The 144,179-nt window shown below is 34.8% G+C and overlaps 1 protein-coding gene and 2 non-coding genes across 4 annotated transcripts; 1 reads left to right on the forward strand and 2 right to left on the reverse strand.

The window, feature by feature from the left end:
- Positions 1 to 315: 315 nt before the first annotated feature.
- On the reverse strand, positions 316 to 420 carry LOC141510488 (U6 spliceosomal RNA). The gene has a single exon (XR_012474971.1). It is a non-coding gene; the product is annotated as a U6 spliceosomal RNA (small nuclear RNA).
- Positions 421 to 12,851: 12,431 nt separating this feature from the next.
- Positions 12,852 to 116,939, forward strand: ZPLD1 (zona pellucida like domain containing 1). Of its 2 annotated transcripts, XM_074233520.1 has the most exons (12): positions 12,852 to 12,926; positions 14,029 to 14,082; positions 44,169 to 44,282; positions 79,522 to 79,742; positions 85,045 to 85,226; positions 86,788 to 86,860; positions 90,424 to 90,521; positions 94,624 to 94,704; positions 103,586 to 103,757; positions 108,249 to 108,357; positions 115,080 to 115,109; positions 115,606 to 116,939. In XM_074233520.1, exons 3-12 carry the CDS (start codon positions 44,177 to 44,179, stop codon positions 115,779 to 115,781), a joined length of 1,248 nt encoding a protein of 415 aa, XP_074089621.1. In that variant the 5' UTR covers positions 12,852 to 12,926; positions 14,029 to 14,082; positions 44,169 to 44,176; the 3' UTR covers positions 115,782 to 116,939. The 2 variants fall into 2 exon arrangements, with proteins under 2 accessions (XP_074089621.1, XP_074089629.1); XM_074233528.1 differs by lacking the exons at positions 12,852 to 12,926; positions 14,029 to 14,082 and adding an exon at positions 35,252 to 35,652.
- On the reverse strand, positions 15,150 to 15,256 carry LOC141510307 (U6 spliceosomal RNA). Its single transcript, XR_012474811.1, has one exon. It is a non-coding gene; the product is annotated as a U6 spliceosomal RNA (small nuclear RNA).
- Positions 116,940 to 144,179: the final 27,240 nt, after the last annotated feature.

Here is a 144,179-nt window from a genome sequence, read left to right on the forward strand (position 1 = left end):
GGGTGCCTGGGTTCAAATCCAGTCTCAGACACTTAGTAATTGCCTAGCTGTGTGGCCTTGGGCAAGCCATTTAGCCCCATTTGTGTTACAAAAATAAAACCTAAAAAAAAAACCAACAACAAAAAAATAAATTAAAGGTAATAGTCTGGTCTTTGTTCAAACTCCACAATTCTTTCTCTGGATACAGATGGCATTCTCCATCGCAGACACCCCCAAAATTGTGCCTGATTGTTGCACTTGATGGAATGAGCAGGTCCATTAAGGTTGATCATCACCCCTATGTTGCCGGTAGGGTGTACAATGTTCTTCTAGTTCAAAAATATGGAATACTTCATGAATTTGCATGTCATCCTTGCACAGGGGCCATTGCTAATCTCATTATTGTTTCAATTTTAGTATATGTGCTGCCAAAGTAAGCACCCACCTTTTTCTTTAGCCATTTTTTATGCAGTTGATTTTTTGAAATAAAGTAGAGGAATTTATATTTTTATTTGAGGCAACTTTGGTAGAGCAGTGATAGTGTCAAACTTATACTCACCAACTCTACCTTGCTTCTTATGCAGGGCAGGTCCTTCATTTCCACCAAAAAGAGGGGATTCTCATATCAGGGTGTTAGGAAAGGGCTGTTACATTTAATAAGTTCAAAACAGAAGTCATTATTTTTCTATTTAAATTCTCCTCCTCTCCCTCTCCCCCACTTTCCAGACTATTGTAGAGGGCAACACCAAGACAGTTCTAATTATTTTGTTTAATCATCCTTCCAGTCCCTTAGACTCAAAAACTAGGAGTTGTCTTGGATTCCTCACTATCTCTCTACCCCATATCCAAGCTGTGGCCAAGGCCTGGGGATTTATTTGAATACATCTCTTCTCCTCTGACACTTCTGATCACTGTAGTGCAGGCATTCATCTCTTCTTGCCTTAATTATTACAATTACCTCTCCATGGTTCTGCTTGCCCCAAGTCTCTCTTCACTCCAATACATCATTCAGTCACTCAAGTGATTTTTTTTTTGCAAGGCAGTGGGGTTAAGTGGCTTGCCCAAGGCCACACAGCTAGGTAATTATTAAGTGTCTGAGGTCAAGTTTGAACTCAGGTCCTCCTGACTCCAGGGCTGGTACTCTACTGCACCACCCAGCTGCCCCCATATTCCTAGCTGCCTCTCACTCAAGTGATTTTTAAAAATTGCAGATCTGACCATGCCATCCCCTCATTCAGTAAACTCCGGAGGCTTCCTATTTGCCTCCAGGGGCAAATACAAAATGTTCTATTTGGTATTCAAAACTTTTCATAACCTAGCCCCATCTTGACTTCTTAGCATTCTTATACCTTATTCTACAACATCTGTTTTTTGATCCAATGACACTGACTTCCTAGATGTTCCACAGACAAAGCATTCCAACTCTCAGCTCTGGGCATTCTCTCTGGTTGTGCCTTATACACTGGAATGCTCTCCCTCCTCTGAATACTGATTTCCTTGAAATCTCTCTCCACCCCCACCTGCTCTATATAAAAGTTTCCCCAGTGTCCCTTAATTCTAGTTCCTTCACTCTATTCATTATTTCTTGTATATAGTTTGCTTTGTAAATCTTATTTCCTATGAAAAGCTTGCTTCACATACATAGTGTTTGCAAATTGTCTCCCCATTAGATTGTAAGCTCTTTGAGGACAGGAATTATCTTTGACTCTTTTTTTTTTGTATGCACAGTGGCTGGCACAAGATAGGCATATACAAAAATTATTAAGATCCTTGAAAGTAATGGCCTTGTCTTCTCCTACTCTATTTTTCTAAGGTAGTCAGTGGAATGATCTGAGTCCTTTAAGTTGCATTCAATTAAATTCAATAAGCATTAATTGAGCATTTACTATAGGAAAACCATTGTGCTCAATGCTAGGATTATTAAAAACAGAGGCAACAAAGACAGTTTAAAAACCAATTCAAGGGAAGTTAGATCTCAGACCTCAGAGAGGGAGATAAACATAGATCACCTGGGAAGAATAAGAAAATTAAGAAAACTTTTGTAGAGAATATGGCACCAAAGTTGTTCCACAAAAGAAAGAAACCAGAGAATTACAGATTCTTAGAGTTGGAAGACACATCTTCTTCAGCCAATCTCTGAGCAGTAATTGCCTATCTGACATTCCTTGTGCTAGTTAACCACCCCTTGAAGAGATTCAAATGATGGAAAACATACCCTCTTTCAGAAACAGTGTTCTTTGTGCTAGGGAATCACTTTCAAAAGAGGAGGATCCACAGGAAGTGCATGTGCTCCTGTCCTTTGTTTCAGATGGATTGCCATTGCCCATATATTTAGTGATTTGATAACTGATTTTGTAGTATTTTACATAAACTTCCTAGCAGTCTGGTTTCAGTCTCAATGTGTTGAGTCATTGTTCAGGTTTTTCTCCTGGAGTAATTTACATAATGAAAAATAGTCTATATACATAAATGCATACATATGTGTGAATTATATCTACATATATATGTATTCATAGAGCACATGATATCAAACTACCTTTACTATTTATAAATAGCCATTGCAGGATCATATACTAAGACTGACTGTGCAAATAAATCGTAGGTTAGGGTTATAGGATAAAATGACACATAGTTCCTAGAATGTATCTGTCTATACAACAAAAAGCAACTAGCCAATTTAATAGTTATTTTGGTGTTTCATAGGACATGCCAAGACTAAACTCTTAAATGTTTTCTGAAAAGCACAGCTTCTCTGCTTATAGTACTTTTACTGATTTTAAAATGCAATCTGAGTATGGAAAAGCTTATGTGGGATGCTATTTATCCGAAGTTAACAACTTCTTCCATATTAGTAACATCTGGTATTATATTTTTCTTTGATATCATTATTAATGATGAATATTATAGATGACTGTTTATTGTTTTATAAATATTGTTTACAAAGGAGTCTCATGAGGAAATGTATCTCTTTCTTGATTACCCCAAAGGAATTGTCATCATATTGAGCTCTTCTGGTAGTACCTCTTTTTCCAAAAACAATCAGGATGATAGCAAGTAGTTCATTTAGTTTAATGACTCCTCTGCATAATGAGAAGGGTTCTGTCCTGCTCATATTATTAAGGTTTTTAGAAGTAAAAGGATCATAGTTTTAAGGCTCAGAGAAATCATAGAAGTCATCTAGTCCAATTTCTTCATTTTATAGAAGAAGAAACTTAATAAATCTAAACCTGTTAGGTCTAGAAAATTCATTTGTAAGAGTTAATTTTAGTCAGCCCTCAAATATTAATCACCTCTGTGACATCCCTTGGGTCACCTAACTACTCCTTGAAGATCTTCAGTGAAGTAAAACACACTCCCTCTGAAACACTTTCAAAACAAGGGAATCCACAAGAACTGCATGTTCAATCTTGTCCTTTGCTTCAGATGGATTGCCATCACTATATATTAAGTGAACTGATAAGTATGATAAGTTTTGGAACATTACACATAAATTTTCTGGGACTTGCTTTCAGTCTCATTGTACTGAAGTACAAAAAAAGAGTCACATAGATATGCAGAGACAGCACCAGGGTTTGGACTCAGTTCCTCCAGCTCCAAAAGTAACAATGATTCTTTAAAGTACATCACACTGTCTTTAACTAGATTATAAAAATTAATGAAAGAATGATCTCCTATCTGCCAGTGATTTTATGGACCTACAGAGAAGTTGTCTCAGATTTCTTTCTACAAAAATCCTATTGGTGAGTGTGACTGGGACTAGGAATATCTCTTTTGATTCCCTGCCTATATCTTTTCATAGACCCCATAGTTGACAATACATGTGGGTGTTCTTTATAGTAACAATATCAAAACATTAGGGATAGGTATTGTGGTTAAGAATTGCCTATTCTGTATCATGATTAAACGGTCTGAATCTTTGTATACTGATGCTTTGAACAAACCATAGTTTTAAGTCTGATCTTCCCATTTGTCCAAGGCTGCAATCTGAGGGGGGAAAAAAAGGAAGCCCACCTACTTCCCCTACCACTTTTTAAAAATTTTTGAATACTTCCCATACTAATGATCCTATTTAGCTCATTCTTAGTTTTTACCATTGCCTATCTTCCTCTAATTTACCCTTCCACCATATTATCTGGAATCTTATATTATTGTTTACAAACTCTTTTACATAACTGAGTCATAAGAAATGGTCCAAAATATAACACTGGGCAAAATGGAACAGTAAATAGAGCACTGGCATTGGAGTCAGGAAGCCTAGATTCAAAAAAGCTTACCTCAGTATATACTAAACTGTATTCCCAGTGCAAGTCACTTAACCTCATTGTGCCTCTATTTTCTCATCTGTAAAATGAAGGGATTGGATTTAATAATCTGTGAAACCCCTTCTAACTTTAAATCTTTGATCCTATATATGACCAGGGAAGGAGATGGGCTAATTATGTAATGACAGTAATAACAGATGGACAATCCAAGTTCCTGAAATATTATGAGACCTTGAGTACTTTGTGGAATATTTATGGAAAAGCATGAATAAGAGTTGCTCAGATTCTATACCAGTGCATAGAAGTAATTCCTAAACTAATGAGTTCTCAGATACATTGACATATCAAAATAAATTGCATTGGCTAGTTCAGCTTTTTTGTTGTTGTTCAGTCATTTCAGTCATGTCTGAATCTTCATGACCTTATTTGGGATTTTCTAGGCAAAGATACTAGAGTGGTTTTGCCATTTTCTTCTCTATCTCATTTCATGGATGAGCAAACAGGATTAAGTGACTTGTCCAGGGTCACACAAAATGAGTACATATTTGAGGCCAGATTTGAAGTCTTCCTGATTCCAGTTCTGGCATTCTATCTATTGTGCCACCTTGCTATGACTATTGTATGAAGGGTAGCTATTCAGCTAGCTGACTCAATTATCTAGACTAACAGGTTTGAATTTATCAAGGCAGGGGAAAGGTAGCCAAGTTGGAGACAAGGATATACTTTATTGATATGCCTCTTGAAGAGCAACATTATGCCTCATGGATGAATACAGTTGAAATCTCTTTATCTCCCTTCTAGTGCCTACCTTATGATTCTGACAAATGTGTTTGATTTAGAAATTCCATTGACTCAGAAAATTTTCCAGCAGTTTTTTTTACCAAATAATGAATTCTTATCCTCAAAATTTGTCTTTAAAAATAGAAATAAATTTAGAATGATTTTACATACATACAAATGCAAATGCACATACACAGACATATTCACATATATTTGTATCTAATGCTAGCCATCTCTGTGGCAGGAGTGAGGAGGGAAGAAGATAAGGAAGTTAAATTTAACTTTATATATGTATTTAAAAACAATGGCAAGTTGTCCATAATAGATTTGTTATTTCATGTGCAATATTTTTTCTATTCTAATATATTTTGGAAATCCTTGTTTTATTTCTCAAGTTCAGAATAAAATAAATTAAAAAATAAAAAAAATATTGAAGGTAGTCATATGGTTGAACCAGACAGAAGAATATGAATAGTAGGTTAGAAATTACTAAGATGTAGATTTGTGCTTCATGTAAGGAAAAACTGCCTAACAATTGGATCTATTCATAGAGAGAAAATAGTTTGTTCTCTATTACAGTAGCCTTTCAGGAGAAGATATATGACTGCTTGTTAGCTCTATTCTAGAAGGAGATTTTATTCAGGTTTATCTCAGGGGTCCCTTCCAACTCTGAAATTCTATGATTCACGTATGGAAATACTCAGGTTTGGTACAATTGATTATCTCTTGCACAAATTATTCTTGGGATCTCATTATACCTGTGTAAAACTCATTTTCTGGCCTACTGATTATCCTCAGAAAAGCATAGTTTTAATGTCTCTTGTTCAGTTTTTAATTCCCTAGTTGATAGTCAAGAGATTTTTCTGCACTTGGGGTGATTTATATTTATTCTTTTATCTTGATAGTATATTGATCTGGTTGAGCATGCCTTCCAGGAGAATATGGTGGTATCAACATTCTGATATGCAGGGAGCTACCAAGCATTTATAGAATTACTTCCACACAAGAGATGTTAGTCTTTATGTTTTGATATTAGTATTTACCTAGATGTTGATTTGAGAAATATGTACAAAAGGCAGATGTATTTTTTCTTTTCTTTCTCTATAAGGGTTTTTATTTTTTTTTAGCTTTCTACATTCATTATATCTCATACTTCTTATTAGGAGCTGAAATCCAAAGAACCATAAAACAGATGCTTCTTAATAAGAGAGAGTAAAAAATGTATATGTTTCTTTAATCTAGAAGATAACTTCTGTTTTTTCATCCAAATAATCATTGTAACATCTACTCAGTTTTGGAAGTGTAATAGGCTCCTGATAATATGAATGAGGGGAATCTTTCAGTAATCTAACACTACTCTTCAGAAATAGTGAAATCAGGAAACCACTTAGGATATAATAACTCTTCTATGAAAGTCCTTTCTCAGAAATAAAAGATTTGTTTGGCGCCTACAAGTGTGTAGGAAACCTGTTTAGCAGTAATCTGTTCCAGATATTGAAATATTAAATGATTTCTTATTCCAGCTACACATGCATAAGTTGAGAAAGAGAGTAGCAGAAATAGGGATGAGCAAAGTAATCCGATCAGATTGGCCAGGATACCAGATAACTGTAAATTTTTAAAATGTAAAAACCCATATTTTAGATGTGAAAGGTGGAATTTTTCAGCTTAGTCAATGTTTGTACAAAGGTGAACAGATATATTCAGAAAGAACAAAAGGAAGTAGATCAGTGTTACCAAATCTTCTTTCTCATCTTGTTCTACACACGTTATTGAGGTAATAGAACTTATCTGTTTGCACTATAGAATAGTTATAAATGCTTGCTTCTCAGACACAGATTTTATAGTCAAAAGATTAAATTCTTGTTAAAACAAGTGACTTCAAAAACATTGAAATTCATTTCATTGTATATAATTTGTACAATATGACTCATAGATGATTTTTATTACCCACACAGAAATAATTGTATTTGCATTTTTGTATGTGTGATAAAACTGTCTCAGATGAGAGTGGACTTGGAATTTTTTATATATAGTGGCCTGAATCTCATTTCTTTTTCTCTTCTGAGGATTATTGATGAATGAATGAAAACTCATTTGTTAAATGCTTTTTTATCAAACACTATGCTAAGTTCTGGGGATACAAAAAAAAAAAAAAAAGCAAAAACAAAACCAGACAATTTGTGTTGTCCTGGAATTTACTTTCCTTGGTAGAGATAATGTTTGAAAGAAGGGAGGATGACAAGACCAGACATTCTAAGGATTCAGACGTAGGAAAGATACAGGGATCCTTAGATTGTCCATAAGTCAAGTGTCCAAAGGCCTGTAGGGTGTAGAGACAAAGCAAATATTAAGGACTGGTGGTCTCTATCTCACCAGAATAAATAAAAAGAGTTGATGACTCTCAACTTATTGAAAATATGTTAGCTGTCAAACCTGGAAGGGTTCTAGGAGAGGTTTCCTTCGTGCCTGACCCTGAAGGTTATAATAAATTGTGGTAGTCAGAGTTTATCTTACTCTAACAAATAAATGAGGTGATATTTGTCTTTTTCTAATTATTCATGAATATGAACAATTCCTGTGGCTGCTGATAGCCTTTATTTCTTATTTATATTCTCTTAGAAGAAATTGGAATTATCAATTAGAAAAACCTAGAAAATATATGAAGAAAATATGAGAGAAAAATGGCCACACTGTTTTCATTTGACTTTAAAAATATAGTGTCTACTAGGTATGTTATGTTTCCTGAGAACACACTATATACGAATAAGCCTCACCATCCATCTTTTAAATATCCAATAGTGTTCTATTAAAGTGCAGGAAATATTAAGAGAAAGATGTAAATTAATTCATTTCCTCTGTCTTGACCACCCCTCATCCCATTGTCTAAGTTATGTGATGAATGAACTTGCCCTTCCTTGACCTGCCCTGCCCCCAGGCACAAGATAAACCCCTATCACAAAAAAGAGTGGATGCCTGCTCTAACCTGAAAGGGTTGTATTTGAAAAGTTAATACCCCCATCAATGTATATCTAATTACTTCATCTCTACTCTCTAAGCTACTGCCCTCTCATCTAGTATACCAAATTAACTCAATTGAATTAGATGGCATCTGAGGTTTCTTCAAGCTCTAACATTCTAGGAGAAACATCAAAATGAAGAAACCTAAAAAAAAAGATAATGTCTAGTATTTTCATAGCATATCTTATTAGATACAATACCTTGAAGTGAGTAAGGTAGGTATTATTATTATTATTATTATTATTATTATTATTCCTATTTGACAAAGAAATTGAATCTTTGACTGGTTAAAGGTCACACAGTTAATTAGAGGTAGAGGCAGAGCTAGAACCTGGCCTCTTTAACTCTTACAACAGTAGTTATAGCTTGTACAGAGCAGATAATTTTCAGTGTCAGTTTACTATAATAGCTTGGTTTGTGGTGGAGATTAACTAGCCAGAGTTTTACTGCCCAAATTAAATACAGAAATAGAGAGAGAGAGTCATTTTGTCTGCTAAAGTTTAGCATAGTGTCTTGTAGATGCAGGAATGGGTGCTCAAATATTAGGTGGATATTTTTAATCAGTATTTCTTCCAGAGGAAACCAGGTGGAAAAATGGCCTCTGTTGTTTTAGGCTGAGTTTTCCTTTTTTGGATATTACCATTTCTTCATCACCTTTTATGTTAAGTAAAGAGTACCTCTGTGATGACCTACCTACAAATATATTCATTTTTAAAAGTAATATATCAACTTCCAGTTTTAGTGAAGCCTTATTTTTCTTTTTTCTTTTTTTTAATGTACAAAGAAACCTATGACAAGATGTTGCCTATGCTTTCCTTCAGTAACAGCTGGCCTTTATAAGATAAAGGATAAATGTACACCTCTCCCTTAGGACCCTAGGTGAATGAAGAATAATAAAGAACTATGATAATCTAGTACTCTGTGAATTGTGTAGTGGCCAATTATTAGTTAAGTGATCAGATCTCACAAAGTATATAAAAATATCTATACTATAAATATAGTGTAAAAAAGGTCAAAGAAATCATAAAAATGCGTAGAAAAAGAAATATCCCTAATCTGGCGAGAGGGTAAAAGTCATCTTGTAGAATTCTGCAGGGTTTAGAAAGAAGTGACCTCCTAATATAATGGAAAAAAAATAAGAAATTTTATTCTTTTGTATGCTATGCAAGTCAGTAACAGACTTGCAGTGGCCCCTGTCTTAGAAATTATTAAGAGTTCTCTTTAGAGAAGAGAGCTGTCACATTATGCCAGCAAAGACAGGAGAGTTGATTAGAATAATTTTTCTTTCAGCCTTCAGTCTTTTCTTTTGAAAAAGACTTGCCGGAAATACAGACCACACTTTCAGCACTTTTATTGGCAAACAGTGTCATATTGGTGAGATGATACAGTAATTGCACTTTAATAGCCTCAAGCACTCCCTACAATTTACAAGTATTTTAAATTTAATGTTTTTGATTAAGAGAATTGTTTCCAGAAATGGGAGTGCCTAAGTAATCCAAGAAAGAAGGAAATGCCTTAGAAGTCTAGGGATGATTTAAAAGCTATCGCAAAATTATTCAATATCAGATATCCAAGCAAAGTCAGTTCCCAGAATTAATAATCAGTAACTGGCATGAAAAGATAGCACTATAGATATTATCATCAAAATCAATCCTTCATTCAAAATGTCTAAGAATATAGCCATTGTCTTCCCTGTATGTTGTGAAGACTAAAGTTGTTTGGGGTAAAAAAAAAATTAATCTCTATGTACTTAGATGATTTAATTATCTCTATGTGATCATTTTCAAAACAATAGATTTAAAATTCCATGTAAAAATTAGAATATAAATTATCCAAGCAGTTATATATAAAATAAATGTATCTATAATTATATAATAGATACAGATTAAGTATTTCCCCTAAACCTTTTAAAATAATCAAACACTATTTCCTTTGAGGTCACTTCTCCCTTCTTTGTTCTACTAAGTCTAACTTTACATTATCCCCATAAATTGCTATTACTAATTCCTGCCTTGCTGATTTGTAGAGTCATGCTGATTTCATCAGTTTGATGATAAATTTGATCCTAGAGATGAAAGCAGATCAGTTAAACTATATTTGGGATCCTTGCTTACAAGGTCAACATGACTTATTTATCCTTGTGCTTGTGATGTATTGGGAATCAATTTGTCCCCATTTGGGTTTTTTTTTTTTTTTTTGGAGGAAAAATACTGGAGTGATTTACCATTTCATTTTCCAACTCATTTTCCAGATGGGGAAACTGAGGGAAGCTTAAGTGATGATACAGATGCTGTCTGTGACCAGATTTGAACTCAGAAAAATCAGTTTTTCTGACTCCAGGCTTGTGATCCTTTCTACTGTGCCATGTAGCTGCCTATATTGGGCATTAATCACTCATTAAACATTTATTAAACATTCACTATATGCCTGGAACTGTTCTAAACAAGAAATCATAGAAAAGGGACAAGCAGATCTTCTACATTAAACTCTTATTAATGCAAAACTACATCAAACTAACTCCATTTTAATTTTCTATAGAATGTGAAAACCATAGCACCCTATGCAAAATGACTACATACCCTAACATTAATTAAAATATGATACTCTTTAATAGCTAGCACATATTTCATTCTTTTTCTTTTCTTTTTTTTTTTTTTAATATTTTTGCAAGGCAAATGGGGTTAAGTGGTTTGCCCAAGGTCACACAGCTAGGTAATTATTAAGTGTCTGAGACCGGATTTGAACCTAGATACTCCTGACTCCAAGGCTGGTGCTTTATCCACTACGCCACCTAGCCACCCCTCTTTTTTATTAAATATATTATTTGAGTTTTACAATCCCCCCCATCTTATTTCCCTCCCCCCCCCCCACTGAAAGCAATCTGTCAGTCTTTACTTTGTTTCCATGTTGTACATTGATCCAAATTGGGTCTGATGAGAGAGAAATCATATCCTTAAGGAAGAGACAAAAAGTCTAAGAAATAACAAGATCAGACCATAAGATATTTTTTTTCCTAAATTAAAGGGAATAGTCCTTGAACTTTGTTCAAACTCCACAGCTCTTTATTTGGATACAGGTGGCACTCTCCTTTGCAGATAACCCCAAATTGTCCCTGATTGTTGCACTGATGGAAGGATCGAGTCCTTCAAGGTTAATCATCACTCCCATGTTGGTGTTAGGGTATACAGTGTTTTTCTGGTTCTGCTCATCTCACTCAGCATCAGTTCATGCAAATTCCTCCAGGCTTCCCTGAAATCCCATCCCTCCTGGTTTCTAATAGAACAATAGTGTTCCATGACATACATATACCACAGTTTAGCATATATTTCTTTTTTTTTTTTGCAGGACAATGGGGTTAAGTGGCTTGCCCAAGGCCACACAGCTACGTAATTATTAAGTGTCTGAGGTCAGATTTGAACTCAGGTACTCCTGACTCCAGGGCCGGTGCTCTATCCACTGTGCCACCTAGCCGCCCCTAGCACATATTTCTTAACTAACAATGTTTTCATTAACTTTGTTGTGGTAGGCTATGGAGAGCTCCCTTTTAGGAAATCATTGTTTTAAACAAGTTTAGAAGTTGGGGTGATTCAACTTCAGAAGTTTTAGGGTGAAAGGAGAATTATAATTTCTTTCATCTTGTCAAATGTTGATTCCTCACTGGGCACTTTCACTTAATCCTGTTTGCCTCAGTTTCCTCATCTGTAAAATTAGCTGGAGAAGAAAATGGCAAGCCACTCTAGTGTCTTTGCCAGGAAAACCTCAAGTGGGATCATGATAAATCACATATGGCTGAAAAATACATTGATGCCCAATATAACACAGGCACAGGGACAAACAAGTCATAATGACTTTCTAATAGTCTTGTAGTTAAAGGGTCCATACCAGATAGTCAAGGATTATTTCTGGTTTTTTTTTTTTGGCAAGGCAATGGGGTTAAGGGACTTGCCCAAAGTCACATAGCTAGGAAATTAAGTGTCTGAGACCGAATTTGAACTCAGGTCCACCTCACTCCAGGGCCGGTGCTCTATCCATTGTACAACCCAGCCACCCCTTCAAGGATTGTTTCTAATGACTCTGTTATTGTTAGGTCAACCTGGGAAGAATGATTTGACACTGATCAATGTGGAGATGCCACACCAACCTAACTGCATTCCTGACCTTGAATGACTCAAATTCAATGACTTTAAGTATAATAAAAGGTCTCTATCTTCTAAACAACCTGAGACAAAAATGATTAGTGGAAAGTAGAGACAGAACAGCATCTACATTGCATTTTGGTATATCATGGAAGTCCTTGTGAGGCTAGCAATCTAATGATACAATAATTTTTGTTGCCTTTGGGTGAATGTCAAAACCAATTATGTCAAAAACCTTATTTATTTCTTCCAGGAAAACCTGCAAGCTGTCATTCAATTTATTTGCAATTTCTTTATATCTTATGATTTACTTGATAATAAAAATATCAATGTGTATGTGGTTCAGTTCCTCCAGGACTATATCAACTTCTTTATCATTGCATGACATTCACATGTTAAAGATAAAAGAAGAAAGAAATCAGGTGATTCTAAGTAGCTAATTGCATCAATCTGAAGAGATAGCCATTTTGATCACTGAAAAATTAAGGGGAAACAAAAGAATCTGGGTTTCATAATTGTTGAAGGCTCAAGATTTCTTATTTTTCCAGTCTTGTAAGCATTGGGTAAGAGATCCCATTGCTAGATATCTGGTGGTAAAATCAAGCTAGCTGGCATGTGTAATATTATTTGATCCTTCCCAAACTTAGAAGTTGAACTCCATTATTATTCTCATTTTACAGATGAGGATACTGAGGCTGAGAGAAGTTAAATAACTTGCTCAGGATCACACAGTTGACAAGTGTCTGAGGTAAGATTTGAATTCACATCTTCTGGTTCCAAATTCACCACTTTATGAACTGTGCCACCTACCTGCATAAAAGTATAGCCTTATTAATAGGAAAGAGACTAGCAAAGAGGTCTGTGTTTAGAATAACTTGTGAAGGCACAGCTAGAAGTCATTGTAGAAATGCTTCCCTCTGGTGATAACAGTAAGAGTTCTTTTGTCACTTAGTGACTGTTCTGTAGGTGACATTGTTTTTGAGTCATAAATAATTCATCCTTCAGACATTTTGCACAACTCTGATCTTATGAGGTGAGAGAAGCATTTGTGATAAGAAGATGTGGCTTATGTACCAACCATGTTAGAAGATTTACACTCTCTGTGGCGGTTCTACTTGGCAAGGTACAATCTCCTTTGCCAGGGGTGGGAATGGGAGGTATTGCCAGACAGAGGCAAGGGATCATCAGACTTTCAACATCTAGTCCTTTATTACTATGACAACATTTAGGCTAACTCCAGTCTAAATATTTATAAAATTTCCATGACATTGACATTCATATTGCACTTGGATTATTTTCAAAGCATTTTATATAATCTATATTATTGGAGGCTTACTGTAAGCCTTTGAAGAAATGAATTTACATATTACTATCCCCATTTTATAGATTAAGAAACTCAGGCTTAATAAGTTAAATAACTTCCCCAAAGTTATGTAGCTAGAAAGTAATGAAACTGGGCGTCATACCCAGTCTCATTCCACATCCAGAACTTTTTTTTATTATTCCACTACAGCAAAGACAAGCTATAGAAATTAACAATGAACCCTAAATCTAATGCTGAACCTTAGAATATCCAGGCTGTGTGATCTGAGATCATATGAGGAGAGCAAAGCTAGTTTGTATGCTAACTGATTCAAACAAGCTTCATGAGCCATACCTAAAAATTCAAAGAAAAGTTTGAATGCTTTTCAATTTCAGTTTGGTAATAAGAAGGTTATGGTTCTGGATTTATCAAGAACAACTAAGAGAGAAATAAAAAAATTCTCAAACCTTGGGACTATAAAATGAAAACTGAACAAAAACTACTCTAAACCCCGAATAAATTAACTGACTCTTTCTCCCTTCAACAGATATTCTATTATTTTTAGGGCATTATACTGGACCCCAAGAAGCAGGGCAGTAAGGTATGTATACCAATTTCTATAATATATAATACTAATTGACTTCATAGAAGGGTAACAGAATGACCTTAGAAATCCAGGAACAGGAATCACTTGTAACACTGACAAGGTCCTTTCATGGCTTCTAGAAGGTACTAATAATTAAAATAACAACTTTTTACAAAGCACTTTTAATAATTACATACTGTATGATTCTCCCAATAACTTCAGTTGTTACAAAGTGCAATTATCTTACTTGATCCTCATTACAATCTTTATGAGAAGTCAGTGCACATATTATAAACCTCAATTTACATATTAGAAAAGTAGAGAACAAAGAAGTAAAGTAATATACCCAGTCATGCAAGTCATTAAGTAGTCCTACTGAGATTCAAGTTCAGATCATCTGACTTCAAATGTAGTTACCTTTCAACCACACCATCACAGTACATAAAACTATAGGAACTTGAAAAAATTTCTACACCTAGCAATGAAGATATAAAAATTGTTTTTATTCCCTGCCTTTTTTTTAGTAGTTTGTCTTGGCATATGGTGTGAGATATTAGTTAGTACCTAATTTCTACCAAACTGCTTTCCAGATATTCTAATAGTTTTTGTTGAATACTGAGTTCTTGTCCCAATAATTGGGTTTTCAAACTCTAGCTATTGTGCTTATGTGCTTTTGTATATTGTGTGTTTAATCTATACCACTTATGCTCTTCTCTGTTTCTTACCCAGTAATCAAATTGTTTTGATAATTACTGTTTCATAGAAGAGTAAAGTGGAAAGTGTTAGGTCTGGAGTCAGGACACCTAAGTTCAAATCTAGCCTCAGACACTTAACCCTGGCCAAGTCTCAGTTTCCTCGTCTTTGCAATGAGCTGGAAAAGAAAATGGCAAACCCACTCCAGTATTTTGCCAAGAAAACCCCAAAGGGGGACACAAAGAGTTGGACATAACTGAAAACAACTGAACCACCATAACTGTTACCACTAGGCCCCCTTCCTTGTAATTCCTTATATATATTCTTGATCTTTTTTTGTCAGTTAGATTAACTTCATTATTATATTATATTGGTTTAGTCTACCTATCAAAAATATGGAATGCTTCATGAATTTGTGTGTCATCCTTGTGCAGGGGCCATGCTAATCTTCTCTGTATTGTTTCAATTTTAGTATATGTGCTGCCAAAGCAAGCACTCCCTGCTTTTTTTTTTGAGGATAAGAAAACTGAAAGTACCAAGAGATGGTAATGATACAAATATATACAACTAATGAATGGCAGAACTGACACATCAAACCCAACCCTCCTAAACCAAATCTAGTACATTTTTACATTACTCTTTTATTACTAAAAATGATATCAAACATCAGAATGAATTTTGAAAACTTCATTAACCATCAACATTTTAGAAGACATTTTTAGTTTTAACATCTTTCAGTTATCTTTTGGTTATTCAGCATCATGTAAATATGATGTAAATTTTTGACTTCATGGGAAATCCTCCTGGATAATAATAACTTACCTGTCAGTGTCCTCATTTGAGGAGTGTGTGTGTGTGTGTGTGTGTGTGTGTGTGTTTGTATCTTTATCTATCCTAATCTTTGTATTTATCTTCCCACATAGGGGCATATTCCATAGGGTTGAAAAAGAAGGAAATCCAAATTAGAAAACCAAAGTAATTTGTTTATGGTCACATTACTAATTAAATAGTGGAACTGAGATTCTAATCCATGCCCTCTGACTCCAGAGCCAACTTTCCATAACATCGCAATGCCTCTTTTGACTGAAATCACTCATTACACTCTTTCCTTAGATACATGGTAAACCACATGGGATTACTATGGAAATAATTATAATGTCAAACTAATGCACCTGCAATGATAAAACAGCCAACTCATTAAGCAAGACCCACCTTGTCAACATCTTGTCCTCTTGTGAATAACATGTCTTCGGTATTATGTTTGTTTTTGGAGCTAGTAAAAGGCATAGGGAGAAACCAACCCTCATTTTCTATGTCTGGGGCATACACATACTATGTGATAAAAGCTGCATGCTTTGTGGTTCAGCATCGTTTTGTAAACAAGACCTACAAAAGCTTGACTATTAATTAAGCATCATGATACCCCTGTGGACTAGGCAGAGATGATTAGCTTCATTTTCCAGCTGGAGAAAAATCAGGCAGTTATAGGATGCTGCAGAACATGAAATAAGTTGGGAACAGGTAACCTACATTTCTTAGAATAGGATACTTCTTCCCAAAATTCCTCCCCAGAAAACTGAGCTATATTAACTACTTTTCCCATGCTATGAAAAGTTCATCATGCTTTTTTTTCCTCTCTGGGTAGGATAAAACTACTCATACTTCCACTGCTGTTGCTATCAAATTTTGCTGAATATTTTATACAACTTAAAGCATTCCCCAATACACTTCGACAGTGAAGCAAGATTTAGAAAAGTCAAGGTGCTTGGAAAATGAGCAATTATTTGTAACAACCTCTTAAAAGACCTAGCATCTTTAAAGATAACTGCTTTATTTTTCTCTTTAAATATAGGGTAATAAATGGCTTTGCTATTCACTAAATTTTAAAACTTGACAAATAACAAATGATTTCAGTGATAAAATGGTTGTCTCATTTTTCCCTAACCAAAAGTCTATAATGAAATTTTTATGTTTATAGTCATCTAACTTGTACAGTGAGTGAATTACAGTGATATTCAGTATTTAGGAAAGTCTCTTTTTTGAAAAAGGACAAATGATAATGATTTTTACACAAATAAACAGAATTTGTTAATTACCATACAAACACTTTACACTTTTCTTTTTTACCTCCAATATATAAGGGTAACAGCTAATACATGTTCAAAGTGAAGTCAGAAAAATTCTTGGAAATATCTACCTTGAAATTTCTCATATAAAGAAAAGTGTTGCTACTTTGTGCTACAGAGAAATAGGTGAAACTGTAGTCACTGTTCATATAGTTAGGAAAGAATGAAAGAGGTTTCCTAAGATGGTTTTATGCTTTTAGTAAGAGTGCCTAACTACACAAAAGCAAGAAACTTTGTACTAATGGTGCCTGAAAAATCAGTAGATTCATGTATCTAATTTTTGCTCAAGGGTAAAACAAGAATTATGAGCACAGTTGTTTATTTGACATTCCCCTGAAGAGAAGACACACACACACACTCACACACACACACACACACACAAACCTACATTTTTTTAATTCAGAAAAGAGAATCCACAATTACAGGCAATAGAAGGCAAAGGAAATAGCTCCTAATTGTATCATTGTATGTTTGTGTATGTTCATGTGAGTTTGTGTTGTTTCTTAAGAGTAATAATATTTTTAATGCCATACTACTATTTAGGGAAGAAGTTGAGTCTAGGGGATAGAGCAAGGGGGCTGCAAGTCAGAGCTCAGTTCTGCCACTGACTCACTCTCTGGCAATTAAATTGACCATTCGCTGATGCAATGGACATTGCCTCCTTCAAGAGAGGAAATTGAGAGGGTAAATGTCATTTGAGGCCCCAGTGGATGAAATTCCATCTTATAAAAGTGTAAGGTTGGTGGTATTGAGGAATGAGTTTTTCCCGGGTAACCATTACAATTAAATAGCAGTTTGAGTTATATAAATCCACACAAAGCTCTTCAATCTTTATAGCTGTCAACCAAGCATAAGAATGGATGAAGCAAAGCTTTGCTATGACCCAGGCATTTTGAAAAGACGTTCCCTTGGCACCATGAATCACAGGTTACCACTTTTCTATCCATTGTGTAATAACAACTGCTAGAGGTAGATGTCTCAAATACAAATCAAACCAGACTCTGTGTGTGTGTGTGTGTGTGTGTGTGTGTGTGTGTGTGTGTGTGTGTGAGAGAGAGAGATTGAGATTGAGAGAGAGAGAATGGGGGTCATTGTGGGAGGGGCTTGTCTCAAGAGAGAGGAAGATCCAAACAAAAGTAGACTTTATGAAATAGGTTCAATTTCTTTCTATCCATTCCATGCTCACAATTGAGTCTTGTTGGCTTTGTTTGCATTGATGGACCGTGTGTAATTATGATCCCAATTCAGCAGCATTCATTTTTTTTGGTATGGGTTTAACCTAGCACTTTCATCTTTCATAAAACACAGCAGGCATTGATAACCTTGCAGATTAACTCTTGATCCTATTGGAGAGCTTTTTTTTTTTTTTAAATTACCCTAGGCAAGACTGGTCAACGAGCTGGAGCCTGAACCATGCACTCAGATTGATGGCTTTCTTCACACGGATCTCCCAAGATATTTGCATGGTAATCCTGGAGATCAAAAGCAGGTGGGGAGTTGAGGGTGGGAGGATGGAGGAAGAGATTGAAAGCAAGGCCTATAAAGAACAAGCTCAGGTTTCATGCTGGTGATGATTAGTCTTAGAAAGTATTTTGAGATCTGTCACATTTTCTTGTCTAAAATCCAGGTGTGTCTGTGGTGTCTTTCTCTTCTTGTGTGTATGTGTGTTTGTGTGTGTGTGTGTGTGTCCATGCATATTTAAAACTTTTTCATAATGAGCATCTCTTTCTTCATTTGAGAAGTCATAGTTTTTTTTTTTTGAAAAAAGTTTGGTGGGGCTGATTACTGGGATCCTTGCTCACATGCAGCAGTGCAGGATATATGGAGTACAGCTGACTCCACGGCTGCAGGGGATTGGGGTAAGTGTCCATAACAAAAATCACCTAGAGTGATTGCAAACCTTGGCATCTTGGTAAACACAAGAAGGATGCATTTTCTTTTTTTTAATTTTTTTGGCAAATAAGGTGATCTTATGGAAAATGGTCCTGTAGAGTGTGTTCCATCATTGGTGGGCAAGGACTGAATTAGATTGTGACTTCAAAAAAACCCCAAACAAATAAGCAAAAGAATCCTAAAGTCTATTCATGTTTAGGTGAGGAAAGAAGAAAGTAATATTTTAAAAAAAAGTTGTACTCGAATGCCAAATACTTAATTTCAATAGTAAGTGCCTCAATCTTTAGTCCTTCTTCTAGTGTTAAGGTACCTATTTCAGACCAAAGATAGAATAAGATTTTCTACAATATTCCCTCCATAAAACAATCCTATCCACCTTCTGATGCCTGTTTATGGGTTCCTATAGGAACTCCATTGATTGAGTCAAATAGGTAATTTCTATATAAGAAATTTCTTATCAGGGTTCCATTGCAAGAGCATGGCTGACTGAAAGTCACATCATTTCTAATTATGAAGTTGATATGATTGAAAAGAATTATGATTATAATTTTTCTTTTTTAGGGAAATTATTTTTAATGATTGCCTATATTTGAATATAAGTATTATTGAACTTTGACATGAAACCTCATCAAATTATGGATTTTATCACTGAGTTCAGTATAAATCCTGGGTTTTTCATTCACTAGAGAAGACTTTGGAGGAAACAGGTCATTTCTGATATGGAGGATATTGATGGAAACGAAGACCTACCTCTTTGGCCCTGAATTATATGCTCTGGATAGTAATATATTTTGTCCTTTGCAATGTTACAGCTTTTGTTTCATTTTTGTTTGCTCACATTTTTAAATTAATTTTAGAGTCTAAATCAATTGATCACTCCAAGGTGGGAGTTAATCAATATACTCTAAAACAGTTTAAAAGAATTTTATTTTTGGGAAAGATTGCATTCAAATAAAAGTTGTTTTTTCTACATTGCTTCAAAGAGCTGATTTGACCACTTTTATCCAATTTACATCTTGTATACACAATAAAATTTTAGTTTAGTATTTGGCATGAATGATCTTTAGAAATGCTTGTGAGAAATAAACTGAATTTTTTTTCCATTTTACTAAGCAATCTTTAACTGAAAATAAAAAAAAACTGGAAACATACTATATGTATTCTTTTTAAAAAATATTTTAAGAAACTTCCTGATAGTAAAGATCTTTAAAATAAAATATTATGAGCATTATTGGTTAACAGCCACATAACTTTTAATAACTAGATAACAACTGCTACAAAACTGAACATTCCTTTCTAGCTATTTAATTTTTTTCTCTGAAAAAAGGGTTGCAGTGATTCAGAGGTAATGAGCAATGTCTGGTTTTATGTCAGTAAACCTTCTTTTAAAGGTAACTTTCAAACAGATGGCTAGATTATAATCCATTTAGTTATGGCATAAAAGAGTTATTTAGTAAAGATTTATATTTATATTGCCTCTTTAAAAGTTTAAGAGGAATCATTAAAATAGAATAGTAATCATTTGGATCATTTTAAGGCATCTAATTATTGAGATTTGGTTTCTTAGACTGATAGGAATATAACATTTTAGATAATTCATCAATTTCATCCAGTCTTTTGCAGAAACTCAATGAGAAATGGTAACTGGACCAACAAATAAATTTTCATGATTCCATGGACAATAAACAGCATATCAGGCCTTTATATTTTCCATTTTCACTCACCCTCTGCTATTTCTATGATACTGTCTATCTCGACTTCTTTTTCCAACATTTTGGTCCATTCCGATCAGTTCCATCTTCCTATTATATGACTGAAGCATTTAAACTTTAACTTTAGGTATTGACATTCCAGTGAATAGTCTGAATTAATTTCTTTAAGTATTGACTGATTTAAGTTATGTACAAAATATGTAGAAAGTAGATGAAAGGTAGTATAAAGAAAAGACATTATTAGCAACTGAGAAGACCAGGAAAGACCTTCAGAAGTGGGACTTTGAGCTGAGTTTTGAAAGAAGCCAGGAAGACTAAGAAGCAGAAGTAGAAAAGTTATTACACATTTTATAGATGAGAAAATTGAATCTTGGAAAAGTTAAATGATTTGCCCTTGGTAATATAGCAAGCAGATAAACCAAGATTTTGAATCCTGGCGTCTTCACTCCAAACCTGGTGGGTGTCCTTACTTTTAAAAATAACAATGATAAAAGAAGAAAATTTTTTTGTTTTTATTATAACTTATTGGATTTTCAAACCACATTACCATTTTACAGGTTTCAAATGTATTTCCCCAAATCTACTTGTATAACATTTAAAATATTCATATAACTATAATATTTATCAATTTAACATCAATTTTATGGTACTGAATTTAAACCTGTACATTAAATCGATTGTACTTTCTAACTAAATTATTTTTTCTTTAGATAATATTTGTGATGGAATTGGAAAGATAATTCAAAGAAGATTATCCTTCCATTTTCAAATTTGTAATGATAATTTATGTACTAGAAGAAAAGTAGTGACTATAAACTTTTAAAAATATAATTCACTAATATGGCATTGTAGATATAATAGATATAGACTATATTAATTTTGTAGAAATTATGCTTTTGAGTCAGAATGATGAAGTGGCTACAGCATGCAACTTAGAATATGTAAGGTTTGAATGTAACTCCTTTTTTTTTTTTGATAGTGACTTTGTAAACATGTTTATTGTCTGACATTTAAGTCACTAAGTTCAAGCAATTGAGTTGGGTTTGAAACTCCACTATAGTACCTTGAACCTAAATTTCTTCCTTAGGTTTAAATTCTGTATTAAGCTAATTGTATTTTAGGGCTTTCTTAGAATAGAAGCTCCTTGAAGACAAAATTATTTTTTTTTGTTTTAATGACCTCAAATTCTTCTCAGTGTGATTGACAGATTGTAGATTGCTCAATAATGTGTTTTTTTTTAATGAAATCTAATAGACTCTTTGTAATTCGTTTTTCGTAATAAGTAAAGAAGACTTGCAAAGAGATGCGATTATCTCATTTAGACTTTTTGGGGCTTGTCACATTTAAGGCTAAGCTATTGCGGCTTAAAGCAAGAGATAAAAAATAAAAACAAAACAAAACAAATAAAAACAGATTATTTAGATTTACTAAATTCAAATGTTTGTTACAGAATTAATCAACTTTACTTTATATGTCTAGACATGGTCTTTAACTTGTAGGTTCTAATTCCAATCCTTCCACAAACAAAAGAGCTTATCAAAATCAATAAAAATTATATTCACTGGATGTATTTGGAAGTTGACCTTTACTTTAAATGACTGTGATATATAGGTATTCACTTTTAAAACATTTCTGGAGAAACCTAGGATGTTAGTAATATACACTTGCCCTTAAATATTTTGACAGAATCCTCTCATTTATAGCAAAGTAATTTATCAACAATTCCAGAGTGTGACCTCATAATTAAAACAAAATTAAGAGTTTTATGGGATTCATTTTCTTGCTCAAGACATGTTTAAATAATCATTGTATCTCTAGCATTGGTTTTTTAGCATGCTTTAAGTAACCTTACCAGATTCTATTTTGCATTGTTTATAAAACCCCCCAAATATTTATTTATTTTTATTTATATTTATTCTTTTAAAAATTTTTCAGTTCTAAATTTCTCTGTCCAAGCCTCCCCCACCCCGAGAAGGCAAGTAATATATCAATTATACATTTCTGCACTATAATTATACGTGATAGTAACCTGACCAAAGACTACATTAATATGGGGAACTCCTTATAAGGAAACTCCCTCTACCAACATGGGTAGGTACCTTCTCTGCAGTTTTGAATCTTAGAGATTTACTGAGATCAGTGTATATGAGAGGTTAAGTCTTAGATTACATGACCAGTCTGTGTCAGAGGCAGGATTTGAACTCAGGTCTTCCTTGGTGTAAGGTCAGCTCTCTTATCAACTATGCCTTACTATCTCTTATATATTCTATTTATTGTATATTTGTATACACACAGTATTTTCTGGATGTACCATCAGCTGCCTGAAGGCAAGGATCATGTTTTAATTATTTTTGTATCTGACCTAGTGATTTCCACATTCATATACTTAAACAGATGGCTAAAATTTAAACTTTGATTTTCAGGATAGAAAAGGAAAACTCAGAGATAGGGTTGCAAGAATCAGCTCAGACCAGTATCTAAGTGCACTCGTTGATTTAGAGTTGGAAGGGACCTTAGAGGTCTAGTCCAACCACCCTATTTTATTTTTCTTCCAATTGATATTTTATTTTATTTTTCCAGTTACATGTTATGAAAGTTTTTCAACATTTATCCATATGCATATTTTTAAGTTACATAATTTCCTTCTACCCTCCCTTCCCACCCACCCTTCAGAGGGGAACAGCCAGGTGATTTTTGCACACACACACACACACACATACACATATTTATTAAACAACATGTTTACAGATAAGTCATTTTTTTGGAATGAGGAATTAGGATTGAGGGAAAAGAAAATTATGAAATAGGAGAGAAATACATAAGAGAAATTTTAAAAAAAGTGAATGTATTCTTCAGATTCTGAAAGGTTTTTTTTTTTGCTTTGTTTTGTTTTTCTTCCTCTGGATGGTGATTGTCTATAACTGGTCTAATATGGTTGTCCTAGCTCTCTGAACTGCTGAGAGGAACTGCTTCCATCAAGATTGATCATCTCACAATATTGTTGTTAATGTGTACATTATTCTCTAGGTTCTGCTCCCTTTGCTCAGCCTCAGATCCTGTAACTCATTCCATGCTTCTTTTGAGTCCAACTATTTATCCACCCCTCTATTTTACAGATGAGGGAATTGAGGCCCATGCAGTTAATATTACTTGCCCAAGATCACAGAGGTAGTAAGAGACAGGATTAGGATTTGATTCTAGATTCTCTAATTATAGCTTCTCTGCCAGCTTCTCTCTGAGATGGTCCAGAAAAGAAAGGAGTGACTTGAATGTCAGCAACTGCAGTTAGTATGAAGTTATATGTTAATTGAATAAAAAGTGCTGAACAGGTGAAAATGAGTTGAAATGAAATAATGTAACTTCCAATGAGCAGGCAAAGACCTCAATCTGCAGCAGAAGTCATTGATATGTAAATGCTATGCTTGGGGAAATCATTCAGGGGAAAATGAAATAAAGGTAGCATCAATCTTTCAGACTACCATAATGTTTTTTGCCCCGTCTTTGTTTCCCTCCATTATCACCCTACAACTTCAAGTTATTCACTGTAATGCCGGCTTCAAGCTTTCTGCAGTAGATTTAACAGTTTCATCATATCCAGTTGGATATTGAATTTGGGGATTCTTTCATTTAATGTCTCTTATTTCAATACTTTCATTTCTAGTCTCACTTCTATCATACTGGTCAAAATCTTTCATATCTGGACTATTGTCATAGTCTAACTGATATCCTTACCTCCATTTTCTTTAACTTCAAGCCATCTTGGATAAAGTAATCAGATTAATTTCCCTAAAGTATCACTTATTATGTCATCCCTCTGATGTTGACTTTTTTAGTCTCCCATACTTAACTATTACTTCATCTCTCCAATAGAAGTCATTCTGATATATAATGTTATAAAATTAGTCCTGTATAATTCTGTATGAATTTAAATTCTCAGTGCCAGAGAGCTGAGTTTATATTCAAGATAACAAGATTAGACCCTGAAGTGTAATCTAAAAAACTTGGGGGTAAATGGGATGCTCAGGGAGGACTAGTTTCTCATGTGTAAGGATTTTCTGAGCCCTTTTGAGGGCTGCTCATCCACCTTTGGTATCCACTTTTACTCAACTCTCATTTATAGCTCCAAGAAACTCTTGCATGCAAAGTGGCCATACCCCAGTAAAGCTGTCTCAGAATTTGGGCTAACCCAGGTTGAAGGTAACCGACAGGCCCCAAAGTCATTGGTGAGTTAGAGGAATGGCTACTCCAAGCATGTGAAGATTTACAGCAGCAGCAGATGAGAACAATTTGTTCCTATAGTCACGAGAGCAATTGAAACAGGTGCTACGGAGTACTTAGAGCTTGGTCAGAAATCAAAGATGCCAGGGTCATCCACTACATCCTAAGTCATTGCCAGGTGTCTTACCTGTGGACTTGGATGACTTAGAAAGAGAGAAGGAGTCTGATGACTTTGTGCAACTGCCTCATTTTAATCCAATTCATCTCATAATGTCACTGGTCCTCTTTGAAATAAATGACAAACAGCAATCATCTATAAGAAGAAAACTTACACTTCTGGATTTTATATAATCTGAACTTAACTTTCTTTTCTCAATTGGCTACACTAACTTCAAATTTCCATACTATTAATTCCTATACTCCAGAGAGGGTCCATTAAATCCTCTATGGACATTCATTTTATTTCTTCCACCTTGTCCTCTGATCTTTACCTGTCTGGATTCTACCTATCTTTCAATACCCACATTAAACCGAAGTGACCTCATTCCTCTCTAAACTCCTATACTTCCTTGCATTGCTTGGTAAGCAATAAGATCAGAAGTTCCTTGATGGTAAATAAGGGACAGACTCTGTTGTCTTGTGAATACTGGGAAAGAGAGATAAAAAGTTTGGGTGTGAGGAAAAAGTCCTAGACCTTATTGGGTAGATGAAATGCTGAGGCTAGATAGGGACTTCAGAGGTCTAGTTGTTTCTACAAAGAAAACTAGAGAAATGGAAGGGATTTCTTTCTCTATTAAAAGCCCTTCTCTATTAAATGCATGACCTCCATAGTCTTAGGACTGTATTTACTTTTCTACTTCTGCTTGTTACTGCCTTCATTATGCTCACCATTACAAAATTTTAATACCACAAATGATCATAGTCTGAGGCCACAATATGGAGGATGTACATGAATACAGAAAGAAATGTTGTTTGGTAGGGGCTAGGATGGGGGAGGGGAGGTTTCTCAATTCATGGATTTATTCAGATGTCTTCATCTTATTGATTTTTATCACTGATTAAATTCTATTCACCATAATAGTCAGAATGGTACTGAGGAAATGAAGGAAGTTTTTGCCTCATTCATTTTCAGTAGGTTAGTAAATTACTGTGGTTACTATCTCTTCCACTGACTGGCAGAATTTATATACTGGATATAGCATCAAGTTGACCAACCAGTCCTATATTTGGCTCCAAATACAGATTTATGCCATAAGATAAGAATATTCTCTATCATCAAATGGATGCCTATTTTTAAAAAGAAAGCTTAGGAGATTAAGAATTTGTCAAGCTTCCATTATCTATGCTCACTTAGAATAACAGTGCTATGGGTGAATGAAAAATAATTTTATTTGATTTTGGAACAAATTACTTGACTTTTTTTCTCAGTCAATTTGTTTTTCCTAAAGATGTGCCATCAGAAGATAGAAGCAGCTTGGAGAGTTATGAAATAGCAAATAGCTGGCATCAAGAAGTCTCTTAGGTTTGAATCTCATCTCAATCTATATGTTAAACAATAAATATTTATTAAGCCCCTACTATATATAGGAACTATGCTGGGCTTTTGTGCTACAAGAATAAAAATGCCCTTGGGTGGCTTCCATTTTATCAGAGGAGTCTATATACACATATAAGCATAGACATATATATATATATATATATATACACACACACACACACATACACACACATAGATGTGAGCACACACATACATGTAACTATTACAAGGTAAATTTTGAAAGGAAAGGTTCTAACAGCTGGGAATAGAGTGGGGAGTCAGGAAAATGTCCACAAAAAAGATAGAGCTTAGTTGTGTTTAAAAAGGATTAGAAGGGGTAAGGTCGGACTATGTTTCAGGTATGGGAGCTGGTCAGAATAAAGCCACAAAGGTGATAAAATGTTATATGTGAGTAACAAAAATTTAGTGGGGCTGTAGATCGTTTATAGAGAACAATGTATTCAAAGACTGGAAAGATTGTGTAGGTTCTAGGTTGTGTAGGATTTTAAATGACAACTGGGAGTTTTAATTTGAGGCTAGAGGTACTAGAGAACTACTGGATCTACCAGTGATGCTTGTTAACTATGTGATCTTGGGCTACACACTTAACCTCTCTCAAACTCAGTTTCTTTATCTATAAAATGGAGAAAATAATACCTGCAGTATCTGCCTCCCAGGGGTCAAATCAGATATTGTAGTTAAAACCCTTTGCAAATTTGAAGTGCCATAAAAGTGTCCATTATCATTACTAGGAGGTAGTAGGCTAGAATTAAAAATTTGCTAAGACAACCAAATAAAAAAACACAACAAAAAGTGGATGATATATATGTGTGTGTGTGTGTGTGTGTGTGTGTGTGTGTGTGTGTGTGTGTGTGTGTGTGTGATTCTGTGAATAGAAAATTGAAATGGGAGGGAAAATGATTGATTAAAGTGAAAAAGATATAGCAGAGATTCCCCCATTTTCAGATGAGAGAGCTGAGATGGAATGATTAACTTGCCCAGAGTCACAATTTGATAAATATCTCTTGCAGGATTTGAAAACAGGTATTCCCAATTCCAGGTGACTTCTCCAATAGTCCCCAAACCATTAAGTTTGTAGATAATGGAACCTCTAATTCTGCTTTTGTTCCGTTTTGTGATTATATAGATTAGTTAATTTAGAGCATGGAGCAAATGGAGAAAAAGACTTGTGTTTGATTCTATTGGTTTTGTTTTATAAACCCAAATTACATACACATCTGGCACACTCACATCTTATAAATGTATACCAATGGCCTTACAGGAATTGCAGAGGAGAGGGTGGATAAATCATTCCACTTCTATTTAGTTATTGTCTATTCTATGTAAAGCATTAGGATTGAAATCGAGTAGGTTACAAAGAAGAATATGGTAATGTCTGTGCCATTGAGTTTATAACCTAGTAATTAGTGGTGACTCAATACCAGGATAAGGGACTAATAAACATTACTTCAACTATAAATTAGAACTACTTTTTCTTTGGCTATTTCAAACTCATTTTCTGCTAACTTCCTTATGTCTCCATTCAAATGTGCATAGATTTCAGTCAACATTACTATATTTTCTAATTACCATCCTATTGCTTCCATGTATTTTTTTATTCATTTAATTTAAGATATAAAGGAACTCTTAAAATGGATCAGGCAAAAATAAGCTAAGATTATATACATCAAAGACAGGTAGTATGAAGTCCAAAGATTAATTTTTGAATATTTGCACTTAGACTTTATTATCCTTAGACCCTAATGTTGTACTGTCCATCTCTTCCTTCCTTCCTTCCTTCCTTCCTTCCTTCCTTCCTTCCTTCCTTCCTTCCTTCCTTCCTTCCTTCCCCTTGTATCTTTTTTATAATACAATTTCCCATTATAACCTTTTCCCACTTTTGAACCCTTGCTTATAACAAAGAAAAAGTTAAGCATAATTAGTCATCAGAGCAAATACATCTGGCAATACACACTAAATTTTTATCTTTTCTCTCTAACAAGACTATGAGATATATTTTATATAGCTTCAGGACTGATCTTTATAATTATTCAGAGTTCAGGTGATTTTTCATGGTAGTCCTTGTGTACCTCACAACAATGGGGTTCATTTCAATTTTTTAAATATTTGTTTCACCAGTGCCTAGGACAGTGCCTGACACATAGGTGCTTAATTAATTCTTATTGATAAATTGGTTGATTATGTATTTTGTTTTCTTAGTTCTGCTTTTCTCTCTACAGACTTTTCCTTAAAATTGCCTCATCTTCTAAGAATTCAACTTTCTGCAAGTCGAAAAATCTCAAAATTGCAAAACTAGATATCCAGCTGTGATTTTTCTTCTTGGTTCTGGTATCACTTTTCTATATGCCTTTTTGATTTTCCCAATGTTATCCCTCTATCAGCTCAAACTAAATATTTCTAAAATTGAACTTATCCTCTTTTCCATTTCTTAATTTTAATATACAACACTATGTTCACACTCTTCTCCCATTTGAGTTAGTTCTGAAAACCTTGGATATAATTTTGGCCTTCATCAATCAATGAACAAGCGTGTATTAAAAGCTGATTATTTGCAGTCACTATATTAAATGTTGAGTCTCCAAAATAAAATTGAAATAAATCCAACATTTTCCAAGTTTTATTGATTCTTTCATCACAATATCATGAAAATCTATTTATTCTTATCCATTCCCACAGCCACAAGCTCAGTTCAGGCCTTCATCTCACTCTTGGATAATCTCACTAGCATTCTTTGTTTTCTTGCCTTTATTAGTATAAATCTTCCTAAAATATCTCTTTAATCATGTCCCTCCTTTGTTTCAAAATTGCTTATTCCTTATCATAATATTTAGAATCTTTAACACTCTGCTTCCAATCTTCTTTATTCAACATTTATCTAATGGTGTGCTGGAGCTAGCTCTAATCAATTTCATGAGAGCTAATTATGAAATTTTGAGTTTTATAAGAAATGGGAAAATTGTATAAATCAGGCTTGTTTTATTTTTTAATTGTCTAGATTTAATAAAATAATTGAAAAAATATTAATAATGCAGATACAACTTAATGTGTTATACATCCCACAGCCACTCAGAGAACTGGTTGTTCAACATTTACCATCATGCCATTGCATTTACTGTCTTACCCCCCATCTTTCCTTATATGAAACCCTCCACTCCAATCAAACTAATCTACAATTTATTCACTTTCTTATTCATTTTTCCTTTACATCTTTGCTTATGACACTGTCCTACTTGTAACACCCCTTGACCTCCTCAGCATCTATTGATCTTATCTATGCTAAGAAATCTTTCCAGAACATTGCAGCCCTTCATGTGATGTCATCCTTCTTGGAACTCGGTGTTTACCTTATAGCCTCTAAAACAACACCAAATTTAATGTTAGATGACCTGGATAATCCAACTATTTACTTCCACAGAAATCTTGAATATGTCACTTTTTACACCTCTACTGCCTCATCTTATTTCTGGCTTAAATGATCATTTTATACTTATATTCTCATTTTATTTTCTACACATAGATATATTATTTCATTCTAGGTTCCTAAAAAATGCGGATTGTCCCTTACTTATCTTTATCCATTCCAAGGTACCAAGCACAGTGTCTTAAACATAGTATTCCATTGAAACTCTATTTTTGACTGAATTAGGCAGTATGCTTAAGTAGAAAATACACTGGACAGAGGGAATCAGAATATCTGTATTCTACTCTTGGTTCTATCTAGTTGTTTGTTCTTGAGGAGTCAATTTTTCTCGGCTTTTATTTCCTCTCTAAAATGAGGGGGTCCAACTAGATCAGTAGATACCAAACTTTTTTTCTAAACTATGCACTACTATTTATAATAGTAAAAATATTTTTATAAATGATACTTTCATATTCCTATATTAATATTCTATTCATTATGATACCTATATCAAAGATAGATTTCAAAAAGATGAGATAAAATAATAGAAATATAATATGTAAATATAAAATATAATACATGTATAAATATAAAAATAGATAATATTTACATATTTTTAAGGTTTGCAAAGCATTTTAAAAATATTGGTATTATCCTAATTATAACCATTGAGATATTGGACTATTTTTATCTTTATTTTAATAGATGAGGAAATTGAGACAAAGATGAAAAGATTTGCTCATGGTCACACCAATTAATTACATAAATATTTTTGTTGAAATCTATAAATCTATTAACATTTTTCTCTTCCCTGATACCAGGACTAATAGCAACCTGTGGTCTCTGTAGTGTAGATCTTAGGTACTGCCTGAGGAACTTTCTCAGGTCTCAGAGTGAAGCTTTTCCAATGTGGGGAAGTAAGGAGTAGAGGCAGTCCTGTTGGTGATAGTCATCTTCATATACTTCCAAAATGTGGCTTTTTATGGGGTTGGGTGGGGTCCAGTATAATACTAATATTTGTAAAATGCTTTGCAAATCTTAAAATATATAAATATTATGTATTTTTTATTTATACATGTATTATATTTTATATTTACATTATATTTCTATTATTTTATCTCATCTTTTTGAAATCCATCTTTTGTATAGTCATCTTCATATACTTCCAAAATGTGACTTTTTAATGAGGTTGGGTGGGGTACAAGGTTTGAACTGAGATTGTGGCTATGAGAATGGATAAGTACATAGCAGTTGCAAATGTATTCAAACAGTTGTTGCTCAGTTCTAAATTTCTTTTGTGTATCTTAATGGATTACCTTGCACATCCCCTAGGGTATATGCAATCCACTTTAGAGAACATCAGATTAATTGATAGATAGGGCCTCTTTGACTTGAGTTTTATGAATTTTTGCCTTAATACTTAAATGTCTTGTGTTTTTGTTGGTTTGAGTACATGTCACTCATGAACATCTCAACTACTCATAGTACATAGATTTTAGAATTGGTCAACATCTTAGAGATACTTAAAGCCAAATCCCTCATGTTATAGGTAAGGAAATGGAGTTGCCTGTTGGCAGAGTGGCTTTGCCTAAGGTCATGCAACTAATCACTGAGACAGGATTCAAACCCAGGTCTTCCTGGCCCTTAAGTCCAATGTCCTGGTGATCAAATTTCTGGTGACGGGCTTCTATAAAAGTGGACTGATCTGATGGTAGTGGTGCAGTGGATAGAGCACTGGCCTTGGAGGTCAGAAGGATGGGAGTTTGAATCTGACCTCAGACACTTGACTCTTACTAGCTGTGTGACCTTGAGCAAATCACTTAACCCTGATTGCCTCACATTCAGGGCCATCTCCAGTCATCCTGATTTATATCTGGCTACTGGACTCAGATGTCTCTGGAGGAGAAAGTAAGACTGGTGACTTGGCACAGCATCCCCTCGCTCAAATCCATTTCACGTGTTTGTTATGACATCACCTCCCTGATGTCATAATCTTTTTCAAAATTGAAGGACAAAACATCATCGATGTTTATCAATCTGTTATCAATTGGTAGGACCCACCAGAGCTTATACTCTTCCTGGAATAGCTTTTGAGAAGGTGGAAAAACTTTCATGTCATGTATGACTTTGGCAGTGACTGTGATTCCATGATTGATTAGATAGGGGTTACTGTAATCAGAAGAGAAACCAGAACATAAGTAAATATTGAACTTGAAGAATTCTTATTTTATTCTGAAACAAAGTTGACTAGTCTGTATACTGTTTCTTTTACAAGTTATCCCATCTGTGGATCTAGCTTTGAGATACTTGGAAACAATTTTGTTATAAGGAAATAGTTGTCAGAGGTAGCCAGAGCTCACTGTTTCTGAAATTGCTTTCAATTACCCATTTTGTGCATTAATAACATACAACTGATTAATTTGGAAAGTCATTTAGCTTTTCTTTACCTCAGTTCCCCCATCTGCAAAATGCAGGAAATAATCTAGCAGTTATACTATTTCCTCCACAGGGATGATGAGGTTAACATTATACTCTAAAAGATTTTTCCCCAAAAAACAAAAAAAACAAAAACAAAAACAAAAAACCATGGGAGGATAATAAAACTAGATTTCAGTGATTTGAGTCAAAGAAAAGTGATGTATTAATATAAACAATTGTTAAAGACTCTTTTCTTTCCTAATGACTGTTTCTGAAGTCCTTAGAGGCTTTTGAGAAACAAAAGAAAATTCCAAGTAGGAAATATAAATAAAAGCACAATGAATCCCTTAGATAAGAACTTAATCACTTTTTTCTGTCTCTGGTCTCTTTCTCTTTGTCTTTCTGTCTCTATTTCTCTGTCTTCTTTATCTCTCTCTCTCACATTTTACTTATGCCTTTTATATTTTCATCCCATTCACTTCCAGATATATAATTATCTTCCCTTCCACTTTCCCTCTAAATGATTCTTCCTTTGTATGAAAGAGAGCTTTAATGATTGTTACCTGACACACGAGGCTTCCTATATATCCCTAACTCATTATCGTTTCTCCAGAGAACAGATTGTTCATAATTACAAGTGTTCAGCTTTATTTTGTTGTTCTTTTAGTTTACATTATTATATATTTTGTATGTTTTTTGTTTCAATTTATTTCATTTTGCATTAGTTCATTCAAATCTTCCCATGTTTCTCTAAATTCTTTAGATTTATCATTTTCTACAGTACTTTACTTTTTTTAGTAACATGCTACAATGTATGGTTCAATTTACTGAGCCATGTGTCAATCATAGATTCATAGATTTAGAGCTAGAGGAGACTGTGTAAATCATAAAGATCAACTCCCTCATTTTACATATGATGAAATTGAGGCTCAGAGAAATTAAATGACTGGTCTAGGGTGACTCAGCCACTGTGTTTGCAGCAGGATTTGAATTCAGTTCTTCCTGACAACAAAGTTAGTATTCTATCTACTAAGTACCACCTACATGCCTAATCAGTGAGTATGCACTTTGTTTTCTGTTTTGCTGCCACAATCTTTTTTGAATGATTTGAAATATTTGGAACTTTTATATCTTTAACATCTTGATCACTAATGGCAAAGTGACCTTTGGGGAATAGGATAGGAACACAATAAAGACTTTTCTTGTAAAATTGCAGGTTGTTTTCCACAATGCTCTGACCATTTCAAAACTCCACTAACAGCATATTAATATGATTATCTTTTTCATAGTTTTTTCAACACTGAGTGTTTCTATTATTATCTTTGTCCATGTGCTGAAGATGGAGTAAAATCTTAGTTGCTTTAATTTGCAAACTTGGAGAAAACTTTCATAATCATTGTCATTCTTTGTTTATTTTTACATTTCTACAAAAGTCTTCACTCAGCCATTCTCTATAGGAGAGTAGAGTACACCTTTGTGCTCATTTAATTCATTCTTCTCATTTAACAAGATGAAGTAATTAAGGTCCAGAAGAACTAAAATGAGGTAAACTATTTTGCAAACTCTAGATTTATTATTAACAACAAAAAGATAATGATAATGATGATGTTAATGATGCTACATTAATTCATACAGTTCATTATGGGGCTGGGATGCAAAAGAAGGTTCTCTAACACCAAATGCAGGGCTTTCCCCACCAGAACTGAAAAAAATGAGATAATAATATATATAAAAGTTTTGGAAACATAAAGTCTTCTATAATGATCTATTATTAGTATTGGAATGTGATTGTATTGTAGGTTTTGAATCAGCATATTGCCTTTCATTTGATCTTATCATGATTAGTTTATGGATCCATCTGTCTGTTAATCATCTAAGTCTATTTGATAGAACAATAGACAACAGGATATTTCAAAATTAAGTTAACCTTAAAGTTTGAAAAGATATTGATGCACTTTTAACCTAAGGGTTGTATTATTTTCTGGCTGTCAATCTACAACTTGAAGAAAATGGACTCTGGACTCAGATATACAGTCAATAAGGAGGCATGGACCAGAAACAAATAAAAGTGAAGGTTTTTTGGTTTAAATTCCTTTTTGTTGATAACAACCTGGAGGGTCATAATCCACCTGGTTTCTCTTCATTGTAAAGTTCTGGTTCATGTAGGTCTTTGACATATCTACTTTTGCTGTTGATGAATGTCACACAATTTATTGTGTTCTAAGGCACAAAACAGTGAAACTGATTATTTGGTATCCTGGAGGACAAAAGACACACAGTTGATTTAATTTTGCTTTTCCCCTGCCAGCTAGACTGATATATAGCCACACCTAAGGCATTATTTTGAAAAAAAAAATTCTTAAGAACAAGTAATGAAGAGTTGTTTATTTTTGTATCAATATACAGGAGGAAATGTGGTTCAGTGGGAAGCACAATTGATATGGAAATAGGAAATTCTGGTCCAAGTCCCAGTTTGATGCTTCCCAATTATATGATTTTGGACAGGTTTTTTCATTTCTCTGAAGATTTAAAGACATGAAGTTTGTCTAAATGATCTCTAAACTGTGGTAGTACTCAATCTGGTGAGACCCCAGAGAGCCAAGATCTCTTTCAGCACTGAAATTTCATATTTACATGACTCTTATGTATGTTATTTAGAATGTTAGTGGAAGTGCTGGGGTATAATGGATAGAGGGCTCACTTTGAAATTAGGAAGACCTGGGTTTAATTCCTGAGGCTGAAACATAAAGCAGCATGACCCTAGGTAAATCTCTTAATCTCTGCAATTTAAGACTATGAGTTGCAGGGGAGATGCCAATTTGCAGAGGGAGTTTGCTCACATAGGAGTTCCCTATTCCAATGAAATCCTATCTGCTCCTTTTCTCTGTGATTCTATTTTCAATAAGGGTTTTTATTGTAATGCAACCCAAGTGTTGTCATGTTAAGAACTGCCTTTATAAATGCTAGAATCTATCCTTTATTTTGTGATCTTACTATGTATGGTACTCGTGGCTCAGTTTCTTGATATAATGAGTAATATTGGTTCCTATTTTATAGGGGCATTACTTTAGTTTAAATAGATTTTATTTATGCAATTTGTTTTTACATTTCCTAGATTTTCCCCATAGCCCTTTTCTTTTCCCCTCTTGGAGAGTAACCTCTTTAACAAAATAATGTTTTAAAAAGGAGGAAGAGAAAAAAAATCCAACATAACATGTAATGATCCCACATCAGTGGACCTCAACCTCTGCAAAGTAAGAGAAAGAAGGTGACTTCTCACATCAAAGCAATTTATGCATTTTTAAAAATACTAAACTCATTTTTATTGTATTTTTATTTTTGAGACTGACTCTTCCTCTCTCATGCAGGCTGGAAATGTAGCAGCAATTTATAGGCTCAATACTATTGTTCATCAGCATTGAAGCTAAGATTTGCCCTTTCTTTTCAAAACTGGGTGTTCCTATCTATCTGCGGTCTCACCAGATCAAGCACCACTACAACTCAGAACTCTTGAACTCAAGGCATCTACTAGCTTAGAGCTCTCCTTAATAAGGTTAAGGACTACAGGTGGGCATTATTACCATGCTTGACTTGTTTTGGGGTTTACTGAACTCTGAGTGATTAAGTTCATTTATTTCTAATTCTTTTTTTACCTGGTCTGTTTCATTGATTCACCTTTCTAATTTTTAAACAATATTAAGTGGTTTTGAAGACCATTACTTGAGTTTTGGAAGTATTATTCTCTTGTTATTCTTATCTTTTCTCCCTGCTGTTTCCTTTGCTATTCCACAGTTTTGTTTCTCCAAATGAATTTTGTTATTGTTTCTTATAGTTCTGAAAAATTATCCTTTTGTAGTTTGATTGATATAGAACTAAATAAACTGTGGTATTGATGTCATTTTTATTATATTGGCATGACCTAAATAAAAGAACTGAATATTCCTTTAGCTATCTAAGCTCTTTATTTCTTTAATGGGATATTTTGTAAATACTATACAAAGTATAGTATTTTATATTTTGTAAGTGATTATTTTGTAAATACTGCATAAATATTGAAGGTACTTTGCTAGACTGACTTCAAAATTTTATGTTTCTAATAGTGAATTTTAATGAGACCCTATTATTGACATTAATATTATGTTAACAATAATAACTCATAAGTTACATGAAATGAAATGTTTTCAAAATTTAAAGATATGGCAGGAAGAAACCAAAACCACATGGAATGAGAATAAAATTCATATCATCTCAATCCTGTTTGCTCCTAGAGTTGTTTTGAAGACGTTGTCAGTGAACCTATAGAAAATGAGCTTATATCACAATATTTTTATTCAATTACAAAGAAACATTTTTGCCTAGTTGTGCAATATTCTTCAAACTGTTAACTATAAAAGACTAATAGGATATGATGGCATATCCCGGGACTGTTTCTATCTGAACATTGACAAAGATGAGAACGAGATGATTATGATGATGATGGTTCTGATGGTTAGAGACATTTCTATCAGTCAGATAATCCATAAATATTTCTTAATCACCTACTATGTAACAGCTACTATGCTAAGCACTTGAAATGCCAAAAAAAGGTAAAAAAAATAGTCTTTGCCTTAAAGGAGCTCTCAATCTAAATTAGCCTATTCCTAAATTTCTATAGCATTTTAAAGCTTTCAAAATGCTTTACATTCATTACACCATTTGAATGCTTTCTCATAATGAAATACTGTAGGAAAGTGATTTTAGAATATTAAGAGTAATATAACAAAAATTCCAAATAGATATATGAACTAAATAAAAATGTTACAATTATATGAAATTTATAGATTAGAAATAGCTCCCTTTTATAATTATGTTCAAAGGGACACTTCTTAACCTAATAAAGGATAAAGGAGATAACAAGAAAAATTAGACAATTTTGATTTCATAAAATTAAAATGGTTTTGCATGGAGAAAATCAATTCAGCAAGAATAAAAAAAGGGAAAAATCATTTCATTAAATATCTCCCACAAAAGTCATATAGTCAATATAATATATGACAATAATTTGTGACTGAATGATCCCTTCTTCAAATAGTCCAATAATATAGACAAAAATTCTCAACTGAAGAATTAAAATTAAAAATAACCATATGAATAAAGGTTGCAAATCACAATACCACATTGCACACAAATTAAAATAATCTTGGGATTTCATCTTACAACCATCAAAATGATAAAGATGACAGAAAATGGAAACATCAATATTAAAGGGACAGTGGGATGATAGTCACATTAATTCATTAACAAGGGAGATGTGAATTGGTATAACTTTCCTGGAAAATAATCGGAATTACTTTAGAAGTTCACAACACAGGGACAGTTAGGTGGTGCAGTAGATAGAACACTGGCCATGGAATCAGGAAGACCTGAATTCAAATCTGACCTCAGACACTTAATAATTGCCTAACTGTATGATCTTGGGCAAGTCACTTAACCACATTGCCTTAAATAAATAAAAAATTAAAAAAAAAAGAAATTCACAAAACTTCTCATATTTTTTAACTCAATTGTTTTGATCATGCCATCCTATTTGGTATTTTCTTAGCAAAGATACTGGAATGGTTTGCCATTTCCTTCTCCACCTCATTTTCCAGATGAGTAACTGAGATAAACAGGGTTAAGTGACTTGCTCAGAGTCACATAGCTAGTAAGTGTCTGGGGCCAGATGTAAACTCAGGAAGTTGAGTATTCCTGATTTCAAACCCAGTAGTCTTTTCACTGTGCCACCTGACTGCCCTAGTTTGTTCAAAGGCAGGAAAAAAAAAGGTTCCCTATATATGAGACTTAACATTATTTTTTATGGAATCAAGGAATTGAAAATTAAGTTAGTATTTATTAAGAGAGATTTGCCTGAACTGAGTTATATGAATGCAATAATACTATACACAAAGATTTAAATGATACAAAGGCATAATTATGACCCATCTTGAACCAGGGACAAAAGTAATGATATATAAAGCAGTGTGAACAGTGGAAAAAGTATAGATTTAAAGTTAGATAAGTCAGTCTGTTTTTGAACCTCAGTTTCCTCATCCCTATATGGAGGGGGTTGAATTAAATGGCTTCTAAAGTTCATTTTAGTTCTAATGCTCTGTTTCCATGAGGCTTTTGGAGGAGACATCTGTGGGTGTAGTATCTAACAAATATAGTCACGTGTATTCATTGTATTAGTTGGTTTTGCTCAATTATTTTTCTTTGATAAAAAGAAGGGTTTAATATCTATAAATCCCTCTGATGTAAAAACAAAAGACATCAAGAAACTTTTTATTTTTAAATGGATCTTGGGCAAGAGGTTGTCAAAATATGATTCAAGATAAGTTCAACTAACATATATTAAGTGCCTACTATAACAAGATGAACTCATAGTCACTGTCTTTGACCTTACAGAGCAATGAGACTTAAGGCACATAAGAAGTTTCAGGAATAAAAGGCAGACAATAAGTGCAGATTTATAGTTCAATGAGAAGTTTCAGGAGGGAGAGATCAATTCAAGCTTTGGGGATCAGGGTAGGCTTCACATGATAATGAGGGAAAGTTGTTGATAGGAAGTACCTTTCAGACAAAGAATCCAGCATGAACTAATCATGGAGATGGGAATGAATAGCACTAAAAGAGTAAATAGTAGAAAAAGGAAAGGACTTCAAAGGAATGACCACACCTTTTACATTTACTAGGCAGAGCACATGCAAATTATTGCAGAATTGATGAAGAAAGTAAGTAGACATTCATCACTGCCAAGTACTGGGGCTACAAAGACAAGGGGGAGATGAAGGACCTGACCTGTGTAGAGCCCTGTGCAAAACCCTTTACAGATATTATTTCTTTTGATTTTCACAACAACCTCATGAATTAGGTACCATTATGATCTTCAACTTACAGATGAAGAAACTGAGGCAGATGAAACTTAAGTGTATTGCTCAGGATCATATAGTGAGTATCTGAATCTATATTTGAAATCACATCATCCTAACTCTAGACCCATTGCTCTATCCATTGCGCCACTTTGCTGCTTCAGTTGGGGAGCAGAATTCTCCTATTAGACATCATCCTATCTTCTCAAAAACATTTTTTCTAACCTATTCCACAAGGGATTTTCATCAATTAAGCATGCTATGCCTCCCTACAAGCTCCCAATTAAATTAACAAAGTTATTTTCATATTTTTTTAAATCTAGATTTATGTGCATTCATTGATGTATATCCCTAGTAAGAATCTCTCTACCAATGCAGACCAACACTTTCTCAGCAACTATCAATCTTTGAGAATTGCCTTGGCTGGTGAGAGAATAAGAAATTTTTTCCTGGGTATTTAGTGTGTGTCAGAGGTTGGACAGAATGGCTCTCTTTCCACTGCATCCTACTGCCTCTTAGTTGCATTTATTTCTTGTAATATTATCTCACATTTATAAAATTAGAGTAACAGTTATTATTTATATTTAAATTACACCAAATTGAGGTATGAAGACTTTCCCCCTCTATATTACAAGTCAACTTCAAAAGAAGACAATGTTGACATTTGGTCCCCTTCCTCCAATTAAAAAAAAACCATTTGGTCCTTAGATTGGTAAAATGTTAGAGATGAGCTTTTAAATTGATTTGGGGACAAATTGTCAGATTTCTGCAAAACCCTGAACTACTAGAAAAGATGCTTTAAATCCAACATTGTAAATCATTGGAACATTGAAGATTACGAGGGGAAACCCTCCATGGAAAGACAAATGAGAAGGGAGGGCAAAGGAAAACAAATGAGCACTCACTTTCTGTCAGTAGAAATTGCAGTAGGTTTTTCTCTTAGGAATAGCCTTTAGCATTTATATTTCCTTATGGTATACGTCAGCATCTTTAGAGTCATAAAACTTAGTAGGCTGTCGTCTTGATGGTTGAATATATTTCCTTCTCCATCTGAGAAATGATTCTGAAAGTTCATTGTGTGTTTTATTCTTTGTTGCAGGATACAAGGACACTTGCTATATTAAAGAATGTCTTTCTTTATAATAACAGGTGTTTTTCATGAAGTGTCTATATTTTCCCTACCCCCTCCTTTATGGCATGTTACTGTCCAAATGAGACATATAAATAACAAATACTGAGATTCAGTCTAGACAGCCTATTGGAAACAATGCTGCTTCTTCAAACAGTAATAGTCCAGTTTTTTAAAAAAACCCAATGGAATTAGTGAGCTAGTTGATTTTTCCTACTCTCTGAAGGCAAGCCAGAGTTGTACACTGTACTTTTGTCAGGAGACTTTCTGCATCAGTACCAAGCTATTTGTTATTGTTGTCCATTTGTGTTAGATTCTTAGTGATATCAGTCTTCAAACTTATTTTGACTTGTATTTCTCTTGTTATTAATGATTGGACCAAATGTCATAAAGTTTTTGATAGTATGCTATTCTTCTTTTGGGAACTCTTATGTCATATCCTCTGATCTTTTATCCATTAAGTAATACTTCTTGGCTTTATTTATTTGCATTAATCCCCTATATACCTTGAAAATAAAAACCTTATCAAAGATATTTGATGTCAAAAAAATCCATTTGGCAGCTTCTCATCTTACCCAAGTTGCATTGATATTTTTCATGTACAAACTTTGCAATTTCATGCTATAGAAACGACTTATTTCATCTTTTGTGATCACTTTTATCTTTCATTTGATTAAGAACCTCCTCCTACCTACAATTGTAAAAGTTATCAGATCTAGACCTTTTCTCATTATATAAAATCAAGTGATCTTTAATATTCATGATCTAAGTCAATTTGGGGGCTTGCCACAAATTATTTGTTTGAACATTTGACAGTCAACAACTTAAAGGAATTTTTTTCTTATATTCGTAAGTGCCAATTGTGGGAATGAGGCCAGAACCATTTGGGTATACATGTACATGTTTTTTTTTAATTCATTTTTATCTCATTTCCACATTGTGGAAGGTATAGAATCATTATTATCATCTTAAAAATAATAAATGCATTTAATTGTCCATGGTCTAGAGATAGTATATTTGAACCTCATGCTTATAGCAGCTATTTTCAACATCAATGTAATATATTGGAAAGACTTCTGGACCTAGGGTTCAAATCATGCCTGAGAAATTGACTTTTATGGTCATGGATGAGTCTCTTAATCTCTGTGAAGTGATTCAACCTCAGATTCCTTATTTGTGACATGTGACATATGATAGACCATAATTATCTCTATTCCTTTTCACTAGGGTCTCCTGGAATTACAAGGTGGTTGTGCATTCCTAGTAGATTTGACTTGAACCACAAGACTTTGATATTTACCTTTCAATTTGCTCTTCAATACTAATTAGCTCCTGGGTAGGTTTCAATACTATGTAATTGGAGTTGTATTCCCCTACTACCTCATGTCATGTTCTAGTCATCTCCTTTCAGGCAAAAGGTAATTATTTGACGAGAGTTCATGCTTTATGTAATGAATTATAAAACAATATCCCCCCAAAATTTATGATATAATCTGAAGTAATAAAGTTATTCTATTTTATATGATTCATATGACTCCCAATCTAGGGCATAGTTTCCTAGAGTTAAATATAACCTCCCCCTTGCTGGGGACAAGGGAAGCATGATTTATGCTAATACTCAGAGCCAAGCTTTCTTTTCGGGGGTCTGCCAACTTTCAGGGACCAGTACTTGTATTAATAGTCCTACAGAGGTCATGGTGATTTAGAGAATTTACTTTGGGATTCTATTTAATATCCTTTAGGCAGTTAAATGGCACATAGACTAGTATGGATTTTGAGGTGTTGACCAGGAGATCTCTAGAAATGATGTCCAGTGTGGTCATTTTGATCTTAATGGAATTCAGTTAAATTGATATATAGCTATTGACCCAAAAATTACTGTAGGAAGGATTTTAGCTTTGGAAGGAACCAGTGGTTGAATTAATATTCTTTTTCATCTGTTTTTGAAAGTAAACACATACTCTCTTTCCCCACATCCTCTCCAAAGTGACTTTCTTCTCCATAAACTCTGTATTCTGTCATATTGATTGAAATGCAATTTTTATTTCCTTCCTAATATTAAATACTTGATTGGTCAGCTAAAAATTTAAGTCTTTTTAGGAGAGCTATAATACCCAAATTCTTCAAAATAATTCGGGATGCAAAACAAAACAAAATAAAACAAAACAAAACAAAATGCTTTGAAGTCTGGATTATCTGATTCAGCTCTTTACAATTTCTACTTTATTTGCTATGTAGGCAGAGCCACAATAGATTTAATTTCAATTTAATTCAACAAACAAGGGTCAAATATAGACAAAGTCCTGGGAATACAAAAATAAAAATTAAAAAGACTATCCCTCAGGGAGTGTGTATTCTTCTGGGAGGATTTAATATGTAAACAAATAAGTAAAATTTAAATATATAAATAAATATACCTAGTCCAGAGGAGAGAGAACTGGACTTGAAGTCAAATAGACCTGAGTTCAAATCCAGCCTCAGACGCTTTCTAGCTGTGTGATCCTGGCAAGTCACTTAACTTCTGTTTGCCTCAGTTTCTTCATCTGTAAAAGGGGGTAATAATAGCATCTACCTTTCAAGCTTGTGTCTATCAAATGAAACAATGCTATTAAGAACTTAACATAGCTAAGCACATGGAAAGTGTTATATATAAGTTATTATTATTATTATTATTATTATTTTTAATTTCAAGATGGAGGGAATCACTTGTGAAAGTGGTAGCACCAGGCCTATGTTTTTAAGATACCCAGAGAATCTTTCTAAAGTCAGGTTTCTCTGTACTGATGATTCTCAAATTTTCCTCTCCTGCCCTACCTTCTCTTCAGAGCTATCATCTAGAATTTCTAATTGCCCATTGGACATTTTGAATTGGATGACCTTTAGACATCTTAAATTAAACATATCCAGAACCAAACTAATTTTCATCCTCACACTTCCTATATTCAATTTATTGTTAAGGACCATTGATTTTGCCTTTGTAAGATCTCTTACTTATACTCCCTTCTTTATTCTGACACTGCCAACACACTAATTGAGGTGCTCATCATTTCATGCCTGAAAGACTGAAAGAGACTATTGGTGATTCTGGCCACCACAAGTCTCTCCTTACTCGAATCACCACTTCATTCAAAGTGATTTTCCTGAAACTCAGATATGACAATGTCACTTCTCCTTTCCATCCAATAACTTCTAGTAGCTCCTTATCTTACAGAAATACCACCCATAGCTACTGTCACTAACATGTTAAAGGATTAAACTGCTTCTGTAATTATTTTATTTATTCAATCTACAGCACAGATATGTTTTAGTTTGTTTTAATCTCAGATTACTTTCCTTTTAGTATTATTGTTCTTAAAACTGCATTAGTTTTTCATATTCACCAAAGAACAAGTAGTAGAGAAAGTGGAATGGTTTTCCACATGGTGTTTTCTCTTCATTGTCCTATTTTCAACCATCTTCACTTTTCCCCATTTTCTAATATGTTTTATTGAAAACCAATAAATAATGGGACCGGAATATGGAACTGGAAATATTAATTATCTCAGGATTCTGTTAAGGAAAGTTTTCATTTCCAACATGTGTATGGCAGTAACAGAATCAAAATCTCTCCACAATTAAAATAAATTGTGTTTAAGTCTCCCTGTGATTTGATTCATGGAGGTAAATCTGAGGTTAAGATTTATATAATTAGGTACCCTGGTAATCTATGTTGCCCCAAACTGCTAGCTAATTCATTGCCATCATATTGATAGTAAAACTTATCTATCTTCCTCTCGCTGTTAAGATGACCCATTATCCCTTCTTTAGTTCTTTACTGAAAATACCTAGCTAGGGCTGCCTGGAAAAGTGAAACCAAATATTAAGGTTATCATCTGAGTATTCAAGTCAAATTTTTAACCTTTTCATGAATTATCCTGATGATCATTTCACCTTCTATTTAACTTTGAGGATAGAAGTATGGCCTATGGGACTGCCCTTTGGGACTGAGTACAATAGAGTTTAACAGTTTGGCTACTAGCAAGGTGAATTTTGGTGGGCACATGCTTACATACTGATCCTTTTTCTAGGCTTTGCAATGGAACGAGCATGGTTACTATTAATGCTAACAATTAAGGTGCTTCCTGCGACTGCACAGTTTAATGGCTACAACTGTGATGCTAACCTTCACAGCAGATTTCCTGGTAAGTCTGAACTCTTTACCCTATACTTTTAAAAACAAACAAATCAATATTCTTATTTGAAAATTCTGATCAGGTTTGCATAGTAAAACACTCAAATATATATGAGATGATATGGAGGGATAAGCCTTTGCATTAAGTAGATACTAATAATGATAAAAGAAATGTCTTCTCCATTATAATTTGCATCCACATTAACATACAAAGTGTTCATCACAGTTAAGATTATCATAATAACTACTCTCAGATTTAAAAAAAATATTATTCACTGGGTGGCAAAATTGGAAGATGTTAATTTCATTCAAACATTTGCTTAATTAATGCTTTTTTATTCTAATGGGTTAATTTTGACTTTCCCTGGTGCTATTTCATATTAATAAATATATTAAAGAATCACACTGGGAAGATAGTAATAACTTATTGTCCAGTATGGAAGAAATGAAACTCAAATGATCCTGGTAAGCATTAGATTATATTTGTTTAGATTCAGAAAGAATTTCAAGAAAGTTACTTGTCAGAATATTTACAGGAAATGATTTTCATAATTGTTTAGTCTTCAAAGGACTTCTGATATCATCCAGAATCTTCAGCATCTTCTCTAATTTTGTGTAGATGTTTCTTTACCCCACTTCCTCCTCATTTCCAATTTCAAGTACTCTATGAAGAGGGATATAGTCACAGTCAGGCAGTGTGACATAATAGAAGGTCTATTAAACTTGGAATAAAAATGGTGTTGGAAATTTAGTTCTCTGGTCTCAAGAAAATCTTGTCAGAGTGATAGATAATGGGTCCTAGATTAGTTGTCATGGTTACTGTCAGAGTTTAGAAGACAGAGAAATCATGTCAAGGCTAGGGACTTTGCAGAGGCCTCTAGGGATGAAGGGGTTTTGTTTGCCTGAGCTTTCAAGATTCCTCCATTATCTTCTAATTTAGAGATGAAGATTAATACTATGAGTTATTCCAAGTCATATGGAAGCTTAAATCTATGTGTCTTTCACAAATTTGTAAAGGCTATCATATAGTGTAAAGGTCACTGGACCAGATATTTGGAGACTGGAGTCTAGACTACATGACCTTTGACTTCTAAGGCCCCTTCTAGATCTAAAATTTACCTCATAGTTTTGTTTGACAGTATCATTGATTTAGAGCTAGAAGGGACCCTGGAGGCCATGGAGTTCAACCCATCTATTTTACAGATAAGGAAACTGAGACAGAGAGAGTTTAAGTAACTTGTCCAGGATCACACACTTACAAAGTAACCCATACTCAATTGCTCTTTCAATAACATCATGATTTTTGTTGAGCAAAGGAGCAAGTAAACCTTAAAGTACTATATAAATGTAAGCTCTCATTATTATTTTATTGGTTGCTATATTCTCTATAACTTGCAGTCATTCTATTTGCCAGTCTTCAGAAGACTGACCCATTCATCTCAGAGTAATGGTGTATCTGACAGAAGCAAGCAGGCATCGGGTTCAGAATTTATGTTGGATTACTAACTTACCCCAAGGGCAACTATGGTTGGGGAGAAAAGGGTACAGGGAATCAGGTTGCTGCAGTCTCTTGTGGATTCGTGAATTATATGATAGGATGACAGATTTATTTCGCTGTTATTTCTATATTTTCATTATACCAACCAATTTCACCATAGTCTTAGGCAAAGGACTTTATGAAAAAGTTACTATGTTTGCCAATATCTTATATGTATACAATAATGATAATATTTGCTCGGTGTTATTTTCTATAATAATAAGTTCAGTATTGGAGAAATTGTATTTCTGGTTTTAAAATCAGTGTCAGTACCCACTCACAAAAGGACTTTTAAAAACTGGTATTATTTTAAAGGTTAGTCATTTTTGGAGATTACTTGAAGAAATAAAGCTTAATTTAAGCTTAAAAATTAATTACTCAATCCCCTTCTAACTCTGCACATCTCTTCTACGTGAGAATTAAGTGTCTCAGGAATTCCAATGGCTAAGGAGATCCATAAGTAATAACGTGGAATAATAATGAATTTTTTAGAGGAAAGGGGCTATCTAAATGCAAAGTAAAATTAATAATGATGATAGTAATCATTTTGCCCTATCAGTGACCTGTTCTGTTTTATGACATTAGAACTATTTTCTTTAATTTTCATGGCATTTATCCTTGGACCAGTGAACCACCATGTCTAATTCATTTTCAAATCAAATAGATTCCATTTTACCCACCTGCATTTGATAAGATAGTTAACTCTTGAGTATCCATGCAAATAGATAGGAAGAGTGACATGGGAAATTCCTTCAAATGAAAAACAAGAATTATTTGTTTTAGGAATGAATTAGACCCTTCTATTTCTCTTCCTCCTATTCCCTTCTCTTCATCCCCCCCCAAGCTGTATCTTTCTTATTATATTTTCCTTAAGATTGTTCTGTCAATTGCCTTTTTTGATGTTCAGTGATAGAAATAAGCTGCCCTAGAATTTTAAAAACACATCTTCTGATAATATTAGACAGAGAGTAAAAAAAAAAAGATACTATAGATACTATAAAATAGACAGAAGATTGACCTTGGAGTTAGGTAATCTTGTGCTCAGCTCCTACCTCAGGGCTCTATAACAGAGGGAGTTTGTGAAATTGTTGTGGGGGGGGTCATTCTGTTGATCAGAGTTACTAAGCCTTTTGAAATTGATTATCTTTATAATATTTTTGTTACTATGTGCATTGTTGTGATTCTGCTCATTTCTCTTTGCTTCAGTTTATAGAGGTCTTCTCATGTTTTCAGATGATGCCCTTCACAGCTCAATAGTGTTACATCACATTTATATATCACAATTTGTTTAGCAAGTCTTCAATTGAAGGATATTCCTACAGTTTCAAATTCTTTGCCACCACAATATTTTTGTATATATGAGAATTTTTTCTTTTCCTTTGATATCTTTTGTGTATAGACCTAAGAGTAGTATTGCTGGGCCACAGTTTTATAGTCTTTTGGATGTAATTCCAAATTGTTCTCCAGAATAGTTGAACTAGTTCACAGCTTTAGCCAATAAGGCATCAGTGCACCTATTTTTCCATATCCCTTCAGCATTTATTTTCCTTTTCTGTCATTCTAGTCAATCTGATAGGTATGAAGTGGTATCTTAGAGTTGTTTTAATTTGCATTTCTTTAATTATTAGTGATTTAAGAACATTTTTCATATGACTTTTGATAAACAGCCTATTCATATATACTATTTATCAGTTTGGGAATAGTTATCTTTTTTGTAAATTTGATCTTCTTTTCTAATACATTTGAGAAATGTGACCTTTGTCAAAGAAATTTGCCTCAAAAACATTTCCCATTTACTATTTCTTTTCTAATTTTGAACTGTATTGGTTTTTGTTTGTGCAAAAACTTTTAAATTTTATATATTAAGTCAAATTTTCAGTTATGTATTTACCTCTTGAAGTTGTCTCTCTCTTGTTTGATCACAAACCCTTATCCACTGATCTAACAGGTAATTTCTTCCTGTTCCACTGATTTTATGAGCTTAACTTTGTATACAATGTGAAATGCTGGTCTGTGCTTAATATCTGCTAGACTATTTTCCAGTTTTCTCAACAGAGTTTGTTTTGAAAGTAATTCCTTGGTAATTTGATTAATAAGTCACAGAATAAATGAACTAATTTAGGTAGTAGTATTATTATTTTTACCCAGATAATCCATGAACAATGACTATTTCTTCAATTATTTAAATGTATATTTGTATAAACAATGTTTTGTAATTGGATTGATATAGTTCTTAAGTGTATCTTGGCAAGTAGACTCCTACATATTTTATATTGTTTGCATTTAAATGGAATTTCTGTTTTTATCTCTTTTTTGCTGGCTTGTGTTAATGAAATATAGAAATGCAGATGTGGGCTTATTTTATATGCTATAATTTTTGAAGTTAGTAATTTTGTATTTTCAATTGATTCTCTTGGATTATCTAATTAGTCACCATATCACCTGCAAAAAGTTTTGTTTCCTCCTTGTGTATTCTTTATTCCTTCAATTTCTTTTTCTTGTATTCTTACTATGACTAATATTTCTAGTAAATATTGAATGATAATGGTGGTTAAAGACATTCTTGCTTCATCCTTGATCTTATTAGAAAGTTTTCTAGTTTATCCTCATTATGGATAATGATTACTTTTAGTTTTAGAAGGATATTACTTAGCATTTTAAGAAAAGCTTTTTTTATTCCTATGCTCTCCAGTGTTGTTAATAGGAATGCTATTTTATTAAAATTCTTTTCTGGGGGTGGCTAGGGGTGCAGTGTATAGAGCACCGGCCCTGGAGTCAGGAGTACCTGAATTCAAATCTAGCCTCAGACACTTAATAAATTACCTAGATGTGTGGCCTTGGGCAAGCCATTTGACCCCACTGCCTTGCAAAAAAAATTCTTTTCTGTATCGATTGGGATAATCATGTGATTTTTAAATTTTTGTTATTGGAATAGTCAATTATATCTATAGTTTTTCTAATATTAAAATAACACTACATTATTTGTATAAATTCAGGATAGTCATCGTGTCTTTATGATGTATTGGTTTTTAGTTTTCTTTCTCTGTTTTAACTCTCCCTGTTAGGTATCAAGATTATCTTTATGGACTCCTTCTTTTCCTGTCTATTCAAATGGTTGTATTATTAGAATTAGAATTAATTGATCTTTAAATGTTTGGTAGAATTCACTTGTGAACTGATCTGGCCCTGGGGATTTTTTCTTAGGTAGTTCATTTATGGCTTGTTTTATTTATATTTCTAAGATAGGGTTACTTAAGTATTCCATTTCTGTTCTGTTAATCTATAAAGAAAACTGGGGATATAGGAAGGACCCGGGTGGGAAGGACTTTGAATGCTAAACAGAGAATTTTATATTTAGTCGTAGCTGGGATGTTGAACCAATGGACTTTATTTAATTGGTAGGAGAGAGGAGAGGATATTTTTGTAAATATTCATTCATTTTACTTAGATTGTCAGTTTTATTGGCATATAGTTGAGCAAATTAGCTCCTAATAATTGTTTTTATTTCCTTTTCATTGCTTATAAATTAATTCTTTTAATTTTTGATACCTTTAATTTGATTTCCTTTCTTTTAAAAAATGAAATTAGTCAATGGTTGATCTATTTTGCTTTTTAAAATTTAAATTCAAATTTAATTTAATTTTCTCCTTTGTTTTCAGGATTTCTTTTTGGCTTTTAATTTTTTAAAATGAAGTCTTTTCTTCAGAACTCTGAGAGTTCAAGGCAGTACATATTTCCTTAACCCCAATTTTTAAATGGTAAACTGAAGTTTAGAGAAATGAGATGATTTATCCATGGTCACACAGTTAAAAAAAGTCAAAGCCAGGGCTTGAACCCAGATCTAATTTGCCATGTCAACTCTAAATAAACTCCAGGGCAGTTAGGAGGAGAGGAGTTAGAATCTGGCCTCTGACATTTGGCACTAACTAGCTGTGTGACCCTGGGCAAGTCACTCAACCCTGATTGCTCATAGCCAGGGCCAACTCCAGTCATTCTGATTCATATCTGGCTACTGGACCCAGATGGCTCTGGAGGAGAAAGTGAGGCTATTAGCACAGCACCCCTCAATCAAATCCAATTCAGGTAATTGTCATGGCATCACCTCCCCGATGTCATGGTTTTCTTCAAGAATGAAGGACAAACATTAAATAAACTCCAGTTCACTTTATTTACTTTTGAAGGTTATAATGATTAAAAAGAATATTTTTAAGAAGAGACTTACTTCTTTTTTTTTCTCTTTCTTATGATTCATGCTTTTCAATATTTTATATTTTCATTCCCACTCAGTTCAAGAATTCAATGCTAAATAACCTCCCTTTTCCAATCATCTTCCTAGTAGCTATATTTTTTTGCCGTCTTGTTGATGTTACCTGCAAAGTGCCCCCTTCTCTCCTCTGACTTTGCCTCTAACCTGATGAAGGACCTTACCCTACTAATTGACTCGAGTCTCTTTCCCACTCCAGACCATCTCCTACTCAGTTGTTAAATTCATCTTCCTAAAATGTACAACTAACCAAATTTCTCTTTGATCTTCCTAATTCAATAAAGTCCAATATCACAGCTGGGATTGAATAAAAATAATCCTCTGTTTGGCATTCAAAGCCCTTCCTACATGGGTCCCTCCCATATTCCCAGTCTTCTTATACCATCCTTACACCCTCCTCTCTCTCTCTCTCTCTCTTCTCTCCCACTATTCTATCATCCAACAATACAGACCTCCTTTCTGTTTCTCTAAACACTCCATCAACCAAATATGGCATTTCTCTTGACTTTTCTTATTGCTTAGAAAATTCTCCATCTTCATTTTCATCCTAAATTTCTTCACTAATTCCAGCTTAAATCCAGTCTAATGTGAAAATTCTTTATTGATCTTCCTTATTGTTAGTGCCTTTCCTCCACTGATGAATTCCAATTATTTCATCTATCTAGTTTGAACCTAGCTGTTTGCATGTTCCTTCCCCATTAGACTGTGAACTTGTGGAAATCAGGAACTATCTTTTGTCTTTCTTTGCATCTTGGTACTTAGCTTAATAATACTTGTTTGATAGATTGACTGACTGTGGCCTCCCCTCTGTGTTGCAAACATCTGGGCCCAATTCTTCATTCAGTTACCAATAAAATTCTTGAAACTCATTGTACAGAGAAAATGCTGTTGAAGCAAAATGAACATGTTCATGTTATGGACTTTAATACAGTTCATAGTCTGCTTAGAGCTTCTTGGTTACAGGGTTTCCAAATTGAACCTTGGGGGGTTCAGGGTGTGAAATCAAGGTCAAGATCAAACCCATTCCTGAAGATGGGGATATGACAGTGTAGGAGCTATACTTGAGCCTTCAGGTTATTTGACATCAGAATGATGTTGCAAAAATCTGTCTCTAGGTGCAGCTAGGTGGCACAGTAGATACAGTACCGGCCCTGGAGTCAGGAGGACCTGAGTGTAAATCTGGCCTCAGACACTTAATAATGACCTAGCTGTGTGACCTTGGGCAAGTAACTTAACCGCATTGCCTTGCAACACTCCCCACCCCAAAAACATAAATTAAAAAAAAAAGCTCTGTCTCTTCTGTTACCACCTTGCAACATACAGAGTTACTCTCTTGCTGAGTCTGGAAATTTGTCCTTGATATTGCTTTTTCTAAATGAACTTGTCTACAATTTTTATGTGTTTTTCACATATATATATATATATATATATATATATATATATATATATATATGCTTCTCTGTTACTTTGTCAAACTTCCTCAGAAAAAAAGTTTCTTAGTATGTAGTTTGCCATGTCATCTAGTTCAATGGATTGCATACAGTGGATACCTGACAACCAAAAAATAATTATTAGTTGCTATGGCAGTAAAGAATGTTATAAAAATAATGCTAAAATACAGTGATAAATATTCATTGATTTAGCAAGAATTTATTAAGTACCTACTATGTGCAAAGCATTGTACTAACTCCTGAATCACCAAAGACAATTAAAAAAATTCCATCCTCAAGGAGCTTTGGGTGGAAGAGGGGGTTGGAATACAACAATACAAGGTAATATGAAGAGGGAGAGAAAACACTGACAACCAGGGCAGTAAAAAATGACTTCTCATGGAACATGTTCTTCAATTAAGCATTAATGGAAGTTAGGGAATTTTCTGGATCTGTTTCCTCATCTCTAAAAAGAAAGGAACGCGGGGTCGGCTAGGTGGCACAGTGGATAAAGCACCGGCCCTGGAGTCAGGAGTACCTGGGTTCAAATGTGTTCTCAGATACTTAATAATTACCTATCTGTGTGGCCTTGGGCAAGCCACTTAATCCCATTTGCCTTGCAAAAACCTTAAAATAAAAAGGAATGCTAAAGGAATTGGTTGAAGGGATAGGATATAAATATAACTAGAATGGTGGAAAGTGAAGAGGTATATGGTATCTGTCTTTAATTCTTTGAAGGACTGTCATGTGGAAGAAAAATTGTTTTGTTTGGCCTCAGATGGCATTGGGGTTTTTTTCACCAGAGGCTTTTGAGCGAATGTTGGATGAGCATTCACTGGGGAAAGTTGCCAAGAAGATCCTTTTTCAGAAGAACAAAATGACTGCTCAGACTCCTTCCAATTTAGACCTTTTTTAAAAATTCAATTTTCTTTTCAGGTCCAAATTCTCTTCTCCTCACCTCTCATTTCCTTCCTTTCCTTCCTTTCCTTCCTTTCCTTCCTTCCTTCCTTCCTTCCTTCCTTCCTTCCTCCCTCCCTCCCTCCCTCCCTCCCTCCCTTCCTTCCCTATTGAGAAAGCAAGAAAACAAAACCTGTTACAAACATGGATGGTCAAAATCAATTCCCACATTGCAGGTACATGGATACACATACCCACAAATATGGTGTATATGTATATACCTTAGTTTACTTTGAATTACTTTGAATTCCTCACATTTCTATCTCAATTAGTCAACAAATATTTATTAAGCACTTACCATGTGCCAGGTTTTGTACTAAGTACTGCAAATGCAAATACAAAGACTAAAAACAGTCCTTTCTCTCAAGAATTTTACTGTACAATGGGAAAAATGACACACACACACACACACACACACACACACACAACAGACTATAACAGGTTAAGGGAAAAAATATTGCCCCAGGGAGCAGAAAAGTCACAGAATTGCCCAAATAGTGCAACCAGATGGGAAATGAGTAGTTGTTTGTCCAGGGCCCCCTCAAATGGAAATTTTGGAAGTTCATGTTTCCACCCTTCAAGGGTCAGAGGGTAGTAATGAGATATGAATAGCAAAAATGAATTAGTCTTGCAGGTTGATGGAATTTCCTAAAGATATTCAAATGTTCTGGCATTCTTTTATAAGCTTGGAAGTGGATTGCAATATCTCCTACTTGGAGGTAGGTAGTCTTTTATGATATTTGTAATCAGTTGAAAAAGAATACAAGTATAGTAAACTTTATTCCATGATTCACCTTGACAACAAACTAGATGGAGATAATGCAAAGAAGTCAAATGGAGGTTTTCCTTGCTAACAAGGAAAGGCAAGAGTCAGATTGTTGCCTCAGTCAAATTGTGACCTGGGAAAGGCCTAGTTTTAAAAAGTTGAGATCTTTCACTGTACCCAGGGTCATCCCTAGTCATCCGGTTCCATATCTGGACATTGGACCCAGATGGCTCCAGAGAGAGAAGGTGAAGCTGGTGACTTTGCACAGCAACCCCTCACTTAAATCCAAGTCACTTGCATGTCACCTCCCTGATGTTATGGTCTTCTGCAAGAATGAAGGACAAACAGCCACAACAATAAGCACTATTCCAATTGTTCAAGGTATAGATATACATTTTTATAGTCATCTGAGTATTTACTCCATCAGTAGAAAGACATTTAAAATAACGAGAATGTTTTGTAGATTTTTAGTCTTAGAGGAGAAAGAACTTATAGAACATTTTACTCTTTAAGTAATTTCTTCAGTTGATGTTACTAATAAAGTTGTTTGTTAATATAACTTTTTGTTTAATATGGAGTCATTTTTGCTCTTCTTTCTCATCTCTTTATGTGACAACTCATACAGATGACATCAATTTGACTATTTTTGGTTGTTTTAGACTTCATTGTGAAAGAGTGAAAATGCAAACAGGAAGGTAATACAAGGTCTCTACAACCCAAAGGGAGCCTAGCCCCACTCCACATTATGTCCATCATAACCACACCATCACATAATCTATTTGACCAGTACATTTGCATACTCTGAGCAGATTTAATATTTGTTCTTTATAGTTCCAATGCATTTTCTTATTCAAGGACTATATCAACTAGTGTCTATGACACAATTGTTTTTACTCTATGAATTGATTATATCCTCATTTACCAGATCAGTCAATTAATAAGCTTTTATTATATCCTATGTTGTGCCAGGCATTGTACTAGGAAGTGAGAATACAAAGGCAAAACTTAAATATTCCCTCCTCTTATGAAATTTATGTTTGGGGAAAATAACATGCAACAAATGAACTAACCAAGTCCTCTGGGTTTAAAGTAACTTGTCTTCGGAGGAGCGGGCTGGAGCCAGCTCATACTGGCTTAAGAGAGTTAATTGATAAATTTTTCCTATGAGCATTTATACACAGAATTCAGCAGATAACATATATGGACATGATTTGTTGTTTTGATGATGGCCTAGACTTAAGAAAGTGATAGAGAAAATGTTAATGTAGATTAAACTGAATATCATGTCACATACATTTATAATATAGTGTGTGAGAGAGTTGGTTGTTAAACATGTACTAGCATACCACTTGTTTTAAGATCACATAGCAAAATAGAGGGACAACCAGAACTAGAACTCCAATCATCATCTAAAGCCAGACTATCATCTTACTGGGCAAGCTCCTGTTTTATTCTCAGGCTTTTTAATTTTAATTTATTTATGTGCCCTAACATTTTGAGCCTGATGATGACCAACATCCTACTTTGTATTTGTAAATACAATCAGTGGATTAGATTATTCAGCTGAACTGAAACAAGTAACAGCTGTTAATCCTATTAAGCCTTGTATATAAGGGTAAAATCAAGAGGAGAGAGGTGAGTAATTAGCCTTCGAGGACTACATCCAACCCCAGCTCTTTGAATAATTCAGGACCCAACTTCTCTTTTATCTGAACAGTGGGATTTCTAGCTTGAATTGCTCAATTTTAACTCTCCACTTGCCTGTATAAGTATGGCCATTCAACCCTTTTGTGACTCATGGAGCTGATCAAAGCTTACTTCTATTGGCTTCAATAAATGCTCAGTGCTAGGGGCTGTCTCTGTGGAAAACTGGGCTAGCTCTGTTTTCATCAACCTTCATATGCATTTGAAACAACAGCTTGCAGTTGCTAACAAGACCCAGCTGTTCTGATGAAAAACTGTACTGGCAAGAATCCTGTGCTACGTAAAGTGGGAACTCAAATCTCTAATCCAGGCTAAAGCCATCCTCAGCTGTTGATATTTTTGTGTGGTTGAGATACCAGTACCTTTTAGGATTTCTTGCACTTTAGCACAAACATCTCATTATTATAGTATATGAAAGCTTATTAAGGGGAATTGTAAATGATTTCCATCACATTACAGTAAAAACAACTTGATTATCCCTGACCTCTGAACATCTCGGGCAATTGTAAACTTTAGGTCCTGGCAAGTATTGTGGCCCTTATTTAGCTGAGATAGAATTATTTCTTAAGTTTCTTGCTTTTGGTCATATCATTGGTACTAGATTTCTACCTGAACACTGATTGAATTCTAGGAAGTAATACCTTCCAATTGGAACTTCTGAGCTTCTGAATGCATTCTCAAGCTTGCAAAAAAAAAAAAGATTTCTCTCATTATGCCAAATGGTTTTTTGCTTCTATTAATTTTAGACTAATAGTAATGTGAACATGCAACGAATGTTTTGGCAAAATGACTTTTTATTTGACAGGCTGTGGCTAGTTAGCTCTGAGCATAGTGCTAATGAAGCTGGAGATGTCTGTTCAGTTGCCATGTGGACCAATTAACATTTCATAGTTACATGACTACAGTATCTTGCAAATGCATGCTTTTGATAATAATAATAGCTGACATTTATATAGCACTTTTAAGGTTTTCAAAGAACTGCTTGCACATTTTCTCATTTGGGACTCACAGCAGCTACAGGGAGTGGGCTATTACACATATTCTATATCTTATTCACAATACCATTTTATAAGAAGCCAAAATATGGAACAACAGTAACAATAACCACAACCACTACAGCTACCACAGCAGGTAGCCCATTGAATAAAGTACCAGGAGTCAGAAAGACTCATGTTCCTGGGTTCAAATGTGGCCTTAGATACTTACTGGCTCTTTGACCCTGGGCACATCATTTACCCCAGTTTGTCTCAGATTTTTCATTTGTAAAATGAGTTGGAGTAGAAAATGGAAAACCACTCCATTATCTTTGCCAAGAAAACCTCAATGAGGTTATGAAGAGATAGACATGATTAAAAAGCAAGTGAATAATAAAGTGGGAGAATGCATAACTTGCCATGGTTTCATAGCTAGAAAATATCAGAGATAGTATTTGAACCTATGTTTCATTGCTTTCTAAGACTAATACTTTTTCCATATTCAGTACCATGTTGTCTCTTAAATGACAATGGGTTCCAGAAAAGATTCTTACAAATCTGTCTCTACCAGGAAAAAAAAAACTGAGCTACTGATTGTGGGTTTTTGGTAATCAAATATAGTATGTTTTATCTGATGAAAATTTTTTTGGTATGTCATTGTGATTGCATTAGTAGGTGTACTTTCTTTACTAATGTACCTGATAATCTTTCCATGTTTTATAGGTGATTTTGATTTTGTGAATAGCTATGGCCAAAAAAACTTTCATCATATTGTGGTCAAACTCTAATATTGATCCTCTTTGAATTTACCAATGTGGGTGCTAGGATGAGTATCCATCATTAGACTTTTACTCAAAATCATGGAAGGACCTATCAGAACAAGATGTATACTTCCCCCCCACCCCAGCCATAGAGAATTCAGGATCACCTCATAACACAAAAAGGACTTTAGAGGAGGATTTGATAAAGTAGAGAATCGGGATCTGATTTGTTTTCTTTAGTTTTAGGAATTCTTTGAAGAGGAACTTCTCTACCAATATCAAGTTATTACCCAGGGTGAGATAGTCATTATTTGTCAGAGGTAGGATTTGAACTCATTTCTTCTGGAATTCCTCATCTTTTACCCCTGAATTTCCTGGCTTTCCTCAAGTTTCAATTAAATATACCACTTTCTAGAATTCTTTCTAGGTCCTTCCTAATGGTAGTACCTATCATTTGTTGATTATCTCCAGTTTATGCTGTATTCATTTTCATTCTACAAAGTTATTTGTATGCTGTTGTCTCTATTAGACAGTGAGCTCCTTAAGATCAGGGACTATATTTTGTCTTTCCTTTTCTTTTAAATCTCCAGTGTTTAGCACAGTTTCTGGTACATAGTAGGTACTTAATAATTGCTTGTTGATTTTAATACAAATCATACTGCCTTTCATGGCAAAAAATAAATTCAGAAGATCAATATTTGTCAAGATGTATATTGTTTCAGGTGCTCTATTTTTTTTTTAAACTCAAGAAACCTCAAGTTATGTTATTCTACAAGGACATCACAGAATCACAGAACTTTAAGCTAGAAGAGTCACCAGGGACTATCTAGTCCAAAAATTAATTCTATAGGAATAGTTTCAAGAAATAGTTATCTATACTCTGCTTACAGATTTTCAATGAGGTGGGACCCACAATGTCTAAAAATAGTCCATTCCACATTAGGTTACTCTAATACAATTTTTTAAAAAGTTTATGACCATTCTCAATCCATTTCTTTGTAACTTTCACACATTTCTGCTCATTCTGCCTTCTGAAGACAAGCAGAACCAATCTAATTCCATTTCTACCTATTATCTCTTTATATCACTATGTGATATCAACTCTTCCTAAGTCTTCACATCCCCACTCTAAATATCCCTAATTCCTTCCCATAATTCTAGGTCATATCCGTTAGTCATTTCACCATTCTGGTTATTTTCTTTATACTCTCTAGCTAATTAATTTTTTTTTTGTAAAATTAGGACTAGAAGTGAACATAATTTTTAAATGTGGTTTGACCAGGATGGTGTATAACAGAATTTACTTCCCTAAAAGAGAACATTATATTTCTTAAGAGATAAACTGGTATAAGTTTCTTCGTGTAAAATGTAATTTTGCATATATATATGTATATATATATTTCTGTAAAATATCATTTTTTTTGACTTCCCTATAGCAATATTGACTCATACTAAATGTGTCTTTTACTCCTCCTCTCCCAGATCTTCTTTACAGGGAGTCTTGTCTACTCCATGCTTCTCCTAATCACAATTTAGGATTTTTTTTAAAGCAAATATATAAAGGTGTACATTAATCTCTATTAAATTTAATTATTTTTTATTCATTTTATCTTTTTATTTTTAAAGATCTGTTTTGATCTATTTTTTCATGTAATATTCCAAGATTTGTCCATAAGAAAATTTGATACCTAATTTCCTATTTAAATCAATAATAAACATTTGAACAATAGAAGGATAAGCATAGATCTCTTGGGCACATGTCTGAAGAGCTTCCCCTCAATTTGCCATTGACCTGTTAATGATGACTTTTTAAGTTGGGTAATTTAAGTAGCTCCAAATCTATACTAATCTATGCTAATGATCTAACCCATATTTCTATTTTATTCTCTTAAATAGCATAATGTGTCAACTCTAAGAGAACCCTGTCTAAATAATATTCCTGTTAACAGTCTTGTTATCTTGTAAAAAAAGGAAATGAGATTGATATAACTTGTTATTCATGAAACCATGCTTATTTTTAGTGATTATTGCTTCTTTAAATGCTCATAAATCATCCACTTAATAGTATGCTCTAAAATTTTGCAAGGAATATAAGTCAAGCTTATTGGTCTATATGTTGTAGAATTTCTTCTTTTCCTCTTTTGAAAAATTGGAACATTGACCACCTCCAAAGCTTCTGCATCTTTATCATCCGCCAAGATCTTTTGAAGATTACTGAATATGGCTCAGTAGTCCTATTTATCCATCCTACTCTGTAATTCAACTCAACTAGGTGACTGTAACTCATTGATAGTGATTAGATGCTTCCTGACATTCTCTTCCTTGTTAAACAATCCCTATTTTTTTTTGTTTTATTCTTTTCACTCCAAAGGTCATTCTTTTGGAAGAATACAAAAATTACTTAGAATTGATTAGTTCATTCTTAACAGCTTTTCCTTTATCATTATCCACTTACTCCAAAGAATTGAGCTGTCTTTTTTTAATCTCTCAGTTACTTTCTTTTTTTAATTAATTTTTATTAAAGATATTATTTGAGTTTTACAATTCCCCCCATCTTGCTTCCCTCCCCCCCCCCCCGCCCACAGAAATCACTCTGTCAGTCTTTACTTTGTTTCTATGTTGTACCTTGTTCCAAATTGGGTGTGATGAGAAAGAAATCATATCCTTAAAGAAGAAAAGACTAAGAGGTGAAAGGATCAGACAATAAGATATCTGTTTTTTCTAAATTAAAGGGAATAGTCCTTGAACTTTGTTCAAACTCTGCAGCTCCTTATCTGGATACAGCTGGCACTCTCCTTTGCAGACAGCCCAAAATTGTTCCTGATTGTTGCACTGATGGAATGAGCGAGTCCTTCAAGGTTGATCATCACTCCCATGTTGCTGTTAGGGTGTATAGTGTTTTTCTGGTTCTGCTCATCTCACTCAGCATCAGTTCATGAAAACCCTCCAGGCTTCCCTGAAATCCCGTCCCTCCTGGTTTCTAATAGAACAATAGTGTTCCATGACATACATATACCACACTTTGCTAAGCCATTCCCCAATTGAAGAACATTTACTTGATTTCCAATTCTTTGCCACCACAAACAGGGCTGCTATAAATATTTTTGTACAGGTAATGTTTTTACCCTTTTTCATCATCTCTTCAGGGTATAGACCTATTAGTGGTATTGCTGGGTCAAAGGATATGCACATTTTTGTTGCCCTTTGGGCATAGTTCCAAATAGCTCTCCAGAAGGGTTGGATGAGTTCACAGCTCCACCAGCCTTGTAATAGTGTCCCATATTTCCCACATCCCTTCCAACAATGATCATTATCCTTCCTGGTCACATTGACCAATCTGAGAGGTGTGAGGTGGTACTTGAGAGAAGCTTTAATTTGCATTTCTCTAATAATTAATGATTTAGAGCATTTTTTCATGTGGCTATGGATTGCTTTGATCTCCTCATCTGTAAATTGTTTTTGCATATCCTTTGACCATTTGTCAATTGAGAATGGCTTTTTGTTTTAAAAATATGACTCAGTTCTCTGTATATTTTAGAAATGAGTCCTTTGTCAGAATCATTGGTTGTAAAGATTGTTTCCCAATTTAGTACATTTCTTTTGATCTTGGTTACATTGGTTTTATCTGTGCAAAGGCTTTTTAATTTAATGTAATCAAAAAAATCTAATTGGTTTTTGGTGATGTTCGCCAACTCTTCCTTAGTCATAAACTGCTTCCCTTTCCATAGATCTGACAGGTAGACTAGTCCTTGAGCTTCTAATTTGCTTATAGTATTGTTTTTTATGTCTCTGTCCTGTAACCATTTGGATTTTATCTTGGTAAAGGATGTGAGGTGTTGGTCTAATCTAAGTTTCTTCCATACTAACTTCCGATTATCCCAGCAATTTTTATCAAAGAGGGAGTTTTTATCCCAATGGCCAGACTCTTTGGGTTTATCAAACAGCAGATTACTATAATCATCTCCTGCTTTTAGTCTATTCCACTGGTCCACCACTCTATTTCTTAGCCAATACCAAACAGTTTTGATGACTGATGCGTTATAAAATAATTTTAGATCGGGTAGGGCTAAGACACCTTCGTTTTCACTTTTTTTCCTTAAGCTCCTGGCAATTCTTGACTTTTTATTTCTCCATATGAATTTACTTACAATTTTTTCTAACTCATTAAAGTAACTTTTTGGAATTTTGATTGGTAGGTCACTAAACAGAGAGTTTAGTTTTGGTAGAATTGTCATTTTTATTATATTAGCTCTACCTACCCATGAGCAGTTGATATTTGCCCAGTTATTTAAATCTGATTTAATTTGTGTGAGAAGTGTTTTATAATTGTTTTCAAAAAGATTCTGAGTCTGTCTTGGCAAATAGACTCCCAAATATTTTATATTGTCTGAGGTTACTTTGAATGGGATTTCTCTTTCTAGCTCTTCCTGCTGTTTCTTGCTAGACATATATAGAAAAGTTGAGGATTTATGAGGGTTTATTTTATAATCTGCAACTTTGCTAAAAGTGCTAACTGTTACCAGTAGTTTTTTAGATGATTTCTTCGGATTCTCCAGGTAGACCATCATGTCATCTGCAAAGAGTGAGAGTTTTGTCTCTTCCTTTCCAATTCTAATTCCTTCCATTTCTTTTTCTTCTCTAATTGCTGATGCTAACATTTATAATACAATATTGATTAGTAGTGGTGATAATGGGCACCCTTGTTTCACCCCTGATCTTATCAGGAATGCCTCTAACCTGTCCCTATTGAATATAATGCTTGTTGATGGTTTCAGATAGATACTGCTAATTATTTTAAGGAACAGTCCATTTATTCCTACACTCTCTAGTGTTTTTAATAGGAATGGATGCTGTATTTTGTCAAAAGCCTTTTCAGCATCTATTGATATGATCATATGATTTCTGATAGGTTTGTTGTTGATATAATTGAATATACTAACAGTTTTCCTAATATTGAACCAACCCTGCATTCCTGGAATAAATCCTACTTGATCATAATGTATTATCCTAGTGATGACTTGTTGTAATTGTTTTGCTAAGATTTTATTTAGGATTTTTGCATCTACATTCATCAGGGAAATAGGTCTATCATTTTCTTTCTCTGTTTTAACTCTTCCTGGTTTAGGTAACAGTACCATATTGGTTTCATAGAAAGAGTTAGACAGAGTTCCATCCTTCCCTATTTTTCCAAAGAGTTTATATAGGATTGGAGCCAATTGTTCCTTAAATGTTTGGTAGAATTCACTTGTGAATCCATCAGGCCCTGGAGATTTTTTTTAGGGAGTTCAACAATCGCTTGTTGAATTTCTTTTTCTGAGATAGGGTTGTTTAGGTATTGAATCTCTTCTTCCTTTAACCTAGGCAACTTATATTTTTGTAAATATTCATCCATTTCACTTAGATTATCAAATTTATTGGCATAGAGTTGGGCAAAATAATTTCGAATTGTTACTTTAATTTCCTCCTCATTGGTGGTGAGTTCACCTTTTTCATTTATGATACTAGCAATTTGGTTTTCTTCTTTCTTTTTTTTTTTAATCAAATTGACCAGAGGTTTATCAATTTTATTGTTTTTTTCATAGTTCCTACTTTTGGTTTTATTTATTAATTCAATAGTCTTTTTGCTTTTGATTTTATTAATTTCTCCTTATTTTTTAGAATTTCTAATTTGGTGTTTGGGGATTTTTGATTTGTTCTTTCTCTAATTTTTTTAGTTGCATGTTTAGTTCATTGATTTCCTCTTTCTTCAATTTATTCATGTAAGCATTTAGAGCTATAATATATACCCTGAGAGTTGCTTTGAATGAATCCCATAGGTTTTTGGTATGTTGTTTCATTATTATCATTATCTAGGATAAAATGGTTAATTCTTTCTATAATTTGTTTTTTGGTCCACTCATTTTTTAAAATGAGGTTATTCAGTTTCCAATTTGTTCTGGGTCTATATCTCCTTGACTCATTATTGCATATGACTTTTATTGCATTGTGATCTGAGAAAGATGTATTCACTATTTCTGCCTTTCTGCACTTGATGATTAGGTTTTTATGTCCTAGTACATGGTCAAATTTTGTATAAGTTCCATGTACTGCAGAGAAAAAGGTATATTACTTTCTATCCCCATTCAGTTTCCTCCATAAGTGTACCATATCTAATTTTTCTAACAATCTATTTACCTCCTTAACTTCTTTCTTGTTTATTTTATGATTCGATTTATCTAGATCTGATAGCGGGAGGTTGAGGTCTCCCACTAGTATAGTTTTGCGGTCTCTGTCTTCCTGTAGTTCTTTCAGCTTCTCCTCTAAGAATTTGGGTGCTGTCCCACTGGGTGCATATATATTCAATATTGAAATGACTTTATTGTCTATGGTACCTTTTAGGAGGATAAAGTTTCCTTCCTTATCTCTTTTAACACTATCTATTTTTGATGCTGCTTTGTCTGAGATAAGGATTGCTACCTCTGCTTTTTTTACTTCAGCTGAAGCAACATATATTTTGCTCCAACCTTTTACCTTTACTCTATATGTATCTCTCTGCTTCAAATGAGTTTCTTGTAAGCAGCATATTGTAGGATTCTGGTTTTTAATCCACCCTGCTATTCACTTACATTTTAAGGGAGAGTTCATCCCATTCACATTCAAGGTTATGATTACTAATTCTTTATTGCCCTCCGTGCTATCTTCCCTCTGTTTGTATTTTTCCCCCTTTCTCCCCCCTTTCTCCATATTCCCCAGTATTTTGTTTCTGAATACCACCCCCTTCAGTGTGTTTGCCCTGCTGTATCACACCCTCCCCTTTTCTTCCCCTTTCCCTTTTTCCCTTTTCCCTCCCCTTCTTTTGTTATTTCCCCTTTTCCCCCCACTCCCTTTCCCTTTCTCCATCCCCCCTCCCCCTTTCCCCTTTTAATACTTGAAAGGTTAGATGTTTTATAAGTTAACTAAGTATGTGTAGGCTGACCTTAAGCCAAGTCTGATGAGAAGAAGATTCAGGTGTTTCTCCTCTGCCCCCTTCTTCCCCTCTATTACCATAGGTTTTTTGGTACCTCTTAGTGTAATGAGATTTACCCCATTCACTCCCCTCCCTCCTCTAATCTCTTTCCTGTCCCCCTTTTTAAGGAGGTAGTGTTTTTTAGATCATTCTATCTAAGTCATAGAAAGTTCTGAGTGTCTGTCCCTTCTAATTCAGTATATTCTATTGAATAGAGTCAAAATTCCTGAGAGTTATTAGGGTCTTTCTCCCAAGTGGGGTTAAAGCCAGTTACATCTCTTTAGATAGCAGTCTCATGGATAGGTCATGAATGTCCATCATTTATGGCTAGGTATATTCCCTCTGTTAGATTTACAATTCTCAAGATTTATGAGAATTTTTTTTCCTTCCCTCCCACCATGCTAGGATATAGCCAGTTTCAACTTACTGGATTGTACTTTTTTTTTTCCTTTTACCACCACCATTTTTTTTTTTTTACCTTTTCATGTGTCTCTTGAATCTCCTGTTTGATGTCCAAATTTTCTGTTTTAGCTCTGGTCTTTTCATCAGAAATTTTTGGAATTCTTCCATTTTGTTAAATGTCCATCTTTTTCCCTGGAAGAGAAGGCTCAGCTTTGCAGGGAAGTAGATTCTTGGCTGCATTCCAAGCTCCCTTGCTCTTCAAAATATCTCATTCCAGGCCCTTTGATCCCTTAATGTTGATGCAGCCAGGTCCTGCGTGATCCTTACTGTGGCTCCTTGATATTTAAATTGTTTCTTTCTGGCTGCTTGTAGGATTTTCTCTTTTATCTGATAGTTCTGGAGTTTGGCCACAACATTCCTTGGTGTTTTCATTTTAGGACCTTTTTCTGGTGGGGATCGATCTACTCTTTCAATAACTACTTTGCCCTCCGATTCCATGATATCAGGGCAGTTTTCCATCACTAAATCCTGTAGTATTAAGTTCAGGCTTTTTTTCTCATCAATGTTTTCAGGAAGTCCTATAATTTTTAGGTTGCCCCTCCTTGATCTATTCTCGAGGTCAGTGGTTTTGTTGATGAGGTATTTTACATTTGCTTCTAATTTTCTATTTTTTGATTTTGTTTAACTGACTCTTGCTATCTCATGGAGTCATTAGTTTCTGTAGACTCCATTCTTTTTTGGGGAGAGGAGTTTTCTTCGTCAACCTTTTGCAACTCCTTTTCCAATTGGTCAATTCTTCTTTTGAAAGAGCTTTCCATTTGACCAGTTGAGGTTTTGAGAGAATTAGTTTCTTTTTGCATTTGCCCATTTGAAGATCTGAGAGACTTGTTTTCTTGTTGCAAGGTATTAATTGTCTCCCCTAAATTTTCTAGTTGATTTTTAAACTCCTTCCTTATTTCTTCAAGGAAGTCTTTCTGTGCTGAAGACCAGATTGTATTCTCCTCAGAGGTTCCAGGTCTCTCTGAGTTAGGGTCTTTCCCTTCCAAGAATTTTTCTATGGATCCACCTTTCCACTGACCCTTCTTCATTTTGCTAAGACCTGAGTTGGGGAGGGGCTGGTTCCTGGGGCTTGGTTTCGCTAAAGGCTTTACTCACTGGGTGCAGTTCCTCTGGCTGGCCAGTAGGAGGTGCTGGTTGCTTTCTCTGGAGTGTCTGTGACCTTGGTTGAGGCCCTCTCCCTTTCCTTGAAGGGAGGAGTTGGAAGTATTGAATTCTTTTGCCTTCAATCAATGGTGGATTTTACCTTGGTCTGAGGTCATTCCTCAGCTGGGCTGGTTCTTCTGCTCACACACCTGGGCCTGAAGCAGAAGCAATTTGCATTTGTTTGTTAGGGAAAATGTCTGAATTGTAATGGGACTCAGACCAGAGGAGCCCAGGGATGGTGTCCACAGCTCCCCTGCTCCAGAATTCCCCCCCCCCCCAGCCCTGTCCTGGATCTCCAGGGGGACAGGTCCAACACCAGCGCCTCTGCTCCCCCGCAGACTCACGCCCCTGCGGTCCAGCCCCCCTCTGATCCAGCAGGTCCAGCTCTTAGGCCCTCAGGCTCCTGGTTCCAATTCAGTTGCTAGTCTGGTTGATCCAGGGCTGATCCTCCCTCTGGGCCCAGACTCACCTGCCCGAATTCAGCCACAGCTGCTACTGGAGACAAATCCGGAGGTAGATGTTCTTTCTCCTGGCTTTTCTTTCGGGGTTTTGTGGGTCAGATTTCTTTTAAGCAGTTTGTTTCATGTGATAGATGGGGAAGAGATCAGGAGACTTTAGAACTGTGCCTGTCTTCTCTCCGCCATCTTGGCCGGAACAACCTCTCAGTTACTTTCAACACAACCTTTTTTTTTTTTTAGATTTTTCAAGGCAAACGGGGTGAAGTGGCTTGCCCAAGGCCACACAGCTAGGTAATTACTAAGTGTCTGAGGTCGGATTTGAACCCAGGTACTCCTGACTCCAAGGCCAGTGCTCTATCCACTGCACCACCTAGCCGCTGCTCAACACAACTTTTTTTTTTTTTTTTTTTTTTTTTAGTTTTTGCAAGGCAGTGGGGGTTAAGTGGCTTGCCCAAGGCCACACAGCTAGGTAATTATTATGTGTCTGAGCCTGGATTTGAACTCAGGTACTCCTGACTCCAGGGCCTGTGCTCTATCCACTGCGCCACCTAGCCGCCCCCTAACACAACTTTCTTAAAAAATAACTTTAGTGTGTTTTTAGTTTCAACCCAACATCTTCACCTTACCCTCAGCTTTAGCAACCCCTGAAATTTTTTCCTGATATAATTCTTGCATGAACATGCTACTTTTGTATATATGCTCAGGTTTTTTTTTGTTTCTATATCCTGTCTTTTTAAAATTCTATTTTGTTCACCAGTTCCTTAGATATCAACTGAATTTTCTTTAGGCAATTTCCCCTTTTCTCTGCATCACAATCATGGCTGCTTTTCTTTTATGCTTTCCTCCTTACAAGATTTCTATGCCTCTTGGGTTTAACTATCTCTTCAAAATATTAGGCTATTTGATCCACCTAGTAGTTATTTCATTCATTCATTCATTCATTCATTCATTCATTCATTATTTTGGTGAGGCAATCAGGGTTAAGTTGACTTGTTCAGCATCATATAGCTAGTAAGTGTCAAGTGTCTGAGACTGGATTTCAACTTCGGTCCTCCTGATTCCAAAACCGATGATCTCTCTACTGAATCACCTAGCTGCCCCCAACCTGTCTTTTTTTTTTTTTAAATCAACCCCACTTCCCACAATTCCAAGTATTTGGCAAAATATGCAGTTTTGTGTTTTTTTAGTTTCAGTTATATTTTTCTTGTCTTAATCAACCAAGATCTACCTTCTCATTCTTCCATGACAATACTAACTCCCCATCCCCCATCTGAGAAATACCAAACTCATTGCAAACAAGGATAGTAAAGTAAAATGTTTTCCACATTGACCTCTGTTCAATGAAATATTTGTTTCATTCTGTATTTTGGGTCCTTCCTCTTCTTATCAGAAGTTGAGTATGTTTTATCATCAGTACTCTGGAATCCTGATTAGTCATTATTTCATAAGGGTTCAGGGAGTAGTTAGGTAGTGCAGTAGATAGGACATCCACCCTGGAGTAGGAAGAACTGAGTTCAAGTTTGTCTTCAGACACTAGCTATGTGACTCTGTGCAAGTCACTTTACCACTATTGGTTTCTAAAAAAAGTTTAGCACAACAGTATTTGATCACATTCATCTTCTAAAACTTGTTTATATACTTCCAATTTATGGGCACCCTTAGATTTCCATTCTTTGCCACTTCAAAAAGAGCTATAAATATTTTTGTATATCCTTAGAATTATTTTGCTTAGTACTAATCCCTCCCTTGATCTATGTTCTCGCTAATCCCCACTCTCCTTTTTCTTTTTTCCATTCTATTTTTCTCTTGAATAAAATAAAAAAGTACATATTTTTAAACTTATCTTTTATTTATTTTTAGCATTATTTTCTTTTAACATTTTGAATTCCAAATTCTCTCCTTCCCTCCTACACTCGCCCCCATTCAGTGAGAAGGAAAGCCATATAATATAAACTATACGTGTGAAATCATGTAAAATATATTTCTATATTAGCTATATTTAAAAAAAAACAAAAAAATTAAGTGAGAACATTATACTTTAATTTGTATCCAAAGTTCATCAGTAGATAACATTTTTTTCATCATGAATCCTTTGGAATTGTCTTGGATCATTGTATTGATCAGATTAGCTAAGTCTTCACAATTGATCATTATTGAAACATATTTATGGCTATACACTATGATCTCCTGGGTCTTCTCACTTCATTTTGCATCATTTCATATTGATTTTTCCATGTTTGTCTGAAGCCACCCCCTTGTCATTTGCCATAGAACAATAATACTCCATCACAATCCACTTGTTTCACCATTCCCCAATTGATGAGCATCCCCTCAGTTTCCAATTCTTTACCACCAAAAAAAGCTGCTTTAAGTATTTTTGTACATATAGGTCATTTTTCTTTTTCTTTGGTCTCTTTGGAATGCAGTTTTTATACACATGGTTCTATAACCCCATGGGCATAGTTCCAAATTGTTCTACAGAATAGTTGGATCATTTTACTACTCTACCAACACTTCATTAGTGTGCCTATTTACCCCTCATTTGTCTACATTGATACAGTTTTAATTTGCCTTTCTCTAATCAATAGTGATTTAGAACATTTTTTCGTATCTCTATAGATAGATTTGGTTTCTTCTTCTGAAAACTGCCTGTTGTTATCCCTTGGTTATTTATCAATTGAGTATTAGCTCTGATTTTTCTTTTACAAATTTGAATCAGTTCCCCAAATATTTGAGAAATGAGGCCTTTATCAGAGAAACTTTTTGTAAAATATTTTGATATTGCTTCATTTTCTATGATTGTTGTTGTTCAATTGCAACTGACTCTTTGTGACCTCATTTGAGATTTTCTTGGCAGATTTACTAGAAAGATTTGCTTTTTCCTTCTCCAGTTTATTATACAGATGAGCAAAATTAGACAAATAGGGTTAAATGACTTGCCTGGGGTTACTCAACTATTAAGTGTCTGAGGCCAGATTTTAACCTAAGAAGATGTCTTCCTAACTTCAGGTTTAGGACTCTATCCACTTTATCAAAATGTAGTTTTTCCTATTGTTTTTGCTTTATCTCAGTTCATGATTGTTACCTCTATTTTTTTTTTTTAGTTCAGCTAAAGCATATTAGTTGTGCTCCAGCTCTTTTTTTAAACTCTGTTTCTTTCTGTTTCAAGAGTGTCCCTTATAAACAACAATTTGTTGGATTCTGATTGCTAATCCATTCTGCTTTCTGCTTCCATTTTATTTCTGAACTCAATCCATTCACATTCATAGTAATGATTACTAACTCCCATTAATTCTATTTTCTTTTTATTTCTTTTCTCCATTTTTATCCTTCTCAAAAGTCTGTTTTTTAATCTGTCCCCCTTTTGCTCATTTACTCCTCTTTTATTTTATGCCCTTTGACCATCCTATTTCCTTATTGGGTAAGTTACATTTTTATAAATAACCATCTTTGAGACAATTCTAATGAGATTAAGTTTCTAGCATTGTACACTACCTCTCCTTCCTGTGAAAGCTCTTCCTTGGCATGCCCCTTTTGGGTGAGAAAAAATTTCCCCATTCTATCTCTTGTTTCTCATCCTTTCATTTTTTAGGAAAATCATTCTAACAAATCGACTTAATTTATCCATGCCCTCTGTCAATCTAATTTCCTCTTAATTGTCATAATATATTGGAGCATTTTTTCCTTGATAATTTCTTCAATTATGATGTTTAGGTTCTTTCTTTGATCATGGCTTTCAGTTAGTCCACTAATTCTTAAATTATCTCTTCTTGATCTTTATTCCAGGTCAGCTATTTTTCTGATGAGATATTTGACATTTTCTTCTTTTTTCATTCTCTTTACATTTTAAAAAAATGTTTCTTGATGTCTTCTGGATTCATTAGCTTCCACTTACCAAATCCTAATTTTTGAGGAATTATTTACTTCATTGAGATTTTGTACTTCTTTTTCCATTTGACCAATTCTGTTTTTTAAGTTCTTTTCTTCAAGGAAGATGAAATGCATTTCTATACTCACCTCTCTCTCTCTCTCTCTCTCTCTCTCTCTATCTATCTATCTATCTATCTATCTATCTATATATATATATATGTATGTATGTATTTTTCCTTCTTTTGACCAATTCAGATTACAGTGAGGTTCAAGTATTAGCTACTTACCCTCATTGTTTGTATTAATGTCTACTTGTATAGACTGAACATGTGAGATAATTTTCCATGTCCTTTCTTTCCTTTCTCTTCCAATGTATTTTCCCCCTTTTCTCTCTTCCATTCTTTTCGTAAGATCATAAGATATAAAAAAATCATTCCTAGGCTTTTTTAATAGTATACTCTCAATTACAATGATCATAATAGAATTGGGGGGACACATGCCTTATATCTCTCATTTGAATGTAAGTAGTTTATCTGATTTGGTCCTTTATTGTTCATTCATATTTACCTGTATATATTTCTCTTTATTCATGTATTTGAACTTCAGAATTTCTGTAATAGCTCTGGTCTTTTCACCAGAAATGCTTGGAAGTCCTTGATTCCATTAAAAATCAGTTTTCCCCTAAAACATTATACTTAGATTTTGGAGGTAAGATATTTTTACTTCAAGGACTCTCATTCCAATTGTTAAAAGCAATTTTTAAATTCCTAAAAAAGCCCCACAACACCTCTTGCTTCTTCTATTCCTGTAAATTTAGTTGAGTTTGTCCCTAAGGTATATTTTCCTATGAGGCCTTACTAGTAGATATTTTAGAGTCTCTGCCTCAATTGTGTATGGAGTGTCTATTATAATAATAACTGATTATGATGAAGTTCTTTGTTTGCTCATTCTTCCAACCAATTTCCTGACTTTAGTCTTATTAAGGCTACGCTCTGTCTGCAACACTTAAAGAAGATAGGTTTGAGCTAGTCCTGTTGCTACTTTCTTTGGTTATCAAGTGTTACATTATTCTATGATCTCAGGACAGACTGGGTTCCTATAAACTTGTTCTTCAAAGAGTTTAATTCAATACAGAGTCTGATTGTTACATCCCTGTAAGCTCTACAAGTTCCTGACATGGATTTGCATTTCTGCAAAATGAGAATGTTGTTGACTCTGCTCCTGTCCCAAAATTGGAAAGCCCTGCTGGTTCAGAATGTCAGAAGCATAGGCTCTTATTTGGTCTAGAATTCCTATTCTGGTTATTCCTCTGCCAGGTGAGCATGAAAATGAGACTTTGTTGTGGAGTCTGAGCCTTAGTACTGCTGTTGCTACTAGCTTCTGAACGCTCTCCTTTCTCTATATACCACCTGTGAATTCTACTCTCCTGCCAGGTGTAATCTCAGTTACTAGGATCTATGATTACAAAGTTGAGACTGTATAATGGAGTTACCAGTTCCGTCTAAGAGTACCTTAGGTCTGGGATCTTATTTTGCCCTAGTATTCTTCCATATACTCTTAATTCTATCTTTCTGCAGACCCCCTTCTTTGTTTTCCCAAGCTGAGGTGATCTGGATATATGACTCACTGTGACTTTCCCTTGGTTTTTTTTTTTTTTTTTTTTTGTATTTTCAAGATTGGTTTGTAGGAGATTAGAGAAAGGAATTAATTGTATTGCTTCCTATCTCTCTGCCATCTTGGCCCTTTTTTTTCCTTTGTACAAGCTCTGCAATGAATGGTCCTTTGCCTTCAAGGTTCCTATCATTTCTTCTTCAACAACCAACTTCTCCTTGTTGGTCAAATGAGATCCAGAAATATCTTACCTCCATTCTATTTACTTTATCATTTTTTTTTGAGGAAAATGAGGCAAGTGACCTGCCCAGGGTCACAAAGATAGTAAGTATCTGAGGGCAGATTTGAACTCAGGTTATCCTAACTCTAGGACTGGTACTTTACCCACTGTACATAAAGAAGTAGAGCACCAGCAGATTTAGGGAGATGTTTTTCATGACTATAATGTAATGTTTCCTTGACATTTGTGATATTCATCAAATTATTCTTTATCCAATTCCCTTTTTTGTCCAGGTCAATAGTATATCCTCACAACTATATCACTTCCCACCCCCACTTCCAATGATCTTCAATCCAATTCTTTACAGTATATTTCTTCCTTCAGCTTCCTGAACTTTCTCTCACAAGTGTATTTTTCCTAATATGCAATTTCTGTTCTTTTATCTGTTTTTCTCTTTTTAAAATGAGGGATAACCTTCCAAAGCAAAATTCTTGTCATGAGTCCCTTTCTACCAAATTTCATTAATTAACCCATGAGATTGCATCTGCTTTCTTTTAGGAATTTTTAATTCACTCTGTTAATTACTTTTGCATTTTAGGTAGTTACTTAAGGCCAATTTTCTCTTCTTGGATAATTCTCCCTACTCCTTTCTTTTGCTATTCTTTTTCCCATCTTATATGAACTACTTTCTATTCTAGCAGACTTGTCATCTATAGAGGCTATAGAGACAATTTTTTTTCCTCTTTCCTTACTTTTCAGTTTAAAACCCTTTTCTGGGTTTTCTTGTACAGTGTTTTATTTAAATCAGTTCTTATAAGCACATTCCTTCCCATTGCCATGAGTCCATAATGTGTGCATTTTAGACCTTAGTTCATTAATACAAATCTTGTCTGCAGATATCATCTTCTTAGATACGTCTTCACTTTTTAAAATCTGCCTTTCTCTTATGAATTTTCCACTTTCAACTTGTAGTAGTGTTAAAACATATGAGTTGTTATCCCCAGTCACCAGAACTGATGTTTCTTACTTAGCTTCTCTCTGTGGGGGCAGATTCTTTCTATCTGTTCAGCTGAGATGACACTGGAACTTTTTGAATAGCTGGCTATTCACACTTTTTTTGATGGGATATTATCAATAATGTATTAGGCAGCTGGGTAGCATAGTGGATTCTATCTTGAAATCAGGAAGATCTGAATTCAAATCATGACTCAAATGGTTGCTAACTCTATATAATAATTACATGTTGTTGTATGACTGGGGGAAAGTCACTTAATCTTTTTGTCAGTTAGTCAATAAACATTAATTAAGAGCCTACTGTGTGCCAGTACTGGGTATACAAAAATAAGACCTGGTCCTCATGAAGCTCATAATCTGATGGGTGGGACAACAAGTAAACAAATATGTACAAGAGAGCTATATACAAGATAAATAAGAAATAATTAAAAGAAGGAAGGCACTAGAATTAAGGGGTTTGGGGAAAGACTTCATGTAAAAGCTGAGATTTCAGTTGGTAGTTAAAGGGAGCCAGGAATGAGATGAGGAGGGAGACGTGGTGGGCAAATAAAGAAAATGTCCAGAGTTGAAAGATGGAGTATCTTGGTGAAGGAACAATGTCACAACAGAGGCCAATGTCAGAGGAGTTATAAGACAGAAAAAATAGAAAGGGACTCTGTTATGAAGTCTTTGAATGCCAAACAGGATTTTTGTATTTGTTCCTGGAGACAATACAAATTCACTGGACTTTATTGAGACAGAGAGAGGTGATCAGCAGACCTGCATTTTAAGAAAATCACTTTGTTAGTTGAATGGAAGTTGTATGAACTAGATTGGGGGAGAGATTTGAGGCAGACAGACCCACCATCAGACAATTGGAGTAATCCAGGTATGCAGTGATAAGGATCTGTACCCACAGTGTCAGAGGAGAGAAGGGAGAGTATGTTTCAAAGGTAAACCCAGCAGGCACTGGTAAAAATTTGGATACAGGATATGAGATGGTGGAGTCAAGGATGACACCTATGTTGTGAACCTGAGATAGTGGAAAGATGGTATTGCCTTTTACACTTATTAGGGAAGTTAGGAGGGGGTGGAGAGTATAAGTGTAAAAATAATGAGTTCAGTTTTGGCCAGGTTGTTTGAGATGTCTGAATGACCATTAGAGATGTGAGATTGAAGGTCAACATAGATATTGGAACAGGGAAAATAGATTTGGGAATCAGCAGCATAAAGATGGCAACGAATTCCAAGGGGGCTGATAAGATCATCAAATGAAGTAGCAAAGGGGAAGAAAAGAGAACCCTGTATCTCAGTGTCCTCATCCATAAGATGAATATAATAATAGTACCTATACCGCAGGATTGTTGTAAAGTTCAAAGGAGATAACATATGCAAGACCCTTTGAAAACTTAAATGTGCAAAAATTAATTTTTATTATTATTATTGAGGTCCTACTATGTGCAAGATGTCTTAACAGGCATTTGGACCAGGATACAGAAAAGCATAAAATATGATTTCTGGGATACATCTTCTTGGATGTTTTCTTTATAGTTCTTTTTTTTTTGCTATTCTTTTTCCTATCTTGTACCTATACTTTTGTGTTGTAGAAGACTTGTCATCTACATAAGCAGTTTTTCCTTTCTCTTCCTTTTCAGTTTGAGAACCTTCTGTAAGTTTTTTTTTAAGACTTTTTCAAGGCAATGGGGTTAAGTGGCTTGCCCAAGGCCACACAGCTAGGTAATTATTAAGTGTCTGAGGTTGGATTTGAACCCAGGTACTCCTGACTCCAAGGCCGGTGCTCTATTCACTGCGCCACCTAGCCACCCCCTTCTGTAAGTTTTTAAACTAATTTATATAACACAGGAACTCTCTGGGTATTGTCTTCCATCTCTCTTTGGAAGAGCATATTTCTGGTTTCTCTCTTTCTTTCCCCCTTAAAGAGTATTTTTATTTTCCTAATTACATGTAAAGATAATTTTTAACATTTTTTTTGAGATTTTTGAATTTAAAATTTTTCTCCATCCCATCTTCTCCTCCCTCCTCCCTAAGACAGTAAGCAATTATATATATATATATATATATATATATGTATGTATATGTGTGTGTGAAATGTGAAATGGTACCTCAATATTGTTATCTGTTTTCTAATCAATATCGATTTAGAACATCTTTTCATATGACTCTAGATATTTCTGGATTTTCTTGAATTCATTGAGCCAATTATCCCTTTGAGGCTTGGGAAATATCAATGTAAAGTTTGGGAAAACTTTTTTTCCTTCTTTTTTCCTTTGTCATTTTTTTTAAAGTGAAAGAATTAAAAAAAATTATTTATTTAAGGCAATGGGGTTAAAGTGACTTGACCAAGGTCACACAAGGCAATTATTAAGTATCTGAATCTGTATTTGAACTCAGGTCCTTCTGACTTCAGGGCCAGTGCTCAATCTACTGCACCTCCTAGCTACCCCCTCATTACTTCTTGAAGGGTCTATTTCATGCTGGCATTAGTGGAGTAGCAACAGTAAGAGCAAACTTTTTCTTTGCCTATAGCCTCTGTGGCTGCTGGCCCTCTTCTCTAATAATCTCTGAGGGACAAAAAAGTATAAGAGCTTGTTTTAAGAATATATATATATAGGGAATATCTTTAGATCTACACAGAAATGTTTTTTCCTGTGTCTTTTGTAGAGTTGCCTTTTACTCTTATAACTTGGAAGCAAAATGACAAGGTAAAACACCCCCTCTTTTTTCCTATTAAGTACTGTTCCTATCTCTTAACCCTAGAGAATTGCTAATCTGGGTCGAACACATGTTGGGTATTCAATGTTTTATTGAATGAATGACTTGAATATGGGTAAGAGAATTTTATGAAAAACTCCCAAACTCCCCCAAATCATCAAAAACTAAGCATTTTAGTTTCTAGCTATATTCTAGGAAAGTTTATGTTTTGTTTTGTTAGTTTTTTATTTGAAAGCTAAAGTTGGGCAAATTGTCTGAAGGGAAAACACATACATTGCTATTTTGGCTTCGTCTACAATCCCTGTTTATGCTTGTCTTCTATTTAAAAAATATTCAAGAAATTCAAAAAACAGAACACTTAAAAGAAAGAAACATTGAAATACTAAATTTTTTGATGTTTCCATCTTTTTACCCTCATCACACAGTTTAATATTTTAGTATTACTCAAAGGAATATCACAATTCAGGCCAAGCCTTAGAAATAAACAAGCTCATATAATTTAATTGCTGAGAGCCCCTGTGATTCAGTAACTCAAAAACTAACTTTTCTGCCTCTGGCAAAAGAACAGAATCTTGCCCTTTTGTAACTCATTCTTCTTAAGAGCACTGCAAGGGGTAAAACTGTGCTTGGATGGCTACCCCTTGTATCTACCATCAGAAAAATGTTTTACTGTATAGAGGGTTGAAAGTGCTTTTGCAATTCAAGTGAGTCTGGGTGTGAACAGTTTTCTGTTTCTTATTCTGGTGAAAAGCCATCCTTTGATCTCAAGCCTTCAAATGGGATCAACTCTGTTACATTCAATGTCCTTCCAGAGATGGCAATTCTGAAACAGTAGAAAATGGCAGATGAGATTACAGACTGATTGCCATTAGTGAAGGAGACCTGGATAGTATTTTAGACTAATTATCTCCCCCTTATTTTGGAGAAGAAGCTGATATGATATGGTGCTGACCCTGGCTCTCAGCACCCCTCACCTGGACCACTTGCTTGTCTTATTGACTGGTCTTCCTGCTTTACGCCTTCACCCTTTCCAGTTCATCTTCCATTGAGCCATCAAATTAATCTTCTTAAAGTACCACCCATGTCACCTATATATCCTGTCCCTTTTCCTAACTTATCAATAAAGAAATTATCCTCCTGAATCAAATTAAAGTGTCTCTGCTTGTCTTTCAAAGCTAGTTACATGCTTTGGCTAGACTGATAGACCTAGATTGCTAATTTTGAATTCAAATCCAGTCTAAAGTTTATACTAACTGTGTGATCCTTGGACAAGTCACTTAGACTGTGTTTGCCTTAGTTTTCTCATATGTAAAATGGGAACAATAATAGCAACTACCTCCTTGAGTTGTGAAAATTTAATGAGATATTTGTAAAGCACTTTGCAAACCTCGATATATTACACTATTTATGCAAAGTTTCAGGGGAATAAAAGGGAATGGAATCTTGCATATTGTTTATGTTGCTTGATAATTTCTCTTTTGAACTTCAGTATTTATTCGTTGACAACCTGTACTTCAAAGACAAAGGGGAAAGTGAAGTATGGAATTAAACTCTAATCAAGGTCAAGCCAACAAAAATCAATATAAATCTTCTGCTAGTGAAGGAAAACAACTTTTGGAGAAAGAAGGGAAGAGGCTATTTTTTTTTCTCCTTTGGCCCTCTTCAATTACCTGTTAGATGAAGAGAGCAAATGAGAAATACTATGAGGTGTCTAGTTTGATCTGACTTAATTCAGGGACCACTGTGGGCTTCAGAAACAGGGATACTCATTACAGCCCATGTAGAGCTGGCAGAATGAACTTTACAATCTTATATCCCACGTGTGTATGTGTGTGTGTGTGTAGGCAGCTAGCTGGCAGAATAGATGGAGTGCTGGTCTTGGAGTCAGCAGGATGGTAATTCAAATCCAATCTCAGACACTTGACATTTACCAACTGTGTGACCTTGGGCAAGTCACGTAATCCTGATTGCCTTACATTCAGGGCCATCTCCAAAAATCCCTATTCATATGGCCACAGGACTCAGATGACTTTGGAGGAGAAAGTGAGGTTGGTGACTTAGCACAGCCCTGTCCCCCCCAAAATCCAGATCATGCGCTTGTCATGACATCACCTCCCTGATGTCATAGTCTTCTTAGAGAATGAAGGACAAATACCAGTGTGTAATGCCTGGTCATATTTATTACTGACATTTACATAATGCCTGTAGGTTTGTAAAAGGTTCTGAATACATTATTTAAATTGAGTCTTCAAATTACCCTGTGAGATAGGTTCTTGAAGGACTGAAATGCTCAATTTATAGATGATAAGAGAGGCTCAAGGACCTTATGATCACATACCTAAACTATTGTTCAAAATAGGATTTAAACTCAGATATCACTAACTACAAGTTAAGTATTCCATGGATTGCTACATGCTGTCTCTCATGCATAGAGCTATTTCCATTTTTGTGTAGTTTTGTCATTGGTGTCACATTGAGGTGATTGGGTAGTACAATGGACAGAATGTTAAGGCTTGGAGTTAGGAAGATGTGATATCCAATCCTGTTTCAAATATTTAGTTATGTGAACAATTAACTTCTCTGTGCCTCAGTTTCCTTATTTGTAAAATGAAGATAATAAAAGCACTTAAAGAATTGTGAGAAGAAAATGAATAAACCTGAACAAAGCACTTTACAAACCTTTAAGTTAGCACTTGAAAAAATGATATTATGATTGTTATATTTAAAATACTTTATCTCTAATGTTTACCCCCTTGAGCAAAGTGAAATAAAGATTTGAAGAATTATGTAGTGAGTTTCCTTAGTATAAATAAATAAAGAGATGATCTAATAATTTAAGTTTCCTAGGTCAGTTACTTCTCAAAAGCTTGAATTATCCACTCAAAATCCCATTTTAGCATAGTTTTGCAGAAATAATGAGATATTGTATTTCAAAATTTGGGGGGCAAGTTTTTCAGCTTTTACTGATATGTCAATCTAGCCTGTTGAATATTTTTTTTTGGATTTTTGAAAGGTTAATAGGGTTAAGTGACTTGTCCAAGGTCACTCAGCTAGGTAATTATTAAGTTGCTTGAGGTAAGATTTGAATTCAGGGTGTCCTGACTCCAGGACTGATGTTTCCATTGCACCCTCCTAGCTGCCTCTGATCTGTTGAATATTTTGGAAGAAGCCATAATTTTATCAGGGAAGGTGTTATTGTTCTGTTAATTGTCCTTTTTTGGAAGAGGATGTAGACATCAAGAACATGATGCCATGATATACAAATGAATTGGATTTAATTGAGGGAGGGTTGTGCAGTCATTAACCTCACTTTTTCCTCGAGAGTCTTCTGGGTCCAGTGGCTAGTTATGGAGATGGTCCTAGGTGCAGTGGGAGACTGGATTTTATCAGGTTTCAGTTTGTCTGAGGCAATTCCCATTTTGTGATTAAGGCAGCTAAGAAAGAAATTAAACAAAAAAATGGCTTCTTCTGAGCAATCAAAGAAACTCTAGCTGGGAGGGGAAGATTCTCAGAGTTTTTGACCCAAACAGAGACAATTGCTATTTTCATTCATTCTGAGCCTAGAAATTTCTGAAATATGTGCTAGCTTCTACATGTCTTTGCCTTCTGAAATTCTTGTTCTGTTTTTCCCATGAATTCTCCATAGAAGATATCCCCTTCTTGTTCTTTTCAAAACTTGGGAGTATCAATATAGTATTTAGATTTTTGTCTCTTGTTCTTACTTACTAACCAATTTCTACCTTTAACTCGAGCTCTATCTTCTCTTTCTCTGACTCTATCATCTGACTACTTCTAAAAGAACATAGCTGAAATATAGATTTGACTATATCTTTATATCTATGTGTTGTTTTCAGAATTTACATAGAGACTGACTGACTGAGTGGATTGATTTAATTATATCTCTCTATGTGATGTTATTGCCATGTTATTCATCCAATTTATTTTTCAGGTTTGGATGGTTAGATGAATCTCTTCTACTTGATCTAGAATTCACTGAAGTTTTAGAATATTCTGGAATTTAATGCAATTTATATATTATCATTGGTGATCAAATGATATAATACTTATAAAGTGATGAGGATAATGCCTCATATAAAAGAACTTATATATAAATATTAGTTATTATCATTTTTATTGTTCTCATTATTATCTACAGGTTAGAGACATTTGTGAAAACTCAATAATAGCATTAGGGAATCCTTTCATTTGTACCCATTTGTACCCAGGAGACTTTTTTGGTATGGAGGTTAGACCAATAATATTAATATTAATTGAATATGCCTAAAAGCTGAGTATATAAATAACATTAAACCCCTCCCGATAATGTTTTCAAATGTGTATGGTTTGTTTTACATTTCTTTTTCATATACTTTCATTTCAGCTGAAAGAGACATCAGCATCTACTGTGGAGTGCAGGCTATTACAATGAAGATTAATTTTTGCACAGTCCTTTTTTCGGGTTATTCTGAGACTGATTTGGCATTGAATGGAAAGCATGGGGATTCCCACTGCAGAGGGTTTGTAAATAACAATACCTTTCCAGCAGTGGTTATTTTCATCATCAACCTCAGCACCTTGGAGGGCTGTGGAAACAATCTAGTGGTAAGATTTGTTATGTCATGTCCAGGGCAAAAGCATTACCCCCCCCCCCCCATTTTTGTTTAAGTAAATAAGAAGTTCCATCTGTTTTTTTTACAGAAAAAGTTCCCATAAAATTAAACAAATCATTTCCCTTTGTCTGTTTCAGGCCTTCTTCCCAAACACATAATCTCTGGTTACACTAGCTAATAAACTATGAGCCATACAATTTGGCACAAACAGATTTGGTTATATTACCTGAAACCATATTTATTTGTCTGGTATATGACAGAACCACACCATCTTTCTTGTTAATGTGTATCTTTTTATTATCTATCTATAGCCATTTTTAACCTGTTGATCTGGCAGTCAGTCACACAAACAATATTTATTGCAACATTGCTAATACTGGAGTGTCTAACCTAGAATTTCTGAGCATCTTTATTCAGAAAGGCAAATTAGAATAAATATATGAAACTTTCATGACATTGAATTTGAAAAGCCATGCTTTGCTTTGCCCTTTTAGGGGACACCAAGTATATGAAAAATATATTGACTACTGAAATGAAATTATCTCTTGATAATTTAGAACAATTTGAGTAATTTTTTTAGGCCTAAACTATTCAGATAATTATTTCAACTCTCCATTTGAATATGTAGATTCAATCTCAAAGTAAGGAAAAGGAAACTGGAGCTGTGAAGGCAATGTCTAGCCAGGCAAAAATTGATGATCAATTACATAGTTTATGGGTAATCTGGTTTATTTAGGGAGGAAACAAAACTTTGGTTCAGAATTAATTCCTTAATTGTCTGTATTGTACACTTACCTCTGAAGATTTTGATGTCATTTCAAGCTTTTTTTTTCTGATTGTATAGCTATAGTATAGATTTTTACATTTGGATAAATCTACTATTTTCATTGTTTTTTTAATGTTTGTGTATGTATGTATGTATATGTATGTGACAAGGAGAGATGGAAGAAAACAAACTTGATTATCCCTTATATATATAGGGATTGAGGAGGGAAAGGTCCTTTGTGATACCTCTGGATAAGAAAAAAAAATCCAGATAGGCAAGAAGACTTCTTTGGTTTTCTTTATTTATTCTTTTTCCAATACCTAGCTAAGGTCCTCAGATCTATATCTCAGATGACTGCTACCTCTCATATTTTTATTCATTACTTCATCAATCAACAAATCTGCTATAAACAGGTACCATGTTAGACATTGGGCATATAAAAACAAAAAATAAATACTCTCCTCCCTTAAGCAGCTTGCCTTTCTATTGGTGTCTTCTTGTATATATCCCCCACTTATATGCATGTGTATATAAAATATTACATATAAACATGCATGTATGTGTATATACACATATATATGTTATATATATTTAAATAAATACAAAAATCTTAAGAGTCATATTCTAGCAGCTGGGTGGATCATGAAAGAATTCATATAGGGAATATTGTCTGAGTTCAGTTATGATGGAAACAAGGAATTCTGGAAGAAGGAGGTTTTATATTGATCAGTCATTTCAGTCATGTATGACTTCATGATCCCATTTAGGGTTTTCTTTGCAAAGAAATTGGAGTGGTTTGCCATTTCCTTCTCTAGTTCATTTCATAGATGAGCACCTGAGGCAAACAAGGAAATAAGTAACTTTCCCAGGGTCATATAGCTAATAAGTATCGGAGACCAGATTTAAATTCAGGGACATGAGTCTTCCTGACCTCAGGCCTCGTGCTCTATATACTATACCGTCTAGGTGCCGTGGAGCAGGAGAGAAGGAAGTAATGTATTTCAGATGTAGGGAAGAGTTGGTATAAAGGCATAGAGATTGAATGAATATGGAGTGTCATAAATGAGTAATGATGAGGTCAGTCCAGTTGGATCTGAGAGTGCTGGAAAAGGACAACAAATTTGAAGTAGTGAATTGAAAACTTAAAATTCCAAAGAGATGAATTTATGTTTATTTCTAAAGTTAATAGGCAATAATTAATTAGGCAAATAATATTATCAGACCTGTAGATTATAAAATCACTTTAACAGCTGTGTGGAAGATTGGATTGGAGTTGTAGCTGCCACCAAAGTTGCAAATTTGCATGCTCAGAAAGGAGCAGTTAGGTAACATAATAGATAGAGTGTGTTACGCCTACAGTCAGGAAGACTCATGTTTCTGAGTTTAAATCTGGCCTCAGAAGCTTATTAGCAGTGTTACTCTGGGAAAGTCACTTAACCCTGTTTGCCTAATTTCTTCATTTTTTTTTTTGAATGGTTAAGATTTTCTATTGATATTTTATTTTTCCAATTACATGTTTAAATGTTTTTCAACATTCATCTACTTGCATATTTATAAGCTGCACATTTTTCTACTACCCTCCCTTCCCATCCTCTTTCCTTCAGCAGTGAACAGTCTGGTTATGCATATACTTTTGTGCTTAGCATGTTTACATATTAGTCATTTTGTGTATGAGGAATTAGGACTAAAAGAAAGAAAGAAAACCATGGGAATAGAAAGGAAAAGCATAAGAGAGGTTTTTAAAAAGTGAACATAGTATTCATTCAAATTCTGTGATTTTTGTTTTTGGGGTTTTTCCCCCCTCTGGATGCACATGGCATTGTCTATAACAGGTCTCCTGGAATTTCTTCATTTCTAAAAATGAACTGGAGAAGTAAACGGTAAACCATTCCAGTATCTTTGCTGACAAAACCCCAGATGGGGTAATGGAGAGTTAGACATGACTGAAATAACTTAAGAGCAACTTAACCAGAAGGATGGTGGCATCCTTAATAGACATAAATTTAGGAAGAGGTAAGAATTCTGTGTTGAACATCTTGATTTTTAGGTGGTTTTAGAATATCTAGATTGAATGTGCAATAGTTAGAAATGTATAACGACACACACACACACACACACACACACACACACACACACACCCAACTGGAAATTAGTTGCATAGAGATGAGAATTGACCCAATGGAAACTAATGAGATCTCTGAAAGAAAGTATATAGAGAAAAGAGAACTTAAGATAGATTCTTGGAGTGAACACATATTATTTGTATTATTTGTTTTCTAAACCAATAGGGAGAGTGAGTTGTAATAAGCCAGATAGGACTAGACCTGAGAGAAAATAGTATCACAAAATATCAGAGAAGAAAGCATACTGGGAAAGAGAGTGGTCAATAGTGTCAAATGCTTCAGAGAGGTCAAGAAGGATGAGGATTGAGAAAATGCCACCAGATTTGTCAATTTAAAGATTATTGATAAGTTTTAGAGAAGAGTTTAGTGATGGGGTTAGAAGCTATGTAGAGTTGTTAGGTAACTGAAATAAAAGGAAATGGATGCAATGAATAAAATTAGATTGTTTTTAAAATTTTTATTATATTATTTTTATAACTAATATTTTGATGGTGAAAAGAAGATAGAGAAAAATAGCTTGAAGGGAGAGTCTAGTCAAACTTTACATTATTATTATTATTATTATTATTATTATTATTTTTATTATTTTTAGGTTTTTGCAAGGCAAACGGGGTTAAGTGGCTTGCCCAAGGCCACACAGCTAGGTAATTATTAAGTGTCTGAGACCGGATTTGAACCCAGGTACTCCTGACTCCAGGGTCAGTGCTTTATCCACTATGCCACCTAGCCACCCTACATTATTTTTTTAAGATGGACATGTGAGAATTTATGTAGACAGTAGTGAAGGAACCAATAAATAAGGAGAGATAAAAGATTAAAGAGAGAAAACAATTTAAGGACAGTCTGCTAAAGAAGGTGGGAGGAGGTGTGATCAGCAATTTATGGAGAAGGATTAGTTTTGGAGAAGGCTAACATCTTTGTTTGATATTAAAGGAAGGGTATATGGGGTATTCAGTGAGGACAAGTACCTGAGACAAGTTTCTGAGTTCAGATCTGGCCTCAGAAGCTTATTAACAGTGTTACTTTGGGAAAGCCACTTAACCCTGTTTGCCCCCAGATCCTTTTTGCCCCTCTACCTTTGGTGTCCATCTCTCTTACCCAACTTTACCTGAGGGACCAAGAAGCTGTAGCATGAATTGTGGCCATATCCAGTAAAACCAGAGTAAGGGTAATTGATGGGCTTCAGACCCCTTGGTGAGTTAGGGAGGTAACTATCCCAAACGTGTGAAGACTTCTCTAGGCAGAACAAATAGATAAAAACAATTTATTCCAGTAACCATGAAAGTGGCCGAAGTAGGTACTGTGATGTGCTTAGAGTTTTGTCAAACATGGAAGGCTCTAAGGTCATCCACTGCATCCTGGACTATCACCAATTGTTTTAATTTTTGTACTGCCACTGGATTTAATTGACTCTGGAAAAGAGAGATGTCAATATTTTACACAGATGTCAATATTTCATCACATAAGTTCATTGGTCCTCTTCAAAAATTAAGGATGAATAGCAAAGAAGGAGAGAAATAGAAATTTGTTGAGGGATTTTTGAGATGTTGAAAAGAGAGATAAGTGAACTGATGGTGAATAGTCTCTATTTTCTCAGTAAAGCTTGAGGGAAGTCCTTATCTGATGAGGTTTACAACAGCCTCTGGTTCTACAAGAAGGGTATCCCAGGCTGTGGGGCAGATAATAAATTAGAGAAGAGAAAAAGACAAGCAGTGAAGAGCAGGGAAAAATAGATTTTCCTTAGTAAGGGTTTGGCACAGAGTATTTTATTAATTTTTCCAATATTTTCCAGAAAGTTAACCAGTAGGAAGTTTCTTTCCAAGGAACAGAATTCTGTCTGCATAGACAAAATTAAACAGATCTTTAGCTATCCAAACAGTAAAACATCTGGCCTGGGTAATGTAGCATTCTTACATTTTTTCATCTATAACAGGATTCCAGTCTAAATGCCCTTCCCCTATTTAGATAGATAATCATTTCATTTTTGCCTATAATGTATTCTGCAAGCATTCAATTCTATTTACATTCAGTTCTGTTACTCAAAGAAGACCCTAGTCTTTATTCTTATTATTAAGTATATATTTAAATATGGCAGGGTGATAGGTATTGTTCTTGACAATTTACAGATTACAGAGTTTTATAGATTAACCCAGAGAGGGAGACTAAATGTCCAAAACTATAGGTCTGGAGAAAACCTGAGTTTTCCCTGAGTTTAAGTTCTTTTCAACCAGTTATTATGGTTTCTTGTAATATAGCTTTTGTTACCATCTCCTTTTTTGTTGAGCCTGCTTTATAGAAAGTTTCATTAGAATAACATAAACACATTAATATGGTAGAATGAATAATATATATGTAACTGCTTGTGTATAACCTTTTAGTCATTGAAATATTTATTCTTATAATAGGTATCTTCAGTTCCAGGAGTCAGTGCTTATGGAAATGTAACAACAATACAAATAGGAAATATTTCAGGATATATTGATACCCCAGATCCCCCAACAATCATCAGCTATCTACCTGGGCTTTTGTATAAATTCAGTTGCAGTTACCCTTTGGAATACTTGGTCAACAATACCCAACTTGCATCGTAAGTATTCCAATTCTTTCATCTATTCAATCTACAAAAAATTATTGAGTGTCTAGTATGTAAGGAACTAGGCAAAGTTATACAATTTGGGTTACTTTTATCTCAATAGCTTTAAATTGGTTATTTCATAGTCTAGTTTATATAAGCCTACCACCAGTCTTCTAAATATATGAGAATATTTATGACAAAACAAATCTGTACTCACCAGCTTGGTGAGTTTAGCAAATAAATTAACTTTTTCATCTTTAAAATGAGGGAGATGAATGTGGTGATATATTACTTCATCAATCACTTCATCTAACCTATTTGTTGCAAAGATATTTTTTTTCCTCCTCCAACCTAGTAGGGGAGTGAGTGGGAAGGAGAAGTGGGCCATCAATAATGGTTTCCCTCCCTCAAGAAAAGGAAAAAAAAGAAATAGGGTGTTTGAGGTATTTTTAGACATGTTCACAAGAGAAGAGAATGGAAGTCAAAAGAAAATGGAAGCAGGACAGCTTTGAAAGTTACACGTTGAAGTTATATGCTACAGAAGAAAAGCAAATTATAGTGACACCGATTCATTATTCAATGAAAATTAAATATATTGAATTTTCAGTATTCAAGTCAATACAGATAATTCTGTCAGATCATCTTTTTCTTTTCCATTTTGTATATGGAAATGCTCATTTTATTTGATGTTAAGTTCATAATTGAAAAATAATAAAACTAATAACAAAATGAGGGAGTTCTGTGATCTCTAGGATATCATCTACCTGTAATAACTTCTGAATAACTAAATTTTGTATTTTTCCAAAATATTTTATGACATTATACAAACCTAATTATTGCATGGATAACTAGGGGAAAAACCCATTATTATAAACTCTGCCTCAGTTTACAAATACAAATAACTAATGCCACTGGAATAATAAATGCCTACCTAAAAACAAGACTGGGTGGTAAAAGTGAAAAGATAAAGGATGGCTGAACAAAGAACAGAATAATGAAGTCAACTAGAAAAAAGAAAAGCAGTGATCAACTAATCAATAAACAATTATTAAGCACTTACTACTATACTACCAGGCACTGTGCTAAGTGCCAGAAATATAAAAAAGAGTCAAAAGACAGCTCTTACCCTCAAGGAATTTACAATCTAATGGAAAAAAAAATAGGAAAAGAAATTAGGAAAAATGCCCCTTATTATAAAACTATTGTAAGGATGAGTAATTTAAGGCAAAGTTAGCTTTTCCCCACCACCATTCTTCTTACAGTAGCTGTAGCTAGCAGATTTAAATTCCTGTGAAATACTATCTGCACATGGGGAGACTCAGATATGAAGTGCAACTGAGAACATTTTCCAGGAATTAACACATCATAAAAATCAAATTTCTTGTTATGCCTTTGCTTCCTTTCTTATTATTTACCTTTTCAGTAATTTAAACAGTATACACCACTCCTGGTTTTCTGCCAATCTGTTAGGTTTCATCAGAGTTTTATTGCCTTAAATGTAAAATGCATATCAAGCCCAAAGCTGAAAAATAAAAACCTTCTCAATCCTTCACTCTTTCCAAATTGATTCTAGGTCCTCAGCTGCTATTTCTGTACGGGAGAACAATGGTACATTTGTCAGCACATTGAATTTACTCCTTTATAACGTAAGTGTGATAGTTGAAAGAAACCGACCTTCCTAACTCATTTAGGTTCTTCTAATTGGGATAAGACATTTATATCCTACTTATTCATATATACACAATTAGAGAAGTGTATTTGTAATGCATGCAAACAATATGCATCATATACATGCATTTTAAAAACAATATCTGATAATGTTTTAGTAAGGTCTATATCTCTTTATCATTATTTGTATGTCTTAAGAGATGAAGATGTGCTAAAAGGTCCAATTTCTTACCAACTATTGATTTCTTATAAATTTGATTCTGTATAATTATTAAAGAGGGGGTAGTACTTCAAACAGACAGAAGGCAGTCTTAAGAATAAGGAAGACTTTAGTTCAAATCCTGCTTCTGACATAAATATAAGGTTACCATTCTTCAGTATTCCAGTCAATTCTCCAAGACTTTATTAGACCAGTTGCCTGTGTGTGTGTGTGTATTAATAGACAGAGTTTCCACAGTTTGCATTTCTAACCAAAAACTCACAGGTCTGTCTCCCCACTCCCCAGATTAAAAAAATGAATATAGTTACACATGGAACGAATTATAGATTATGCCAAATTGTCATTTTAGTTACATTTTAATGTGTGTACATACATTTCTATATATAACTGGGGGGGTCAAAGTTTCATAAATATTGTTATATTTTAGAAGAAAAATATAGGAAAACATAAAATATTTCTTTGTTAAGTATAATTAGGTTGAATGTGTTAATATTTTAAATATGGATCTTTGACTTTTTACAATTCCCTCATATCTGAAATGGTTTGGATTGAAAAACAGAGTGTTGTCTAAACTTTTGTCATGTAAATATAGACAGTGGCAGCAAAATGTGAAAAATACATAGATTTCTATTTATAACAGTAGCATTAATCCTCAAAATGATATTTTCATGTTGATTAAAATTTTTTATTCATACATTTTAAATGCCTGATTTAAATATCAATTTTTAAATCTATCAAGCAACATTTTTGTAAATTATGAATCTGATTTTTACATTATTATTCATGTCATCATGGCACTGAGTTATAATTCATGCAACTGATTTAAAAGTCAGTGCTTTATACTTTGAATATAATGAGCTATAAATATTGTAGTAGGACATTTTCCAAAGGCATTTAAAAAAAATCATGTTTATAAGTTTGTAGTCAGACACCACAGAGTTCTAAAAAACAAATTAAAATGTGTTGGAATGAAGATTGCATTTCTGTCATTTTAAAAACTTTCTCCCAAGAGGAGATGTTGCCAAGTAACTTAATACTACAATAACGGAATACTCAGCAAATGTACTCTAGTACCAGTCACTGAATAAAGCCAGAAATTGAACATTGTTATGAGGACTAACTCAATAACTCTGTAGTGCTCAACTGAAAAGTTTCAACCATTTGATTTACATTTGCATGCTATTTGGGAGAAAAGAAGGAAAGAAGGGAGAGAGAGGGAAAAATAGAGAGTGAAGATGGGGATGGGAGAGGGAAAAAAGGAGAGAGAGAGAGAGAGAGAGAGAGAGAGAGAGAGAGAGAGAGAGAGAGAGAGAGAGAGAGAGAGAGAGAGAAGAGTACGATAGAGGGAAAGAGGAGAAAAAAGTATAGTGAGTTAGCAGAAGAGAGTAAAGAAGGAAAGGGAAAGAGAGAGAGAGGAGGGAGAGAGGAATGGAGGGAGGGGAGAAGGGGAGAAAGAAGAGAGAAAAGTATGGGAAAAAAAGATACAGGAGGGCAAAAAGGAAAGAATTTCAGGTGACTCAAGCATCTTTAATTTATATAATGTTGTGTATTCTGGATCAGGCAGGGCTCTTGATTTTAGAAAAGCAAAAAAATAATCTCTGAGTGACAATTAATAAAGTATCATGTCCAGTCTCCTGAATTATTTTTCCACTGAAAGAGAAGACTTGTAGATATAATGACAGTTTTTGTTGTTTCTATTTTTTCTAATTGTTAGTATTGGTCCTCAAATAAAATGTTGCATTGAATGGTTCCTGAGATCTTATTTATGTAAGATAAAATAAAACCCATATTTTTGTGCTTCATATAAAAACTTAGAATCAAGGACCATTTCAGTAGGAAAGAAAATAATAACTAAAGCAAGTTTTATCAAAACAAAACACAAGATATTTGAAAATATAATGAATTTAGTTAAAAAGTTAAATCAATCTGAGCAACTTTTAAACAATTGTCCACACTGAGTCTTTGTTTTGGATTTGACCCCTTTTATATGCCATCACCAGATTTGCAGTTTATTTCATTTGGAAAAATAACTAACTAAATTTATCATACTAGAATGTTGTTATAGAATCTAACTTTTACTAACTATACTTGAAACATTAAAATTTAGTTGGAATAATTTTAATTGTGTAAATTGAAAGCAAGAAATGCCTTGGCAGCTAAATGCTAGGGAGTTGCCAAAGGTTTAAAGTTAAATGACTTGTAAAGGAGCTCATGGCTAGTAAGGGCCAGAGCCAGGATTTGAACCTGTGGACTTATTGACTTTAAGTCTAACATGCAATTTGTGATGCCATCCTTGTCTCTTTTTTCAATAAACTAAATATTGGAGAAAATTTTTAGGAAAGGAGAGAGAGGTGGTGGGAGAGAGAGAGAGAGAGAGAGAGAGAGAGAGAGAGAGAGAGAACGAGAACATGAACACACCTTGGAATTAGGAAGACCTGGGTTCATCGCAACTTTGACAATTAATTTCTAAGTGTCCCAGATAAATTCTGATTTTTAGATGAGTTGCTGACCCACATCACTGGAGGATTCTTTTACAATGATGTCAATGATTTAGTTAAAAATTACATTTTTTTCTTTGTTTCTTCTAAGTATTTGGGGTCATATTATTCTTTTTATATTAGTGATGAAAAGGGACATATTGGTTTGCCTAGTGATCTTATTCCTTCATTTCTAGGATTGAGAGGTTTGACTGACTTAATTGTAGTTCCATCAAATAATACTTTTCTTTTGGGTCCGTGTTATCTGTGAAGTTCTGATGGGATGGATAATAAAGTTTTTATATCCTTCATGTAGTTAGTAGATCTACTTTATCCAAATGCCGTTGGATACCTTTAGGAGGGTCCAGGTCCACCATTTTCCCTCCTTACTCTGTGCTTTTTACAAAGTTAAGAATCAAGCTTGGGGTAAGGAATTACAAGGCTCAGGTTCACTTTAATCTCTTTATTAGGCTGGTGATTATCTTGAATACTCCCCCAAAATAGAATATTCTCTGAAAATTATAGCAACTTTCAAAAAGCAACAAAGTTAGCTTAGAACCCAGAAAGGGAAAAAAAACTATCCAACCAACTAATGAACCTTGGTGGAAGAAGATTTAAAAGTCATAGACAAGCTTTGTAGATTTGGTGCCACCATCCCTGGGAGCTAGAAGAATGGCAAGACAATTTAAGGAAACTCTCTGTGGTTCTTTATTGCAATTGTGCATTTTTATTCACCCATGTCTCTTACAGGGAAATGAATTAATATCTAGTTTAGCACTACTATTCTTATTCTACATGTTTCATTTGAGTTGACTGTAATATTATTATTTTTTTTAACCAACAGGATTCAACCTACAGTCAACAACTGATTGTTCCTAGTGCAGGACTACCTTTGAAAACCAAAATATTTGCAGCGGTACGAGCTACCAATCTGGATGGCAGGTATTGTTATACTCTTGTTTTTTATTTGAAAAAGAAAAAAGTAATTTAGTTACTCAAATTTCTCATGAATTATGAAGTTAGTTCATTCAATTTTTATTTTAATTCACAAAATCCTTTTGGTGCTCTGCCCCTCTGGATGTATAGACAAAAAGAAATACCAAATTATACTTGAGTGAGGGGGTCATTCTTTGTATGCCATCTGATGCCACTGATTTACAAACAAGAATTCTCCTCAGGTCAGCATCATTGGACAGAAGTCTGAAAAGTTTTCAGAACAATAAAACTAGAGATTAGAGTTCACTTAATACCTGGAAACTGATAGGCTTAATTAAAACAGCAAGGAAAGGAAGAAAACAAGAGTTTATTAAGCACTGATTACATGCCAGGCCTTGTGATATGTACTTAACAATTTCATTTAGTTTTAATTTAACAATTAAAATTTGACAATTTCATTTAATACTCATAACATCACTGGAAGATAGGTGCTATACTGCCCCAGGAAAATGAGGCAAACAGAAGTCAATTGACTTGCTCAGGACACACCTTTGTTAAAGTGTTTCAGGCTGAATTTGATCCGGTCAGATCTTACTGTCTGTAGGTCTGGGGCTTTATCCATTGTACCATTTAACAGCCAAAGGGAAGGTAGAAATTAAAGTTCTTCTCTCAGATTATGTGTTTTGGTAAATACCCAGTGGTTAGATTTAGAAGTGTCATTGAATTACTATTATAAGAGTTAAGATTAAGAGGTTTCCGAGGTGGCCTAGATGTGACCTTTCCTTCTCCTTTTCCTCTCACCCCATCATTTCTACTTTCTGAATGAACTGATTTACCCAGTTTAATACTTTCAGGATTTGTGCCTTCAGCTCTGTGGGTATTTCCTACATTGATGCACATTCTAATCCTGAGACTCCATACTGTGGCTGGGCTTCATGTGTTCCTCCACTTTTCTTTGGATAGTTGGGTATGTGTTGTTTATTTGTTTCAGTTGTGTACAACTCTTTGGGATTTTCTTAGCAGAGTTGCTAGCAGAGATTTTTTTTTAAATTAAATTAATTTATTTATTTTTGAACTTTACAATTTTCCCCTTAATCTCACTTTCCTACCCCCCCCACATTTAGTCTTTACATTGTTTCCATGCTATACATTATTCTAAGATGAATGTGTTGAGAGAGAAATCATATCCTTAAGGAAAAAAATACAATATGAGATAGCAAAATTACATAATAAGTTAACATTTTTAAAAATTAAAGGCAATAGTCTTTGGTCTTTGTTCAAACTCCACAGTTCTTTCTCTGGATACAGACTGTATTCTCCATTGTAAAAGCCCTAAGATTTTCCCTGATTATTGCATTGATGGAATGAGCAAGTCCATTAAGATTGATCATCAACCCCATGTTGCTGTTAGGATGTACAATGTTCTTTGGATTCACTAGCAGAGATTCTTAGGAGAGATATTTTTCCAGCTCATTTTACAGATGAGGAAATACAGAATTAAGTAACTTGCCTAAGATCACACAGTTAGTATCTAAGGCTGGATTTTAACTCAGGAAGAGGAGTCAGGACCAGCCCTGGATTCAAGAAGACCTGAGTTCAAATTGGACCTCAGGCACTTAATTGCCTGGTTGTGTGACCTTGGGCAAGCTACTTAACTCCATTGCCTTGCAAAAACACAAAAGAAAATGCCATCACAGTTTTTGGGAAAAAATTGTTGTTGGTTTGTTTCCTTGGTTATATATATATATATATATATATATACGTATATATATGTATATATATGTATATATATGTATACATATATATATATATATATATTCTTTACATTAACAACAAGACATAGAATTTTAATATAGAAAAGGGCTTCACAAATAGTCTAGTTCAATTCTCTCTTTTAACAGGTAAGTCAATGAAGGCTCCAAAGAGTAAATTGATTAATCCAAGATCAGTCAGGAAGAAAGTGGCAGAGGAAGGGGTCTTACTTTTCTGTCACACTGGTCTGAGTGCTTTATATGCAGACAAATATATTTCAAGATATTGTGGGTTTAGTTCTAGGCCAACACAATAAAGTAAATATTATAATACAGTGAGTTACATGAATTTTTTGGTTTTCCAGTGCATATGAAAGTTATATTTATTCTATTCTATAGTCCATTAAATGTGCAATAGCATTGTTTTTTAAAAATTGCCTATCTCAGGGCAGCTAGGTGGCACAGTGGATAGAGCACTGGCCCTGGGGTCAGGAGTACCTGAGTTCAAATCTGGCCTCAGGCACTTAATAATTACCTAGCTGTGTAGCCTTGGGCAAGCCACTTAACCCCATTGCCTTGCAAAAATCTAAAAAAAAATTGTCTACCTCAATTAAAAAGGCTTTGTTGTTAAAAATTGCTATCTCTCATCAGAACCTTCATGAGTCAATCTTCTTCTGGGGCAAGGGTCTTGCCTTGATGTAATTAGCTGCTGATTGATCAAGGTGGTGCTTGCCAAAAGTTGGGATGGCTTTGGCAATTTCTTAAAATAAAACAACAAAGGAATTTGTCTCATTGATGGACTTTTCCTTCTATGTGAACACTTAGAGGCCATTGTAGGGTTATTAATTGGACTAATTTCAATAATGTTGTACCTCAGTAATAGGGAGACTGGAGAAGGAGAACTGGAGAAGGGGAGAAGTCAGAAGACAAATTTATCAATTAAGTTTGCCATCTTACATGGGCATGATTTTTGGTGCCCTAAAATAATTACAATAGTAATATCACTGATCATAATAACAGATACAATATGCAATATAATATAATACATATAATAATAATAATAAATTTGAAATATTGTGAGAATTATGAATCTGAAATAGAAATAGGATGTGAGCATACCCTCTAAAACACATATTGTACAATATGATAAGATGAGGTTCACTTAGACCTAACATGATATAATTAGGAACACTGAAAAATAAAAGTACATTCCCCAAAGCTGTCAAGAAAGCTTTTCTTGATCATCTGTATAGCCTCCTTCCCTCCTCTGTTGCTTGCCAAACACCAGTAACTTGTGGCTCATTTCACGATACTGATGTGTTGAAAAGCATGGGTCAAAGTAAACAGTGTCTCATGGGTTCCTATAGAATCTACTCCTGGAAACAATCTTTTTCTATCCTCTCCTACTCTGTCACCCATGACATCTCTCCCAATGGCAGCATTAATCCTGAAAGCAAATCAGAAATGCTGGGAAAAGAAGAGGGATGGAAATTATCTGCTTGAGGGGCTCCTTAAGGTCTCTAGAAAGACAAATTTTAGAAGGGAGGGATGCTTGGAAGGGTGGTAGGTTAAGGGATAGGAGGACAAGATAATAAGAAAAATGCAGTAAAAAAAGTGGGGAGTTGTATTACTTTCAGGAAATATTATAGAGAACTCTATATAAAGAACTCTATGAATATATAGAAATATATAGAATATATATAGAAATCTATGTATATATATATATATATATATGTGGGTATGTGTGTGCCTATATACAGATAAATAGAAGAAAATCAATAAGGAATCAAAGATGGACAATCATGAATACAGTGGATTGTGTTTATTATATAGATTTTCTTGAGGTGAAAATTTATTGCTTTATATTATGAATCCTCTCTTATGCTTTGTTACATACATGATAATGTTTTTTTCTTATTTTGTATTTAAGATAAAAAATTAAAAAACTAAATAAAACAAAAAATAAATCAGTAGAACTCACCTAACTCCTTTGCAGTGGGGTGGGGGGGGAGGTCTGGGGGTTTGAGTTTGAGTTCTGACTGTTAGAATATGTGACTTTGAACAATTCACTGAATCACTCTAAGCCTTGATTTCTCTATTTGTAAAGCAGGGAATAATAAATAATACAGACACTGCTATCTAATAATTTATAGAGATGTTATGAGGGAAGTATGTTGAAAACCTTAAAACAATATATAAAGATGAGGGGCTATTATCTTAAAATAGTAGTAAATAAATTCTCTATATTAAAAACGATCCAGAGATTTCAGACAATTATTTTTCTTTACTTCAAACTATTAGTTATATCCAAAAACAGTTGGATCTATGGATCTGATCATCCTTGCTTTCTTCTATAGGTGGAATGTTTTGATGGATTATTGCTACACTACTCCATCTGGGAACCCAAATGATGATATACGATATGACCTATTCTTTAGGTAGGTGTTTCCTGAGGCTTCAATTTAAATCTAAAATCTAGCTGTGCTTGATTAGCTGTGCTAGCCTTGATAACCTGATAACCATTTTTAGTATTTTTTTAAAAATTGAGTTTCAGATTTGGGTATTTATACTTGCTCTGTGGAGTTACTTTCAACACTGATTACTGAGTAGGTCAAAGTAATTGAAAGTTAGGAATAAGTTTGGCCCATCAAAATGGCTGATTCATGATTAAGAAGGGAAAATGATGAAGTAATTTTCTTCCAAAGAAGATAGTGGCCAACTATTTGTTCTATTGTCATCCTTATCAAAGAAGGCAGCTAGGTAACACAATGGATTGAATATTGGACCTGGGGTCATGGTAGACCTGAGTTCAGATCCATCCTCACTTACTAGCTGTGTGACCTTGATCAGAACACTTTTAATCACTGACTGCCACAGGTTTCCCAAATGTTAAATGAGATTTATACTAGCTCCTTCTCAGGTGAGAATAAAATTAGATACTGTTTGAAAAGTGCTTTAAAGACATTAAAGTACTATATAAATGCCAGCTATTATTTTTTTAAAGAAAGAAGAAAAAATTAAGACAATAATTCAGATAATTTAGGATAAAAAAATTTTCATCTCATTTATCAAGCTACTTCACATGCAAGTCCCGTTTGGCCTATACCTCATTTTTCTCAGCCAATAACTGTACTATTAGTCTCTAGCAAATGGTGATGGATTGTACTATAGTTTTATTTTTTTAGTGTTTCAATATTCAGTGTTTGGGATCAGAAAAGTGAACAGGACTCAATAGTATAAGTAAAGATTCTGACTGTAGATGATAATTGACCCAAACTTGGATTGTGATATGCAGTTGGCTTGATTCACTGCAGCTCTTGGATAGGGAGAAGCAGCATTATGGGAAGCACAAAGCATGTTTCACTACTTCTATTCTAGTAGGATGGTCCCCAGAAACTAGGTCAATGAAATTTAATGAACCCACATCTGCTCCCCTTGGACAAGAATTTCACAGGTTTGTTGTGAATCTAACAACAGAACCATTGGTAGTCCCAAAGGACCAGGACACCAAAGCCTTCTGCATTTGAGCTATGGGAGCTATCTATCTCTCTTCTAAAATCTCTTGTTGCCTGACAATGTTCAGTCCTGGGTTGATTGAAAAATCTTGATTGAAAGAGGTTACACTCCTTTTCTTGTGTTATTTGACTCATTACATTCTCCCACTCTATGGAAAAAAATTACATAAGGTTGATATTTTGACTCATGCCCCAAAGGGCTTAGAAGAAAGTCATTTAATATATAATATGAATCAGATAATAGACAGATTTTTATTTCAGACTTCATACTCACTTGTGTATGTTGACAGAAAGATTCAAACCAATATTCTGCAGCAACTGATGTTATGTTCTTTTAATTAGTTGAAACTTAAAATATTTTAGGACATAAAAGAAGTATGTTGGTTTGCTGAAAAGTTCCATTTACTTTGGTTCATACTGTGTCTACAAAGTCCATGTTTTTTGACCAGTCCAATCAGAGATTAGAAGCCTCCTTTTTTTGTGGCTATCTTCTCTGTTGCAAAAATTCTCCCATCCATGAATCAGCTATGACAAAGGAATTAAAGATCCTCTGGTTGCCTTAACATCTTAGAATTACTTCTTTTTAAAAATATTTATTTATTTTTATTTTTGGAAAAATTATGATTTTTTTAATACATTACTAAAATATTCTTAAGAGTAAACATAATACCCCTCCCCCAAAAGTATAGATCCTCATGAGCAATAAAGAGAAAAAAATAAAATTAAAATAAAAAAAAATAATAGGGGCAGCTAGGTGGCACAGTGGATGGAGCACCACCCTTGGAGTCAGGAGCAACCGAGCTCAAATCTGGCCTCAGACACCTAACAATCACCCAGCTGTGTGACCCTGGGCAAGGCACCCCAACCCCATTGTCCTGAAAAAACCAAAAAAAAAACCCCAAAGTAAAATAAAATAAAATAATAAAAATAATAATGACAACAACAACAATAGTGGGGGGTGGCTAGGTGGCACAGTGGACAGAGCACCAGCCCTGGAGTCAGGAGCACCCGGGTTCAAATCCAGCCTCAGACACCCAACAATCACCCAGCTGTATGGCCCTGGGCAAGCCACTCAACCCCATTTGCCCTGCAACTCCCCACCCCCCAAATAATAATTATAATTAAAAATGTTCCTCAGTCTATGTTCCAACACCACCAGCTCTGTCGTGGGTAGATCACATTCTTTAGGATAAGTCCATTACAAAAGCTACTTCCATATTTTTCCATTGTTACCATTGCTGATTGCAACTCCCTCCTTTTATACTTCCTCACTAACATATACTATATTTTCTCTCTCCTTTCACTCTGTCCCTCTTCTTAAATGTGCTGTATGGTAGCTAAGTGGTGCAGCAGACTGGTTAATGGTCCTGGGGCCAAAAGGCCCCGAGTCCACATACCACCCCTAAGGCCAAGCAACCACCACACCCTGTGGTCCCAGACAAGCCATCCAATCCCAGCCCCTTGCAAGAAGTAAAAAAATAAAATGTGCTATATCTGCCTACTGTCCCCCATAGTCTACCCTCTCCTCCATCACTCACATTCCCCCTTCCCCCATCCCCCTTCTCTCCTTTACTCTAGATGTCTATACTCTAGTGAGTATATATGCTGTTTCCTCTCTGAGCCACCTCTGATGAGAGTGAAGGTCCCCTCATTCCTTCTCACCTTCCCCCCTTCCATATCATTGCAATAGCTTATTGTAATAAAAAATCTTATTATATGAAATATCTTAATCTATTCCACCTCTCCTTTCTCTTATTCCCATTACATTTCCCTTTTAGCCATCTTTACAATATATCTTCAAATTCAACTCTCTTCTGTGCTTCATCTATAAAAGCTCCTTCTACCTGCTCTATTAAATGAGAAGTTTCTTATGAGTATTCTCAGTATCATTTTTCTATGCAGGAATACATGCAGTTCATCATCATTAAGTCCCTCATATTTTACCCTTCTCCTCCACTCTCTATGCTTCACCTGAGTCCTGTATTTGAAGATCAAATTTTCTGTTCAGCTCTGGCCATTATAATAGGAACATTTGAAATTCCCTTGGGTCATTGAAAGTCCATCTTTTTCCCTGGAAGAGGACATCCAGCCTTGTTGGGTAGTTGATTCTTGTTTACATTCTGAGCTCTTTTGCCTTCTGGAATATTATATTCCAAACCCTATGAGCCTTTAATGTAGTTGCACTAAGTCCTGTGTGATCCTGACTGCAGCTCCACGATATTTGAATTATGTCCTTCTGACTGCTGGTAGTATTTTGTCTTTGACTTTGGCATTCTGCAACTTGGCTATAATATTCCTGGAGGTTGGTTTTTTTGGATCTCTTTCCAGGGGAGATCGGTGGATTTTCACAATTTCTATTTTGCCCTCTGCTTCTAGGATATCTGGGCAATTTTCCTATAGGAATTCTTTAAAAATGATGTCAAGGCTCTTTTCATGGTCATGACTTGTAGGTATCCCAATAATTTTTAAATTATCTTTCCTGAATCTGTTTTCCAGATCAGTTGTTTTTTCAATGAGATGTTTCATATTTTCTTCTAATTTTTCATTCTTTTGGGTTTTTTTGGCAAGGCAAATGGGGTTAAGTGGCTTGCCCAAGGCCACACAGCTAGGTAATTATTAAGTGTCTGAGACCGGATTTGAACCCAGGTACTCTTGACTTCAGGGCTGGTGCTTTATCCACTGTGCCACCTAGCTGCCCCAGTTCCATTCTTTTGGTTTTGAAGTATTGTGTCTTGATTTCTCGTAAAGTTCCATTCTACATCTGAGGGATGTTTTTTTCCTCAGAGAGCTTTCTTATTTCTTTTTCTATCTGGCCAATTCTGTTTTTTAAAGCATTCTTCTCCCCAATAACTTTTTGAACTCCATTTGACCAATGCTGGTTTTTAACATGTTATTTTCTTCAGCATTTTTTTGTATCTCCTTGACTAAACTTCTGACTTCTTTTTCATGTTTTTCCTACATCTCTCTCATTTCTTTTCCCAGTTTTTCTTCTATCTCCCTCACTTGATTTTCAAAATATTTTTTGAGCTCTGTCATTGCCTGAGCCCAATTTCTGTTTTTCTTGCAGTCTTTAGATGCAGGAGCTTATACTTCCTCATCTTCAGATTGAATATCTTGATCCTTCTTGGAATCATAGACAATGTATTTCTCTTTACTTTTTTATTTAATATTTATTCTCATTTTGTACAAATCATGTTTTTTTACATTAATAAAATATTCTTGTTTAAGAGTAAATGAAATACCCCCTCCCCTCCATAAATATAGACTTGCTTGAGCGATAAAGTAAAGGGGAGAGAAAAAATTAAAATGAAAAAAAATAGTAATAACTGTAGGTATGGCCAGGTGGCGCAATGGATGGAGCACCAGCCCTGGAGCTACGAGCACCCAAACCTACATCTGGCCCTGTACACTCAACAATCACCCAGCTGTGTGACATGCAAGCCACCTGAACCCCACTGCCCTGCAAAAAACAAAAAAAAAAAAAAGAAAAAAGACCCAAAATAAAATAAAATAGTAATAATAGTAGGGGTGGCTTGGTGGTGGACAGAGCATTGGCCCTTGAGCCAGGAGCACCCGAGTCCAAATCTGGCCTCAGACACCAACAATCACCCTGCTATGCAGGCCACTCAGCCCCATTTGCCCTGCAACTCCCCTAATAATAATAATAATAATAATAATAATAATAATAAATGTGCTTGAGACTTTGTTCCAACACCAACAACTCTGTCACGGGTGGATCACATTCTTTATGATAAGTCCATCACAAAAGTTACTTCCATATTTTTCCACCATTGCCACTGCTGATCACAACTCCCTCCTTTCGTATTTCTTCACTACCATATACTATATTTTCTCTCTCCTTTCACTCTGACTCTGCTGTAGGGTAGCTGAGTGGTGCAGCAGACAGGTCCCCGGCTCTGGGGTCAAGAGGCCCTGAGCCCCCCTACCACCCCTTAGGCCCAGCATCCACCTGGCCCTATGGTCCGGGACAGGCCATTCAATCCTAGCCCCTCGCAAGAAGTAAAAAAGAAAATGTGTTATATCTGACCACTCTCCCCCCATGGTCCATCCTCTCCTCCATAACTCACATCCCCCCCTGTCCCCCTGTCCCCCCTCTCTCCTTCTTACTCCAGATGTCTATACCCCATTGAGTTTATATATATATATATGCTGTTTCCTCTCCTAACCACCTCTGATGAGACTGAAGTTTCCCTCATTCCCCCTTGCCTTCCCCCCTTCCATATCATTGCAATAGCTCATTGTAATAAAGAAAAATCTTATTATATGAAATATCTTGGCCTATTTCCCCTCTCCTTTTTCTTTTTCCCATTACTTTTCCCTTTTTTTCTATTGACTAGATTTTTACACCATATTTTATCTTTGAATTCAGCTTTCTCCTGTGCTTCAACTATAAAAGCTCCCTCTACCTGCTCTATTAACTGAGAAGATTCATATAAGTATTATCAATGTCATTTTTCTGTACAGGAATACATGCAGTTCATCATTAAGTCCCTCATATTTTCCCCTTCTCCTCCAGTCTCTATGCTTCACCCTAGTCCTGTATCTGAAGATCAAACCTTCTGTTCAGCTCTGGCCATTCCAATAGGAATATTTGAAATTCCCCTGGTTCATTGAAAGTTCATCTTTTTCCCTGGAAGAGGACATCCAGCCTTGCTGGGTAGTTGATTCTTGGCTGCATTCTAAGCTCTTTTGCCTTCCAGTATATTATATTCCAAGCCCTATGAGCTTCCAATGTATTTGCTGCTAAGTCCTGTGTGATCCTGACTGCACCTCCACGATATTTGAACTGTGTCCTTCTGGCTCCTTGTAATATTTTCTCTTTGACTTGGGAGTTCTGGAACTTGGCTATAATATTCCTAAGGGTTGGTTTTTTGGGATCTCTTTCTCGGGGGGAATTGGTGCATTCTCTCCATTTCTATTTTTCTCTCTGCTTCTAGAATATCAGGGCAATTTTCCTGTAGTAATTCTTTGAAAATGATGGCAAGGCTCTTTTCCTGATCATGATTTTCATGTATTCCAATAATTTTTAAATTATCTTTCCTAAGTCTGTTTTCCATATCAGTTGTTTTTTCAATGAGATATTTCACATTTTCTTCTAATTTTTCATTTTTTTGGTTTTGAAGTATTGATTCCTGATTTCTGTTAAATTCATCAATCTCCCTGAATTCTATTCTTTGTCTGAAGGATTTGTTCTCCTCCAAGAGTTTTCTTATCTCTTTTTTCCATCTGGCCAATTTTGCTTTTTAAAGCATTCTTCTCCTCAATAACTTTTTGAACTGTTTTATCCATTTGCCCTAAGCTGGTTTTTAGCATGCTATTTTCTTCAGCATTTTTTTGGATTTCCTTGACTAAGCTGCTGACTTCATTTTCAGGTTTTTCCTGCATCTCTCTCATTTCTTTTTCCAGTTTTTCTTCTAATTCCCTCATTTGATTTTCAAAGTCTTTTTTGAGCTCTGTCATAGCCTGAGCCCAGTTTCTGTTTTTTCTTGGAGTCTTTAGATGCAGGAGCTTGTGCTTCCTCATCTTCAGACTGAGTATTTTGGTCCTTCTTGGGCTCATTTGCAAAATATTTCTCAATGGTGTTCTTTTTTCTCTGCTTGCTCATTTTCCCAGCCTGAGCCTGGTTTTGGGGTGCTTCCTAAGCTTTTGGGACACTCCCACAAGGATCTCAGTGCGTGAAGCTCTGTCTTCCCTCCTGGTCTGTGAATGACCATATGCGCCCCCCTCTGCCACAGGTCTGAGGTGGAAGGGGCCCCTGCTGTTCTTTGGGGGCCTAGAAAGCGATCAGGATCTGAATGTGGTCAGAGCCCCAGAGTCTGTTCCAGGGGCAGAGGACACAGCTCCACAGTCTCTCTCATCACTCTCCTCCCTAGGTTCAATGGGCTCATGCCCTGGGGGCTGCTGCTTACCACCTCCACCTGCTTCTGTTCCTGGATCTGAGCTGTGCTGGTGGCTGCTAGCTGTGTGCCCTGAGGGCTGGGCTCCAAGTGCTCACTCTGGCAGAGGTCCTCCGCTGCTCCCTCCAATTTGTGCCTGGTGCTCCCCAGGGGTGTAGCTCAGGAGACTCCCCCGCTGCTGTGAGCCCCGGCTCCCAGTGCCCTGGGGCTGCCTCCAGGAGGCTGAAGTTCTTGGGCTCTGGTGGGTCACGCCCCTGGCGGCCGCCCCTCCAACCCGGGGGAGTAGAGCCTTTCTGCTCTTTTCCAGGTTACTTTGAGTAGGAGAACTGCCTCACTGGGTCCCTCTGTGGGTTCTGTCTCTCGAAAGTTTAGTTAGAGTCCTTAGCTTATGAGTTTTATGAGAGAGTGCCTAACACAAGATCCTTTCTTGTCACCATCTTGGCTCTGCCCCCCACCCCACAATGTATTTCTCAATGATGTTCCTCTTTTTTTTCCTCTTTACTCATTTCCCCCGCCGGTGCTTGGTTTTGGGGTGCTTTCTGAGCTGTTGATTATTATTGGGACACCCCCCCACAGGGATCTCAGTGTGTGAAGCTCTGTCTTCCTCCAGGTCTGTGAATGACCACAAGCTCACCCCTCTGCCACAGGGATGAGGTGGGTGGGCCTGCTGTTCTATGGGAGGTCTAGACTGTGGTCAGTATCTGAATGTGGTCAGGTCCCTCGAGTCCTGTTCCAGGTACAAAGGACAGACCTTGGAAGTCTCTCTGTACTCCCTTACCTAGGCTGAGCACTCAAGGCTCAGTTGCCTAGGGGCTCCTGCTTACAACCTTTGCCTGCTTCTGGATCTGGGCTGCCATGGCCACACTGCTTACTGAGTGCCCTCAGGGCTGGGCTTCACATGCTAGCTCTGGCAGAGGTGCCCCGCTGATCTTCCAAGTTGTGCCTGGTACTCTCCGGGGTGTAGGGAAGGAAATTGCCCCTGCTGCTGTGAGCCATGGCTCCCAGGCACCCTGGGGCTGCCTCTGGGAGGCTGAAGTTCCATCACTCTGGTGGGCCACCTCTCTAACCCTGTGGAGCTGAGCCTTTCCAATCTTTTCCAGGTTGCCTTGGGCTGGAGAACTGCCTCACTGGATCCCTCTGTGGGTTCTGTCTCTTGAAAATTTAGAGTTGTTATTTGATGTTTTGAAATATTATAGAAAGAAAAACACATAAAAGAGACTCTTCTGTTGCCATCTTGGCTCCACCCCTCCATAGAATTAATTCTAAGCATGGATTTCCATCTCAGAGATGATGTTTAATAAAATATAAAATAGAGTAGGTAACTAGAACTTTCTAGTCACTATACACTCACTAAGTCACACATGACCAGCTGGAAGGGTCCAGGACATTTGTTATTCATGCAGCACCTAATCATTGAGTTGCACATGCTTTGTTCAACCTCGAGTTATATGAGAAAAATTAACCATAATAATGTACATTATCTATAATTATGGCTATGTAATTAAGACTTTACTCAACACTTTGTTTTATGATTATAATAAATATCCCTAAAATGGAAGAATGGTTTAGATGGTCCTCAAAGACTGTTGTTCTTTCAGTTATGGAAATAAATCTAAAAAGTGAGGTGTCATATTAAAAAAATTACAGTCACATTGGCACAAGGCTCAGAATAAGGAGGACTAGGTTCACTACCTTATTTTAATACTTTACTATCTGTGTGACCCTGAGCTAGACATCGATGCCTGTTTCCTAATCTTTAAAAAAAAATAATACTTGTAGTCCCTTATTTCTAAGGTGGTTGTGATGAAGACACTCAGAAAAAAAAAAAACATGAAGCATTGTTATGCTATGGTAATGCCCCAGTTTTTTTGTCTCCTAAAATATAGCTGCGACAAAGATCCACAAACAACTGTCATTGAAAATGGCAAGAGTCAACAAGGTCGGTTTTCATTCGAGGTGTTCCGTTTTGTGAAGCACAAAAATCAGAAGATGTCCACTGTCTTCCTTCACTGTGTGACCAAACTGTGCAGAGCAGAGGATTGTCCTTTCCTCACTCCTGTAAGTGTTTGCAGATTTCTCATGCTGCATGCTCGCAAACTAGCAACTGGAACAGAAGTTCATTGGACTAACTGACCACTAAAAAATAAAATGTGCCTTGTCCCAGAGTCCAGTGGTCTAAATAGTATCCCCCAGGATCTGCTGTTTTCAGATCATAGCCTCATATGTCATGTATTAGGCTATTTCTGGAGTTTACAGGAAGGGCTGTTTATCCTTGAAATATAAGCTCATTTCCCAGGAACTAAAGTTTTGCTTCTTCCAATTGACTTATCCGGTTCATGCCTATATAGATACACACTCATATATACATACATATATATATATATATGTATGTATATATGAAATTATAAAATAATCAATCTCCTCCATTAGATTATAAATTCTTTGAGGGCAGAACTCTGTCTTTTGCCTCTTTTTGTATCCCCCTCTTTTGTATCTTTTTAATCCCCTTAACAGAATGCCTGGCACAAAGTAGATGCCTAATAATTGTTTATTAATTAGTTGATTGGTCTGGGGGGAAAAGAGGGCAAGTTATTTGTGAGGACATAGAGGACTGGATTTAAATCCTGATTCATCCACATTCTGGTTGTGTAGCCCTGGTCAAACCATATAATCCCCTAGTTCTCTTTGCTGTTGTTTAGTCATTTTCAGTTATGTCTTATTCTTTGTGATACCATTTGGAGTTTTCCTAATGGAGATTTTGGTGTGGTTTTCTCATTTCCTTCTCCAGCCTTAAGTCTCTAGATAATTCTCCAAGACTTCAGAGTTCCAACCTGAGTTCGTAAAAGATGCTGCCTATACCACTGAAATCACAGCTCTTATTCTTAACTCTATCTTTTTCTTTGTGAGAAACTTGTACATTTGGGATAAAAACAACTATATTGAGGACAGTATGCTTATTGGTATACTTTTTTGCCAGAAGGTGATTTTAATCCTTTGCTTCCATTGAGTTGGAGGGGGAAAGTAGACCCCAGGAGAGTGGAGTTATAGTGGAAATTCTGGGGTGGACCACCTTTTCACCTCAATTCCACACACAGCTTGTCTTTGGGCAGCAGAGGGCTTTTGGAGGGAAGAAACTCTTTAATGGAAATACTATACTTTTACCTTTCTTTGTTTCTCCAGCTAGCTTTCTTCAAATTTCAGCCCAATTTACCTTCACTCCCCAAAGAGGGGAAAAAAGTTCATTCACTACAAACTGGTGATGGTTATGTCTATGATTTTTAGTAGTTTTTCTTTAACACATCAACTGTTTCTATTTTAATTTTACAACTATGCTGCAATGGGAAAAAAAACCCTCACCAAACTCTGAATTTGTACAGGTGCAGAAGAAAGTGAACCTACCTAGATTTGAATCCTAACTCTGTACCCTACAAAACTTTAGGCAAAGTACTTAAATTTTCCTTATGTGAGGGTAGGTGATGGTCTTTAAGTTTCTTTTTAACTTTTTCTAGAATCATATATATATATATATATATATCATCTATATCTATATCTATATCTATATCTATATCTATATCTATATCTATATCATTTATGTCTCTCTCTCTCTCTCTCTCTCTCTCTCTCTCTCTCTCTCTATATATATATATATATTTATATATATATATATATATATATATATATATATATATATATGTAAAACCAGGAGCTACTTTCATGGTAGGGTTGACCAAAGTCTTGGTCAAGACCTGGACATACATAACATACTTAGTGTCATTCAATAGCATTTGTCAAACACTTACCATGTGATTAGCACTATTCTAAGTCCTGGGGGAAATAAAGAAAGGAACAGCAACAAAAACAAACAAAAAACACAAGATAAATTCTACACATTTTTATTGACTGTCCAACAAACCTCATTCCATTTCCTCATCTATTTTCTGGATTCACTGACATTCTTCTAGGACCAGCTGGGGCAGCTTGGTGGTAGAGTAGATAAAACACTGTCTTTGGAGTCAGAAGGACAGGAGTTTGAATCTGACCTCAGGCACTTGACACTAGCTGTGTGACCTTGGGCAAGTCACTTAATGCTGATTGCCTTGCATCCAGGGCCATCTCCATTATCCTGATTCATATTTGGCCACTGGACTCAGATGCCTCTGGAGGAGAAAGTGAGGTTGGTGACTTAGCAGAGCACCTTATCTCATTCAAAATACCATTTATGTTTGTCCTGATGTCATGGTCCTGTTTGAGAATAAAGGACAAACATCATCAATTCTCAGCTAAAATCTTATCTTCTGCAAGATTATAAAGAAAAAATAATCTGTTCTCAGAGAACCTGGCAAAAGTCTACATATAAACAAGATTTATATAAGTTAGACTGGAGATAATCAACAGAAGAAAGGCATTAAAGGAGATAAGGAAAGCTTCTTGCAGAACATGGTAGACACTTTAATAAATGATTGTTGACTTGAATTCCCTCAAGGAGTTCACATTCTAAGGAGGAAGGTGATATGCAAACAACTCTGTACATGTAAAATATGAACAGAGTATGTGGAAGACAGTCTCTGGGGTGGACACCAGAAGGGGAGAGGAGTGGGGAGAAGGCCTCCTGAAGAAGTTGAGATTTTGAATGAATTTTGAAGAAAACTAGCATTCTGGGGAAACAAAGATAAAAATATAATATATTCCATTAAAGAGCTCATCTCTAAGACCCACATGTACAAAAATATTTATTGCAGCTCTGTGGTGGCAAAGAATTGGAAACTGAGGGAATGCTTCTCAAGGGGGGTATGACTAAACAAGTTGTGATAAATGAATGTGATGGAGTACTAGTTTGTTTTGAAAGAAATCATGAGCAGGTGGATTTCAGAAAAATCTGGAAAGACTTATATCAACTGGTACTGAGTGAAGTGAGCAGAATCAGGAGAACATTATACACATTATCAGCAAAATTGTGTGATCAACTATGATAGACTATCAACATGACATACTTCTCAGCAGTATAGTGATCAGAGATAATTCTAAAAGACTTGTGCTGGAAAATGCCATCCACATCCAGAGAGAGAACTATGGAATTTGAATATAGACCAAAGCACATTATTTTCACTTTTTAAAATTTGTTTTTTTCTCCTCATGATTTTCTTCTTTTTTGTTCTGAAAATTCTTTCTTGTTCTGAAAATTCTTCTTTCTATATGACTAATATGGAAATATTTTTTTTAAAAAGTGTTTATATTCTACACAGGGAGATAATATGCAAATAACTAGGTCCATGTAAGACAATTAATTTAAATGGAAAATGATTTCTGAAGGAAGGTTCTGGAAGATGAGGAGTGGCCATGAAAGAGGCCTCTCACAGAAAGGGGGATTTTTATACTGCCTCTTGGAGTACACCAGTGATACCTGGGGTGGGGAATGAGGGACAGCCATGAAGTTATGAGCTACTGAAGGGGCAACAAGAAAGCTATTGTATCTAGAGAGCAGAATATATGGAGGGGAGCAAAGGTTGGTTCTATGAAACGAGATCAGGAGAGAAGTTAAGGTTGGAGATACACACACACAGACTTAGGAATAATCTTCATCACTGAATCCTTGGGTACTGATGATGAAATCAGCAAGTAAGATATGGGGGTGGGGTGGGGGAAAAGCTCCCAGGAAAGAGCCTTGAAGGATAACCATGGTAAGTTGGAGTGACCTGGATGAAGCAAAGGAGACTGAGAAAGCATGGTCAGTTAAGTAGAAAGAAAAGCAGGAGTAGAGGATGTTTGACAGTGTTAAAGATGACAAAGAGGTCAAAAAGAACAAGAACTGAGAATAGACCATTAGAATTGCCAATTAAGGATTCTCTTGGTAACTTTGGAAAGAGCTGTTTCAGTTGAACAGGTCAGAAACCAAATTGTTGTGAGTTTAGATAGAAATGAGAGGACATGAATTGGAATAACCTGTTGTAGATGACTTTCTCAAGGAATTTAGCCACAAAAGAGAAGAGAGAGATATATAACAATAGTTAGGGAGGAAGGTTCATCTGTTTTTTTTTTTTTTTTGTCTTAAGGATAGGGAGATAAGGATTTGTTTGTGAGGATTATAGGCAGGATTTGAAATCAGGTCCCTGGAGTCCAGAACCAATGATCTCTTTTCTGTAAATCAGGGAGCCTAAGCTCTCAATTATGTTAGGATGGATTAAGTGAAATATGCACTAAACCTTGCCTTGGTACTTAGTAGGATTTTATTGGATGGATTTATTCAAACATTGAGTCAAATAAGTGTAGAAAAAGTTTAATAAACAGAACTTTCATTCAGGAGAGCTATTGAACTATGTAAATTAATGAGGCAAAGCACAATTGGAATGGTGGGAAATGAGAAATGTGACCCAAGCCAAAGGAAGAAATACTGTAGCAAAAACATGCCAAGTAATTAAATGCACACACAAATGAACGTGAATAAAACTAAATGTGTGGCCATTGGTCCAGAGGAACCTCCTTTCCAAAATGGTCATAAAGAAACAGACTTAATTCAATGAAAAATTTAATTTGTTTTCATTCACACCTCAGATTTGCAATCCCAGAGAAAGAAGAGACGTGGGGAGGAGGACAACATGGAGCCCACAGAGCACCTCAGGAAATGCTGTTGTTTCTGCTGGCCCCATAATTACCCGGAGTGGTAGGACAGCTCCTGCTTTTTCTTGTATTCATAGGAATTTCCAAATTGAAAACTTATTTTGCTTCTTAGAAGGGTGCAGAATCATTTCTAAAAGGAACTAATTAACTGAAAGATAAGCTAAACCTTCAGGCTTCTCTAACCCTCTAATTACACAGTGGTACTTTGTTTATTTGACTTTCATATAAAGGGTCTTAGAGAGAGAGAGAGAGAGAGAGAGAGAGAGAGAGAGAGACAAAGAAGAAGAAGGAGGAGGAGGATACATATATATATATACACACATATATATATATATACATCATCTCTTCTTACATGTTTATGAAGAGGAATGATTATGCTTAAAGTCATTGAGGTGGGATACAGGGAAGAACTCATGATTTTTTTCCATTAGTTAAATGAAGAGGCCATGTTTTGTTGTTTCTCAGTCTTATCTGACTCTTCATGATCCAATTTTTGGGTTTTCTTGATAAAGATACTGAAGTAGTTTGTTATTTCCTTCTCCAGCTCATATAAGACGAGGAAACTGAGGCAGTGTTAATTGACTTGCCTGGTGTCACACAGTAAATATCCAAGATATGATTTTATCTTATGATGAATCTTCCTGTTTCTGAGCCCAGGGTTTTATCCACTTGGCCACTTGGTTACCTAGGAGCTCTTTGGAATAATATAAAAATTATGAAATTGAAAGTCAGGAATCCTGGCTATATGATTTTGGATAAATTATTTAAGTTCTTGCATTGAAGATTTTTCATACATAAAACAAAAGTCTAGGATTAGATCATAGGATTTGTAGCAAGAAGAGATTTTGAGTATTACCAAATTCAACCCCTTAATTTTACAAATGAGGAAAATGAGGCTTAGAGAAGTCGAGTGACTTGCTTAATAATATATGATTATATAAGTTTATATGAGATTGCTTATATACATATATGGGTAACAAATAGCAGGGTTAGCTTCAACTCCAAGTTCTCTGACTCTCATGCCAATAATAAAAATCACTGGCTTTCAAAGATGATTTCAAAGGTCCTTCAGTGATTCAGATTTGGCTTAGGGCATATAACTAAATTATTAGAGTAGACTTTTTTTATTCTTTAAATTTTTGTCTATACTTATATTAGCCTCAGGTTAGGTAAACTAATGTAATATTTTAGTTGTTGTGTCTGAAGAAAACCATATTTCACAGAAAAATTTAGCAATCTCAAACAAAAATGTTTTTGGATTAAGTTATCCAAATAATTGCCTCAGTTCCTCATTTCATCTTTGTGCATTGATTTAGGCTTAAAATGTTGGTCATTCTCTCTTATCATGCTCTTATTTCAGTTTCTCATGACAGCTGCTTTTCAGCTGAAATTTTCCTTCAGCAAGAAGGTGGAATGTTTCATTTGTAAAGTTTGAAGGAACAAAGACATCCTTTTAGTCGTCTATAATTTATGATGACGAGGGGAAAATGTGCTATTGTATATAGTAAAGGGCTGCTAGGTTCTTTCTCCAATAATGTAGCAATGTATTAACTATGAAATTTCAGACTTGGTGCAGACTCCCTGAGGATCTGGTACATGCTTTTGAGTGGCTTGAAAAATACTGGTTTGTAATTTGTGAAAGGCCCAGTTCTTATTTCTGTGCCTCTCTGCAGAATTGGTGCGTAGAATTACACAGAATGAAGTCAGTTTGCATTGAAAATATTTGGAATTGCTTTTGAGTGGGAACAATAGAAAATGTTTTTAATTTCTGGGAAGCACAGTCAGGCTCAGCTTTGGGGAATTGAAATGGGAAATATATAGATGGAACTGTGTGATCTATAGATGGAACTAGCCCTTTTTATGTATATGGAGATCATCCCTCCTCCCACCCACACTTCTTAAGTGAAATGCCTCCTTTTACATGAGTCAAACAAAGCTTAGGTATAATTAACTATACATCAGAATTCTTTATTTTTTTTAATACCATGGAACACTACTGACTGTCTGATGAAGTCCATGGACTTTTTCTCAGAATAATATTTTTAAATATTATTTACATAAAACATAGAATAATAAAGGAAATCAATTATAATGAAATTATAGTTATGAAAGTATTAAAAAACAAATTGATAGACCCTAGGTTAGGGACCTTACGATCATTATGAATTATGACCCTTGAACAGCATACTCATTATATTAACTAATAGTTACCTCTGCTACTATTACTCAAGGATTAAAAGAGAATTCTTTTTTTTTTAAGATAATTAGTTAGGGACTACAACCATCTTGAATCTTACTTATTGTCAATGGGTTTCTTTTATAATAAGATATCAAAATGAATGCAAACTCAGCTCCCTAACTGACAAAAATGCACTGTGTCACTTGAATACGAGGACTTTCACAATACAGGTAAATTACAGATTCACAACACAGTAGAAGAGTCTAGGTTTGCCCAGGTATAGTAATCACAGCAGCCTTCTTTTGGAGCCCCTTTTTGACCTACCTCAGATTCTATTTTTCAGCTCTCACTCCTTGAGGAAAACAAGGTCTTTTTTGAATAATTGTAGAAGCATTGGGTTCAGGAAGAAGGTGCTGTCCTAAAAGTTCAATGTTGCCTTAATGTATTTGTTTCATCCTTCCTGCATCCCAGAGCCAGGATCTCTTGACCAAACTTCTTTTTCATATGCATGTTATTTACAGTAAGTTCTACAAGCTGGTATATTTTTCTTGCCCTTGAGTACCTCAAGGCAATATTTATAGCTTGAAAATGTCTTCAGAGTCCGCCTAGTACAAACTAATTTTGCTAATGAGAAAACCAAGGCATAGAGAAAGGGAATTGACTTCATAGGTAGTAAGCAGCAGAGTTGAGATTCAGATGCAGATTTCCAATTTCAAATCCAAAGTTCTTTCCATTATACCAGGCTGTACTGGTTTTTCTTTGTCTCTTTCACCTCTCTTATTTCTTTTTAATGTCTGCTTTTGGCTTATTAAAAGTGTCAAATTTCTCAACACTCATATTTGAATCATACACATAAGGTTTTTCCTATCTATTTTTTAAGACCAATAGGACATCATAAAGTCCATGTATTTGGAAAGAGGTACTGTTCATCATGATATGTAACACTGGCAAGGAGACAAGAACTAATATTTCAAGCACTCTTTGGGATAACTAAAAATAAACTCAACTGTATATTTAAATAGGAAATCTCAAGAGTTTTATTTCTGTTTCAATCTTTAATAGAGCTGAACTAAGATATTTGGTGCATACAGTCTATATCTATGTCTATAATCTATATATCATGTATAACTATGTCCATGTATCTTCTCTATATCTTCATTTATTGCTCTCTCTACATCTACTTTTCTTTGTGTTTGTATCTGTCTTTATCTGTGTTATCTGTATCTATTTCTATTTCTCTCTCTAAATTTAGACATCCCTATATTCACATGTGCACACAACACATATATGCAATAATATACATGCGTATATTCTAGCCAAAATAGATATAGGTTATATTCCAAAGAGAGATAAAATATAGAAATGGAAGCATAAATATAAAGTAATTTGAGTGGGGAGGGAGGAATAAAAATGTGCAAATCAGGAAAGATCCTTCCTTTCATGGAGGGAGTAGTTAAGGTGAACCCTGAAAGAAGTCAAGAATTTTCTAAGAGGTGAAGATAATGAAACAATGTTTCCCAGGAATGGGAAAAGGCTTATGCAAAGACATTGAGGCAGGAGATATGGAATACTGAGCTAAGGGAAAAGCAAACATATATTGCATATTGCTATGCTTATAAATTTATAGCTAGAGTGGGATAGAGTATTAGAGATGGGGTCAGTTCAACCTGGTAAAAACCTGTCTCAAATACTGACTACCAATGTGACCCTAGAAAAACCATTCAACCTCTTTGTCCCTCACTTGTAAAATGATGAATGTTGGTTTCAATTTCCTCTAAGATCTAATTCCAACTTTAAATCTATGTCCAGATGAGTGTATATAGATAAATAAATTTAAAATCTTTCTTGACAACACAAAGGAGAAACAGGCTTATGAAAAGAAAAGTACTATGATCATATAATAAAATAAAGAGCTGATTTTTAATTCTCTAATTGAGCATGGTTCCCTGATATCCTGCAGAAGGTCAAATCATAATTCTTGTTCTGTTGGCATTTTGATAACTTTATGTAGTTCCATCCAAATACAACACAGTATAAGGATAAATGTTTGGAGACTGTTAAAGAATTCAAAATATGTGTCATTTTACCGCATGGTTAGTAAAGTTTTTTTTTAATTGCTGCCTACTTATGTCAAGAGAGGAAATGTTCATTCTGCATATGTCTTTGCATAGATGTTATACATCTTTTCAATGCGCTTCAGCCATTTTTATGGGAGAAACCAAAGCAAGACAGCTTATCTGTCATTACTGGCTTTGTAATGGCCTGTGGCATTGCTTCTATTGCCTTCTTTCCAGTGGTTCTTATCCATCTATGTTCTTTCAAAGTGCCCATCAAGCATAGTATTCCAAGCTGTTATCATGTTATTTCCCAGTTTCATCTGCTTCCCCTAGTGTTTTTTTAAAACCACCAGGAGGAAAGAATATTTCCATAATGCAAAGCTTGGTATACCTTAAAAAAAAGGTGGAGGAAAAGAAAAGCAAGAGGATCAGGTAATAACATAATAGAAAATAATTGCAAATCTTCCTGTTTTCCTGCAATACTGGTTATAAGCAATAAGCAAATTGGGCATTTTTTGATATACATTTGTGAATTTTGCATTTTAAATCTATATTAATTGGATGCATCCCCTGACTTGAGGAGCAGGTTTCCTAGAACCAGTTATCCACGTTCAAGGTTTCACCCATTAAAACCATAATTCACAAGCTCCCACCAATCCCATTGCCAGAAGATGAAACTAGTTCAAAGTAGAGGAAATTATTGAAATACAGAGTAAGAGAAGTAGCAATAAAATTTGCCATTCTATAAACCTTTTCTTCCCCCAAATAAAGGAATTTAATGGGAAGAGTAGACATATAGGGTCATATAGACATAATTGGTCAGGTCATAGAGAAAGAAAGGTTCCTATGGAAGGAATATATGTATTCTCTACTCAATGATAGTTTGTGGCATTTTGCTCTTCTGGACATGTAGTATCCCATGAGTTTTGCTAGGCATTGCTTTGCTGGAGATACATTACTAAGAATCTTCTCTCTGGTTTCTGTCAAAGCTTAGATCTTTTTCTAATAAGAAGAGTGACCTCTATTGTGATCTTATATTTTTCAAAAGCCATAGACTAAACTTTCTAGGTCAGGGGCTAGCATCTTTGTATCAGAGATCTCACTAATTCCTGAAATCTAGACAAACCCTGATCATTGTTTTGTGTAAGGGCTAGTTATCCAGTAACCAAATGATTTTGGGATTTGTGGCTCCATAGTTTTTTTAAAACTCTAAACCTTTTGATTCTGTCATGTAAATGAGTAGTTTGAGGCAAGGGTGGAGAAGATGCATAGAGGCAAAGCTAAGCCTATGTATTCTAGTTGCCTACCTGCCTTTCTTGCTTTTCATCTATTAATAGGACCAACCAAAGTTAGAGGACTAGCTCACTTTTTAAAGTATAACATCCCCCAGAACAAATATTTATTTTGCTAAAACTCAAATATCAGGGGATTTAAACTAAAAGACTTCAGTAATGTTATGAAATGTCTTTAGACTGTTCCATTATTTGAAGTCTTTTCAAATAGTGCTTAATAAATGTTTATTGAATATAATCAAAAGCTAGATAAATTGAGCTCAGTATTCTTTCCTTCTAAGATCAATGCAATAACTTTTGCCACACTTTATTTTTTCCATTTTTTAAAGAAAAAGAAACTGATATGCTTTGATTTAAACATATATTCTTTACTATCATTGGGGTTTTGACAAATGAAGAGTTGACCAATGATTCCAGAAATATTACACAAACTTTAATCAGGATAAAACATCCCCCCCTTTACCTTTTTCACACAATACAAGTTCAAGGAATTTCAGTTACAGATCAACAGTGGTAAAACTGGAAATGAAAAAATGAATTGAATAAGGAAAAGTCAACTTGCTTTGATTTACAAGTACAAATAAACACAAACTAATCATATTTCAGATTTCTCTTTCATTTATCTATTAAGTGTACATTTTCTTTCCACATAGGCTAATAGTTTAATAGGCTAGGGGAAGAATTTTTTGCATGTTGCAGTATAACAGACACTAAATAATGACTATAACATTAAAAAAGTTAGCTATAAACACATTAAAAATGAAATCAGCTCATACAATTAATACCTTCTCTGACCTGTCTGTCAGAAAGTGATGAATCAGCAATGACAGGAATGAATTGACATCTATTTAAGGATAGTATTAGTATGTTGGTGGGTGACAGTTTGAGGGATGTGAGAACAATGAGGAAAGAAGATTATAGATTAACCTTCCTGAAGAAGGTGAGAAGGGAAGAAAATGGGACCAATTAAGGTAAATGTCTGTTAAATGTTTGATAATCTCTCTTAGGAGGGGGGAAAAAACTTAATACTTTTAAGTTTAGTCTCCATTATGAACATTTTGTCCCTCATATTTTTAAGTTAAGGCAATCTAAAAAAACCAGTAAATCAAGCCTAGAATTTAGCATTTGCTGGTTTTAGAGATGTAAATGCTCATTTTGAAAATTTATCAGCTCTCAGGAGGCAGCTTCAACTCATCCGTGACCAAAATATGTAATGTATTTCTTCTTTCTTTTTCAGATGAAACACCCACAAACAATTCACAGCTTGGTAAGTTAATCTAAATATAGTTAATGTAAAAATGGATTGCATTGACTCTAATTTCAATCCATTTTCTATTATATTATGTTATTTGATTATCAAGCTCACAGTATTGAGGAGCTAGAGCATAAGGGATAGAATGAGGAACAGGTTCTCCCATGGCTAAGTTGTTGGTTTGTAGTATTTTTCTATTTTAGGGGATGACTCTAGTGATAGCTTGTAATCATGTTGGGAGAGGATAATGACATCTAAAAATCAATAAAACCATTAAAAATAAAATCTATCTGTAGTATATAGACAAGGGAGATTAAGTCTTAAAGCAGTGAAATTCAATAGTCAAAAGACCATTCTAGCTTCAGTACTGAAGCTAGAAACTAGACCCCAATTCATGTGCCTCTTAGACTAATACTTTTGTTATTGTGGGGTGCTGGGACATATCAGTAGGAATTCACAGAGGGTGATAACATGGCAGGTCTTTACATTTCTGTGTTTCCTTGTTTCACAGGTTACTCCAGTGAGCCTCCTTTCCAGTTGAATGCCATCACCAGTGCACTGATATCAGGATTAGTCATTTTGGGAGTCATGAGCTTTTCCCTTCTCATGTGTTCTCTGACCCTCCTGCATAGGAAGGGGTCTGACAGTCTAGTGTTGAATGGTATAAGAAATCCAGTTTTTGATTAACTGTAACAGTTTTCTCACATTTGGGGAGCTGCCTTCAATAACATGTGATTCCATTGTACATGGACTGAAGCAATGTTCCATCAGCACTGAATACCAGCTCTTTCTATTTGTAGTCTTACTAGACTTTATTGTGCAGTTGGTAATGATGGTGGTAGTGAAAGAATTTAGTCTATATTGCTATTGTCATTCGTGTTTGTGATCAGACCTCTTTGTTGCCTGGGGTGTGCTAACTGAAAGTTTAAAAAGAAAATCAGGACTTAAATCTAACAGAAATACTGCCTTTTTTTCTTCTCATCTGTGAGATCCATTCTCTCTCTCTCTCTCTCTCTCTCTCTCTCTCTCTCTCTCTCTCACTCACTCTCTCTAGCTCTCTCTCTTGCTCTCTCTCTTGCTCTCTCTCTCTCTCACTATCTCGGATTATGGGAATAATGCCCTGCCACTGAGTATGGGAAGAGGTTGGGGAATCAGATGCATTCTTCCCTACTCTCCATCTGTCATTCCCACCCCATTTCCTCCAGTAAAACCCTGTGAGACAGTTCCAAATATACTCTTAAAGCTGAAGTTGCTTACAGCTTCTTCTGGCTTGGGGATTCCATTTTAATTAGATCAGCCAATCTGAAAACTTGATAGCTATTCACTTTAACCTCCTGTGCTTTGGGCTGATTCTGATTTCCACAGCTGGCAACAGTTCATTTTCTAGGACCCTCCTGAGATATGTATTGTGTAGCCTCTAGTATCCATTTTCTACAGTGAGTAGTGAAAAAGAGTGGTAGCCTCCAAATTATACTAAGTGGCCCAGGGTTGCTATTTACTTACATAAGAATGAATGGGATCATTTTTATCCTTCTTGCTCTGAGAGAGAGCCCCAACTGGACCAATTTTCTGAGATAAATAGCTCAACTGTGGTGATTGCCTTGGTCTCATTCCTCCTCCTCTTCTTTTTCCTTCTTCCCCTTCTCAAATCAAATCAGAAAATGGAGAAGAAATTCTCTCCACCATGTAGCCCAATTATCCTTGATGGATCTATGGTGACATATCTACTTCTACAAAGTAGATTGAATGCTACTTCCTAGGCAAGTTTTATCCCTTGGGTTTATACAGAAAATTTTCATCACCAAAAGTCTGTTGCCAGTCTACAATACTCAACAAACATTTATTACAAAGGCAAAATAAACTCTTGAAGATACTTTGTTTACAATGTCTTCTGAGGTCACATCCTTTGGATTCAACAGTATTTCTTTCCATTATTATTTTGCAATATGTAATTTAAAAGTTTTCTAGGACAAAAAGCCCTAACATTCTGACCAGCCATTTTATATTTGTTGGGTTTTTGTTTTTGTTTTTATTTTTTAGTTTCCCCCGCCCCACTCTTAGGAGACATGCAGGCAATAAAGTACATGAACCCTATATTTTTCCTTAATCACTGATAAATAAAATGACCTAGCAAGAGTGATTTCTACAGTGCCTTGTCAATCAATCAGCCAATCAGAAAGCATTTATTGCATGTACCAGACAGGCTACTGGAGATCCAAATGCTGTCAAGTACCACTTTCAAAGTAATAGTTGCATGGGGGGGGGAATAGAATAATTCCTACCCATAAATTATCATGTTGTTCAGGACCTAAATTACTTTGCCAGATGCAAATTACTAGAATCCTTGTATAAAATGCTGTGCTTACATGCTCAAAGGGAACATTAATGTAATTTTCCAGATTATTTGGGTCCCAAACCTAATTTTCCTACAATTTATCTGTATGTTTCAGGAGAAAGTACTTTTCTATGCATAATTATCTGCATAATAATTTCAACCCTCCACTTCATTGGGAAGGCCCAGACAAGGTGAAGAATTTTGCAAGCATCTGGTTAATACCTTGAATGTAGAGAAAAGCTTAAGTCTTTCAAGGTCTCCAATCTCCCCTTTATCTTGTATTGTTTTAATTCAGCCCAAAGGTGATCATCCTGAACTTTCTGTTTTAATAAATTCCCTTCCTCCTTGAAAGGGGAGGGGGAGAGGAGGGGAGGAAGGATGTTCTAAAGAAAAAATAGACTATGCTACTTATACAATCCCATGTCCTAAGGTAGCAGAATTGTATTTCCTAAGCCTAATCCCCAATTTGCTTTTGATCATGAATTTGGATTGTCATGGATACATTGATTGAATAAATTTCCACAGATGGAATGACAATTATATCTGAAGTAAGATATACCTATTAGTTGATTTCTAAACTTTTAGAATAATTGCAGTTTTAACAATTGTTTAATTATTCTGTATTGCTATATTTGGTTATACCTCTTTTTTTCACATGAACCAGCAGAATTAGAGGTATATGGTGTAATGTAATACTAGCTATATGTCTCTACTTTCCACAACCTATTAGTGCAAGGTAATTTCCCCCAAATGATATTCATTTCTAGAATGTAAACATATTTTTTAAAGAAAAACCACATTGTGCATATTTTCTTTCAGTTTCAATACCTCAAACTTGGTTTTTTTGGTGGACTTATTTTTTATACATCAGGGGTAAGGTCTGATGACATATAAAACATGATTGTTTAATAAAATAATTTTAAATGAACCTCTTGAGAAAATGTATGTGTATTTATGATTTTAACAAAAATTAATCATATGAAATTAAGGTTACTTTTTTCTTACCACATGGAGCAGCTTTTGTGTGGATTAAATATATTTAGAAGAACCCCTGTCAATTTTATATACATATATATCTATATCTACATATATCTACACCTATATATACACATCTATATCTATACATATCTATATCTTTATCTATATCAATCAGTCTATCTATCTATTTATCTATCTATCTATCTATCTATATACATATGTTATACCTCTATCTATAAAGTAAACCCAAGCTTCTAACTTGGAAAAGATGTTCACTACTAAGAAATATTTAATATCTAGAATATCCCTGAAACAAACCAGATATCAGTGTTAACTTTTTTTTATAATGCTGATTTTATCTGTTGGTCTTGAAGTGGTATGTGGTTTCTTTCTTGGTCTGAGAGTTCTGCCAGCCCTTTACCTGTACTGAGCCTATAGTTTGGCCCTTTTGAGATGCAGATCTTAGCCAGTCTAAGGAAACCTTAGACATTTTAAGACCAACTTTTGAGTATTTCTGTTTCTCCCACCATATTAGATTCTTCTAATCCAAATACTGAGCTATGAGCTAAAATTCCTCTTCTTCTATCATATCCCTAGGTCATAAATCTAAGTCCATTTAATAATGCTTATGACTCTGCTTAGTAAAACTGCATAGAAACTGCTTGGAAATGGGGTGTGGAGGTTCCTTTTAACTTCTATTAAGCTCCTGGTTAATGCAAGTCACCTTAAAAATAATACCAGAAAGAGACTAGAGTGAGCTAGTGACCTTTCTGCTGGTTCCTTCCAGCACTCTAAAGTACCATTCTCCCATTCCCCTTGATTGTATTATACTTTTATAACTAACACTGGTGATACATCTTTGTATTTATAATGAACAAATAGTTTTGGAATGAAAACAAATATATAATCCTAGAATTAACAGTACCAGGACAACTCAGTGCAGTTGACAAATGTAGCCACTGGCTTGCAAAATTGAAAGCTGATACAATTATAGAAAATAAAATGTGGAAAAATGGGAATGTTGTCATATATATGTGACTATCATGCCAAAAGGTTTAATGGTAAACAACTGTAGTTTCTGCCAATTTACAAAAGGAGAAATAATAAATGTAATAAAATAGTTTTTTTTTCTCAGAACCAACCTTATATTAACTACTTATAGCAAGGATGGGGAATGAAAAAAGTTTAATCTTTCCCACAGGTTTGTACAAATAAATGTGTTTTTGGAGAATTTGGTTCAGTTAACTTGATCCATAAAACACTCTGTTTCTTAAAAGAAAAACAAAGAATCAAAATTGTTAACTAGATAATTTAATCTTGAAAAAGATCTTTGCTTCAAGTAGTTGATAGTTCAGACACAAAAAGAAAAAAAAGAGAATGATCTCTTAGATAATGACTTCAATTTCTTCTTACACTCTCTATGTAGAAAAGTAGAACTATTACGTATAGTGATAATCTAAGATTGTCATACTAGTTTCAAGGTTAGTTTTAATACTTTTTTTTAAAAAAGCTATATTAACATTGCCCAAAGCTGAATCCATTACTGAATAATCCTGCTGGGTTGACTAATCAACTAGCACTATAAGATCCTGAGAATGTTCTGATTAAAAAAAAAAAACCTATCTTGCAGGAACTTCTGACTCAGAGATGTGGGTCCTGAACTTATTTTTTTTCTTACCATCATGAAATTTTATATATTTTTCCTTTAAAAAAATAGTAACTATGGACTAAGATGGAAAAATCACCTTGTGGGACACATGATGTTTTGTTTTTAAAAGATATTAATTACACACTAGATTTTTAGGTTAGAAGATTAAAAACAATATCGATTTTAATTTAAAGAGCTTTTGATATTGATGTTATTATATACTTTTTTTCTATAGTAAGACTAGATAGGACAACAAAATATGTTCTTTAACTTCCAGGAACAGAATATGACAAATACTGTCCAGTATCCCTCTTGGATTCTAGAAAGTTAATGGTAGGTTAAACTTTCAGATCATACCTTACTAAATTCATTATGAATAAACAGAAATTAATCCAATGTTCTACTGGAAACATTTCACCAAAAACTTAACTTTCTGCTTTGGACCAGGTATAGATACACTTAGAGGTCATTGCTTTCAGACTAATTTTTCCACCTTCCCGTGTGCCTCTAGGAATGTCAGATTTTTCTCTTTGAAGTTTCTGAGAATTCCATGCTTGTTTCACCAGGAAAATGTGGTTATTTTATTGAATTATAAACTGCTTAGAACCTACTAGAACTAAAGAAGTGAGTAAAGTTTTGGCTATATACTAAGAATCAGATACCCACTGAAATTTACCTACTTTTAATATTACTTTCTGAGGCTCTAATATTGTTGTCTCAGCAAACATTAGGATATTTATTGGAAAGAGTTGAAAAATGCATGAAGATATGCTAGTGGGATAGTTAGATGATCAAGTATATAGAACCCTGGACCTGGAATCAGGAAGACCCAAGTTCAAATCCACCTTCAGTTATTCATCTGTGTGACCCTGGGCAAGTCACTTAACCTTAGTTTGTTCATCTGGGGATGATAACACAACCTTGTTGTGAAGATTAAATGAGATTATATTTGTAAAGTGCTTAGCATGGTGCCTGATCCATAGTTAACTATTATTATGAAAACATTTTAATATTTGGGTGATAAGGATCAAGAGAAGATGGGATATGGACAAGGACAAAATTTCTTGTAGAAATCTCATATTTACATGAAGAAATTTGATAACTAAATAGGAAACCAGCTATATCATTGAAATCAAATATATTATTAATGTGGTCCCTATAGTATGCTATTTTAAAAGTATTACTGTAAATAGTAAGATGCAATTATTTCTATAAATACTGGAACTGACCAAAAAAGATACCTAAATGGAATACAGTTAACTTCTGACATTATACCAATTCTCACACAAAAGTTTTTCTTGAGATTTCATTGATAGAATAGCTAGAATTTACCAGCAATTTGAAGTTCATAAAATACTTCATAAATATTATTTTATTCTAACAAAGATTCTGGGCAGTTGTTGCTATTATCCTAATTTTACAAATGAGAAAGTAATGAAGATGGAGGTTGAATGACATTTCCCAGCACACAGCTAGTGAGAACCTCAGGTTACCTTTGAATTCAGATCTTCTACTATGTTCATATTAGGAAAAGTGATAATTTATTATAAAGTATGAATATAACATGATAGAATATGTTTTTCCAAATGAATTGTATTGATTTAAATATCTGGTTGAACATATTTTCTTGTAATGGAGTGAATTAATATTGTAAGGAATGAAGAAACAAATTCAAGATAGTTATTCACTAATATTCTGAAAGTTCTATGATACAGTGCCTGTTGATGTTGAATTAATGCAGAGAGTATTATTATCTGGAATCAAACTACTTTAGATTGATATAGTTATTCACTGATATTTAACAAGTTTTTTATGGAGTTCTATGGATATTGGATGGATAGAAATCATCAGAAATCCTAGTTGCATAAAACCAACATTTCCATGAAGAAGCTAGGCATCTAATAAGAAATTATCCACATAACTGTGATAAACTGCATTGACAATCAGCTTTTAGATTGCTCCAATTTACTTTGTTTGGCTACAAATAGCTAGCTGGAACTATTTATAGTTAATTGTGTGAAATATTACAACCTACAAACAAGATACTTAAGTAGAATACATCACACCAATTCCTATTAGCTAGCTAGGATATTATATCATCAGAAAGGTAATATTGCTACAATTATGCATTTTATCATCATGGAAGTGATGATGATAATAATGATAACCATTGTTTTTATGTCACTTTAAGTTTTACAAAGTATTTTATATACATGATCTCATTTGATCCTCACAAGAAGTAGAAGCTATTATTATTATCACCATTTTATAGATAAAGATATTATGACTGATAGAAGTTTAAATGAGTTTTCCAGCATCACATAACTAGTAAGTGTCTCAAATTGAACTGATTGAAAATTTGATATCTGGCATTCTAGCTGGAAGCCTATTAGGAGAGATGCTTCCTCAGAATCTTCAATCCCTACTATTAAAGAACTGGGCTTCTGGGAAGTTTTGTAGAGATTGCCAGAAGAAATATTGAGGGGAGGAAGATGAGTTGAAGGTTGGAGTTTATCATTTGTCTGCTATCTTAGGAGTCTAGGCCAGATTTTGTGGTCATCTGTAGCACTGATGACTCAAAGAGCAAGGAAAGAGCTTCTAGAATGATCTTTTGGATCCAAGTCTAGTTGAATGCCTTACCTGACAGTGACATTATATAATTACATTAAATAAGATGTGTTAAAATCTGCTTTGTTGCTTCACCCTAAGGACCATGAGATTTTCCCATTTGACTATCAGTTGAACTCTTAAATATATATATATATATATATATATATATATATATATATATATATATATATATATATATATAATTTTCCCTCAGACCCTTAGAATGGGAGCTTTAGCAGAGCAGGGATTATCTTACTTTTCTCTGTGTGTTCCTAATGCTAAGCATAGTATTTTGCATGTAGTAACTGCTTAATAAACATTTTATTCATGTGTATGTTCCAGAGGTGAGTATTTATCTGGGGCTCCAGATTTATTCTCTTTTCCCTAAAAAAAAACTAACATGTTTTTGCAGCTGGCAATGGGGACTTTGGTCAAGCTGATTGGAGTAGGTTTGGTGAGATGATCCAAGATTAATATCCTTCTCCTCTTATTCCATGCTAGAGAAAGAAGCTACTACCCTGACTTCTTTCCATGAAAAGATAGAGTGAAACACCTATTTGTTTATTGCAATTAGCAGCACTGAGCCATGACTACCTATATACCACTATCTTTCTTCTGTGTGCTGTCACAAATCCTTATTGCATAGTTAATATGAATGCCAATAGAGATTGCAAAGAATGGGCACTCTGAGAAAAGCAGAGGCCTATTCAATCTTCAGGACCAGGTCCAGGGAAGTGGGAGAATCCTGATTTTCTTTTTGGGGAAATCATAAATCTTTGGCATTACACTTTGTGACAATACTTATTAGCCAGGTTCAAGCTGATTTATAGGAAAGAATGTAAAGCACAGAGAAATCAAAAACCTAAAAGTGAATCAAAAGCCCTTAGTAAAAAAAAATCTTTTTCTTGTTATTTTATTTTTTATATTTTTTACCTTTTCAAAAATTTATTTATACACTACTAAAATAGTCTTGTTGTAAGGGTAAGCATACCCCCCCACCACAAAAATAGGAAAACCTCTAGAAAAATAAAGTGAAAGAGAAAAAAAATTGTACTTCAGGTTGTGTTCAGATATCATCAGCTCTGTCTCTGGGGTAGATTGCATTCTTTATCATGAGTTCATCAGAGAAATTGCTTCCATATTTTTTTCCCACAGTTGCTATTGCTGATTGTATTTTCTCCATCCATTCCTTCCCTCTCCCATTTATTCCATTTTCTCTCTCCTTTCACTTTGTCTCTTTTCAAAAGTACACTATAGGGCAACCTAGTGGCATAGCAAACACAGCAGTGGCCCTGGAGCCAGGAGAACCTGAGCTCAAATCGCATCCCAGTCAATCAACAACTACCCAGTTGTGTGGTCCCAGACAGGCCATCCAATCCTATCACCTTGCAAAAAAACCCCCAAAGTGTGTTTTATCTGACTACCCTCTCCCATGATCCTTTCCTCTATCACCTGTAACCTCTTCCCCCCTCTCCTTATCCCCTTTCTCCCATCTCCTTCTGCTCTTTTTTCCTCTAGGGAAAAGAGATTTCTATACCATATTAAATGTGTATGTTGTTTCTTCTCTGAGTCATTTCTGATGAGAACGAAGGCTCACACATTCCCCCTCACCTTCCCCTTTTCACTCTATTGCAAAAACTTTCTTGACTCTCTTACATAAAATATCTTAGCCCATTCTACCTCTCCTTTCCCTTTTCATTCCTTTTTCACCCATAGATACCATCTTTATAATATTATTCTTTCATATTCAGCTATCTCCTGTGCCTTGACTAAGTAATCTCCTCCTAATTGCTCTATTAATTGAGAAAATTCATTTGAGTTATCAGTATCATCTTCCCATGAAGAACTATAAGCAATTCACATCATTAAATTCCTTATAATTTATGCTTCTCTTCCACCCTCTCTATGCTTCAACTGAATCCTGTTCTTGGAGATCAAACTCTCTGTTCAGCTCTGGTTGTTTTAACAGGAAAGTTGGAAAGTTCCTTATTTTATTGCATGTCTATCTTTTCCCCTGGAAGAGGGTGTTCACTTTTGCTGGATAGTTGATTCTCATTGTTCTTTTGCCTTCTGGAATATTATATTTCAAGCCCTACAAATCCTTATTGTGGATGATGCTAAATTCTGTGTAATCCTAATGGCAGTGCCATGATATCTGAATTGTTTCTTTCTGGTTTCTTGAATATTATCTCTTTGATTTAGGATTTCTGGAATTTGGCTATAATATTCCCGGGAGTTACTTTTTTTTGAATCTCTTTCAGGAGGTGATCAGTGGATTCCTTCAATTTTTATTTTATCCTCTACTTCTAGGATATCAGGACAATTTTCCTGTAGAAATTCTTTAAAAATATAGTCATGGTTCTTTTCTTGATAATGACTTTCAGGTAGCACAATAATTTTTAAATTGTCTTTTCTAGATCTGTTTTACAAGTCAGTTGTTTTTCTAATGAGATATTTCACATTTTCTTCTAGTTTTTCATTCTTTTGGTTTTGTTTTATTGTTCTTTGATTTCTTGGAAAGTCATCAGCTTCCTTTAACTCTATTCTACACTTGAAGGAGGTGTTTTCTTCAGAGTACTTATCTCCTTTTCAATCTGTCCAATTCTGGATTTAAGGTATTCTTCTCTTCATTAACTTTTTGGACTACTGTATCCATTTGACCTAAACTGGTTTTTAATATGTTATTTTTTTGGCATTTTTTTGTGTCTCCATCACCAAGTAGCTACTTGGTTTTCATGATTTTCCTGCTTTGTTCTCATTTCTCTTCCCAAATGTTCCTCTACCTCCCTTACTTCATTTTGCAAAAATTCTTTTTAAGCTCTTCCCTAGCCTGAACCCAATTCATATTTTTCTTAGAGGCTTTAGATGCAGATGTTTTGACTTTATCATCTTCTGAGTGTGTGTTTTGATCCTCCATGGGATCAAAGTAATTAACTATGGTCAGGTTCTTTTTTCCTGTTTACTCATTTCCCCAGCCTATGCCCTGATTTTGAGGTGCTTTTCTGAGCTTTTGAATGTTACTGTGACACCCCTGTAAGGACTGTAGTCCCTTCAGTGTCTTATGAGAGACTTTGATTGCTTTCCTGCCTGTGCTCTGGTCTGTGGAGGACAACAAGTACATCCCTCTGCCTTGGAGCTGTGAGGAGGATCCCTGCTTTTTGGCAATGGGGGGTCCAGGCTATGCTAGGGTCTGAATATGGATGAAACCACAGAATCAAGTCCAAGGGATAGCAGAGAGGTCTTGAAAGTCTCCCCCAGCCCTCTTATCTTACATGGGCTAAGCACTCTGGAAGTAGCTGATGGTAGCACCCTGCTGGAAGACTCTGTATGTCTGCCTCCATTTCCAGACAGGGTCTTTGCTGAGGGCCACACTGTCCTACGGTCCATGCTCACTCTGGCAGAGTTTTCTCTACTGATCTTCCAAATTGTGCTTGGTGATCCCTGGATTGGGAAGTCTGGATGTCACTTCTACTGCCAGGAGCTGGCACCACCAGCCCAGACACCCAGGGGGCTGTACCTGGAAGGCAGGAGCTCATTCACTCTTCTGTTGCAACTCTGGCTGTGCTGCCTCACCTTCTGAACAGAGCCTTCCCATAGATTTTTGAGTTACCTTAGACTGGAGAATTGTTTCACAGGGTCTTTCTGTGGATTCTGCCTCTCTTAAATTTACAGCCATAATTTTAAGGTTTCTGGAATATTTTAGAAGAGAGCTTCTGGGAAATCCTGCCCTCACACTGCCATCTTGACTCTGTCACCCCTAAAGTAAATATTTTTAAGCCAACTGAGAAGTGAGAAAAGTAGGTTGATTTTCATTTGTACCATTTAGGTTTCCTTTTTGGATTCCTTCACCAATGTATACTTTGTTGCTACCCTATGGCTATTCCATATTCCTTATTCCATAAGGATTACCTATGAGTGAAAATTTTACAGGATAATATACTCCCTCGAAACTTCTAATTATATTATGCCATACAGACAGAGTTACCTAAGCTATTCTAACTCCTTCTGTACCCCTGATTTCCTTACAGACCTTTATTCTATTCTACTGATTTTAGGAATTTTGATAGCTAATAAGAAACAAAGTAGCTTAGAATGGTTTGAGCAAAAGAGCCTCTAGTTGTTCTAGTTAGTTTTGTATCATTTTACGTAGCTAAATGAATAGGTTTTCTACACAAAGTAGAACAGTATTGGTACCTATAAACTTAAACCTTGACATTGTCCCTGTTCTCACTGGAGGGTTCCTCTTGATTTTTATTGATTTGAAACCTTGAATGTTGTATACTCCTTAGGAAATATCTAATGTTATTGTAACAATTTTTTCCTTGAAAATTGTAATGCTTATATTGGAGGGGATGTGGGAAAATTGGGACACTAAAGCCCTGTTAGTGGAGTTGGGAACTGATCCAACCTTTCTGAAGAGAAATCTGGAACTATGTTCGAAGGACTATAAAATTGTGAATATCTTTTAATCTAGTTATATCCCAGATAGGTCTATATCCCAAAGATATTTTAAGAAAGGGAAAAGTACTTAAATATACAAAAATATTTATAGTAGTTTTTTTGTGGTGGCAAAGAATAGGAAATTGAGAGAATGTACATCAATTGGAGAATGGCTGAAAAATTTATAGTATATGACTGTAATGGAACACTATTTTATTATAAGAAATGACAAGCAGAATGATTTCAGAAAATCAGGGAAAGTATTATATGAACTGATATAAAGTCAAGTGAGCAGAACCAGAAGATTGTACACAGCAACTATCATATTGTATGATGATCAATTGTAAATGACTTAGCTATTCTCAGTGATATAATGATCCAATACTATTCCAAAGGACTCATGATGAAAAATATTTTCCACTTCCAGAAAATGAACTGATGGGCAGTTAGGTGATGCCATGGATAGAGTGTTGGCCCAGGAGTCAGGAGGACCTGAGTTCAAAGCCATTTGACACTTGACATTTATTAGTTGTGTAACCCTGATTGCCATGTCAAAAAAAAGCAGATAGCATCTGAATTTGAATCAAATATATATTTTTTAATTTTTAAAATTTTTTTCTTTTATTTTGGTCTGTGCTTTCTTTCATAACTTGACTAATATAAAACTAGGTGTTGCATTATTGCACATGTATAGCCTATATCAAATTGCTTACTGTGTCAGGAAGGGGAAAGGAGAAAAATTGTACTTCCAAATTTTAAAAAAATAAATGGTAAAATGGTTTCTACATGTAAGTAAGAAAAGTAAAATATTGTAAAAAAGAAATTTTTTTGGAAAGGCAAATGGGGTTAAGTGGCTTGCCCAGGGCCACACAGCTAGGTAATTATTAAGTGTCTGAGGCTGGATTTGAACTCAGGTACTCCTGACTCCAGAGCTGGTGCTCTATCCACTGTACCACCTAGCCACCTCAAAAAAGAAAATTTTAATGCTTCAAAAAATCACTCAATAAAAATTCATTAAGCACTTACTATGTGCCAGGCATTTTCCTAAGTGAAGGGGATATATAAAGAAGTGAAATATGGGAAACTGAGGCAGAAAGAAAGTGGATTTCCTAGGATCACACAATTGGTTAGTGTCTGAAGCTGGATTTGAATTCAGGTCTGGCTGATTCTTAATCTGAAGGTTCTATTTCACCACCTAGTTACTTTAAAAAAATGATAAAAATGTTTTAATTTGGTAAACATGGCAGCATGTTGTTATTTAATTTAGGTATAATGTGTCATATGAGAAATTAATTCAAATTAGCCTGTTCTTACAGGACTTTTAGTCATTGTACAAAGTATACTTCAATAATAATTTTCCTTATATTCTACTATCCTACATTCAGCAAGGCTTATGTGGAAAGGCTCAGAAGGGTTTATTTAGAAAGAAGAATAAGGTACCATAAGAATGAGATCTGATCATCATGGAAAGAGATGAAAAACCAAACAATCTGTTTTTTCCAGGAGAAGCTACCAATCTTCAATCTCAACAAGAATCAAGACTGTTTGCTTTAATCAATCCAAGTATTATTGTGTCCATATTATGTATTAGAGACTCCTCAAAGCATTGTGAATAACAAAAGGGAATTGGTGAAAGCAACAATGATGAGAGGAAAAATTTACCTTGCTACCTTCAGTGATAATCCACCTATGGAACTATGGATCATGTCCAAATGGATACACTAAGCTTGTGCTTCCAAATATTTCTGTCACCATGGTACTAGGGACAGAATCTTTTCTTTCAGCAGTAGAAAGAGCTCCTTATAGCAATATAACTCTTCAATTTTCCTCTCTAAGACTGGGAAAGGGAGAAATTTTCCCAAATCATCTTGAACAGCTGCATCTGTGGGCACCCAAGTACCATTTAAGTTATAAGTTCCCTGAGATACTGATACCTGGCTAAGAAGAGAGATAGGTCAGGATTCTGTACAGCAGGAAAAGGGTGGAGTGAAGGTGATTGTGGGATTGTTAGGTTAAGAGTTGTGTTAGAATCAAGTTTTATGACTGACTATTGTGATTGAAGGATGGGATGCCATCTCTACTTCCTCTCATTGTTTCATCCCACTCTGGGGCAGGCCACGACCACTTAGAATTGCCTTCTAGGAAACCATAGCCCCTTTTCAGAGAATACTCCTATATAAATAGGGAGTTATTGAAAAGTTTCATGGAGTGGAGCAGTATAATGCCTTGATAAAGGTAGAAAGAGTAGCATAATTATATTTGGTGGTACAAAACTGAGCACTGAAGAATATATGGGGAAACCAAAAATTCACTTTGGTCATCTGGTTATTTAACGTGAATACTTTTTATGTCTTTCCCTATAGATAATGTACTCAGTTTCTCATTTCTTTTAACTTCTGCTGCAAATATCCTTTGTCTCCAATCCAGTGAGCACTTAGATCAAAAAAGCAAAAAACAAAGACTGAGACAGAGCCTGAGGAACACATATACACACACAGAAACAGAGAAAGCAAGAGAGAGTGAGTGGGACAGAGACAGACAGAGAGACACAGACAGAGACAGAGACAGAAATGAGCACAAGTCAAGGGCTTTATTTATCCCTAAGCAACTTGAACATTTTATTCTGTGTAAATACTTCACAATGCACAATGACTTCTCTTCCCTCTCTAAACTGTACGATGGCATCACATTAAGCAGATTTCAGGAACTCTGGGGCCTATTGACAATAATGAATGAGCTCTCTGACTCATTGTTTTCCATGTTTGCATTTGTTTTCCCCACATAACTTGCATTCATTATGGTCACACAGCCAGGCTCACACAGAAAATGAGTTTATGCTCCAGAAAACAGCTGATAAGCACCATCATCTTCATTATGTGAATGATGAAAATTATATTCAGACCTCTTCCCCCACAGTGGAGCTATTTGTTGCCTGATATTTTATGATAACTGCAAAGCTCTTCTCTCCTCCCCTCTTTCTTAACCCTTTAAAATAATAAATAAATTTCTGCCACATTTATCATTATTATTATTATTCTTTATTGAGTGATCCTCAAACCCTCACCTCTCTACCCACACCTTTGCCCTTTACTGCCAAGAAAAAGATTCATGTAATTGTTGCTTTTTTGCACATAAAGGCAATTTTCAGATTGATTTTACTGCCCCTGCATGCTGATTTGTGGGAGGAATAGTTCAGGAAATAGATGTAGAAACTTTTCAAGAACATCAAGCAGTAGGCAGCTTGGTACAGAGGAAAGAGCATCGTTTCTAGAATCCGAAAACCCAGGTTCAAATCCTGCCTTTGGTACCTACTGCCTATGTGACTTTGGCTAAGTCTCTTAAACCCCCAGAGGTCTAGTTCTCTTATTGATAGGATAAGGTGGTTAGATTACACTCCATTTCAAATATACCTCCATTTTAATTGAGTAATGTTCATTTTGATGTTTTGTTAAGGCATTAAATAACCCTTTCTTGTGGAATTTTCTCTCACCATCAGAACATGAGTTACTGCTTTGCAGATCATTCTAAGAAAACTTTACTCTGCTCTGGTTTCTTTTTGTTTAATAACCATGGTTTCATGGTACTTAAATGATGTAAGGTCTGAGTTACAAAAGGGAAAGAAGATATACTTAGATTCATTTACAGTCCTTATATCTGGATCCCTCCTCAAAACTGACAGCATTTGGAAATGAATTTATATCTTTTTAAGCACATAGAATTTGAAATGGCACCCTCAGGATGGATCATTCCCCCCCCCCCAACTAGTTTACTATATGGTCCAAAAGGGATCCATTTATACCCAAAGAGATATTGTCCTTTTTAGTTGGGCCAAAGAGATGAACTATATATATATATATATATATATATATATATATATATATATATATATTTTTTTTTTTTTTTTTGTAACCCTAGCAATGGGAATTAGCTATTCTTCAGTCAAATTTGATTCCACAATAGCTAAGCTAAGCAATAAGTCTTAAAAGCTAAGGGAAAATACAGTATAATGGAATGTTTTAAATGCTGAGATTCAGATAAGATATTGAGGTTAAATAAAAATGAGTTTTAAGATGTATCTTATCCTATTTTCAGTTTTGAAATGATACTCACATTAAATAATCTTCCTAAAGAAATTGTCAAAATAAAGCCTTATAGAGATAAGAGAATTGTAAAAATTTACACATAAAAACAGATTTTTCAATCATTGGCAAAACATGAACAAAATTTTACTCTAACCGAATGGGAAGGATGAATACACACACACACACACACACACACACACACACACACAAACACACAATCTTTAAAATTGGATTTGATAAAATACTTTCTGGAATGTATTGATTAAGCATTGCTGACTCAAACAGCATACAACAGCATGAAAATTGGAATTCTGTCAAATGTTGTATAACATGCAACATTTGTAGATAGATTTGTTTTCTGCTTCCATTTCTTTTGTGCCAGTTCTCCCTGTTTTGGAGCATAGACTGAAATACATACTAATTCTATACACTCCTACTCTTTCCTCTCTTTTCTTCTCTCCTTTTTCTACTTCTCTTCTTCTCTTATTTTTGTCACATACTCTCTCATCTCTCCTTCCCTCACCCCCCTCTTTTGCTATTCACCCATGATTTTAGCAGTGAATGGAAGCTCTCTACACTGAACAAATTGGCAAGTTGTCTTTTAGATAGCTACTTGGAAAACCAAAAGATTAAGATTGCATGCTCACACAGCTAGTAATAAGTCAGATTTTTGAATCCAGATCTTTAATGTTGTTCTGGGATCCATAGGCCTATACCATGCTATGTCAGTCCCTTTTCCACTAAGAAGACCTTTTTTTCTTTGTGATTTAAACTGGGTTGTTGGTGGACATTATGTCAGTTATTCATTCCTCTCTAACAGACCTTTAATTCTGATTCAACAGGACCCAGTATCTCTATATTTCCCTCCATTCTATTTTCTTATACTTAACCAACTTTTCATTCTGTCCCTTCCTCGAGGATCTATTTTTCCTCTAACACTGTACCCCCTAATTTACTCTCCCTTTTATCCATTCCTTTCTCAATCCCTTTCTACCCAACTTCCCTCTTGAGTAAGATGAATCTCAGTACCCCACTGTCTATGTTTGTATATTCTTTCCTCCTTAAACCAGTTCAGAGGAGAATGAGATTCAAGTGTTGCTTGTTTCCCAGCCCCATTTTTCCCATTCATTATATAAATGTCCTTGCATGTACCATTTATATGAGATAATTTTTTTTTTCTCGTGGCTTTCCTTCTCCCAGTACATTCTTCTTTTTTACATTTTCATTCTTTTTTTTTTTTGATCATCCTCAAATTATAGAATTATACATATCCTCTTTCCAAGTGTACTTGCCATAACGGTAATAAAATCATCTTCTCATATAGGAATAAAAACATTTAAATCTTATTTTAGTCTCTTATGATTTCTTACTCTTTCTTACATCCTTTATTATTCTCTTGAGTCTTATGACTGAATGCCAAATTTTCTATTCAGGTCTCATCTTTACAATAGGAATGCTTTTAAATTTTTTATTTCATTAGATTTGTTATTTTTCCCTGTAGGATTATACTCATTTTAATAGGTTATTCTTAGTTATTATTCTATATCCTTTGTCTTCCAGGATATCATAATTCAAGACTTCCATTTCTTTATAATGATAGCTGCTACTTTTTATGTGATCCTAATTGTAACTCCAAATTATTTGAATTCTCTCCTTCTGGCTACTTGCAGTATTTTTTATTTGATCTAGGTGCTCTGGAGTTTGACTATCAGGTTACTGCGAGTTTTCATTTTGGAAAATTATATATATATATATATATATATATATATATATATATATATAGTTATATATATAGGGAGTTATATATATATAATTGGAACTTCTCTCAGGAGGTAACCAATAGATTCTTTCAATTTTTAAAAATTTTGTTCTTTCCTTCTAATATAACCACAAAATTTTCCTTCATATTTTCTAAAATTATGATTTTAGGGATTTATTATTGTTGTTGATGTTTATGTTGTTGCTCATTTCAGGTTTTGCAATGTTTCTTAAAATATATCTTCTTGATCTGTTTTCCAGGTTTTTTCCTTTGAAATATTTTGTCTTTTCTTCTATTTTTTTAGTTTTTTTCCCCTGGCTTTATTTTTTTAAATATCTTTTGGAGTCATTAGCTCATTATTGGTGAATTCTACTTTCTAAGAAATTGTTTTCTTCAGCATTTATCTTCCCTTAACAATTTTTTTGCATATTTTTAATTATGCCTTGATTTTTTCAATGTCTATTATTTGATTTTTAAACTATTTTTGCTCTTTTTTGAAAAAATCATTTTATCTCCTCCATATTGTGTGTGTGTGGGGGGGCCTTTGCTTGTAAATGTTTTCAAGTTATTATTATTAGTATTTTTTGGTTGTTATTTTTTTTGTTTGTTCATTTCCCTGGTGTATTTCTTGACACTGACCTTCATATTGGTTTTGGCTTCTGCTCACCTTTAGGACTTAATGGTGTCTGAACTTATTTCTTTTATGTCCTGCTGTTTTCATAGCTCACTCTGGGGATTTGTAAGTTTTTGGTACTTTCAAAATAGTGTGACCTGGGAAGAGGTCTTTTTATTGTCTTCCTGTTCTGTCCTCTAGATTCTTAACTCACTGAAGCTCTATTGCTTTATGTTTGAATGTCCATATATAATCATAATCAGCACTCTGGGAAATTTTGCCTGTTTAGAACATTTTGTTTTACTGTGCTGTTACAATCTTCTTTAGGGATAATATATGAGACTAAGGATTAGAATTCTGCTCTTGGGTTCAAAGTCACACAGCTATGATTCTAGAACTTGTTCCTTCCTCCCTATATAGATAGGACTTTTGCTCTCCACATGTATCCCTGGAACTGTGACCTAAATTTTGGTAGCAGACATCAGAGCTGCCAGGTGGCAAACTATTTCTGCTCCCAGGGCTAGTACAGTGGTCCCTTGGGACCTGTTTCTTCTAACCACATCTGAGTTTTGGGTTGCTTCCTATCTTTGCTGCTCCTTTTATAGTCCACTGTTATTTTGGCAAGCCCTCTCACCAAGGTCCATAGACATCTTTCCCTATCTTTCTAACCTGTCCTGGGATGTAAAAAAAAGACTCACTTTTATTTTTTCTTAGATTTTCCAGTTTTCCAATCATAATTTGGATTGCCATGTTTTCTAGGTCATTGTGAAGGAGATAAAGAAAAATTGTGAATTTCTCACTCCATCTTGACTCTGCACCTGACTGAATGACTTTAACTGAAAGAAAGATCATGAGACCTGTTGTATTCGAGGCCTTGAATGTGTACAAGAATCCTGACAGATGTCATGGTTCTTCACTCTTCAATCTGTCCTTCATCAAGAAGCCAAAATAATCTTTGTAATACATAGTCTGATCCCTTGAACAAAAATCTTCAGTGACTCTTGATTACTTACTGAAGACAACGCCTACATCTTTTCTTGAGATTTGAAGTTCTCTTCAATGGACTTCTAACTTATCTTCATAGCATCTCTTTGTGACTCTTGTCCTCTCCTTGCCTACGTTTTCACAAACTGTTTCTTGATACCAGAATGGATTTCCCTGCACCTTTGCCTACTGACAACTTTCTTTACAGTTTTCTATAAAATACACATTTCTTATTGACTTCTTGGACCGTACCCCCTGCCCCAAATTTCTCATGCCACCCTGATTTCTCATATGAATTGGAACTTGTATTATAATTGATTCTTCTCCTCTTCCAATAGATCAAAATTTGCTGATGGAGGAGAAATGTGAATTTTTATTTTTATATCACCAGAAGCCAGCACAATAATCAAGAAATAAGAATCTATTAAGTACTTACTATGTGCTACATTTAAAAAATACTGAACAGTGATATCATCAGTGTCAGGAGCTCTGGATTCTAAAACTTCCTCTACTAAGTTGATCTATAAATTTGTAGTTGTAGAAAGTTGTCAAAAACAGAGAGTTTTAGTGATATGCACTTCTGATTTCTGCAAATCACTTGGGACAAAATAAGTTTATTGACATGTGATAATCATTACAACTTTTTACATCTTTAAAAATTTAACATAATATAGTTACTTTTGTGGAAATGTCATTTTAAATAATTTACCACTGAATTCACAAGATATTAAACTATTTCTTTGATTTTTTTACCCATGTTATCATCATTTTATTGTCATGAAGCATGCCTTTGACAAACAATTTTTCCCCCAAATGTATACAAATGTATTATATTCTTAAATAGGGTCAGATCAGTTGAGCTCCCAGGCAATTGAAGTATGTTTATCTCTATCTCTTAGAAATATTTCTCAACATTTCATGACAAGTTACTTAGTGCAAGGTTGTATTTCAATATACTATATTCATTCAGGAAATTCTGATTTCTGTAATACCAGAAAAAAATATTGATTTTCATAGATCAATATTTCAGAGTTCATCATTTACTTAATGGGGATGTCTTCCAGGTCTACTATACAAATATGTATACACACATACATATATGTATTTATGAATATATATAGATACATATATTCATATATGTGTATTTTTAGTCTAATATTCTACAATTTGATGAAGATACAGGATCTTGAATTATTTTGGATGGAAAAAAAATCAGTTTCATCAGCAAAAATTGACTTTTTCAATCTTCATTTCTCCAGTTTTTATATCATCTTGCCCATGACAATCATTTTTTTCATAGCAAGAGTGCCCTCATTAAGGTCTTTTTAAATTTTCAGAGGATTATTTAGACTTTTTACACCAATAATTTGTCAGTTTTCACAAAATGGATTTTCTTTTTCAATTGTACATTTTAGTGCACCTGATTCTGTTTCACTGCAGTTTCAAATGATCCTTGAAACACTTGACTTTGTCATACCAGCAATTGGATGATATCTCTAACATTTATTGAAGCATGCTCTTTGAAGTTTACAACTTTTTAATGTTTCCTTAGAATAATGCCTATTCTTAAAAAGAACAGAATTAAAAATGACAAAAAAGGAATACTAGCATGTTTATACCATAAAATCCAACACACATAAAATGTAAGCAAACCAAATCAATCAGCATGGTGACTGGAAAAAAGCATACTTCCATCATCACTTCTTTCACAATGTTACTGGATTGAATTAATTAACCATGTCAGTTCCACCTCACCCCCATCTTCAATTTAAGCATAGAATATGCTCCATGTTTCTGAGTTATTCAGATATCCTGGTCCCCAAGTTCCTAGATCTCCTTGACTACTACGAAAAAATTTAACTACTCCATTTTAGCATCTTAACAGTATACTTTGAATCTTATTAAACCATCACTCAAAGAAGAACCCAAAACTTACAATTTTTCTGAGTATGAGAATAGTTTCATCTGACAGGATGAATTAATGAATGAAAAGACAATGATTAAGCCTACTCTGTGGACTATTGGGTGAATGGTTAACAAAAGTGAAATAATCTGATAGCACCACTGTGTCTTTTGCTTTCCTCTTAGAAATATCCTAGAACTCAGTTATTTAAACTAGTACTAAAGTTTGGGGCAAGTATTTGCTTCTGTTGGCTGCTGACTGCTGGCTAAAAGGAATACTAAGACAAGATTCAAAAGATTTCTCCTATTTAATTTCTGACAGTCTAAATCAATAATCTGTTCTTAAAAAAAAACAAAAAAACCCCCCAAACTTAAATGCAATGGTGGCCAGAGATCAAAGGTCAGTGGAGTGATTTTAAAAGGTTACTCCTGCTTGCTAAAGGGAAATTTATTGAAAAAAGAAATGAAGCAATAGATGAAATTTCTCTCAACTTTTAAAGGAGATTTGGACCATATAAGTCATGCTCCAAAGTCTTTTTAAAATTAGAAATGATTATTAATAATGCGTTTAATATTTGTCATTTTTAGCACAATTTTAAATATTAAATACTAAATATCAAATATTTAAATAAAAAATTAAAATCAAATTTATGATACAGTAAAGTTTTTTTTGCTGTGTATATACTTTATAATATCTTGGACTCCTAGTATAATCAATGTATAAAATATGTTTATGCTCATTTTATGAGATTTAGAACACAATTTTACTATTTTAAATTAATACAGACATTTATAGAGTTTGTATCTTTGCTTTTATGATTTGTTAGGCACATACATAATTTATTTGTTACTAGACCTTAGTCAGGAATGTAACATTTCATTTATGACACTATTCCTATGAAAAGGCAATGTACTTTATGCCAGTATGGCTTCAAGGATGCATTGTGTAACAATGTGGATTATAGGTATTACCCTTATGCTTGTTTCCTTTCTGAGATTATTCTTTTTTGGTTTGTTTTTTGGGGTTTTTTTTAGATTTTTTCAAGGCAATGGGGTTAAGTGGCTTGCCCAAGGTCACACGGCTAGGTAATTATGAAATGTCTGAGTTCGGATATGAACCCAGGTACTCCTGACTCCAAGACTGGTGCTCTATCCATTACGCCGCCTAGCCACCCCCAGGGATTATTCTTTTTTACAAAATACTAAATTACTGCCACCAAATGGGTGAGAGGGATACAGATTTAAATAGGAACATTTGTACATGCATGTACTCAAACACATTCATACATAAAGCATTCTATACAGGTTAAGTTACAGACTTGAACCACATTTTCATTGGCATAGGAAATTTCCCCATGAGGAAACTCCTTCTATAGCAAAGGTTTATACCTTTTCTGCAACTTATAGTCTTAGAGAGTTCCTTATAATATTAAGAAGTAATTTGTCCAGGGCCATGCAATTAACCTGTATTAGAGACAGTACTTGAACCCAAGTCTTCCTTGTTTAATGTTAGCTCTTATTTTGTATATATTTATTTGTTATCTAGTGAGGAACGAGCATAATGTCTAATCACTACCTGTGTCATTCTCATTCTGGTCAAGAAAATAATTTCAAGTCTATAGAGGTGAGTTCTTTATTATGAGGTAGGATCTTCTATCTTATAATCCTATGATCCTCTCTTAAGCAAATGGTAGGGTCTTTCTGTTACCTAAAGCTATAAATATTTGCTATTTTTAGTTCTAATCTTCCCAAGGTCAGTGTGTGTGTGTGTGTGTGTGTGTGTGTGTGTGTGTGTGTGTGTGTGTGTGTTTTAGGGACAAGAGCTGGGCTTCTCCAAATCTTCAGTTATGAATACTTCTCATTGAACAATACTCATTTAGGAGAGAGGGCTATATTAGCATGAGCTAGATGGGTGAAAGGTTATATGAATAATGAGTAAAACCAAATGAGTATATAATATAAATAATGAGTAAAAACCTATTTAATAAATGATTTAATATTTTATTTCCTATAAATACATGCAATGCCAATTTTTAACAAACACTTTAAAAATTTTGAGTTCCAAATTCTCTTTCTCCTTTCTCTCTTCCCATTGAGAAGGCAAGAGATTTGATATACATTAAACATATGCTCTCATGCAAAACATATTTCCATATTATTCATGCTGTGAAAGAAAACAGACAAAAAATTAGCAACTAATAAAGACAAAGAAAGCTAAGAAAAAATATGCTTCAATCTGTATTCAAACCCTATCAGTTCTTTCTCTGGGGATAGATAGCATTTTTCATTGTAAGTTCTTCAGAATTGTCTGGGATCATTGTATTGTTGAGGACTGCTGAGTCATTCACAGTTGTTCATCCTCATACAATATTGCTATTACTGTGTTCAATGTTCTCCTAAGACGTATAAATTTAAGAAAAAATAACTTTACTGGAATGAATGGGTGGATAACTAGATTCAGTAATTTATAGGACATCTAGTATGGGACAAACTTTTGCCACACTCTGGTTGGTCCTTTGACTCACTGTCCCTATACCTCATATTGCTGCTCCTCCTCCACTATCCTCTATGCTTTTCCTGGATTCTTCTATCCCTCTCTCCTCCATTTCCATTAAAAATACTTTATTTATTTTTGAATTGAATAAGAAAAGAAAAGATTAGAGGGAAGGAAGTTTGGCACATAGACTTCACAATTTGTAGGGATTATATATATATATATATATATATATATATATATATATATCATGATTAATACCAATAGTCCCTATCTTTTGCTTCTCTAGAGAATTAAATGGTTCACTCATTGGAATCCTGTTGCGACAGTCTGGTTTGCCCTACCTAAATTTCCCACTCATGGGAATTCCCATTTACAGTTCTGCAGAATGAAAACTAAATAAAAGAAACTTATTCTACCAATAGCTTAAATCTTTCATTATTAAATTAGATCCCCAAGGATTCCTCCTGGTCTAATATCCCTAAATCTGTGAGTTAATAGTTCCTATTACAGAGTATTCTATTCCATCTTCATCCCTGCCCTCATATTCTAATTAGATAGTTATCATCTTTTATTATTCTCAAGGTTAATTTATTTTTGACTATTATAATCTCTCAACTAATGGTCTTCTACCCAACCAAGTTTTAATTCCTGTCCTTTTCCAGTTCCTACTTGTAATCTAATCCCTCTCTAATCTAACCTAATCTAATGCAATCTAATTCAATCCAATCCAATCCCATCCAATCTAATCTAATCTAATCTGATCTGATCTGATCTAATCTAATCTGTCTCTAATCTAATCAGGCTAACATATTTATTAAGCACCTAATAAGTGGGGGGATGCAAAGAAAGGCAAAAAATTAAACCAAATAAAAATAAAAAAAACTAGTCTCTTCTCAAGGACCTCACAATCTAATAGTGTAGATAATATATAAACATATGTTGTTTATTATACAACCAAGATATACAGGAAAAATTGGAGATCAGTTCAGGGCAAAGATACTAAAACTAAAGAAGACTGGGAAAAACTTTCCAGTAAGACTAGAAAGAATTCAGGGAAGACAGGAAATTAGAACTGAGGAGAAAAAGAGTAACACGAGGGACACGAAGGACAGCTAATGAACATTCACAGTCAGTATGTATTGTAATATTGTGTGTGAGTAGAAGCAAGGAGATCAGTGTTATATTCTTCAAAGCTTGTATCCAGCCCACCTTTTCTAACTTATTGTACATTACCATACTTCATGGTTTCCATGTTTTTGCAAAACTGACATACTTGTTGTTCTTTGTACACTGCATTTTATTCTCTGTATCCAAGCCTTTGTAGAATCTGTCCCTATGACTAAAATGGACTACAGTCTCACACCTTTCTTGTTGAATTCCCTAACTTCCTGCTAGGTTCACTCAAGTATCTCCTCTATAATAGTCTTATCTTTATTTACTCTCTTTCCCTTTGGAAATTGACATTCACTTTGTATATTGTTTATATTTAGGGGCAGTTAAGAAGTGAAGTGTATAGTCAGATTTGGAGTCAAAAATACCTGTGGTCAAATCCAGCATCAAACATTTACTAGCTGTATGACCATAGGCAAATCACTTAACCCTGGGTCCAGTTACTGGACAGTTCTCTTCTTTTCATATATGAAGATTACCTATGCAAAACCCTCATTTCCTAGGGGATTAAATTTCTGTATCCATAGGTTGTTCCAGAGTACAGTTTCACTGTCTTAATCATTCATGCTCCCCAAATTTCTTGGGATTTTTCTGTCCAAGTGTGTGGATCTCCATCTATTAACTTTTGCTTAGACATCCTGTGATAGTTTTGCTCTTGCATGTCTCTCAGTAATAATGATCTCCACTGTGGTTTGTCTCTTCACCAATGTAGTCTGTTATGATACAAATCACTATATGAACTTACTATAAAATTGTTCCTTTATATTCAAGTCATAATGAATTTAAAATATTTCTATTTGTAATAAACTGTTAAATGTAAAGCTAAATATTTAATAAAAAAAAAGCTTGACTTGAGTCAAAACTACCAGATTTTAATCTTATTTTGACCATTAACTAATGGTTTGATCATTTGTTTGGCAATCATTTAACATTTTGAATACTCAGTTTCCATATTTGTAAGATAAGAGGTGATTATGGTAATTATTTCATGATAATTAAATTTTAATTAATGATATTAAATGATAATTAAAATCAAATGATAATTTTTTAGGATGCTTCTTGAACTCAAATCCTATGATTCTCTAAGAAGCAACTTGATTATAACTCTTGTGTCAGAGGCTCACAGTTGAGAGAGAGTGACCTGAGTACAGTATAGGAGATATCTGACATTTTTACCTAAACCTGGAAAATCATTGAAACCTCTAAATGATACTTCCTAGTATGTGTCTCCTTGGAAGCATACAATTCACAAAGCTCATGGTCACTGTTATGGTCAGTCATACAGCTGGAAGGGACCTTATAGGATTATTGAGTTCATTTAAGTATTGGAAAAAATAGAGCCCTTGGAAAACAATGATAATCTCTCATTAGGTCTTCCTTAGATACATTTGCAGCATGATGACTAATATAATTGCTTACTTCCTAGATAGGACTCTCAAGAGATAATTCTTCACATAGTTTCTCCATTTTGGTGATCCTTCTTTTTTTCCTTTCCTCCTCTCCCTCTCTGAACATAGGGTATTGTATCCTTATCTCTGGGTCCTGGCCAAAGGAATATACATTTTGATCCTGAAACCTCACAAGACCTCTTGTGGTTTACAGGCTAGATTTCTTTAAGAACAATAGGTAAAAGTGCACAAATGCAAGCCTCATTTAGTCATTGTTTGAGTCCTGAGGGCTCAGAATCAGAACAATTGTTATTATTTCTGTTATGACCAGAAAATGGGGGTCTTGCACTCCCATTTTTTGACTATGTAAAAGAGGCCCTTTTTTGTCTCATTTCTTTCTTTTTTTTTTTTTTAGGTTTTTGCAAGGCAAATGGGGTTAAGTGGCTTACCCAAGGCCACACAGATAGGTAATTAATAAGTGTCTGAGACCGGATTTGAACCCAGGTACTCCTGACTCCAAGGCCGGTGCCTTATCCACTACACCACCTAGCCGCCCCTTTTGCCTCATTTCTTACCTAACTTTAATCATTAAATGGATGATTCCTTGGTCAAACTTAGACTTGGGAATACCTTAACTTAAAAAGGTCATCATCTCCTACTCCATCTGAGGCTGTTTCCGGTGGTACTAATTTATACCTTGCCACTGGAGCCAGATATTTTCAGAGGAGAGAGTGAGGCTGGTGACTGCATTGCCCTCCTTCACTTAAATTCAATTCATTTGCATGTTATGGCATCACCTTTCACATGTCATGGTCCTCTTTGAGTATGAAGGACACACAATAAGAACCACTACCAACACCAGCACAATCAGCACCAACACCACCACATTTGGTGACTTCTGCAGCTCACTATACCTTTCCTGCAAGTCTCCAGATGCAGAATTTCTCCCACTTTACCTATGATCCTTAGCAGTTCCAAAAGGTGACTTCACTAACTCTTCTAGAGGAGTATTCTCTTTAGTTGAGGGCTTATCTCACTATGGCCCAAATAAGATGTTTTAATTCATAAGTCTTATTTCCACAAACCCCTACCTCACATAAGAGTTTCCCTGGATATGATTCCTGTCATGAGCAAACATGGATTGAGTGATTTGTCCAAGACCACTTTGTCTAAACCATCCCTTCTGCAACATCTCCTATAGATATTTCTCTATCTTCCATCTGACAGACTTCCAGAGATTAGAAACTCACTGACTCACAGAGTCAGAGGAAGTATTTCTCTTTGAGTCACCTTAGAGTAATAGGAATTATTTCTTTATATCAAGCCAAAGCCTACATTTACACATTTTTTTATCTATTATTCTTCTGTCCTCTGAGGCAAAACAAAAGTTTTTTGTATGTATATGTGTGTGTGTGTGTGTGTGTATGTAATAATAAGATGATGCTGCTGATGCTGCTGCTGCTGATGTTTGTCATTCTCAAAGAAGACCATGACATCAAAGAGATGATGCCATGACAAGCATGAAAATTGCATTTTAGTGAGGAAGTAACATGCTAAGTTACCAGCCTTATTTTTCTCCTCCAGAGTTATCTGGGTCCAGTGGCCAGATATGAATCAGAAGGATTAGAAATGGTCCTGAATGTGAGGCAGTCAGGGTTAAGTGACTTGCCCAAGGTCACAAAGCTAGTAAATGTCAAGACTCTGAAGCTGGATTTGAACTCCCGTTCTCCTAACTCCAGTGCTCTACTCACTGTGTATATTATGTGTGTGTATGTATGTTTGTATATGTAGATATGCATAAATGTATATATATGTGTGTGTGTATATATATATATATATATATATATATATATATATATATATATATATAATTAAATGTTATACTTGTAAGGTAACTTATCTCTCTTGTCTTTACTCCAGGATTAAATATGCCTAGTTTTCTCAATTATCTTTCATACAGTGTGTGCTTTCCGGTATTTTATCATGTTTGCTGTCCCATTCTGTGTGTATACTCTGGCTAGGTGCTGTCTCTCTTTAATTGTGGCACTCGGAATTGAACAGAATGTTGCAGACATGCTTTAGTCAGGGCAGAATGCAAAGGAATTATCATTACCTTTATTATTTTTGAACATTTTATTATAAACTACTTAATTTAACATTTAAGAAATCCCACTGTTAGGTCTTTTACAATAAAATATTCCCATCAAAATTTTAGGAAGCTGTCATAAACAAGAAATGCCTTATTTTTTGTTTGATAGTAAAAGCATTTACTTTAATATCTAGGGTTCTTTGTTATGCATGCATTTTATGTTGCAAATCATCACCACTAACTTTTTATACTAATGAAAAGTCATAAAAATTGGGACATTATTTCTTTTCATTTATACAAAGTTAGTTTCAATTCACAGTAGGCAAAATATTTCATATTCATACAATGAATCACTTATAGTCCCATTTTAAGGTTGTCAAGTAGTTTGACTTCAAGACTATTTGGCCAATTTAAATGGTAATTCAAATGGTTAGATCCTTCCATTAGATTTTAATTACCTTCAATTCTATCAGTGCTGGTTCTATGACCCATTGTAGCAAATTCATTTCCTGTTCAAGCAACGAACAAGATGCAGGCTCTTTAAATAGACTTTCACCATGTGAGGACTTTCAGGTGGAGGAGGATTAGAA

The sequence above is a fragment of the Macrotis lagotis genome, chromosome 1 (genome assembly GCF_037893015.1).
Source record: "Macrotis lagotis isolate mMagLag1 chromosome 1, bilby.v1.9.chrom.fasta, whole genome shotgun sequence".
Lineage (NCBI taxonomy): Eukaryota > Metazoa > Chordata > Mammalia > Peramelemorphia > Peramelidae > Macrotis > Macrotis lagotis.

Coding starts and splice junctions, on each gene's coding strand:
- ZPLD1 (XM_074233520.1), top strand. CDS start 44,177: ATGGAACGAGCATGGTTACTATTAATGCTAACAATTAAGGTGCTTCCT. Junction 44,283..79,521: donor CCTTCACAGCAGATTTCCTG/GTAAGTCTGAAC, acceptor CTTTCATTTCAG/CTGAAAGAGACATCAGCATC. Junction 108,358..115,079: donor CCCCATAATTACCCGGAGTG/GTAGGACAGCTC, acceptor TTTCTTTTTCAG/ATGAAACACCCACAAACAAT.